The 144,179-nt window shown below is 46.8% G+C and overlaps 1 protein-coding gene and 1 long non-coding RNA gene across 7 annotated transcripts; one reads left to right on the top strand and one right to left on the bottom strand.

The window, feature by feature from the left end:
- Positions 1–39,688: 39,688 nt before the first annotated feature.
- On the bottom strand, positions 39,689–73,615 carry Ostm1 (osteoclastogenesis associated transmembrane protein 1). Of its 2 annotated transcripts, none has more exons than NM_001029925.2 (6): positions 73,132–73,615; positions 61,917–62,031; positions 50,892–50,989; positions 45,604–45,771; positions 43,916–44,081; positions 39,689–41,807 (listed from the first exon to the last, which is right to left on the bottom strand). In NM_001029925.2, the coding sequence occupies exons 1-6, from the start codon at positions 73,543–73,545 to the stop codon at positions 41,752–41,754; spliced, it is 1,017 nt and encodes a 338-aa protein (NP_001025096.1). In that variant the 5' UTR covers positions 73,546–73,615; the 3' UTR covers positions 39,689–41,751. The 2 variants fall into 2 exon arrangements, with proteins under 2 accessions (NP_001025096.1, XP_087454367.1); XM_087598241.1 differs by having other exon boundaries at positions 73,093–73,604.
- Positions 73,616–73,684: 69 nt separating this feature from the next.
- On the top strand, positions 73,685–98,532 carry LOC147998739 (uncharacterized). Of its 5 annotated transcripts, XR_015645938.1 has the most exons (5): positions 73,685–73,841; positions 79,161–79,356; positions 84,823–84,924; positions 90,203–90,359; positions 97,766–98,532. It is a non-coding gene; the product is annotated as an uncharacterized LOC147998739 (long non-coding RNA). The 5 variants fall into 5 exon arrangements; XR_015645939.1 differs by lacking the exon at positions 97,766–98,532 and having other exon boundaries at positions 79,197–79,356; positions 90,203–90,897; XR_015645937.1 differs by lacking the exon at positions 97,766–98,532 and having other exon boundaries at positions 90,203–90,897.
- Positions 98,533–144,179: the final 45,647 nt, after the last annotated feature.

Here is a 144,179-nt window from a genome sequence, read left to right as displayed (position 1 = left end):
CACCGGATACCTTGTGTGCATTAATAACCAGTAAGCAGAGGACTCCCCATCTGGCCTTGGTGCTATGGTTCCATCCCTCTCCACCCCCTGCTGTTTATGAAGCCTGCTCGTCTGCTCACCTGTTTGTCTGGACTTGCACCCATAGTTTCCTGCTCTCAGACTCCAGTTTGGCCTTTCATTGCATAGCTGAACTTTACAGCCTTCTCTCAAACCCTGAGTCCAGCAGCTCCTTCCTGGTCTTGCCTGTGTATCTATCTATCTATCTGTCTATCTATCTATCTATCTATCTATCTATCTATCTATCTATCTATCCATCCATCCATCCATCTATCTACTTGTCTATCTATCCATCTATCTATCTATCTACCTACCTACCTACCTATCCATCTATCTACTTATCTATCTATCTATCTATCTATCTATCTATCTATCTATCTATCTATCTATCCATCCATCCATCTATCTACTTGTCTATCTATCTATCTATCTATCTATCTATCTATCTATCTACCTACCTACCTACCTATCCATCTATCTACTTATCTATCTATCTATCTACCTACCTACCTACCTACCTACCGATGATAGATATATCATCTTATCAATACAGACTTGCTGCCCTAGATCTGCTTTTCCCCTCGGAGTATCCAGGTACCATTGCTCACTGGGCTGGACTGGTGGGAACAATGCTCAGTACTGGCAGGGCCAGGTGGGTTGTCAGGATCTTGGGCAGCATGAGTGCTGGAGAAACAGACTTCTCCAGAGACAGTTCTCAGTGAAAAGCTCTTTTTACTGGGGGGTGAATAAGGGTATATAAACCTTGGAGAGTAGGCAGGGGTTTCCGGGTGAGTTTGCATTATTGACTAGGGCCAAGGTCCTAGGAATGCCTCATTTGCATGAAGAGGAATTCCAGGTGCTAGCTGGTCATGTGCTGATGAGGAGAGAGGAAATTTAACCCGAAACCTGGCTACCAGGCTACATGACCATTTCAAGGGAGCCAGAGGTGGGGGGGGGGTCTGTCTGTTGTTTTTAACAAAATCTTAATTGTTGGATTTTCCTAACTTCCCTTATAGCCCATTAGCTGAAGGCAGGGGAGGAAAATGGCTAACAGGACAAGAGGGATGTGGACCTGTCGAGAAGTAGCTCCTTGAGGCGGTTCCAATCTTCGCTATCTGTAGTCCAGTTCACTAGCAAAACACCGAACACAAATCAGCAGATGTGGCTCCATCCAGAAGAAACTGAAAGGCCTTACCAATGGGCACAAGTCTGCCTAAGCGGCAAGAAACAGCCAGGGCACCACCAGAGGTCGCTACGGAGTCACGACAAGAAAAGATCACCAAAGACCAGCAAGGCGAACCAATACTAGAGCATCGGAGCATCCGGGCATCGTCCGCTGTCTGCAGGGTTTTTTTTTTTTTTTTGTCTTTTTTTTTTCTTTTTTCTTTTTTTTCCGGAGCTGGGGGCCGAACTCAGGGCCTTGCGCTTGCTAGGCAAGCACTCTACTGTCGCGCGCCCAATGTCCCGCCAGCAAGAACGACAGGATTCTTCTGCGAGCAAGCCTTTACTGTGTTGCAGCTCTTCTTAGTGTTACAGCTCTTCTTAGTGTTACAGATCTTCTTAGTGTTACAGCTCTTCTGAACAGGGACCCCGAGCAGCAAAATCGCTCGGCTTATATAGACAACAGTATGCTAATTATCTCTCAGGGATTGGTGGGGCTTGGATCACCCAACTACTTGTCCTCCAGTGATTGGCGGAAAATGAATCACCTCATTAGCATATTAACGGTCAACTAACACCTGGTGCATAAACCGCACATGTGCAGTACCGCTGTTCACCACTAGAGGGAGCCCTAGCAAGGGGACAAGCCTGCACATGCGCAGTAAGTCATTTATATCCAGACAAGGCTGGATGTCGGCGCCATCTTTGTTTCGCCGCGCCGCTCTCTACATCTCCCCCTTTTTTGTTTAATAAAATGACTGGTCTAGATCTGGGTGTCACGTCAATCTTGTCATTGCTCCTGTCTTAGGTCGTTCTCATCCAAACTCGGCCTTACCCGTCATAGAGTTACCCTATCGCCACCGGGCCCCATGTCTTAGGTTGGTCCGAGTTCGAGGAAAGTTGCCCGTCCCTGGATACAATGACTCCACATGACTGTGACAAAAATGATCTAGGGCGAACTCTTGATCTTTCAAAGAGGCCAGCCATATGTTGGGAGAAGTACCCTTTTTAATGGTGGTCATAGCCTGGTAAACAACCACTTTGTGTCTGGCATGTTCTCTTTTTAAACGGCCAATAAGCCAGAGACCTACTCCGCATCCCAGGAGGACAATAGCTCCCCGGGACAAACATGCCCGCCCACTCCTTAACAAGGGAGAAAGCATTGGTAATCCATGAGGTAAAGTCTTCAACTGTGATGGGGTCCAGCCTAGTGCTGTTGAGGACAGCAATCTGCATCAGCAATTGTCTTGATAGTTGCTCTGCTTTCATGGACCAGTTTCCTTTCAGATAATTTGAGATTTCTTTGTTCTGTTGAAAATTCTGAGAAAAGTTAGCTCGCAACGGAATAATGCATAAACCTCTAAGGGAGGAAACACAAGACAGCTGTGTCATATGATACAGTGCTTCAATTTGTTCTTGAACTAAATCTATCCTTTGATTGGCTAATAAAAGGCCAGATGCCAAATGGGTATTAAATTCTTCTTGTATCTCTAGCACCACTGCAGTTCTTTCTACAATCTGATTGACAGTCTCAGCCGTCTGTATTTGATTGGTCATAGCGATTGCAGCTATGGTAGCTACGGCAGCAGACAGCACAATGGCTGAAATTATGGCTGCCGTAATTCCAAAATCTCTTTTGGCTCTCAGCAAATTAAGAATAGGAAAGCTATCTGGGTTTGCCTCCACTGGGATTGGCACAAAGGAGGGAATCTTAACCATCACTGCGGTGTCATTGGTGCCATCCCAGCATTCAGCTAAATAGCAGACTACATCAGAGCTATTACAATTTAAAACACCATTGCTGACATTAGTGCTTATCAGAAAGAAAAAAGGTCATTTAACACATACTGAAGTACTAGTGGCAGTATTATTTACCAAGAGATTATTATATTGAATATTGATCAACCTGGTATCATTTTTTCTGGTAGCTGAAACATTATACAGCACGAAGTTCTCACCCATCAACCTAGCAAAGGGGGTCAGGGATGTATATGCCCCTTGCTCATTGGACAGCACCCATTGAAACCAAGGCCAGAGATTATGCTTGCCACTCTTATTCTCAAAACAGTAGAATTGCTATGAACTAGCATGGGTACTGGCCAGGATCTGGCAATAGCCCACAGGGTGAGCGAATTAACCTGTATTACCATTCCCAGTAGTAATAGTAGGGTTCGTAGTCTCATCTTCAGGAAGAGCAGAAGGCAATTTTCGAGTCAAACGCTCAGGTACCCAAATTGGATTTTCTTGATTCTGCAGAAAAACACAAATCGCTCCCCTAGATCTCGAAATCACGGGATCTGGGCCACGCCATTCATCAGTTAAGACATCCTTCCACTTTACTTCTACATTAGTTATAGGTGTAGTAGCAGCATTGCGATCTGCAGCAGAGCGGCCATGCACATCCAAAATTAAGAAATTTAGAGTAAATAGAGCTAAAGAAAGTTGTTCTTTTGGTGTTCGGCTGCTGGCAATTCCCTCTTTTTGTTTTTGTTTTTGTTTTTGTTTTTTTGGTTTTTTTTTTGTTGTTGTTCTTTTTTTCGGAGCTGGGGACCGAACCCAGGGCCTTGCGCTTCCTAGGCAAGCGCTCTACCACTGAGCTAAATCCCCAACCCCTGTTTTTGTTTTTTTTTATAAGCTCTTTTAAGGTACGATGTACCCTTTCCACAATTCCTTGACCTTGGGGATTGTATGGTAAGCCTGTAGTATGACCGACCTGCATTGTCTGGCAAAATGCCTGAAAGGACTTTGCAGTGTAGGCAGGCCTGTTGTCTGTCTTGAGACTATCAGGCTTTCCCCAGGCTGCCCATGCCTCTAAGCAATGGCTTATGGCATTACAAGCCTTTTCACCAGTCATCAGAGTAGCGTGTATAATACCGGAACAGGTATCAACAGAAACATGAGCATATTTTAAATTTTACCAGTTTTATGTCAACTTTCTGTTATCAATGTTACATTTTTTAAACCATATCCAATAACTTAAAAGCCAATAGTCCATAACCAAGGCATGTAGAGAATATTTATACATTTAAAACCAGTCAGAAAACAAAATTGAAGTGGCTACACATATCTTAGCTACAGGTGCAAGGCTCCAAGGGCTGATTGAAACTGCTTTTTTAAGAGAAGCACCTTGTCACTTGCTAAATCTCCTTGAGACTAGGAATCCAAGTAGGCACACTCAAGTTTATCTTTTTGTTTGATTCTCCTGAATAAATTTTCAGGCGGTCTACCTCTATCAAATCTGATCAGTATGACTCTGTGAGGTTTCCAGAGCCTAATCACATACCTAGCAATAGCCTCAACTTGAGCCACAACAAAAGTTGCACTGACCATTTTTTATCTCTGCCTTCTCTCTGTTCCTTTATCTCCTTTTCTTTTCTTTTTTTTCTTTCGAGACCTTTTCTCCCTCTGACATACTTTCTTGTTGCTCTGCAAGGACCCTCTGACCTGTCCTAACAGCTTCCTCACATCGTTTATCCTCTAAGCAGGCAGGGACCATTCGCCAAAGAGGTTTTGGTCCTGGCTTAAGCTTGCTGTCTGTGGCTTCTCTATCCCACACAAAGAAAAAAAGAAACAAAATTACCAGCCTTGCCCACAAAGGATCCATAACTTTAGGTTTCTTCACAGTGGCTGTCCACCTAGGCCCATATCTTTCTTCCTCATATATGGCTGCCTCTTCCTCTAATTCCTCCTCCTCCGACTCTGACAACTCTTGCTCAGAGTCACTGCCAGCCAGTTCTAAGGCTTCTAATTCTTTTAATGGATACAAAGTATCCTCTCCGGATGACTTGTACTTCGTCCTCCGGGGCATACCTATTTTTTCCTCCGGCGTTTCTTCCACCTTTTGTATCTCTTTCACTTTTGTTTTAGTAACCTTTTTCTTTTTGCGCGCTCCTAATTTCTCACTCTGCTCCATTTCTGACATGCTCTCTTAAATCCAAAAAGGGGCATGCCTCTCGGAAGCCTAATTTCTCACTCTGCTCCGTTTCTGACATGCTCTCTTCCAAAAAGGGGCATGCCTCTCGAAGCTTACCGTTTAATTTACCTTCTCGCAGTTCTGAATCCTCTTCAGCACATTGAAGGATCCCCTCGGCACCGGCGATGTTGGTTACTGGGTTTTGGCACCACTTATCGAGCGCCCAATGTCCCGCCAGCAAGAACGACGCGCGGCAACAGGATTCTTCTGCGAGCAAGCCTTTACTGTGTTACAGCTCTTCTTAGTGTTACAGCTCTTCTTAGTGTTACAGATCTTCTTAGTGTTACAGCTCTTCTGAACAGGTTTTGGTCCTGGCTTAAGCTTGCTGTCTGTGGCTTCTCTATCCCACACAAAGAAAAAAAGAAACAAAATTACCAGCCTTGCCCACAAAGGATCCATAACTTTAGGTTTCTTCACAGTGGCTGTCCACCTAGGCCCATATCTTTCTTCCTCATATATGGCTGCCCCAAGCAGCAAAATCGCTTGGCTTATATAGACAACAGTATGCTAATTATCTCTCAGGGATTGGTGGGGCTTGGATCACCCCACTACTTGTCCTCCAGTGATTGGCAGAGAATGAATCACCTCATTAGCATATTAACGGTCAGCTAACACCTGGTGCATAAACCGCACATGTGCAGTACCGCTGTTCACCACTAGAGGGAGCCCTAGCAAGGGGACAAGCCTGCACATGTGCAGTAAGTCGTTTATATCCAGACAAGGCTGGATGTTGGCGCCATCTTTGTTTCGCCGCACCGCTCTCTACACTCTACCACTGAGCTAAATCCCCAACCCCCTGCTGGGTTTTACTTACACTCTTCCCAAACACCTCTCAGGTGTCCACTCCGGAAAAACACCCTTTCACCACACAGTTTCCAGAAAACCACTACGTGCCTGTTCTCAGCAAAACACCCTCTCATAAGACAGCTTCCAGAAAGACATCACATGACACAGTTGAGTCTCCAATGAAACCAGAAATGCCCACCTCAATATCCATTCTATAAAACGCACATATGTGTATAGTTATAGAGATATATTTACTGCGCTGTGTGAAATGAGAGTTAATAATTAAAACCGAAATCAAGGAACCACATCTCAGCTGGATCACCAAGGTGGGTGAGATTATATGACAAACTGCTGTCATTAAATCTGCTAAACCGGGGTTGGGGATTTAGCTCAGTGGTAGAGCGCTGCCTAGGAAGCGCAAGGCCCTGGGTTCGGTCCCCAGCTCCGAAAAAAAAAAAAAAAAAAAAAAAAAGAACTAAATCTGCTAAACCCTGTAAATGTATCATTTTCAATAAATTCTGACATTGTGGACATACACAAGCGTGTCTGTCTGTTTCTGGCATAGAACACGTCTGACCCTGGGGCAGAAGGGTCTCCATGAGTTTTTAGGATGCCCTTGGTTTCATAGTGAGTTCTTGGACAGCCCAGGCTACAGAATGAAACTCTGAAACAAACATCCAAGAGGTAAAACCAACAAACCATCATTTCCCACTCCGATACCATCCCATAGCTAATTCAAACTCTCTTTCCTTCGTTTTGTTTTGGTCATTGTTGTTTGTTTGTTTGGCTGGTTTTGGCTTTTTGAAACGGGGGGGGGGGGGGGGGACTCACACAGCCCACAAAATTTTAAAGCCTGAAGTTTTTTCAGAGAACTGTAAACTAGAGGACCCCCGTGTTTTAGAATACTGTAATCCAAGATCGTATTTGTCACATGTCTTAGCTTTTGACATTTTACTCGTTTATGTGGCTGACTTGAGTGCCGCAGCATGAGTGTGGCCGTCAGGGCTCTCTGCTTAGAGAAGGACAGAGTCTGATCTTAGCATTTGGCTTCCCATGTGCCGGAATTAGCACTCACCATCACAAATGGCTCACAGGGCTTGTTGTACTCGGGGATGGCTTGGTCCTGCTCCTGTAACTTGCTCTTGGCCTCCATGTCTGACCCTTTTAGGATGCTTGTGACTCCTCTCCTGGATAGAACCTTACAAAAAGCTACCTTCAAGGTCTGGGTCTCTTCTGGTCGGTCTTGAGGTGTCTGTGACTCTTCTACTAAGGACCCTGGGGTCTTTTTCACTTTTATTTAAGTCTGGACTCCAATCCTTAAAGAAAATATAAGAAGCAGTTCAAGGAACGGTTTAGGGAAGAATTCTAGAACCAAGATTTCTCGGCAGTGGAAGTTGTTGGCTGGGGAGGGGTGTGGCCGGGGGCAGGATTAGGAAGTGTTAGGGGGGCGGGGAAGGGTGTGGCTGGGGCCAGGAATAGGAGGAGTGTTAGGGGGTGGGGAGGAGTGTGGCTAGGGGCAGGAATAGGAGGAGTGTTAAGGTAAGTTTCCTCAATTTAACTTGTCAGCCGCTTTGCCCTAAAGTGGGCTTTCTAAAATCTTATCGGCTGGCCTCTCAGCCTCTGATGTGAGCCTCCAGTGCCCCAAAAGGGGCTCTCTGGTCCTGGGAATGGAAGGAAAACAAACGCCAACATTTGTTTGTAACAAGTCTTGCATTTGGGACTGTTGCTAATTCCCCCTGACCTACACTGTCTAAAATTAAGCCCTTGAAGGTTTTATTGCTGAGCACGGAAGCTTTTTAACTCTGATGATTAGCGCAGCTATAAATAATCTTGGCAAGAAGAATATCAAGTATAATTTATCGTCTCCAGAATGAAAGTCCCAAACTTTAAAATAATGCTCCTGAAAAACTGGTTCTGAATATGCCTTGATGGTGACCTTGGCTAAGTCACTTCATAAGTACTTAGAGTGAGGTGTATGTAGGTGGGTTTTGGGTTTTTAGGGGTTTTTTTTGGTCTATTGAAGGGTATAATACTATACACCTTATATCCTTTAAAGGATGCCATGGAGGTCAAATCAAGACTGCATTAAAATAGTTACAATTTTAATTACTTGCATTTGCATAGTACTTTGTCTCCCGCAAAGCATTTCTGCATATATTATCCCATTTGCATGAAGAGCTTCGAGAAGTTATAAGGCGGAGCGAAAGGACAGTACCAAGGTTTAGGTTCTGACTCCTTCACTTGCTCTCTGCTTCAGTAGCATGGGCAGCGGCAGGACCTAGCTCTCGGCTGTGGAGAGAGCGCTGTACCATGTGCTGCATAGCAAACTCTTGGTCTGGGTCTACGCAGAGAAATACCCGACGAAATTCACTTAGTTCAGGCATCGATGTAAAGTCACCTCTACAGGCCTGCCCAGACCTTCCTCTCCCCCGTCCATCTACCAACACTTCATCTTCTGCCCTGATTTATTTTGCTGGGAATACTTAGCACCATCGTAATTAGACACCAGACATTAGCATTTACTTAATGTCTCATGACCAAGAATCAAATCTCTGTGAGGATAGGTTTTTGTGCCTTGGTTATCCGTCTCCCTGGCATCTCGGCCGTAGTAGAGGTTCAATAAGTATCTGCTGAGTGGATGAAGTCATCTGCTATAATGGCTGTCATCACCACCACCACCACATTGCCTTTGACCCTCTTCCCTCATCGAGGTGTTCAAAGTCTTGTTCTGAGCTGGGTTCAGGGCCACACGTCTGTAGAACCAGCCCCTTGGGTGCACCAATCTTCCAAGGGATCTCCGTTTTCTAATATGGAGACCCACCAGCAGATGGCAATCAAGGAATACAAAACTGGACCTTGCCCCATTTGACAAGCTCGTTCATAAGTGAAGCTTTCAAGACAAGGGACCACGAACTCCTGACCCTTTAATACGGATCCTTTAAAAGGTCATCATTCCATGTGCTCCAAACAAACATGGCTTCTTCCACCAGAGAGACTGGAGGGTGAGAGGAGAGGAGAGGACACCACAAGAGACAAATTCTTAAAGTCCTTAGATAGTCAGGCGGACGCTTTGCTTCGGCTGTATAAAAACAAACAAGTATTCTGGACCTGGTGACCCATGCCTATACTCAGCATTTGTGAGGCTGAAGCAGAAATACATCACAAGTCTAAAGTCAGCTACCTGGTAAGTGTAAGGCTATCCTAGGCTACACACTGAGAATCAAGGCTATCCTAGGCTACACAATAAGAACCAAGGCTATCCTAGGCTACATAGTGAGAACCAAGACTATCCTAGGCTACACAGTGAGAACCAAGGCTATCCTAGGCTACACAGTGAGAACCAAGGCTATCCTAGGTTACACAATGAGAACCAAGGCTATCCTAGGCTACATAGTGAGAACCAAGACTATCCTAGGCTACACAGTGAGAACCAAGACTATCCTAGGCTACACAGTGAGAACCAAGGCTATCCTAGGCTACACAGTGAGAACCAAGGCTATCCTAGGCTACACAGTGAGAACCAAGGCTATCCTAGGTTACACAGTGAGAACCAAGGCTATCCTAGGTTACACAGTGAGAACCAAGGCTATCCTAGGCTACACAGTGAGAACCAAGGCTATCCTAGGCTACATAGTGAGACTCTAAGATACGTGTGTGTGTGTGTGTGTGTGTGTGTGTGTGTGTGTGTAAGTAAATAAAACAGAATGTACAAATAATGTCTCCTGCTATAACCCTGAAGAGTCTTATTAAAAGACCTTGTGAAGGACCTAGGAGATTGGCTTTTGAAGTTCTAGCTTCAGGTAATTTTTGACAGAAAATACTTTGAGAAATACAGACCCAACTCAGTAGACTGTAATCTTTCATCAGGATCTTAGGAAGCTTAACAATTGGGGGGACAGAGTTAAAAATTTTAAACACCCACTTTAAAAACTTACATTTGTTATAGTGTGTGTGTGTGTGTGTGTGTGTGTGTGTGCGCGCGCGCGCACGCGCACGCGCGCCACAGGATATGTAGGAGTTGGTTTTCTCCTTCTGCCACATGGTCCTGGGTGTTAAACACGGGCCATCAGGCTCAGCAGCAAGAACTTTACCCACTGAGCCATCTCACCAGCCCAACGACCCCCAATCTTGTCTGCAGTTTTAGAGGCTCCCAGACCCTCTGAAGTCACGGGTTCTAGGTTTCTCTGTCCCAGTTAAAATAAACCCCTTCAGTCTCTCTATCAAAAGAGGTCACTCTTCAGTTTCCAGAGTCCTAGTTGTTCTTCCACCTGCAAAGGACGTGCTCCCTAGAAAAAGAACTGCAGGGGGAGAAACAGCGGCTCACCTTTGAAACAGCACAGACTGGCCCAGGGCCTCAGGAAACAACCATGATGTCTGTGGTCACCATGAAAGCAAATTCAGGGTTGAGTGGAGGGCGGCGGTGCGGTTCTGACTGGTTCTCTTCCTTCTCCCACCCAGACCCCTTCGGCTTTCCTGTCACTCGTCTCTGTCGATCCCCTCCCTGCCTTAGGATTCCTTCATCCCTCTCATGACCCCTTGCTAGTTTTGTGTCACACACACACACCACACCACACCACACCCACACATACCACACACATAACATGCCATGCCACACATGCACACACACACATACCACACACTGCCACACATATACACACATAGCACACATCACATACACATAATACACACACCACACGCATACACATATACACATAGCACACACAAACATACCACACACTACCACATATATACACAGATAGCACACACATACTACACATACACACATAGCACACACATATCACATACACATAACACACACATACACATACACACATAGCACACACACACCCCACACATACACATATATACATAGCACACACACACACACCACACAGTCACACATACACACACATAGCACACACATACTACATATACACACATAGCACACACATGTCACATACACATACCACACACACACCTCACACATACCACACCACACATACACATACACACACATAGCACACACACATCACACACACATACACACACACACCACTACACACTCGCATAAAGTTTTTCTGAGTCCAGCTTCTTTCATGTAGCTTCAAATGTAAAAGTAACCCTTTACAGACAGAGTCTTGTCTGTCAGACCCAGACAAGTAAACCCAGTGGGCAGAGCCACAGGAGGAGGGACGAGGTGAACAGGGACATCAGTGGCAGCCCCACCACGGCCCGGGCATGATGAGTTCTGGTTTGGGGTTAGAGTCTCGGCACTGTGCCCACGCTTCTTTAAAGACTTGCTTCAGTGGCAAGGGAGGATTACACAAATTCCTCTGGATGCTTAACATACTTGTAAATCGGAACTAAGTCACAATTCATCAGGTGGTTGGGAGGTGCCAGGGACACCTGTATGACACTCCTGGGTGTGTGGCACAGAGCTGCCGCTGCGTACGATTCCTTTCTTATTATTATTTTTATTTTGGCACTATGGCAGAACCCAGGGCCTCATGCAGACTAAAAACACGTCCTACCCTAGCCAAGGAAGGTCCGGTTTTATATTTCCCCATAGAGAGGAGGCTGAGAGAAACTATGGCCCCGCCTGGGACTGCACTTGGTCAGGCTGACCCAGAATCTAGGTTAGAGAACCAATTTTCTTCAGGACGCTCCATTTTCTGGGTCCACTTCCATGTCTGTTGCAAACTTTAAGCAAGGGGCTGAAGTCCAGAGCAGGCTAAGAACCAATCACAGGGAGTCACCGGTGAGGGAAAGGCATCTTCTTTGTCGTTAGAGTGACTGGACCCATGCCGGGCAGACAGTATGAAAATAAGTTAGCAGAAGGCACCAGGAACAGTATGCACAAGCAAGCATAAATATCTCACGTTCTTGATGGACAGGTTCCAACAGGAAGGACAAGTATTCATAAGAGATGATCATCGATCAGTAATTTTGAAGAGGAGAGGTATATAATTTAGGAGAAAGGGAAGTTGGAGAGACAGAAGACAAAGGAGAGTGGGGCGAGGCAGGCTGAGGAGGAAGATATGCAGGGCATCGGGGAAGCTACCCTAGTGGGCTGGCAGAAAGGACATCCTCCATTAGGTGTGGGGGTGAGGAAGTGGTTAATTGGCAGAGACTCTTGAAGCCATGATTAGGACTTTTAATTTAATTCAAGAGGCAATCGGAGTTCTTGGAGACGCCTAGAAGGGGAGCTACCCTTGTGATGAGAACGGTGCTTGAGGACAGCGGCTCCTGCAGCTCTGAGCTGCAGAGTTAGGATGAAGACCTTTGGGATACTGAGCCCAGTCTGTTCTAGAATCCTGTGGGAGAGAGGATGGACCTGGACGGGGTTCTGGGGGCGGGCTAGGAGGACTAGAGCTGGGAAACGTAACAGAAAGTAAACATTCTTTCTTTCTTTTTTTAGAATCAGGCACTGGGTCAGGCACCAGGATGTCATGTGTAACAGGCAGTTATACCACTTTAGACAGGTGCTATGACTGCTGAGTTAGACAAACTTGAGCATGGGGTGCTGAGACTTATCTGCTGGCCCCTGCTTCGCCACGTGTGCGGAACAGAATGGGACAGGGCCAGCAGGCATAGACCTCCATGAGTATTGAGTGTGGATGGCTATGGTGGGCATAAGACTTGTTTGAATAGTAATATACATATCTTCATGGTCCTCCAAGGATTGTCCTCCTCGTTAACGTTAATGACGCCATGATAATTAGAAACAGCACAAGTCCAGCAGGCAGGGGTGTGTCTATGTCATTACCAAAATCTTCACGACAACCCTTAAGACTGTGGAAAACAAAACAAAACTCTAAAAACAGGAGTCTGAAAGTGGATAATTTCTCATCTATGTAAAAATTTAAGGATGCAAGATGAATTGTATAAGGAGATTCACAGATCTAAAGGAACAGAGGCAGCTGCACTTTGAGCCGGCTTGTCAGATACAAAGACAGATTCCTAAGTTCAAGGTCAGCCTGGGACAGCAAATCTAGGTCCAGGTGTGGTCGGAATGGTAATTCCAGGGCAGGGTCCCATCCAGCTAACATATTTCTGATTTTAGTTGGAAAATCCATGAAGAGCAAACGCAGCTCTTTTACAATTTTCTTTTTCTAATGGGATTTCTGACCTTGGTCGGATATCCCAAGAGTTGCTCAGAGAACTAACACGGCTCTGTTAGACTGGTTTCTGGCTTTCTGGTTTTAATTGGAAAACCTAAGGATTTCTGATTTGGTTGGAAGATCCAAAAATCTTTTACAGCAGCTTTTCCGACATAGTTCAGAAAACTCATGAGCCATCCAGAGAGCTTTTAGAATTTTTACCACCAGAGAAAGCTGTCTTGAGCAAAAAGCTAGTTGTCTCAACCAGAGTTTTTTAGAATAGCCAGAAAAGGCTGTCTCAAGCAACACACACACACACACACACACACACACACACACACACACACACACACACACACAGAATGAGAGAACGCAATTTAAAAAGCTGTCTTCAGCAGACTGTAGAGCCAAGAGCCATCTACAGAGAGCTCTCTAGGGAGCCATTTTGAGCAGAACATAGGCCACCAGCTTGGACTCATAATTTGACTTCGGGTCATTTGTTTTCGATTCTAGACACCCTTTTTCTCAGGAACCTTCTCCGAGCTGAGGCTGGTCCTTAGCATCGGTGTGTCTGTCTGTCTGTCTGTCTGTCTGTCTGTCTGCCTGCCTGCCTGCCTGTCTTTGAGTCAAGGTCTCACTATGTTCCCTGGCTAGACTCAAGTTTACAGTAATTAGAGTGATCTTCCTACCTAGGCCTGCCTCATCAGCACTGAGACCACAGCCGTGGGAGGGATGCGGCTGAGTCGTTTTCCAGGCGGGGAAAGCAATGAAGGGACAGACGTTAAGAGCAAAGAATGAGGCCGGGGAGAGGGTTCCTCAGCTGCACTGGCTGCTCTGGCAGAGGACATAAGTCTAATTCTCAGCACCCACACAAGGGCTCACAACCACCTGTAACTCCAGTTCCAGGGGATCTGACACCCAGAAAGACACTCAGGTGGCCTCCATGACCATTAGGCTGCACATGGTTCGAAGACAAAACAAAAATACACGGGGGTTGGGGGTCTTTTTTTTTTTTTTTAAAGATAAAAGAGGGACGAGCTATTGAGAGAAATATTTCAGCAGGGAGCTTCAAAATGAAAGAACTAGAAGGTTCCAGGGCCCCTAATCTCCAATACGGGACTATGTAGAATGGGCTTTATATTAAAATGTTTAAGATTGAAAGGGAGGGCGCTTCAAACAGAGGTATCCAGAACAAGCAAGCTCAAGCCAGACTCAAGTCCCAGTGTGGTTGGGAAGGTGGGCAGGAAGCTCCGCCCCCTGGCTGAAGAGCTATTATTGTTAAGTGACTGCTGCTGGAGAAGGAGTTTGGAAAGGGTGTAGTAGGCCTACCGTAGGTAGGTAGGTTCCACGCTCCAGTAGGTGGTGTATGCGCAGCACAAACGGGACTCCGTGGACTTGGAAAGGAAATGAGAACAAGCTGGGTAGACACGCGGGTGGGGAGGTGGATCCAGGAAGGGGCGGGGATACACGATCAGTATACAGTGCATGAAATTCTCAAAGGATCAATTCTTTAACAAAATAAAAAGAACAAAATAAAAAGAAAAGAAGGGATGTTTCAGTTTAGAGTAATCCTGTACGTTGGAAAGAGATGGATTAGAGGTAGCGATAGTGTTTAGGTTGGGAATCTGGGTCACATTGCTACAGTCTGAGGGAGAAAGGACTGGGGAGTAAAGATAGAAAGAAGCCAAGCAAGATGGCACGGATTTGCAGCATGACTGTAAGTTCAAGACCAGCTTGCTCTGCTCAAAGAGCTCCTGGCCAGCCAGGGATGTGCTGTAAGAGACTATCTCAAAAAAAAAAAAAGGGGGGGGGGACAAAGAATTGAGGGAGAGGGATGAAAACGGAGAGAGCAGAGAGGCATAGGGAGAAATATATTCAGAGTGTATTATATACTTGTATAAACATCGCCTTAGGTAACAGAGTATAATATGATTTTTCAAAAAGAGAGGGAAACATGCAGATGGATCAAGACGTATTTGGGCTACAGTACTTATGCGATGAGAAGGAGATACAGAAGAGGAAGAGACAGGAAAGAGGAGGCAAGACAGGGGGTGTAAGGTTATCATCAGTCCGGGGGGAGAGGTGTTGTCAAACGCTTAGAAGCATCTTGGTATAGTCAAGTTTCTAGGAGTATGTATGTAGTAAGTATGTATGCATGCATGCATGCATGTATGTGTATGTAAGTATGTATGTATTATGCATGTACATATGTATGTGTGTAATATGTATATACATATGTATGTACGTATGTATTATGTGTGTATGTGTGCATTATGTATGTACGTATGTATTATGTGTGTATGTGTGCATTATGTGTGTACATATGTATGTATGTGTGTGTATGTATGTATGTATGTATGTATGTATGTGTATCTTGGCCTGCACAAATGTCTCAGTGGGTAAAGCACTTGCTATGCAAGTGTAAGGATCAGAGTTCAAAACCCCAGATCACTTATAAATCCAGGTGCCATGGTACATGTGTAATCCCACTGCTCCTGTGTAGACACTGGAGACAGAGACAGGAGTATCCCCCAAAACTAATGGGTCTGCCAGCCTGCAAATGCAGCAGCCAGCAACAAATAGTTACTGTCTCTAAGTGAAAAGCACAAACCAACATCCAAAGTTGTCTCCTGACTGCCACAGTGGCACTGTGGGTATGTGTACGTCTACACTCACACATGCCACAGACACATAAAATAATAATATAACACAGAACACATAACATAAAACATACAACATATATATTTATATATATATATTATTTGGACCATCCCATCCTTCTCATCTATGAGTTCTATGGCCCAAATATTATAATGTATATTATATACATTATTATTTTACTTATTAACATATAAATATATATGTTTTGGAACAAGGTATCTCTGTGCATACCTGGCTGTCCTGGAACTAGCTCTGTAGACCAGGCTGGCCTCCAACCCAGAGATCCACCTACCTCTGCCTCTCGAGTTCTGAGGTTAAAGGCATGCAACACCATGCTCAGCCAAAAAGATAATCTTTAAAAACTCCTGTACACGTATGGTGCAGACATAACCATCCTGGACATCCTATGTAGTTGCAGATGAAGAAGCACAGAGAGCGGCTCAAACCACACACACTGAGAGAGGCTGGGGGTCTGGGGAGCGGCAGGGAGATGCAGCAGGATGTGCAAAGGGCGACTCTGTTCTTACTGCTCCAGAAAGGCGCTCGGTGTGTTGCTCTTGGAGCGTTCCTGGAAACGCTTTTCCGGTTTTGGGTGTGTGAGGTTGCTTTGTGGTGGCAACTCCCCAGTGACCTTACTTACCTATGTATCGCTTGTTTGTGCACCCCCAGCTTATCAGTTGGACCAGCATGAAGATGCAAAACGGTTCAAGTCCCAGCTCCCACCCCCACACAATACGCAAAACACTGGGGGAAGGAAGGATAGACGGATAAACGAATGTGTAACTGTGGAGAGATTCTAGTCATGGGGCATTTATATCATATTCCGTTGGTATGGTCTCTGGGAAGGAACGTGAGATTGAAGGTAGCAGTCAAACACCACGTGACTTAGGGTTTCATTGCTGTGAAGTGACCCCGTGACCAAGGCAACTCTTATGAAACCAAACATTACATTGGGGCTGAGTTACAGTTTCAGAGGTTTTTAGTCCATTATTATCGTGGTGGGAAACATGGCAGCCTGTAGGCCAGGCAGGGTGCTGGAGGAGTTGTGAGTTCTTCGTTTGGATCTGAAGGAAGCCAGGACAAGGGTCCCTTTCCACACTGTGCAGCTTGAGCCTAAGTCCTTAAAGCCCACCTCCACAGTGGCACACGTCCTCTGACGAGGCCACACCCACTCCAACAAGGCCACTTTCCATGGGTCAAATATATTCAAACCACCACATCAGGTAACCCAAAATAGAGCTAGATTCCAGAAATATTAATGATCAGAGCAAGAGTAGTAACTGACTGACTGGGATTAGAGTTAGTAATAGAGAGGGTGGCACGATGGGTTTTTGGTTGCTTGCTTTTTTTTGTTTATTTGTTTCTCTAGTTTTGTTCTTTTGAGACAGTGAATCCCTCGCTGACCCTGAACTCATGAAGATCAGCCTGTCTCTGCCTCCAGAATGCTGGTATTTAAGGTGTCCACTGCTTACTGCTCCTGGCATGACAGCTTTTTAATTTTGCTTCCTCTCTAATCACTTCATATATTTTCAAAAACAGCACATTTTTATTAAATTTTAAATATGCATGCCTCTGTGCGTGGGTCTGTGCATGTGGATATAACTGTCCTTAAAGCCAGAGGCAGTGAAGATCTCAAGCTGGAGTTACTATGGTAACTGTTAAAGCTCCCAGTATAGATACTGGGACAAACCCAGGTCCTCTATGGGTGGTGTATGCTCTTACTCACTGAGCCATCTCTCCAAACCATTTTACATGTTTAAAACTAATTGCACCTTTAATGTAATTATATATTTTATGTGTACATGTGTGGACCTGAGTGGGTGTATATATGTTATTACATGCGAATAAATGCCTGCAGAGTCAAAAGAAGGATGTCAGGTATCCTGGAGCTCTAGTTACAGGCAGTTGTGAGCTGAGACTTCCAATATAGGTGCTGGGAACCAAACCCAGGTCCTTTGCAAAAGCAGTGAGTGTTCCTAATTGTTGAGCCATTTCCTTACTCAAACGGCTGCTGGAGTTGCTAGTGACTTGAAAAGTAAATTAAGGTTTGTTTGTTTGTTTGTTTGTTTATTCATTTATTTATTTTTGAGGCAGAATCCTTTGAACACCATGCTGGCTTTGAACTTGCTATGTAACCAGCGGCTGGCCTGGAACTCCTGATCTTCCTGCCTCCACTTACTTCCTAAGTCCTGGGATTATAGGTATGTGCCACTACACCAGAAGCAATCCTTCTTATACCTCATGAAATAAAATAAAAATTAAATATGAGGGAGAGAAAGAGAGAGTAATATCATCCATCCACCAACTTAATGCTTTGGTCCAGAGCAAATGGACCACACCAAGATTTTTTTTTTTGGTGGGGGGTAGGGGGGAGGTGTTATTCAGCTCACACTTCCACATTGCTGGCTGTTCATCACCAAAGGAAGTCAGGACAGGAACTCAAATAGGGCAGGAAACTGGAGGCAGGAGCTGATGCAGAGGCCAGGGAGGATGCAGCTCAGTGGCTTGCTCCCCATGGCTTGCTTAGCCTGACTTCTTATAAAACCCAGGACCACCCACAATGGGCTGGGCCCTTCTGAATTGATCACCAATTGAGAAAATGCCTTGCAGCTTCATCTCATAAAGGTATTTTCTCAACCGAGGCTCCCTCCTCTCTGGTGACTCTAACTTGTGTCAAGTTGACACAAAACCAGCCAGGGTGGAGTCCAAACATGGATTCCAACAGAGATGAACCAGTGGAGCTAACCGAATGGACGTTAATACAATAGTTGGGCCTGCCACACCAAGGTTTCAAGAAAACATAAGCAAAAATCACATCCTCACTCAGAAGGGGAACAGCTAAGCCCCAAGCTAAGCCACACTGACTCCTGGCCTTGGATCTGGGAGAGCAATATTCTGCCAGAGCAGTGTTGGTTAACAGGCACATTGATAGCCTTGATAAGCAGAGTTTCAACATAAGGGCGGACAGTCACGTCAGTCTCTAGAGCTTGCCTTCAATTTTAAGAAAACTGTCATGCCCAGCCATTCTTGGCTGTGTTATGTTATTAATACAAATTCTTTCCTGTCAATTAGTTAACAGAGGAGTAAAAAGAACCCGGCTTAAAAGATTGTTGCTAATGAATATAATGCTTTGTTCTCTGGCAAAACCTATGCCTAGGTTATATAATTAGAAGACGGCCCCCTTCTTCCCTCCTCACTGGCAGAACAGTGCAGGCAAACAAAAGAGCTTATTATACCTGGGGAGGGTCAAAGTCCGTGGGTCTGTGGCTTATGGTTTTGTGACAGATTACAAAACCAGTGCAGTATGTCAGTCCATCTATTTCCAGGCACCCAGCAAAGAGCTTGCTGGGCTGTAAGAACCGTGAAGTAGGATTCCCACCAGCGGGTCAACTGCTGTTGGCATCGCTGGGCAGCTCCCGCCAAGCAGATCTTTTCTGACTGACTTCTGTCTCTCTTCTTGGTAGTGAACTGTCCTCAGAGAGAGGCTCAGGCCTCAGGCCTCAACCAGGTCCCAAGAGGACCACAGAAATGTGGGGCCACTCATGCAATCCCAGCGTTTGAGAGGCAGAAACAGGTACATTGCCGCAGCCCCAGCTACACAGTAAGACCGTGTCCAAAATAAATAAAAAGTATAAATGAATCTGAAGTATTTGTGCTCCCATCATAGAAAAGAAATGAATACCACTGTCCCCTGTGACTTGCCTTCTCTTCCTGACTTTTTTTTTTTTTAATCTCTCTTGGGTCCTCATCTATCTCTTTCCTACTGGAGAACAGATTTCTTATGAAACACATTAGGACGACAGAAGAGGCCGGTCTCCACCAAAGCCTTCCCATTGGTATTAATGGGCATCATTTCAAACTGGAGAGGGGGGAAGCTACGCGGCTGCCAAAGAGATGATTTTAAGAAAAGTCAACTTCGGGGTTGGGGATTTGGCTCAGTGGTAGAGCGCTTGCCTAGCAAGCGCAAGGCCCTGGTCCCTAGCTCCAAAAAAAAGAATAGAAAAAAAAAAAAAGAAAAGAAAAGTCACTTCATTTTCTCAATGCTCCTTGAAGCCTTCCTCTCTCATGGTCTGCGTTCCCGGTGACACCCGCCACGGTAGACACTGTGTGGGAATGGAGTGGGTGATGTCCCACTGGCCTGGTACCTCTGACTTTTCTGCTTTGTTTCTTTAACCACCCCCCAAACAGTCATGAGTTTATGAAGAGGAAATCCACTGGAGAATGGGTCGAGTAAAATCATATTCCTAAGGGGCAATGAGCAAGAGTAAAACCACACCTTCCAGGTACTGTGGTAATATCTAGAGGGCAAGGTGAGAGACTCATGGTTGAAGCCTGCTCCCCCAGCACAGCTGCAGCCATTTTGTTCCATGCCTGCAGTCATTTCATGTTGTTACTGACACAGAAAAGTAGCTTGACTCGGAGCAGGGTCAAGCTGACCGCATACCCTGTTATGGTCAGAGGTTTGTTAATCCTAAGAAATTCCACCACTGTAAGCTCCACTTAGGACCAATCAGAATAAAGGTCAGTTAGAACTGCTCTGTCTGGCTAGCCAAAATAGCTTGAGTCAGAGCCGACCATTGGGCAGCACTTCCTGCACCTGCAAATGAGCTCATTGTGGGTTTTACCTTTATAAACTGGCCCTGGGAAACATTCGGAGTCACAGTCAGCTCCTGAGTCTGGTCGTGGCCCTGATCGATCAGTCCTGGGGCAAATGCTCAATAAACTATCCCTGCCTGACTGAGATCAATGTATATGTGGTTTGTGGGGTGACTCCTGAACCCCAACACCCATATCCATGAGGACTTGGAGAGACCAAGCTGCTTCCCTGTGGTGGAGGAAGAGGCTCTCCCCAGGAAGATGCCAAAGTCTTTACAAAGTCACTCTGCTTGAGAAGCACATCCATGTGCCAGCAGTGATTTTGCAAGTTCCCATCAGGAACCAAACACCTATGGTAAGGCAAGAAGTGAGCCTCGGTGTTTTGTTTTATCTTGCAACCTGAAATAGGGGTACAGAGATAGCTCAGGTTATGGTAAGGTCACTTGCCGCCAAGTGACTGAAAATCCAAGTTCCATACCCAGAATTGACAGGGTTAAAGGAGAGAGAACTGGCTTCCGAGAATTGTCTTGAGACTTCCACACAACTGCACATGTTCGTGATATTAAAAAAAAAAAAAAGTAGAACAATGACAGAAACACACGGTGAGTAGAGCTTTCCTTCTTTTTTAACGTTTTTTTTTTCTTTTCTTTTTTTCGGAGTTGGGGACCGAACCCAGGGCCTTGCACTTGCTAGGCAAGCGCTCTACCACTGAGCCAAATCCCCAACCCCCTTTTTTTTAACGTTTTAAACCCCCGATCCATGGGACTGAACTCAGAGTGCATACCTGCTAGGTGAGTCCTGTACAGCTGTGTACATCCCTAGCCCCCTTTCTCTTTCCTAATACTTCAGAGAGAGATGCTGGACAGGACAGCATTGCACATCCAAACCGTCTGAGGAGCCCAAAGACTGGGTCCCCACTGATAGGGACGAGTCATTTCACACCTCGGAGCCTCGGTTTCCCTTTCAGGAAGTGGTGGTTTGAGAACCTGAATTTCTCAGAGCCCTTCTCATTCTAAAAGTGAATCTAGAAAATGGGGAACTGTTTCTAAGAAAGGATGAAGGGGAGACCATGAAAGCCGAGGGCAGCAAGAAGACACAGAACCAGAGGCAAGGGAAGATCCCGGCAAGTTCTTAGCATTGCCTCCTGAGGCCAGCAAGCCCTCGGTTGAGCTCTCTCACAGCCGAGCTAGCTTTTCTGAGCACTTGATCGTTTCTGCGTGTAGCTACTGGCAGACACACTGCTGAATGCTAAGCTGGAGAGAAACAGAGAAGCAGAGAGATAAGGCAAGAAGCAAAATGTCGGGTCGTCCTGATGAGGCAGGATTAGCCCTCGCCTCATCCAAATTGGAAGGTGATTGCTCCTCCTCCCGACATATTGACCTTGAGAGGCGTGTGTGGCTGGAGAGATGGCCCGGCAGGGAAAAGTACTTGCTGGCAAACGTGACATCCTGAGTTCAAGCCTAGCTCTTACAGTGGGAGGTTAGAGCTGACTCCACATGTGGGTGGTGCCATGTACACAGACACGCGCACATACATACCTCACATACACACACACACACACACACACACACCTCACACACACATACACACATACAATACACATACATACACACACACATACACACCTCACACACACATATACATACACACATACAACACACATACATACACACACAGGCACATACACACCACACACATATACAAACTCACTACACACACACACATACTCACAAACATACAACACACACACTCACACACATACTCACACTCATACAACACATACACTCACACACACACACATACAACACACACTCACACACGCACACACACACAGGGAATTGTTTCTATGTGTGGACTGCTTTCAGTAATCTTTATTCAAAAGCATTCAATACAATTTATTCAGAAACTTCTCTGAAGCCCTTTTCATTAGAAATGCCAATAACTAAGCCAGTTGCAGTGACTCATGCCTTTAAACCCGACACTCAAGAGGCAGAAGCAGGCAGGTTTCTATGAGTTCTAGCCCAACCTGGTCTATATAGCAAGTTCGAGGACAGCCAGGGCTACGCCGTCGTCGTCGTCGTCGTCGTCGTCGTCATCATCATCATCATCATCATCATAGCATTTAAAAAAAGAAACAAATTTCAACAACAGATGGTTGTTCTGTAGACACTTTAAGAAATGAAACTTAGAAATGTTTCTTGGCTCTGATCAAAGTCTTACTGTCCAAACAGGTTAGGACTCATTTCAGGCCAAGCTCTCCTGAAACATTTATCTGGAGTTTGTCTCGATGCGTAGAGGCCAGACCCAGGGAAAGAGTTCACAACATCCTAACAGAGACCTAGAAAAACAATCTTTTAAAGAAATCAGACCCTAAGCTAGCAGGCATCAGCAGTAATGCCAGCACGTGGCAGTAGGGGGCAGTATAGGGACTGAGCAAGCCTGCAAATGAGCCATGGAGTAGCTCTGAAGGACGTGAGTGGTAGAAAGAGAAACAGATAAACTAGGAGATACACGCCACATCGGTAGACAGAGAAGTCTATACATTAGGGGTCAAACCTCTCAGGAGAGGGAGCGAGCCTGCAGAAGACACGCAGGGATGGCAGCGTTAGCAGTCTCATGGGTCATTGGTATCTGTTTAATGAGGTGAAAGCTGTGAATTTCGTTTGGCGCGTGCTGTTAAGTTCTTTCTCCTCCTGGGGTATATGGACTTAAGAGAAAACTGTGAAGACTCAACAAGGGTAAAACTAGATTCGTGGATGGTCAGGCCTTTGGCCATCCTTACAGAACTGGAGGCTTTCTTTCCATTGACTCTAGATGAGGTCAATTGGGGTTTAATTAAACATTTCTAAGAAGATTGGTACATACTTGGGAGAAAAATCCTTGCCGCTGCCACCGCCTCCTCTTTCCCTCCCGCCTCCTCTTCCTCCTTTAGTTTATCTCCTTTCTAGCCTTGTGGTGGTTGACCATGATTGCCGTTTTGGAGTTGAGGACCTGAGGTTTTGGTGCAGGGCTTCCCCTTAGCGGTTTCCTATTATACCCTGACCCTAAGAAACCTTCCTGTCCCTCCAACCTTCCTGCAGCACAACTCGGAACAGTGGGCGTGGCTAAAGTCTCCAATATGCTATTAGGTTCTCAGGTCAGTTAGAGGCAGTGAGAGAGCGGGGAGGAAGGAAACCAGGATTGAGCAGAATTCGATATTCACAAGGACAGAGGGAGAGAGAGACTGTCGACCCGATCCTCTTCTGAGCTCTGAGTCTTACTTCTGAGGAGTGACCCTCAAAGTCACGCAGAGGAGCAGTGTAAAAAGCCACCGGCCCTCAATTCAAGAAAGGCTGTGCCCAACCATTCATAATAAACTCTGGTTCCTCTCCAGGGGAACGCTTCCATTTACTTAGCCTCTGGAAAGTTTTGAGCGCCACCAGCCTAAGGCGTCTTCTCTTAGAGGCCACCTTTTTAAATAGCCATTGCACTACGCAACCAAGAGAACTAGGGCACGCTATCTGCAAGATTGGCTGAGCTAGAGGGAAACTTGTGCACTTTTGTAACCAACCCGGCATTTCATGGACAAGTAGAATCCTTTATTAAAACAGCCAAAGGAACAATAATCATCCCATTTAAAGGAATATGCAATTCGATTTAAAAAAAAGAAAAGAAATAAAATGTTATTGCCGACATGTGACCTAGCTCCATGTTGATCGGTCATAGTTGGTAATCCTTGATTTTCAACCTGGATTCTAGTCGGGTGCTTATCTGACCCCCAGGGTCATAATCACTAGATCAAAGGTCTGTGAGATCAGGTGACCCCGCTTCTGTCCGGGTCACCACTGCAGCCTCAAGACCTGGCATACTGCCTGCCTTGTCTTAGGGGACAGATATCTCTTCAGTAAGCAAATGAGAGGACTTTATCCAGCACCAGGGCTTTGACACACACTGAATTGGGCAGGATTATTTCTAGAGTGGCTGAAAGAGATGAATTCTAAGGGATAAATTCGAGTCAAAGAGCGGGAGGGAGTGACCACCACCGGGCTATCAAATGTGTTGTTTTAGTTTGCTCCCCTGGAGGGATTTCTGTAAAACCAAATCAGAGGAAAGGAGAGAGCTCAGGAGGGGGAGGTCATGACCTTTTCAGGAACTTGTGTGTGAAAGAGGCAAGGGAGAGGTCTCAAAAGCTAAGAGTAGCACCTGAGGGTTTTGGCACCATGTTAGCCACGTGATGTGGATTTGACCCCGGTTCTCCACCTCTCCGAAGTCAGATTTCCTTCTGAAGCCGTTGAAACTGTCAAAGCAACACAATAGGACGAGTCTTTAAAATGAGATCCACTGAGACCATAGTCCCTGAATTGTACTTTTAATTTTTTTCCATATGGATTTATATGGGAAATTAATAAGATTTTGGGAAAGAAAAAAAAAAGTTAGGCACCTTGTTCCCTTTCTCAAGGGTTTTACTTGTTTTCATGTGTGTTCTGCCTGTATACATACATGCATGCTGGTGCCCATGGAGGCCAGAGAGAACATCGGATCCCCTGGAGTTGGAAGTGGGTGCAGTTTGCTCTCAACCTCAAGTCATTTCTCACATCTGGAGGGTTTTGTTTGTTTGTTTGAAACAAAGTCTCACTCTGTAGCCTGGGCTGACTTGGAAGCTTCTGCCTCTAGAGTTCTGGAACTAACCGTGTTCACCACTCGGTTCTACCCGATAAAAGTCTTCACAGTTTACAAATTACATTTATTTGTTAGTGTGTGTGTGTGTGTGTGTGTGTGTGTGTGTGTGTGTGTGTTCATGCATGCATGGGTGTGTGTGTGTGTGTGTGTGTGTGTGTGTGTGTGTGTGTGTGTGTGTGTGTGTAAACAAAAGTCAGAGGACAGCTTTCAGGAATCCTACTATATGGGGTCCAGGAATGCGGAATCATCCCGCTAAGCCCTTTATTATTTGTGCAGCAAAACAAAAGCCAAAACAAACAAGACTCACAGTACATTTTTAAAAATAAGACAGTTTCTTTGTTTTCTTTTGTCTATTGAAGAGACAGAAGGTTTATATTCTTTTGGTCTGGTTGGTTGGTTAAGTTTTGTTCTTGTTGTTTTGTTTGTTTGTGACAAGATCTTATTATATAGTACAAACTGACTTTTTCATCCTCCTGCCTCAGCTTCCTAAGTGCTGAGATAACAATATATCCATCACACCCAGTATTTTTTAATTGCATAGATAGATGATAGATAGATAGATAGATAGATAGATAGATAGATGGCAGTTTGACATATTTATACACACACACATTACTTTACTGACCATTAGAAGAATATACCAAACTGCTTTCTAAAAAGAATATGAGGTTAGAAAAGTAGTCTTACCAAACTAGAACCTAAAAGAAAAAAAAGCATATTTAAATAAAACTTAACCACGTGGGCATCTTGGGGTTAAGAACACTTGTTGCTCTTGCAAAGGACCTGGGCTCAGTTCCTAGTGCCCACATCGGATGGTTCACAGCGGCCTATCCAGTTCTAGGGGATCCAGTTCCTTGTATGGCCTTCCCTGTATACATGTGGTGCGCCTATCTACACTGAGGTGCTCACAGAGACTGTATATCTGACTTAACCACAAAAAAGAGCTATAATATAACTTCACCACTATAGTTTTAAAGCTTTAGTTTTACTTTTATGTATGCATATGTTAAGTTCACCAAAAGAGGAGAAAGACCACAGACCATAAATTATGGCCAAATCAAAGCAAGTTTTACTCTGTGCACAGCGAAGCCAGTGGAGCCCTATCTCTCCCTAAAGTGGACATCAAGAGATCAGTCCTGAGCCAATTTCTCCAACCTCTTTCATAGGGCAAAACCATAGGGCAGGGATTTTTGCAAACAAGCATGGTTATAGAAGCAAGACCAGGACATTTTCCCTGGATCATTTGTACATTCTATGGGTACAGGGGTGGGGCGCAGCCCAATTCCTAGACATAGAAACTTAACTTTTATTGTAAACAGAAACCTCACTGAACTAGAGCATCAGAATGGCTCTTGACCACAAAATGGAGTCCGGCTGGTTTCTCCTTCCCCTCTTGTCTTATGCGTCCCTGTCAAATCCTTGACAGGCAATTCCCATGTGCAGTTGCTGAAGGCGCTGATGATGACAGGGAAGAGTGAGTCTCTTAGCATTTTCCATCTGATGGAAAGCGAAAGTTGCAATACAAGGGAAGATTCTTGTTCCATCGTGTGGACCATTGGGGTGGGGGGGGTATGAGGGACCTCAGAGGCCAAGCCAAAGGGAGTTAGCTGGAGGGCACAGTTGAACGGGGACCAGTACCAACTGCTTCCTCCTGTTGGTCTAAGTATTTAGTCTTGACAGGTACCTTTTTAATAGTGGGGGAGCCTGGAGGCCAGGATGTGTCCTGGTATGACGATAGAATTGTACATAGCCATTTTGTCCCCTTTGCCTGGGACCTAACGCTGCAGCCTTTGTGGAGGACAAGGGGCAATGTATTCTCTTCTGTTACTGCTTCTCAGCTGAAGTTAGGTTGACATTATGGGGACTTAGGAAAGCTGGAATGTTAATCAGAGGCCCAGAGGGCATTCATCAGAAGCATCCGGTTAGCTGACCCAGCTACTGGGAGCTGTGACATCAGCTGGACTGGTTCACATCAGCTTTCAGCAAGTCCAGGGCACGCTGGTTTTGTAGGACCACCTGGCACCAGCATGGTGCAGATCACGTTTGGAGCGGTTTGGAGTCTCCCGCTGATTCCTGGATGGTGTGTGTCAGTCAAGTGGAAACCTGCTGAGGCATGTATAGACTAGGGACAGGAGTTAATGCTTATGAACTCAAAGAGCCTGAAACTTACAAAAGAGATCAGTAATCGGATGGAGTAGATTCACTACTCTGAGTCATAGTATAAGCTTAGGGACCCATGATGAGGGAAGAAGCATTTTCATATTTGTGCACATGTGTGTGCGTGTGTGTGCGCATGCGTGCGTGTGTGTGTATATGTGTGGTATGTGCATGTGTGTATGTATGTTTGTGTGTGTGTGTGTGGTGTGTGCCTGTGTGTGTGTATGTCTGTCTGTGTATGTATGTGTTGTGTGTGTTTTGTGTGCGTGTGTGCATGTGTGTGTCTCTGTGTGTTTGTCTGTATATGGTGTGTGCTTGTGTGTGTATATCTGTCTGTCTGTGTGCGTGTATGTGTGTGTATGTATATTGTGTGTGTGTTGTGTATGTTGTGTATGTGTGTTGTGTGTGTTGTGTATGTGTGTGTGTTGTGTGTGTGTCAGAGATGTTTGCAGCATGATGAGAAGCATTTTCAAATCTCAGAACGCCGTTGATTAATATGTTAAAACTTTTTTTTTCTTGTCTTTTTTTCGGAGCTGGGAACCGAATGTTAAAACTTTTAATTTTTGGCATCATGTATTATTTTTAAGTTCTCTTCTTTATCTAATCGGTTATCCTGAGACACAAATGGTTGATTGCCAAGAGCGGCCATTGTGAAGCAAGTTCCTCTGAGCAAAGGAATAATAAAAAAGCTACATTGAAATCTGGTTTCGTGGGGTTGGGGATTTAGCTCAGTGGTAGAGAGCTTGCCTAGCAAGCGCAAGGCCCTGGGTTTGGTCCCCAGCTCTGAAAAAAAAAAAAAGAAATCTGGTTTCGTGGGTTTATCTTTCTCACCAGGGTACCTCATAGCTCTAGGAAGATCGAGGTCTGGTTTTCATATGTGAGATGTCGTGAGCACGCAGCTGCTGCTAAACTACAGTTAGCTTTAACATCACCAAAGATCCAGGAAGAATAAAACACAGCAGGAAATAGAAGCCAAAGGACCGACATTCTTGGGGATGGGGCGGCGAACCGAGGTTGCCGGTCTTCGGCTTCATACAGGACAGTGTTACAACTTCAGTTTCTGCTCAGGGTAGCTTTGGGCTATCCGACCCAGAAGGTCTGAGATATCTTCCTGTGGAGGGACCTGGGAAAACTGACCCACTTTGATGAGGCAGAGTAGAGCAGTCAACTCAACAATATCCACGGTTTGGGCAGGGCCCTGGTGGCCAGGGAGGGGAAGCCGTGAAGCTATTCTTCGCTCAGTGGTTAGCATCGTCATAATCCAGTGGAGTCAGCTGTGTCCCATTGCTTTCTTTGGAAGACCTCTTAGTGATGCTGGCATTTCTGTCTATCATAGGAAGCTTTCCCGTTAGATATTTCACACACCACATTCAGCAGATATCCCAAATGTTTGGGGACCATTATCCATTAAGTGTCCCTGATTTTAAATAAATTTTGTTAGAAGTTGGTTGCATTAGTTTTGACCTTGAAAACACGTGTTTTCTACAAAGTGTCTATACTACATGTATAGATTTGAGCATATTAAAGAATTTGATCATTTATAAGGTGACTGACTCTTTTTTTTTTTCTTTTTTTTCTTTTTTTCGGAGCTGGGGATTGAACCCAGGGCCTTGAGCTTGCTAGGCAAGCTCTCTACCACTGAGCTAAATCCCCAACCAAGATTAGGATTTGTATTTTTAATCTCTGTTAAGTTTAGCCTTTAAAAATTACATTTTTTTTTAGTTGAAGCTCTTTCAGTATCTAAATAAAACCTTAAGTCATAAACACAGTTCCTTTTGAAGACTGGCAACTTTGTTTTCCTGGACCTTTTACAGTGCAATGTCGCAGAGCATCAAGGGTTACTGTATGACTCTGTTTGTCGAAATAGCTAAAGTATAACAAAGTTAGCAAAGATAAAGGGGCTGGGTGAGCATTATTCAGTCAGTCTGGGTTAGCCTGAGTAGACCTTTGTAAGGAGAGATATTCCATAGACTCTGCGGGATTGCTCAGTGAATTGTCTTGCTATATCATAAGATAGGAATACCTCAGTCATATTCACATAGCTGTGGCCCTAACATGTCAGCTTCTCATCTTCTTCCCATGTTTAATTTTTCTTTTATCCCCTTCATTCTGATTCAACCTGTTTTGTGAGCCTTCATTACTCTTTCCCTACAATAATACAGGTCTCTGCCGTCTTAGTCTACTTAAAACCCCAGGCAGATCCATCTCGTGACATTAATCCCCTGCGTTTTGCTTGTTTGTGTTTGTTTTTGTTTTGTTCTGTTTTTTAAGAAAACCCAACTAGACGTGCTGGTCCCTGGTGGTGATTGCCAGTCAGCATCAAAACCTAAGTAGAAACAGGCAGCCCTAAGCCTGGAAGAGACCTAGGCTGATTTCTTTTCTTTCTTTTTTTTGTTGGGGTGAGGTTTTTGTGCACTGTGTAAAGGTTGTCTTTGTGTTATTCAAATATGGATTTCTGTACCGGCAGAAGGTGGAGTATTGGCCTGACTTTGGTATCACTATTTAACCATACCTCCTTCACCTTCTGATTGGCTTAATAAAAGACTGAGGCCAATAGCTGAGGCAAGAGAGGAAAGGCGGGACTTCCAGAGATGGGAACTGCAGGGAGAGTTAGGTGTGGGAAGATTCTGCCAGCATGACAGTTGTGGGGACTGAGTGAGATGTCAATGGGCCACATGGCAGACATGGACCAGAATAAGTGGATTAAGCTAAGAAGAGCTAGCTGCAAGGTAGCCTTGTTTATAGTTCTTAAGCTTTCATGAGTAATAACAAGTCTCTGTGTCATTATTCATGAGCTGAAGGGTCTGAGACAGTTTAACTACACTTGTGTGTGTGTGTGTATGTGTGTGTGTGGTATGTATGTATGTATGTATGTATGTATGTATGTATGTATGTATGTATTTTTACAGCTTCTGTTCTTACTAAGACAAAGCACCATGACCAAAGAGCAAGTTGGGGAGGGAAGGGTTTATTCCGCTTACACTTCCGCATTGTTACTCATCACTGAAATCAGGATAGAAACTCACACAAGGCAGGAACCCGGAGGCAGGAGCTGATACAGAGGCCATGGAGGAGTGCTGCTTCCTGGCTTGTTCTTTGTGACTGGCTCAGTCTGCTTTATGATAGAACCTAGTACTAACTACTGGCCTAAGGATAGCGCCACCCACAGTGGGCAGGGTCCTCCCTCGCTGATCACTAACTGAGGAAATACCTTACAGCTGGATCTCGTGGAGGTGTTTCCTCAGCTGCAGCTCCCTCTGCTTTGATGACTCCAGCTTGTGTCAGGTTGACACAAAACCAGCCAGTTCAGCTTCTTTCTCCTCACTTTCTTCCCTACTTGTTTCTTCATCTAGCAGCGTTTTTGGTCTTCGTCCTTTTAACTGGATTTCTCAGGCTTGGTCCTCTGGGTCTTATGCTGGTATATTCTATTATCTCAGGGATATATCTGGCTATAGTGCTCTATTTAAACTGAAAATGAGATTTGGTAAAATTATTAGGAAAAAAATATATATATATGGCCACTGATATTTGCAGACTCAATGAATGTTGAGAACATTCAAGGACAAACATTTGGTTTAATCCATGAGATTATTCTGAGATTAAGCTGACATTCAGAAACCTGTTACTTGGCAATTAGTTGTATTTATTTGTTTGTTTTTTAACACAAGATTTCTCTGCGTAGCCCTGGCTGTCTAGAACTCACTCTGTAAGCCAGAGATTCACTGCCTCTGCCTCCCGAGTGCTGGGAATAAAGGGTGTCATTGTTGTTCATTTGTTTTTAGTTTTGTGTTTGTTTATGTGCCATCAGTGCCCAGCTTAGCCATGTTTTCAAAGGAGAAAAGAGTTTGCCCTGATTGAGGAATAAAATTCATTATCTTTTTTGTTTGTTTGTTTGTTTGTTTTTCTTTTTTCTTTTTCTTTTTTCGGAGCTGGGGACCGAACCCAGGGCCTTGCGATTGCTAGGCAAGCGCTCTACCACTGAGCTAAATCTCCAACCCTCATTATCTTTTTAATCATCATAACCTTTTCAGTGTTGTCTTCCAAATTTTATTGTTGCTCAGGCTTTATATCAAATAACGTGACAGAGATAAACGGGAGGACACTTCCCGTTTGTGAGTTTTCCTTGCATGTAAATGTGTGTGAGTACAGCTTTAATACCTTAGTTTTCAAACTCTATTTGTTATTAACCTTGTTTTTATGGGTTTTGTCCTCATCTGTTCCTCTTATTTTTAGGACAAAAACCATTATATAAGAATCCATCCCTGGGGTTGGGGATTTAGCTCAGTGGTACAGCGCTTGCCTAGGAAGCGCAAGGCCCTGGGTTCGGTCCCCAGCTCCGAAAAAAAAAAAAAAACCAAAAAAAAAAAAAAAAAAAAAAAAGAATCCATCCCAACTCAAAATATCTTGGAGAACCTCCATTTTTCAAAAAAAAAAAAAAAAAAAACTTTCTTTCTTTTTTTTTTTCTTTGTTTGTTTAAGACAGGATCTCTCTGTGTAGCCCTGGCTGTTCTAGAACTCGCTCTGTTGATCAGGCTGGCCTTGAACTCATAGGGACAGCAAAAAAAAAAAAAAAAAAAAAAAAAGCAAGCAAGCAAGCAAAATACACAGAACACAGATAGTTCGTGCAGTCAGAAGAAACCAGTCAGAAACAAAACAAAATACGTGGTGGCCATTTTCATTCATACATTTAACTAGGGCTGACTGAGGTCCAGAGGCATCCCTGCAGCTTCTTCTTCTGGGGGTTCTGTAAAATGGGGGATTTCAAACACAGAGCAAGACATGGGGCCAAGAACTAGGTGGGCAGGGCAGTGTCTCACTAGTGCCATGGACAGGAGCTCATATGTCTCGTTAGATACTTCACTGGCCCCAGATGCCATCCCAACAGAACCAGGCAGCTTAGAAATAACACAGTGACTGACTGGTGGGGCCCTCCTCAGACAGGTGCCTGCTGGTTTTCTTTTAATGCAGCCCGTGTGCTCCAGCAGTCGTCCACCAAACCAAAAGCACACCCCAGGGCCATAGAGTGTTTCAAAGTGTGCAAGGCCTGGGAAGTGGTACTCCAGTGCCGGAAGCCTGAAGGGAAGGATCCAGCTTCAGAATTAGATTGGAGTCTTTATCTCACTGGGGCTCCAACTGTTAATTCCACCAACCAAAGAGTGATACCACCAACCATGAATTATTGCCAAATTAAAGCAAACTTTATTCTGTACACAGCCAGTCTGATGGCTGTCTTTCCCTGAGGTTGGATTCAAGAGATCAGCCCCAAGCCGATTTCTAAGCCTCTTTTATAGGGCAAAACCATAGGGTGATTTTTAAACTGGAGACCTAAATGAACTAGAATATCAAAATGGCCCCTAGTTACAAAATGGAGTCAGCTGGTCTCTCGGTGAAGCTATCTATCTATAGAGTATGCGTGCACCACACACATGCAGTGCCTGTTGAGGCCAGAAGAGGGCATGAGATCTTCTGGAACTGGAGTTGCAGGGGATTGTGGGTGCTGGGAACTAAGCAAGGACCTCCGACGGAAGCAGCAAACGGTCTTAACTTCTGCCGTCTCTGCAGCCCTGACCACACTTTTTAAAAGAATGACTAGCTATTTTCATATTTCCCAAAGGTGCCACTTAATTGGCTTGACAGTTTGAGTTGCTTTGCAACAGGCCCCATATACGACAATGTCTTCTTAGAAAAAAGCCTTTATTTGGACGTCTTCTCATTATAAAAAGTAATGTGTTCCAGGTCACAAGTACTATTTACACCTCCCAGCGCAGAATTCCTTCCTATGAGCAGAAGTTACCTTTTCCTTCCAATAACATTTTTTTCATAATGATCATATTCTCTAGGAAAAAGCTATAAAGTTTTGGGGTTTTTCTTAAGTCAAAAGACAGTAGGTCAGGAGTTTTCAACCTTGTGGGTTGCCACTCATTTGGGGGAGGGGCAATGACCTTTCACAGGGGACACATCAGATATCCTACATATCATATATTTACATTATAATTTCTTTTTTTCTTTTTTAATTTTTTATTTTTTTAATATTTATTCATTTATTATATATAAGTACACTGTAGCTGTCTTCATGCACACCAGAAGAGGGCATCGTATCTCTTTACAGATGGTTGTGAGCCACCATGTGGTTGCTGGGAATTGAACTCAGGACCTCTGGAAGAGCAGTCGGGTGCTCTTAACTGCTGAGCCATCTCTCCAGCCCTATATTATAATTTCTAACAGTAACAAAATTAGAGTTATGAAGTGGCAACAAAATGATTTTATGATTGGGGGGTCACCACAACACGAGGAACACAGAGGCGTTAGGAAAGTGGAGAGCCACTGCAGTGGGGAGTCACTGTGTTAGCCTTCGTTTCATCCCGAATACTTGTCCTATGAATTCCCCGGATTTCTTTTCTCTCCTTTAAATACGATCAGTAAATTCCATAAACTACATGTGGCTGGGTTAGAAACTGCAAAAGCTAATAAATTCCCAGATTTCCTACTGAAGCTCCTTCGTGCTCACTCTAGTCTGAGTGGGGTTTCTGCCACTTGTAACCAAAACAAGTCTGAATGAAAAGAAGAATAAAAGACAGATGAAAAAGAAGGAACACGAACAGGAAGTCAGATAACGCTCTTCCTATCTGAAAAGGCTAACAAGTAAGCAGCTACAAGTTCAGTCAGTTCAATGGAATCATTGCTGAAGCAGCCTGGAATCAAAGAAATATATATATTTATTAGTAGATGCATATTTATTAGTAAACAAATCGAGTGTATGCAGCGAGAAGGCCTGAATGTGTTGCACATCTTTTTTTTTTTTTCTTTTTTCGGAGCTGGGGACCGAACCCAGGACCTTGCGCTTGCTAGGCAAGCGCTCTACCACTGAGCCAAATCCCCAACCCCGTGTTGCACATTTTTAATCCCAGTACTCTGGAGGCAGAGGCAGGCAGAGTCCTATGAATTCAAGCCCAGACTCGTTTATATTCGGAGTTACAGGCCCACCAAGGCAGCATAGTGAGACCCAATCTCCAAGAAAACAAACAAACAAACAAACAAAAACAAAAGCCCCAAACCCAAATGTTTGGGTGAGTGTTAAAAAAAACAAGTTGCACTTTTTAATTTTGTTCTCTGCTCCTTCTTCATTGGTGATAAATTTTGTCTTTGAAATTGTAAGAGGAAGAAAACTGAGTGAGGTGGGTCCACGGGAGGAAGAATAGGTGACCTGAGAGTGTAGTCGGCAGAGAGCAGTAAGGGGAAAGGGTAAGTCATACCACCATGAGTGACAGAGGCCTGGCTTGGGAGACTCGGTGTGGCTTTGCCACCAATGTCCTCACTGCCACAATTCCTACACCAGAGAAGTCAGGTAAACTGGGGAAATGTGTGTGCAATGTCTCTCTTTATGACACGAAATGGACGTTATTCTGGTACATTCTCTAAGTCTAGCAGAGAGGTAAAGGCAGTGAAAGCATGAGATCACTGTTGCACTCACAACTGTACAGAAGAGGTTTGGCTCAGAGCGAAGTCCAGCCAGCCTGGAGCCACCCTGCAGGAGGCAGGCACACTGGGAATCAGGCCTAAGTCCTCTACAATAAGTGCTAGTGGATTTCCAAGACGTCTCTCCGCCCAAAATTTTACTACTTTATTTCCCGTCATGAGTGCCTGAATGTATGTATGCATGTATGTATGTATGTTCATCATGTGTGCTCAGGAGCCCACAAAGGCCAGAAACGGGTATCAGATTCCGTGGGACTGGAGTACAGACCGTTATAAGCCACTATGTGGGTGCTGGGACGTGAACCCTGCTCTTCTGCAAGAACAGACAGTGCTTTGAACCTCTGGGCCATCCCCCAGCCCAACCTTGCTTCATTTCTGTCAAAATGTCAGTTCTGAGTTTCCACAATCCAGGACCCCCCTCCCCCGAACGCGCACGTGGGCGCGCGCGCACACACACACACACACACACACACAGTAGGACACACACAGTAGGGCACACACACAGTAGGACACACACACAGTAGGACACACACACACACAGTAGGAATTTACATTGAAAGAATAAGTCAACACGTGCATGAACACTTCCATTGGTATGTGGTCCAGGATGCCATGGGCCACAGGAATGGAGCATGTTCCTTACAAGAGACCACATCCCAGGGATTGGAGCACAGTCCTCTCAGCTACAGCTTTTCCTGCTGCAGAGGCTCCCAGGAAGAAGCAGAGTGGGTCACACAGAGGCATTTCCTCAGACAAAGCACACAGGACTGTGCCTTACTCGATCGTGATTTCTGAGAGCTTGGAATCTGAAGAGAAGCTCGTGTAGAATATTAAGAATCATAAAAATCCCTAAGTAACCAATCTTAAGTTAATAGAGGGAGAAGTCTGATTATAATTAGAGTTCGAAGAAAGGAGTGGAGTGGGGTTGAAAACGTCCAGAAAGCTGCACTGAGGAAGCAGAATTTGACCTTGGCAAAGAACACGTGTGTGTGATTGTGTGTGCACATCTGTGTGTGTGAGTGTGTGCACATGTGTGTGTACATATGTGAATGTGTGCCTGTGTATGTGCCTATGTGTCAGTGTAGGTCTCTGTGTGTGAGTGCCTCTGTGTATTTGAGTGTGTCTGTGTGTGAGTATGTATGTGTGTGAGTGAGTGTGTTATGCATGTGTGTGTGTGCGTGCCTGTGTGTATGTGTGGATCTGTGTGAGTGTGTGTGTGTCTGTGTATATGTATGGATCTGTATGAGTGTGTGTGTCTATCTGTATGTGTTGATCTGTGTGAGTATGTATGTGTGTGAGTGTGTTATGCATGTGTGTGTGCCTGTATGAGTGTGTGTGTGTGAGTATGGGTCTGTGTGAGTGTGTGTGTATCTGTGTGTATATAAGTGTGGGTCTGTGTGAGTATGTGTGTGTGTGTCTGTGTGTATGCAAGTGGGGGTCTATGTGTGTGTGTGTGTGTGTGTGCGTGCGTGCGTGTATGCGAGTGTGGCTCTGTGTGTGAGTGTGTAAGACTTGTATTAGCTTTCCAGGGCCTGCTTCATCATAGCGCTGGTGCCCAGATGCACGCCCAAGTCCTCTTTCCAGTCCCTCCCGGGACTCAGCCAAATAGCTGACAATTTTCCATCAGCATCAAAGGAGAGAAGGGCCCACAAAGAGCAGCAGCATTTGAGCATTGATGGGTCCGTAGGCTCTGTTCTGAGATGGTTAGCGCTGCCAGGCTGCATCCATGACTGGATTTGCTGCTTCAGGGATTCCTTCAGAAGAGTCAGCTGGGGACCTTCCAACAGGACACATTAGTGTGCTCTACCTGTAACACTGAGGTTTTAGCTGAGTGGCATGCTCGCCACAACACGTAAGTAGGGAATGTATGGCATTACTGAAGAGGAACGAGGAATTAAACCAGTTCTGGGCATCGCGCTGATGGTTTTCTACCCGGCTGCTTTCACCTGGCACTTTTCAACAGTTGAACTAATCAATGCTCATTTAGCAGAGACTCGGGCAAGGGGCCTCAGAAAGTCTGACATAGGATGCTAGTTTAAGTGCAGCACCACGTGATACCTGGCGCTCCCTGAAGCCTGGGGTTCTGGGTGCTGAAGGGGAAGGTCGCTTGGTGCAAGGAGGCGCATCCCTCTTCTCCTTGTGTAATTGTGCTTCTCCTGGCAGCTGAAGGACTCACTCAAGAACCTATACACGCTTTTCCAGAGACATCTCCCAGCACAGTGCAATGCACTTGAGCAAAGATACTTTGTCATCTTCCCTCAAATAAATGTTACTCTGACTCCAAACCCACTGATCAAATAAATGGCGCAAAAGACGAAGAGGAAGCCTCTCAGCTGGAAGATGTTACTCTGTAGCCAGGAGATAACACAATAACTCTGGGAAGCAATGAAATGAGGCAGACCTCAGGAGCCAAACCACAGCACTCAGGAGGCAGGAGGCAGAGGTAGGCAGATCTGTTAGTTCAAGACCAGCCCTGTCTCTATAGAAACCACATAATGAGACCCTGCCTCAAGCACGCACGTGCGCACACACACACACACACACACACACACACACACACACACACACAGACAGAGAGAGACAGAGAGACAGAGAGGGAGAGAGAGAGAGAGAGAGAGAGAGAGAGAGAGAGAGATATGGAGAGATCAAATTGTGTGGTACAATCTGCACTGTGTACCCCAAGGGAAACCATGGACAAATGCTTATTGTGCATTACTGATCACTATTAAGTACTTACATGGTACTTGAACATTTATAATATTATTTAATTTGCACAATGATCTTTGTCATTAGCTCTCTTTTTTGAGGTAGATTTTCACGATGTAGTTTTGGCTGTGCAGGAGTTCACTAGATAGAACAGGCTGGCCTGGAACTCACGGAGATCCTCCTGCCTCTGCCTCCAAAGAGCTGGGATTAAAGGCGTGTGTCACAGTGCGTGGCATTGTTGCTTATACAGAGATGTGGAAACTGAAGACAAGAATGAAGCTGTTTGTCTAAGGGGAAAGTAGGAGTTCAAGCTTAGGTGTGATTTCAAAGTCCTTGGGTTTTGTCTCAGTCGGGGTTTCTACTTCTGCACAAACCAAGAAGCAAGCTGGGGAGGAAAGGGTTTATTCAGCTTACACTTCCACATTGCTGTCCATCACCAAAGGGAGTCAGGACCGGAACTCACACAGGTCAGGAAGCAGGAGCTGATGCAGAGGCCATGGAGGGATGTTACTTACTGGCTTGCTTCCCCTGGCTTGCTCAGCTTGCTCTCTTGTAGAACCCAAGACCACCAGCCCAGGGACGGCACCGCCCACAATGGGCTGGGTCCTCCCTCTTGATCTCTAATTGAGAAAATGCCTTACAGCTGGGTCTCATGGAGGCATTTCCTCAGCTGAGGCTCCTTTCTCTGTGATAACTCCAGCTTGTTTTGAGTTGACACAAAACCAGCCAGGACAGGTTTGTTGTTATTGTTCTTGCTGTTGTTGTTGTTTCTTTTTTCTCTATGTGGCAATTTGCACCCTTAAGAAACATAAAGGAAGGAATAGGGTTGAAGAGATGGCTCAGTAGTTAAGAGCACCGACTGCTTATACAGAGGACCTGAATTTGGTCCTGGCACCCACACTGTGCAGCTCAATTGCAGGGATAAAATGACTTTGACCTCATTAGGGACCTGTGCTCATGTGTACACACACACACACACACACACACACACTAATCCACTTAAAATTTTTAAAGAATTTACTTGTATTATTTTTAATACAAGTGTGTGTGTGTGTGTGTGTGTGTGTGTGTGTGTGTGTGTGTGTCTGCATGTCTGCAAGTCTTTATGTCTACCTTATGTATGGTTCATGCCAGCTGAGGTCAGATGAGGGCATCAGACCCCTTAAAACTAGAGTTACAGGTGGTTGTGGGCCACCATGTGGGTGCTGGGAATTGAACCCCAGCCATCAGCAAGATCAATGATTGCTCTTAACCACTGAGCCATGTCTCCAGCCTTAAATTCTTTTTTTATTTTTATGTTTTAAGAAATACAAAGGAGGAGGTTGGGGATTTGGCTCAGTGGTAGAGCGCTTGCCTAGGAAGCACAAGGCCCTGGGTTCAGTCCCCAGCTCCAAAAAAAAAAAAAAAAAAAAAAGAAATACAAAGGAAGAGGCTAGTCAGATGTTAAGAGCACTGACTGCTCTTCCAGAGGTCCTGAGTTCAATTCCCAGCAACCACGTGGTGGCTCACAACCATCTGTAATGGGATCTGATGCCCTCTTCTGGTGTGTCTGAAAACAGCTACAGTGTGTACTCATATACATTAAATAAGTAAATCGTTAAAAAAAAAAAAAGAAAGAAAGAAAGGAAGAAAGGAAGAAAGAAAGAAAGGGGTTGGGGATTTGGCTCAGTGGTAGAGCACTTGCCTAGCAACCGAAAGGCCCTGGGTTCGGTCCCCAGCTCCGAAAAAAAAGAAAAAAAAAAAAAAAAGAAAGAAAAACAAAGGAGACTGGGCAGTGGTGGGACACACCTTTAGTCCCTAAACGTGGGAGGTAAAAGCAGGCAGATCTCTGTGAGTTCAAGGCCAGCCTGGTCTACAAAATGAGTTTCAGAACAGTCAGGGCTACAGAGAGAAAGCCTGCTGCTACTGCAACAGTAACCTTTGTTATTATTGTTAAAGGCAGAGTAGAGCTGGGTGACACAGACCTTAGCACACACAAGGCCCCAGGCTCAGCCTCCATCAATACTGTACTTTTAGAGTGTGTTAGGATTTGAAAATATTTTTTTACCTGTGAAATCCAACACCAAAAAACCCAAGGTATACTTTATTCACAGAAAAATTATTCATTAGATAAGTATTATGATGTTAAGTTTTTGATCTCAAGTTGTTCAAATGAATTAAAAACTCAGTTCAGTTACAGTAAGGTGTAGTGGTGCAGGCCTTTAGTCCCAGCACTCAGGAGGCAGAGGCAGGTGGATCTCTGAGTTCAAGGCTACATAGTGAGACTGTATCTCAATAATAATAATAATAATAATAATAATAATAATAATAATAATAATAAAATTAAGAGAATAAAGATTAAATTACAGCACTACGATTTTTCTTGTTACTTCCTTTATTGTAAAATCTAAGGGAAAACCAGGTTTTCTTGTGCACACACATGAGTCTCAGGACTCAGAAACTATATACATTTTTCGTCGGACCCTAAGATGAAATTCTTCGGCACATTTTCAAGTCTGTTTCTGATCCGACTTCTAGAGAGCAGGCCCTGATGAGGACCAGAGATGGCTGGCCTGTTAAAGTACTCTCTGGCTTCTTTTCCAAAAGCAATGGTTTGTACACACAGTACTGAATGGTGCCTGAGGAGTCGCTGCTCTCAGTTTAAATGTGTCACTTTTCTAACCTTGCACATGTAAGCAGGCTGTGCGTATTGGTGGAGATGGCTTTCAAAGGCTCTCAACCATGTGCTTCAAATCAAGGCAGTGCCCTTGGTCACAGCCACAGGAACAGTGACGACACAATGAACCATGGCGCATCTGGTAGATCGCAGCAGAACGCTGGGACGGTATCATCCGGTTGTCACACACCCTGTGTCACACAGTGCCGGAAGAGCTCTCGCAGCCTGTATTTGTGGTAAACATACAAAAGTCCCCGAACACTCCTGTCTCCCTCTGTGAAGGGAGTCACACTTTCTTAACCGCTGAACCCGAGGACACTTCCCATTCACAACCTTTAAAGCGAGGCCTGTTTCCACCGGGAACCCGGCAAACGAATTAACCAACAAAACCATCAACTTCTCTATCTTGAGAGAGAAAACTGAAAGACATTGAGATAAACATCATTTTAAAGGCTGCTAGAAATATTCCAAAGGAGAAGTTTCCTGACAGTAAATGCATTGCCTTAACTGGGGGTGGGGGTGGGACTTCCGGGGGTGGGGCTTCCTGTTTGAGCCTGTTATCCCAGTCATCTCCACTATAGACTACCTGGCTGTCTTCCGTGAGCATCCATTGTCTATTTTCTAGAACTTAAACTCTTGTATTCGTCTTCCGTTTCTCCCTAACTCTCCAAATATTCCAACATGAGATTTTCATTAAAAACCACAGATTTAAACACGGCGTGACACACTCGTGCCACATATGACTTGAACTACTGATAGTTTACAGGTTGCCAAATAACTTAATGAAATTCACGATGCAAATCCCTGGCTTAAGATGAATGAATCCATCTTGTCCTCAGAGAAAATTAAGCAGTCCAGTGATTTTTTTTTAATTACTTATGAAATAAAGGCAAAAGTAAGACGTAAAACGGTATTTCTAAAAGACATGTTAGAAACCCAGTTACTGTAAATCTGTAACAAAGATAAATGGATGGCGTGGCATCACTTCCTGAAAACTGTTAAGGAGGTTTATAGTCAGTTAGTGGTTTCAAAAGAGACTTCAGGGGACTAGAGAACATTCTTTTACTGTGTGATATATTAAATATATACTATATATACATATATATGTATGTGTGTATGGGGTGTGTGTGTGTGTGTGTGTGTGTGTGTGTGTGTATGTATGTACATACAATAATACTGAAATGGGAATTCATTTAAGCTAATCATTGAGCCTGCTACCATTTGGCAAGTGTATTTCCTTTTCTTTTCTTTTTTTTTTTCTTTTCTTTTTCTTTTTTTCGGAGCTGGGGACTGAACCCAGGGCCTTGCGTTTGCTAGGCAAGCACTCTACCACTGAGCTAAGTCCCCAACCCCGTGTATTTCCTTTTCAAAGCTGGCTTGGCTCCCAGTGACTGACTAGTGTGTAACTGGCACAACTCAGCTGTTTCTGTTCTGTGGATTTCTGTTAGCAAGGATATATCAAAAGTGTCAAGTAGTCATTCATATTCTTGTAAAAACAAACAAAAGCCCTCGCTTGTTACTGTAACAGATATACCTTAAAATGTGTCACATTGCTATGTCTGAAAATTAAAAATACAGAAATCTTCAAAGATGGGGTGCTCAGGAAAAGGGAATTTGAGAACCCTTATTCAGAATAAATTATAGGTCCACAGCCCAGCGATTCTTAAGAATTTGATTTGTCAGATCACGGCTCATCTTCTCCACTCTGCTGTGGTCCAACCACTGATTGGCGTGGTGTGCGGTCCAGTCCCGTTTTGCAGGCTTCAGGTGGAATTTTCTTGAATGTTGGCAAAACTGGTGCTCGACTTGAGACGTTTGGCTGCGGAGACACAAGTGCCAGGTTTCACTCCTGCTCTCGAGGGCTTATCCAGTGTTTACATGCAAACCGCACTATTGTCTATTTACTGGCTGAATCTCGCTTGATCCAATTTTCTTAGATGTAAAACCTAAGTTGTTCTTTCTTTTTTATGAACAGCATAAAATTAAATTAAGTAAAGACCACTACCCATGACCTCCTTTAAAAAGTACCTAATAAAGCAGGCATCCACACCTTCTTGGGCACTGCAATCTTCATGTGCAGATAAAGAATAACGATAAAAGTCCAAGCTAGAAATCAAACTCTAAATGCCTCTTAAAATACAAGAATGTTTACAAAGCTTCTACTGCAGTCATCTTTAATTGTGAAGGCTGAAGAATTCCTCCTCCTTATGAGACAACCCCATATCTAATATAATCAAGGAAAGGAAAAATAGACATCCTGAAAGAAAGAACATTACCTCTATTTTCAGATTAAAAAAATTCTTTTTCAAGCAGGGCCTCCTGGCCCTTGGGAGACAAAGGACAGAGGGTTGAGAGTTTGAAGCCAGCCTGGCCTACGTAGCAAGTTCCACACCAGCCTGTGCTACACAGCAAGACCCTATCTCAAACATACATCCTCATGCATTGTTGGGGGGACTAGGGTGCTGGTTCAGTGGTAAAGGGTATTTCTACCACTTATAAAATTCTAGCTTCAATACCCAGCACCAAGCGAGAACAACAAAACACACACATTTTGTGTGTGTGTGTGTGTGTGTGTGTGTGTGTAAATGTCACAATGAAATGCATCATTAATCCCAGCAGAGGCAGGGGGATCTCTATGAGTTTGAAGCCAGCCTGGTCTACTGAGCAAGTTCCAGGATAGCCAGAGCTATAGAGAGAAACCTTGAGTCCAAAATCAATCACAATCAATCAATCAATCAGCAAAAAGGCTCTAGTTTAAAAAGAAATATTTTAAAAATTGAGTTGAAGATCACACACAGCACTGTTAGCAAACTATGTAATATTCAGCTACAGTTATGAGGCTCCTGGCACTGAGGTTTAAATAGAATTGTGGCCGCCTACTGAGGCAGTGTTTTGAACGGTTGAGGGCAAACGTTTCTCAAGCTCAAAGACTGAAAGCCCATAGTGCCACCCATGGTGGGAGCGGCATACGCTGAGATCTGAGAATTGCTGGCCTCACAGGTTTGCAGGCCCAGAGGAGGAGCTGCAGCAGGGCCCAGCCGCCTCTATTCCCTTGCCTTGTCTTACGCTCTGCACAATTCCCGAAGGCATAACCAAAGCAGGGAGCAGTCGTGTATCATCAGTGTACGCAGGGGGGAAGGGCGGAGGCCAGCCGGGGAGGGAGAGCAATCATCTGTGTGCATCGGCGCCCGAACTCTTACCTCACACCAGTGTTTGGGGGTTCTCATGGGTGATTTTCTCTCCTTCTCTGTCTGTCTGTCTTTCTTTCTCTATGATTTTATTGCTTATTTGCTTTGGCTTTTTGCTGTGTTAATTTCTTTGTTTTTGAGCCTGGGTTGAACTGTGAGGCCATTGCTGGCTTAGAACTCATCATACAGACCAGGCTGGCTTTAGCTCAAGGATCTATCTTCTGCTTCCTGAGAACAATACTGCCTGACATTACTTGATTCGGTATTTTTTTCCACAAAGAATTTCACAGGGGATGGCATTTTGATGCTAACATTAAATGGACTCTAGTATTCTTTTGTTTGACAAATGTCTGGGAGCACTCACTATGGCCAGACACTTCCTAGGTACTGGTGACATGTCGGTATACAAGAAAAAAAAAATTCTGGTTCTGATGAACTTTATGATCCAATCAAGGGAGAGGAATCTATCGGGTAGAAGAAAGAAGTGAAGGTTAAGTCTCCGCAGCTTTTCAGCACCAGCACCAGCTTATGACGGAGCACCATTAAAGACAGACAGACCACATCCTTCTAAAACCGATCCCTGTCTGTCCCCCTGCGTTACGGTGCTGAAGGCTGACTCCACAGCCTTGTGCACACATGTAAGAGCTTTGACACAGCTCTCCCGGCTCCTTGTCCCCAAAGTCTTTTACATATAGGTGCTCAGCTAAACGGATGGTCACCTATGGAAAAAGGAACTTACGTAGAATGAGCTTGCGCTTCTTTTGCTCGGAGTGAAGGAAGCTACTCAGGTAGAAGACGACAGGCAGAAAGAGAATGAACACGGAAACGGCAACCACAGACACTGTGTCGCTGCAGGTGACGGAACAGTTGAAGGTTCGGCTCCATAGCTTCCGGGTAATGTTCATCTAGAAAGACATGTATTACAATCTGATTAGACCTAAGTTCCTGTCAGTTTCTCAGTATATTTTTGCAATCCAAACATCATTTAAAACAGCTTTTAAAACCCACTGATAGTTGACAACTGTTTCTTCTGCCAGGGCTAAAAAGCTGGTTTACCATTAGTAACTGTATACTTTGTTTCCTTTTGTTTTTGAGACTCTCCAAGCGACCCTGGCTAGTTTGGAATTCACTCTGTAGATCGGGCTGGCCTCGAACTCAGAGATCCACCTGCGTCTGCCTCCTGAGCGCATGTGCCACCAGCACCGGGTTGTCGCTCTATAGACTTATAACCACACAAAGAAGTTACATTCTAAACACATAATTACCAAGGTATGCCAGAAGGTCAGCCATTTTATCTCCCAGAGAATGTGTAGTTATAAAGACAGAGTAAAGACTCTGTTTCCTCAATTAAAGGCCATGTATCGCAGAGAGCCTGCTATTAAGCAAGTACGATCATTAGACTGAGATGTAAAAACCCAAAGGCCTTCGGGGCTGCCATGTTCAGAGCTTTTTACCGTATGGAGACCTACTGCTCCAGAACAGTTACCATTAAGCTGGTTTGGAAATGCAGATGTGACTATTCTTAACCAGCAAGCTCTGCCATTTTGATCTGGAGTTCTCTACTTTCCAGACACTGATTTGTCTTTCCGGATACCTAGTTCTCAAGCATCATATTGCCTAGGAGGGCACGACTGCCACCTACTGGCGCTCTGTGGGAAGACAGGCTGTGCAATGGCGAAAAGGCTTCCAGATTCCCCTACGTTTACTCTTTTTACCCATACAAAGACAGTGTAACCGACATCCTGGGTGTGGTGGAGCATGCCTGCAATCCCAGTACTAGGAGAGGAAGCAGGAGGATCACTGCGAGTTCAGGGCTGGCCTGCGCTTAGTAATGGGACCTCGTTGTTGCTCAATGGCATGCGTGCACACACACACAGACACAGATACATACACACACACACACACACACGTACACACAGACACATACATGCACATAACACACACATACACACACTCATACAAACACACACACACACACACACACACACACACACACACACACACACTACTGTGAATTGCCTTACCCACTAAATGATGAGTTAGAAAACACTAGGTCTATGTGCCCTCGCGTGGCTCACATTTTGGCGAGGAGATAGACCATGAGTAAACTTTTCAGATTATCATATAGATAAAGAAATTTATGCAATAAGTGCATACGATCTTTTGGAAACACGGTAGTTAGCTGCAAAACCTCTTCAATCAGCACCAACTGGACAGAGAACTGAAATTTAAGCACACGGAAAACACCACGCCCCTGAAAGCCACGGCCACTCTCTTATCTACCCCCCAAGCCCTTTTGTTTTTTGAGCCTGGGTTTCACTGTGTAGTCCTGGCTGCACTTTCTGGTAGCCCAGTGCACCCAAGAGAGGCTAATACCGAAAGTGCATTCAACGGCTGCCAGGTGTGAACCTCGCCGGAAATACTCACTGCATCCTCCACGTCGATGCACAAGTGCGTTCCCGGCTCCGCCTTGCTCTCCAGCCCGTTCATTTTCTGCATTTCGCTGTACAGGAGGCTCAGAGTTCTGTACGCCTCTTTACAGTTCTTGCACACTTCTGAGTAATTCTTTGGTGGGGGGAGGCTGTACGTGCGCCCCTGAAATGACAAAGGTAAGACACACGGTACGTAGTGGACACAGCTTCCCTGCACGTCAACCGTTCGCCGCCCTGCCCCGCCCCCGAGCCCAGACGGAAGACAATATGGAGTATTAAAGGCCTGCAGTGAGGGGTTGGGGATTTAGCTCAGCGGTAGAGCACTTGCCTAGCAAGCGCAAGGCCCTGGGTTCGGTCCCCAGCTCCGAAAAAAAGAAAAAAAAAAAGGCCTGCAGTGAACCCAGAAATAAACCCACACAGCACCGCCACCAGATGGACGCCAACGGCACTTGGAGAGAAGACAAGCCCAAGCCTCCTTAACAAATGGCGCCGGGAAGTTGGGTATCCACGCGTCTAGACTGAGACTCGATCCCTTGCCCCTACTCTGACAAAAATCAACTGGAAAAATAAATCAAAGACCTTGATTTAGGACCTCAAACTTTGAAATCCCTAGAGGAAAAACATACAGGAAACACCAAGACAGAAGAACAGGCGAAGAATCCGGTTGATAGCTGCCTGTCTTTAAGCAATGACCCACGTACAGTTGTTGGAACCCGCAGGCAAGCTGTCCTCTGATAGCCACATGCAAACCCTAAATAAATATATGAAAATAATTCTTTTTTTTTAAAGATTTATTTATCATATATAAGTACACTGTCGCTGTCTTCAGACACACCAGAAGAAGGCATCGGATCCCATTACAGATGGTTGTGAGCCACCATGTGGTTGCTGGGAATTGAACTCAGGACCTCTGGAAGAGCAGTCGGTGCTCTTAACCACTGAGCCATCTCTCCAGCCCATGAAAATAATTATTTAAAAAAAAAAAGAAAAAGGAAGAAAAGGCAGTGGCTTTCTGAACAAGGCTTGGACAGAAGAAGATCATGGGATCTATGAATAGGATCAAAGCACAATTTACATACATGTAGGATAAGAATGTCACATACAATTACCATACATTAATAACAAGGAGAACGGCACAAAAGCCACTGGAGACCCCGAGGAGAAAACGGTGATGGGCTGTGAGGAGGGGCGGTTCCTAGAGCACTTAGATGATGAGTCCTGAGGATCTGGGGGCACAAGGCAAGGGTCTCTAGAACTTTCTAGGAGACCTGGAATGTGGGAGGAAGGCAATGGGGTACCCAGCACTTTCTAGGTGTCTCTTCATTTTGAAACTGCTACATGGGCCTCTGATCAACCCTGCGGAGGACATCGGAGACATCAGTAGTCCACTGCCTAAGGGCTGACGGCTAATATGAACCTTCCTGAGTTATCTCACTGTTGACATTTGTACTTAACGATGCTGTTCTTTCCAAATAAATTCATTCATGCTAAGCTTCACAGCCTAAACAGCATCCTCTATTGGAATGAAATTAGACTTTTCTTAGGGGAGGGATATGAACCCCATTCAACCCTCTCTCTTTTTTTAATTGGATATTTTATGCACCTATATTTCAAATGTTATCCCCTTTTCTGGGTATCCCATACCACCTCCCCCTGCTTCAATGAGGGTGCTCCCCACCACCACCCACTCACCCATTTCCACCTCACCACCCTGGCATTCCCCTACATTGGGGAGTCAAGCCTTCACAGAACCAAGGGCTTCTCCTCCCATTGATGCCTGACAATGCCATCCTCTGCTACATATGTAGCTGGAGCCATGGGTCCCTCCATGCGTACTCTTTGGATGGTGGTTTAGTCCCTGGGAGTTCTGGGGGGTCTGGTTGGTTGATACTGTTCTTGCTATGGGGTTGTGAGTAGCAATGGGGGATGGGGAACTCTGGGTAGCCACCACCAAGTCCCAGATGCCAGAAAAGTGAGAGGCTCCCAGGACCCAACAAGGATGACATTAGCTAAAATGCCCAACAAAGGGGAGGGAGAACCTGTAGAGATCACATCCAGAGGTTAGGCAAGGCCACCCATTCATCTCCAAATTTTTAACCCAGAATTGTTCTTGTCCAAAGGAAATACAGGGACAAAGAACTAAGCAGAGACAGAAGGAAAGGCCGCCTAGAGACCGCCCCACCTGGGGATCCATCCCATATGTAGCCACCAAACACAGACACTATTGCTGATGTCAAGAAGTTCTTGCTGCCAGGAGCCTGATATGGATGTCTCCTGAGAGGCTCTGCCGGAGCCTGACAAATACGGAGGCAGACACAGCTGAGTACGGGGACCCCAATGGAGGAGTTAGAGAAAGGACTGAAGGAGCCCACTCAACTCTCTCATCTCAGCTCCTAACTCAGACCTTTCTAGTGAATGGAAGCGGAGAGACAGCCTGCAATGTGGGGAGGGGGTAGGGGTAGCATGCCAGCAAACCCCAGGCTCTGGCTTCTAGGCAGACACCTGTATTTTGAAGCGCTCACTTATGTCTTTGCTCCCCATTCTCTCTAGTCTTTACCATGAGCAAAGGGCGCCTACCGAACATAGAGACAAGAAAGAAACCACGTCTCCCCTTAAACTCCCACACGAAAGAGACACCTTCCACGGGTCGATTGTGAATGTAGCCAAAACTGCAAACCTAGACAGAATCCTGGTGGTGGGGGGGAACACAGCTCTGTTTACAAAAATTAAAAATGCATATACTTTTGGCATGGCGTTCCCCTCCCAGGGGTCCACTGAACACACTCTCAAAGGAACTTGTGACGTTCAGAAGGCTGCGAGTGGCAGTGGCTTTTAACGGCCACACAGTAAAAAACAAAGGGGGGGGGGTGGTTAATCGATGGAGAGCATAACTGCAAAATGAATGCTACACAGCTCCTCACTGGGTGAGGAAGTGGATCCGGGAGGGTGGGAGATGATGGCGGCTGTGAACTCGGAGGACGCCTTCCCTAAGGCTTAGTGAACCTGGTCAAACACTGCACAGGGGCCCACGTCACCTCGGGAAGGCTGTACAAGACCCACAGGGGGCAGGTGGGTGCTAAGCCCTTCTTCCTCACAGCTACCCACAGACTAGGGACACGAGAGGCTGTCACAGTAACTGCACCCGTGTCTGTCGGACACCCTTTCACCTTGCCCTGTCATCAGGACAGGCTGGGGTTTGAGAGAAGCCACTTGCTAACATTTCCCGCCCGAAGTGGATCGAGTACAGCGTGTGAGCCTCCTCCTGCCCGTCCTCCCGCAGGGAAAGCCGTTGTCTCAGCCTGTTCCCCATCCCGAAGCCCCTGGGTGCAGCTGTCAGAGGCTCTTCACCATCTCTGTCTACTTTCTCTCCTCATCTAGTTGCATGGCTTTAAGCGACAACTGTGTCTGGTGACCCCTAAACTTGCAGCCCGTCCCCCATCTCACTGAATCATCTGAGCTTGGATGTTGCCAGGAGAATCAGTGTCATGCTAACCAGGTTCAAAATAGAATTCTTCTAAAAATTATATTGCATGTATTTCGTGTGTGTGTGTGTGTGTGTGTGTGTGTGTGTGTGTGTGCGTGCGTGTGTGTGTGTGTATGCATGCATGGGTGCAAACTTACTGTGGTGCGTAAGTGGTGCTCAGAGGACAACCGGATGGAGGGGTTCCCTTCTTCCACCTTGAGGGCCCTAGGATTTAACTTGGGCCCTGGGACTTGGCAGCATAGACCTTTAGCCCTGGAGCAAGCTCTCTTGCCCCAAACAGAATTCTCCTTTAAAGCCATCCTGGTGTGTCTCCCTGTAGTCTGACCTCAAGCAAGTCCCTTCACCTCTATACCCCAGTGACCCCTTTCTGTAGGGGCTTCTGAAAACAGGGGGATGTGATATGAAATTATATGGGACCTTCTGGGGAGCCTTTGTTCTAATGAACCTGAACCTAACACTTGCTAGTTATGACTGTTTACCCAAGACATTTCTAATTAAACTATCCCAGTTTTAGAAAGCACTGTGTATGTACATGGGTGTTTTCTGCATGTATGTATATGCACCGCAGGTGTGCCTGTTGTCTACAGAGGCCGTAAGTTATTTCTATCCCATGGAGCTGGAGTTACAGATGGCCGTGGGCTGCCGTGTGGGTGCTGGGAACTGAACCCAGGTCCTCTGCAAGAGCAGCCAGTGCTCTTATTCATTGAGCCATCTCTCCGGCTCCCGAAACAGGATTCCTAATCTTCATTGTCCTGTGTTATCTTCCTCCTAATCTCCCCGTGGCATCACCATCCTCCCGGCTACTCAGGGTCCAAGCCCATCTGGGTTCTTTTTCTTTTCCTATCAGCCAAACACGCTCTCTGTAAGGGAACCCATCAGTTGGACGGACTTCCGATAGTTATGTTGAATTATCTGCTTTCCTCTAACCCTACAGGGAATACCGTGATCCAGCCACCGACGTCACAGAGCTGTGGCTGCCACCTCTGACACACCACGTGTGTGCCTGGTATCTACAATGGCCAGAGGAGACCCAGTTCCCGTGGAGTTGGAGTTATAGATGGTTGTGAGCCACCATGTGGGTCCTGGGTAGTGAGTTTGCCTCCTCTGGACGAGCAGCCAGTGCTCTTAGCCTCTAAGCCATCTTTCCAGCCCCTGATTTGCATTAGGACTTGTGATTATTTTTAAATGAGAAGGGCACTGGATTCCCTAGAGCTGGGGTGAGTTGTCTGGGAGCTGCCCGACACCTACTCTATTCTTGTTTGTCGTTGGTTTTGGTTTTGGTTTTATTTTGAGACAGGGTCTCTCTATGGCTGGCCTGGAACTTGTGGTGGAGAGAAGACTGACCTTAAAATCACAGAGATCTGCCTGCCTCTGCCTCTTAAGTGCTGGGATTAAAGGCATGTGCTACCTACCACACACTCAGCCATCCCTCCAAGACTCAACCCCTTCCTTCCTTCCCTCCTTCCCTCCTTCCTTCCTTCTCCCTCTCCCCCGACTCCTTCCCTTCCCCCACCCCCACAGTCTCACTGTGTAGCCCTGGCTGGCCAGGAATTGGCTTTGTGGATCAGCAGCCTTGAGCTCTCAGAGATTCGTGGCCTCTGCCCAGTACAGGGCACCTGCTGCCACACTTGGTTCTGAGCTGAAGTTCTGATATTTTCAAGTGGAAAAAAAAATCTAAGATTCTAAGAGTAGAAATAAAGGTTTACTAATTCCTTTATGAGGAGGGAAAAAAAAACCCAAAAACCTGTAAAAAGTCAGAATTACACATTATTCATTCTTGGTAAATCTATATAACTGACCTGCAGGTTATGCTCAAAGCAGGCCAAAGTCTTGTTAAACAGACTGAGGAAGTCCTGGGTGTTATTTGACAGATCCTCACTGTTTTTTGTTAGGCAATCTGTAAAAACAAGGAAACAAACATTATGTAGTCCAGCCTTGCTTACAGATTTATAGAGCTCCACCTGCCTCTGCCTCCCAAGCGCAGGGATTAAAGGCCTGTGTCACCCACCGCACCTAGCAAACAGTTAAAAACTTTAAATAAAATTCAGAAATAAGGAACAGGATAGAGAAATGAAGGAGCCTGCCCAAGATCACACAAGTCCAAAGTCACACAACTGATACATAAAAGGCTGGAATTATTTATAATCAGTATGGCTGTTGGGCCAGCACTCTCAGACACTGCAAGGTGAGTAACACACACATACATACAGATACATACACACATACAAACACACACAACATATGTACACACACACAAACACACACAACATATGTACACACATACAAACACACATACATATACACACATGCATACAGACAATATACATATAGACACATAAACACACATAAGCATACAAACACACACATACACATACATACAAACACACACAAACACACAACACATACATATGCACATACAAACACATACAAACATATACATACACATATGTATAGATACGTACATACAAACACATACATATGCACATACAAACACATATACAGATACAAACACATACACATGCATACAGACACACACATACACACAACACATATATATGCACATACAAACACATGCACACATATACATACATAGACACATAAACACACACACATATATATTACACATATAGACACAAACATACATGCACAGATATACATACATACAGACACATAAACACACACACATACACACACATATATATATGCATATATATATATATATTACACATACAGACACACACATACAAACATACAGGTACAAACACACTCCTAGACTCTGTTAAACAATTAACAATTTCAATACTCAAGAGTGGACGACTGCATGCTGCGGCTCCTCTCTGGGACGAATCTAACACCACCAGTGATTCAGGAAGTCACTGCCACCTGATCAGAAAGATGAAACCTAATCCTGGGTAACAGGGCAGGGCAACGAGCACTTTAACTTCTGTGTGTAAACTTGGGCACTGGATGAATTATAAAACCACACTCCAAAAGCCAGCTAGACTTTGGTGGACTCATAGGCAGACAGACAGATGGACAGACAGTCACATACACACATATACACACATGCACACAGACAATATACACATAAACACACATAAACATACAAACACATACACACAACACATACATATAGACACATACACACATACACATAGACAGACACATAAACACACACATACAAATACAAACACACATACAGACACATAGATAGACAGACACATACACACATATGCATACATGCATACAGACAATATACACAAACACACATAAATATACAAACACATACACATACAATACAAACACACACACATACACACAACACATACATATGCACATATAAACACATACACACATTCACATACATACAGACACATAGATAGACAGATAACACACACACACACACACACACACATACACACACACACACAGCTTGGGCAGGACCCCCTCTGCACCAGTGAACATGGATGGAGACCTTCTTGGCGAAGCTTCTCCAAGATGCTTGGCCTCTGTGACCCCAGGAATCCATAGTTTCTGCAGCCTTATGAACAAATTAAGTGAGAGAAAGAAGGGGACACTGAGACTCACATACAAGTCAGTAAGGCCCCGAAATGGCAAATGTGTTCTCCGAGCGCCTGTATTTCCTTAAGCACGCAATTCTTTTTTACTAATTAAACACAAATTATTCCATATGTCAGTATCCACAAAGTCCACATATTAAAACCCTTTGTTGTTTGTTTGTTGGTCGAGACGGGGTTTTTCTGTGTTGCCCTGGCTGTCCTGGAACTCACTCTGTGGACCAGGCTGGCCTTGAATTTAGAGATCTGGGCTTGCTTTTCTTCCCCAGCGCTGGGATTAAAGGCGTGTGCTGACGCCGCCTGGTTTACTAAGATCTTTTAAGTAATAATATAAGCTCACTTTTCGTGCTATTTTATTAACGCCTTGGCTCCTGGGTCAGGTAGAGCAGACATAAATGAAAACAAGCACAATTATAGACAGGGAACGTTCAGTTAAGATACAGGTCTTTAGGTTGGGCGTTGCTGTCTTACAGAGGAGTGCTAGAAGCAGTTTCCCCGAGGCAGGTGGACACCAGTGTCACAGTGAGTCCTGTCATGCAGACACAGCCAAAGATGGCAGGCGCCGCCCCCCTGGGTACCAGGGAGCAGCAGCACAGAGCATGCTGTTCTGGAGAGCTCTGGCAATTTCTTCTACGCGATACACAAATAAACAACTTCTTTATAAAAATGATTTATGAAGAAGGCTGATCTGAGGAACAAAAGGACATAATGTCTTCTATTTTACTGCTGTTCTCCGTTCCTCTTAAAATAATTGGGGAATTAAGTGAAAAGCCACTGCAGACTGACGGTCTGATTAAGTGCTGTGCTGGCACAGTATGGTTTTTTTTCCAGTAACTGTTAGGCGGTGACATCACAAAGCACAAAGGGGCTCACTTACACGGTGGGGTTAAACGCATCTTCATTATTAGAAGAACCCTGACTTTCTGATACTACACAAAGGAACTCTAGTAAACCCCCTCTAGCCATTGCCGGGAACCGGGAGCAGAAGGTTATGCACAGTGAGAAGCTGTACGCTGTAGAAATTAGTGAGCCAGGGAAGGTGGGGACGACGAAGCTCTCCATACGCACTAAGTGAAGTGGTCATTGTGCTTCTGCCTCATCTCAGACAATCAATGGAGCCTCATCAAGGGCAGATTAGCACAGCTTCTGTCTCCGTGAGGACTCCGGCATCAGCTCAAGAGGCGTTCTCAGGGCTCTAAGGATTCCAGCCAAGCCCTCACACAGAAACCGACTAAATTACGACAGAATTGTGTGCCTTCTTGTCTTCCTTCCCGACCTCCCAGGACTGAGGACTGAACCCTGGTCCCCTATATAAAAGCACCCTGTCACTGAGTACTCTAGGGACAGGGTCTGCACCCCAAACTTCTCGTCTTGCCTCTCCTTCCTGAATGCTGGGATTACAGCGTGTACCACCGAGTCCAGCTGAACATCCTTAGAGATGTGGCATCTATTAGGACTCTGTTCATGATCTCTAGTGGTTTAAAACAAATTTTTAAAAGATTTATTTACATATTACTTACTTATGTTACATGCCTGGTCCCCGAGGGGGTTAGAAGAGGGTGTGAGATTTCGTGGAATTGTTGTCACAGATATCTGTGAGCTGCTGTGAGTGCTGGGAACCAAACCCTGGTCCTGAGAACTGAACCCAGGAACTTAACTGCCAAGCTGTCTTTGCAGCCCCTCTGCTCTTTTTTTTTTAAAGACTCATTTTTATTTTTATGCGTATGAGGGCACTGCATGTAGCCCTGGCACCCTCTGAGGCCAGAAGATGGCGCCAGATGCCCTGGGACTGGAATAAGAGCTGTTCAAAGCTGCTGTGTGGACACTGGGAACTGGACCTGGATCCTCTGCAAGAGCAGCAAATGCTCTTAACCTCTGAGCTGCCTCTTCAGCCCATCCCTGCTGGGGGGCTTGGTTATCTGTTTTAGTATAGAATAGAATTTATTTACGGCATGAAGAGGGAAGTTGAGAGGGTAATAGAAAGAGAGAGATAGAGAGACAGAGACAGAGACACAAAGACACAGAGAGACAGAGACAGAGAGAGACAGAGGCAGAGAGAGAAACAGAGAGAGGGAGACAGAGAGAGACAGAGAGAGACAGAGACAGAGACAGAGTAGAGACTGAGTGGAGAAGGGGGAGAAGGGAGTGGGGAGGGAGGGGTGAGAGGACAGAGCGGGAACAAGAAGGGAAGAGCAAGAGAGCCATCCCTGCTGCTTTAAAAATGAGTTTTATATTGTCACATCCGGTTGTGTCTGGTGTCGCTATGGATTCAAATGCTGCCTCCCCCCCAGGATCTGGTTGTCTCCAACAAACTGACCCTCGTCTTTACCAAGTGCAAACCTTGCTCCCCAATTTAAAACTGTTAGTGAAATAAAAATGGCTACAGCCAATTACTGGGGAGAAGAGAGAGGTAGAGTTTAAGTTACTGGGGTTATAGACTGGGGGAGGGGCAGGCACAAAGAGAAAGGGAGGGAGGAGATAGGGAACAGGAGGTCTCTGTTAGACAAGATAAACCAGGAGGAGCACATGCCCACGTGAAATGGGCCCTGAGAACAGGCTGGCGGAGTAGAAATGACCTGGGAAGACGCCAACACAAGTGTCTGGGGAGCAGAGTTGGGAAGGAACAGTCTAGAGAATAGAAATATAGATTAGGGGGAATCCCCCAGTAGTTGCGCAAAGCCAAATACATAAATCGCAGTCTAAGTCTCGTTCATTTAGAAGCTACACGGGGACAGGAATAACTCACTTGTTTTACAGCACCCCTGTGAGCCCATCTAAGGTAGGGGGATACAAGTTATGCCTGGGAGGCTGAGACAGGAGGTTTGTGAGCCCAACCCAGGGCCAGCCTGAGACACACACTACAGTTACGGGTTGTCTAGAGAGAAAGCGTACACTCCTGAGGCTGGTAGCATGGCTGAGAGGGGAAGGGTGCCAGCCTCTAAGCCTGCAGACCTGAGGTGGATTCCCAGGGGCCCACATAACAAGAGAACTAACCTCACGGAGTACAAAGATCACCACTTTCCGAAAAGCTGAGCAAGCTTCAGAAAATAAGAATTAACAGTGAGACTGTGGTAATTGAGTTTAGAAATACAAAAACTATGTTTAAAATCAGACAAATGAGTCCCTCGACACATAGCTAACACAAGAGAGAGACAGAGAGGAAGAAGGAGGAGGAGAAGGAAGAAGAAGAGGAGGAGGAAGAGGAAGAGGAAGAAGAAGAGGAAGAAGAAGAAAAAGAAGAAGAAAAAGAAGAAGAAAAGAATTCTATTATTGAATAAACCAAAACAGAAGAGTGAAATTTAATGAATTCAGTCTCTTAAAACTCTTTTAATTCCATTTAAAAATTCAACACAGAAATCATGATTAAAACAATGAATCCTATTTAAAATAAGATTAAAACAGTGAACGGGAAAGCATGATTTTTAGTGCATAATCTTGGGAAAGAAAGCATTTGGTCCCTCTGACTTCATCTACATAAAAATGCCATAATTGGAACATTCTGGGCGCTTCTAAGTTTTGTAGAGAGTTTTGAGTGGGAATTAAATGCAGAAAATCCAAAGCAGGTGAATTTACCTCCTCTGAATAAAGGTCAGAACCAAAGAAACCAAAGGCATCCTTTTCTGCCCTGACAGCCGACCTACCCCCTCCCAAAAACACATCCGAACTTTTAGCTCTTTTGTCTGGCTTGTTAATTGATTCTAATTAGGAGATGGTAATCTCTTGAACAACTCGTCTAACAGTTTAGTGGTCCGTTCCTCAGAAGGGCAGTCAAAGCGATGCTTTCAAGATACAATGGCTCAGACAACAAAAGTGGACACAACTACAATTCCAGGCCCAGGGAGGTGGGACAGGAAGACCAGAAGTTCAAGGCCAGCTGGGAATACATGGAGAGTTTGACTCCAGCCAGTGGACTACGTGAAACACTGTCTCAAAAAATTCAAATTGTTTTACATCCCATTTAGAAACTGGAGATTCAGCTGGTAAGAACACTGGCTTCGAGCTAAAGAGATGATTCAGCAGTTAAAAGCACCGACTGCTCTTCTAGAGGTCCTGAGTTCAATTCCCAGCAACCACAGGGTGGCTCACAACCATCTGTAATGGGATCCAATGTCCTTTTCTGGTGTGTCTGAAGACAGCTACAGTGTGCCCACATACATAAAATAAATGAATAAACCTTAGAAGGAAGAAGGAGGAGGAGGAGGAGGAAGAAGAGGAGGAGGAGGAGGAAGAGGAGGAGGAAGAGGAGGAGGAAGAGGAGGAGGAAGAGGAGGAGGAAGAGGAGGAAGAGGAAGAGGAGGAGGAAGAGGAGGAGGAAGAGGAGGAAGAAGAGGAGGAGGAAGAGGAGGAGGAAGAGGAGGAGGAAGAGGAGGAGGAAGAGGAGGAGGAAGAGGAGGAGGAAGAGGAAGGGGGAGGAGGAGAGGAGGAAGAGGAAGAGGAGGAGGAGGAGGAAGAGGAGGAGGAAGAGGAGGAGGAAGAGGAAGGGGAGGAGGAGAGGAGGAAGAGGAAGAGGAGGAGGAGGAGGAGGAAGAGGAGGAGGAAGAGGAGGAGGAAGAGGAGGAGGAAGAGGAGGAGGAAGAGGAAGGGGAGGAGGAGAGGAGGAAGAGGAAGAGGAGGAGGAGGAGGAAGAGGAGGAGGAAGAGGAGGAGGAAGAGGAAGGGGGAGGAGGAGAGGAGGAAGAGGAAGAGGAGGAGGAGGAGGAGGAAGAGGAGGAGGAAGAGGAGGAGGAAGAGGAAGGAGGAGGAGGAGGAGGAGGAGGAGGAGGAGTACAAGGAGAGGAGGAGGAAGAGGAGGAGGAGGACAACAGCAACACTGGTGGCTCTTCCTTCCAGAGGATCTGCCATCAAGTCCTGGCAGTCACCTAGTGGCTTACAGCCATCTGTAACTCTAGTCCCAGGAGAGCTATGCCTTCTTCTGGCCTCCTAAGGCATCAGGCACAGTGCAAGATGTGGTGTATGTGTGTACATGCAGGCAAAAACTCATATACATAAAATAAAAATAATTTTTAAGAGGAGTCCCATATAAAAACCGTCCTAGTGTTTTGTGTACACGTGTGCATGTGTACACGTGTGCATGTGTGCACGTGTGTTCAGGTGTGCACATGTGGTGTCTTCTACCACTCTCTACCTTCTTTGTTGAGATGGTCTCTCCCACGAGCCCCAGAGCTGGCTGGCCTGGCTGGTTCTTGCGCCCTAGGATCCTGCTATCCCTGCCTCCCAGTGCACAGAGCCAGAGAGCCTGGTGGCAGGAGCTCTGCTCCTCATCTTTGCACAGCAAGCACCCACTGAGCCATCCTCCAGCCTCCTACGTTGTTCTGTTCATTTGCTTGTTTGTTTGCTCACTGTTTTGAGACCTCTCATGTAGCCCAGGCTGGCCTCGATTAAACTCTCCTGTAGCCCAGGCTGGCCTTGATTAAACTCTCTGTGTAGCCCAGGCTGGCCTTAATTAAACTCTCCTGTAGCCCAGGCTGGCCTTGACTAAACTCTCCTTGTAGCCCAGGCTGGCCTTGACTAAACTCTCCTTGTAGCCCAGGATGACCTTGATCTTCTGATCTTCCTATCTCTACTCCCATGTGCTGGGACTGTACACGTGTGTCGCCATGCTCAGTTTACATGGGGCTAGAGACAGAGTCCGGGTCTTCAAGAATGTTAGGCAAGCACTCTGTACGTTGATGTCATTATGCAGGTGAAGGCAGACAATATAAAAAGGAGGCCTGTCATTGGACGAGAAGGAAGGGAGGCGGGAACAGAGGTTTTACAAGGGAGAGAGAGGCAGAGAGGAGGAGAACGAGGAGGAAGGAGCTGAGAGAACATGTCGGGAAATGTTAAGATTCCTCTCTGCGCATAGTAACAGGTTGTTATGACCTTATCAATTGGATCAGAGGATACTGTGTGATGTGTTCTTTCGTGTGGCGACTTAATCGAGTTCAAGAGAGTGTATGGTGGCGGGACGCACTGGCCCACCACAGAATTGGGATGTGTACGTCTGGCATGGTAACAACCTGCCCTGGGAACTAGATGGGTAGAGAGATTGCCACGGGCTCAGAGAGTCCTTGGGGGCAGCGTGCAGCCGCTGAGATAAATTAGCACTACTTCCAATGGCCTGTGGAGCTGCAACAGCTCTCTGCCAATGGAGCCGCATCCCCAACCCCTACCTGACTTTTTAAAGGGCTCTTCATTCTATGTATGATGGGAATTTTCAATTTTGGCCGTGGCGGTGACAAATGCCTATAATCCGATCAATCAGGAGGCTGGGAGCCCCAGGCCACCAGCCACACGCAGCCATTGCTAATGACAGCCTGGTGCTGCATCGCCTGTGGGATGAGTGGGGATCAGGTCGTCCCTAGACACATACGAAGCTCAAGGCCAGCCTGGCCTACATATAAAATGTCACACACAAAACAGCAGCAACAACAAAAAGACCCCACACAACAAAGAAAAGAATGGTTCTGTCAGCTAAGCCATCTTCCCAATTTCCAGAAGGAACGAGAAGATACAAGATACGGAACGAGGAGACAACTGCCATTGCAGCATGGTGGACTGGCAGCAGAGAAGACCTGGAGTTAAGTAAGTTCCATGCTGAGTGGGGTTTTGTGTGTGTGCTTTGTTTCTTGTTTTGTTTTCTAGTTGGGTACAGTGACGCATGCTGTTACGTTAATTCTAGTCCCCTGATGGCTGAAACAGGAGGACACTGAATTTGAGGACAGCCTGGGCTACACATCAAATTCAAGACCAGTCTAGGGTATGTAGCAAGATCCTGTCTCAAAAAAGCCAAAGAAAACAACAAAAATTTTTGGCAAGCATGGTGTAATTCAGAACTTGGAAGGCAGAGGCCAGTCTGGTCTACAATGAATTCCAAGCCAGCCAAGGTTACATAGTGAGAATCTGTCTCAAAAAGAATAAATCAAAAAAAAAAAAAAAATGAACCAGCTGTTACAGGTTCAAATCTAAAGTATTCCTCTTATACGAGCTCATGCAAACACTTGTTCCCTGGATATTTTCTTTTCTTTTTTTTTTTTTTCAGAGCTGGGGACCGAACCCAGGGCCTTGCGGTTGCTAGGCAAGCGCTCTACCACTGAGCTAAATCCCCAAACCCCCCTGGATATTTTCTAATGCTGAAAAATATTTTTTGTGTTCCCAAAACTCACTTCAATCATATTTACAAAAGGAATTTTCACTCAAAAAAAAGTAAAGTTTGGGGGTCATGGCACCTTTAAGAGGTGGGGCCTGGCTTACAGAAATAGGAGCCCGCCTTTGAAGGTTACAGCTGAACCTGGTTCCCTGGGTCCAGTATAGTCCTCTGCAATCACGGGATGACATGTCTGCATAATGACACGTCTGCACAAGCATGACATGTCTGCAGTCACATGATGACATGTCTGCAGTCACATGATAACATGTCTACACTGATATGACATGTCTGCAGTTACATGATATGTCTGTAATCATGTGATGATGTCTGTCATCACATAACATGTCTGTACTAACATGACATGTCTGCAGTCACATGATAACATGTCTACACTGACATGACATGTCTGCAGTTACATATGTCTGTAATCATGTGATGTCTGTCATCACATAACATGTCTGTACTAACATGACATGTCTGTAGTCATGTGATGACATGTTTGCAGTACTAGGACATGTGTGCAGTCATGTGATGACATCTGCACTAGCATGACACGTCTGCAGTCACATGATGACATGTCTACACTGACATGACATGTCTGCAGTCACATGATAACATGTCTGCAGTCATGTGATGACATGTTTGCAGTAATAGGACATGTCTGCAGTCATGTGATGACGACCACTTCACATTCTGGCTCCACAGACAAAGCCACTCACACTACTTCGTCCCCCTCCATGATGGACCCTCTTCATGGACACAACCTCTCTGCAACTAATAGCTAAGGTAAACCTTTCTGGTTGCCACTTGTTTCTGTCACGCTTTGTCACAGCAATGAGAAATGGCTAATACCTTCGCTGCTCCTTGCTGCCTTTAACTTTGCACATGTATTTTTAAAGCCCAAGGAATCATAAAACCCTCTCTTAATATCATGCTGACATCCCAAGAAGTATGGCGATGTTGGCTCGTATCCATCAAAGTTCTACCTTCCTCATCTGACTTCATCTCCCTGAGGGTTTCCAGGACCCTAAAATCCCCACTTTCCCCTCACACTCTGTACCTCTGCCCCTCTGTCTCTCTTTCTGCCCTGTCTTTCACCTCAGCTCCACCCAATGGAACCATGCCAGCCTTGAAGCCTCAGTTCAAAGGACACTGCTGGCTGATTTCTCCTTCGGAGACTCTATAACGTTGTTATTTACTTCTCTGAGGTATATTTGTAGCGATATCTTTCTCCCTGAGCTGTAGACAGTGGAAGGTAGGGTCGGTCATAAGGACACAGTTGATGCTGAGGGAGAGTTTAAGGTGAAATAATGGTGTAAGTCTTTCCAAAGGATACTTCAAATATGTGTCACTATTACACAAGACTATCTGATCTACAAAGCTGTCAGAGCGGATGGTAGCTCCCCTCCTCTCCCCCTACCCCATCCCTTCTTTCCCTTCCCCTTTCCCCTTCCCCCCTCCTCCTTCCCCTTCCCCCTCTCCCACCCCCTCTTCCCCTTCCCTCCTTCCTCCCTTTCCTCCTTCCCCTTCCCCTTCTCCCCTCCCCCTCTTTCTCCTCTTTCCCCCTTCCCCCTTCCTCCCCTCCCCCTCCCCCTCTCCCACCCCCTCTCCCCCTTCCTCCCTCTCCTCCTTCCCTTTCCCCCTCTCCCCTCCCCCTCTCTCTCCTCTTTCCCCCTTCTCCCTTCCTCCTCTTCCCCCTCCTCTCCCTTCTCCCTCTCTCCCCCACCTCTCCCCCCCTCTCTCCCTCCGCCCCCCTCTTCCCCCTCTCTCTCTTACCCCTCCCCGTCTCCCCAATTAGAAATATCATAATTATCATGTTAAACAGTTATTACACGTTCTGCTATTTTCCCCAAGATAGAGATGAGGAAACTAAAGTTCCATTCGACAAAGTTAACTGCCCCACAGCTGACATCCAGCAAATGTCCGCCTGACCTCGGAGCTCTGTGATCTGCTACACATTTCTGGCTGGCAGGACCCACCCAGGTGACAATGACTAACACGCAGCTCAAACTCAGTGACCAATGTGGTTTCGGCTATTTTAAAGTTCACCGAAATCCAATCTGAGGACGTCTGTTACTGAACCACATCAGCCGAGCAGGCACAAGCACGGAGACTCACTTGCACAGTTCGCCTCCTTCCACGTGCTGTTGAAGAACTCAGAGACCATCACAACTATCTGCATTCTGTCCGCCATCAGGAGACTTCCTGCACAGCGCTGGCTCTCGGAGGCGTTCTGCAACAGCAACAACAAAGGAAGATACAATCTGAGGATTCAGACTTTCCAGGAAAATTGTAGCCCATGAAAGCCATAAAACAGTTAAGATATTTATTAGAAACCATTAGAGATTTTGTCTGATATGATCTGGTAGTAACAGCAATAATAATAAAAACGTCAGGAAGACAAGTATCTATCTAACATGTATCCCTGCAGGGCTCTGGGTGAAGGAAGAGCTTAACAGCCGAGCCGTCTCTCCAGCCCCATCTTTGCTTCTTGACTGTTTCTGTGGTCAACTTCAACTTCTTAATTCCGACTTGTGAGTGTGTCGCAATCTCTCATTTTGTATGCACGGGAAAACTTCCAGAATGCGGGTGACAAAATGTAGCAATGGTTATTTCTAGATGATGGAGCATGACAAATTTTTATCTTCACTTTTGCTTCTCTTTCGCTGTCGAAACTTTTGTACAGTAAATATATTATTTATATAATACTTTTAATCTGTTCCCAAACCTTTGGCTTCATCTTTGGGTAATTTTTGGTCCAGAATCTTTTCTGCGAGAAAATTCAGTAATTCTTCCACATAAACCCAAGAGTTTGTATTCAAATAGAAAAACATGTCTTCCAAAGACCATTTAATCGTGAAAGAGACTCACGCTATGCAAACTAAAAACCTGAGATCCTGACATCTTGAACCTCATCTACCTCCTATCCCTGCTGCCATAAGTGGGGCCCTGAGTCCTGGGCCCTTCCTTCTTTCAAAGCCACTTAACTCCTGTTTGCAGGCATTACAAGAATGCTGGTGTTTCAAGGACTGGGAAGTGTCAGAGAAGCCATTTATACTGTGCTTCAAGGACCTGCCTGCAAACACAGAGGCGGGGAATGGCACCATGGGCTGAGAGAGACCATGGGAGCAGCGGAGAGAGAACTGACCAGCCATGCGGAGTGACAAGAATCACACGGATTCATCTGAGGACTCATCGCCTGTGCACTAACGAGATGCATCTAAGAGAGCGCTTGCTTTTGTCTCTTGTTTTCTTAAATACTGTGTGTGTGTGTGTGTGTGTATGTGTATGTGTGTGTGCGTGCATGTGTGTATGTGTGTGTGTCTATGTGTGTGCGTGCATGTGTGTGTATGTGTGTGTGTCTGTGTGTGTGCGTGCATGTGTGTATGTGTGTGTGTCTGTGTGTGTGTCTGTGTGTGTGTGTGCATGTGTGTGTGTGTGTGTGTGTGTGCATGAGGGTCAGTTCGCTCCCTGCTGGGTAGGTTCCTGGCATCGCCCTAACCTAGACAAAGTGGCCCAGTTAGGAGAACAGAATCCACAAACAGGCAACAGAGTCAGGGGCAGCACCCACCCCACCCTACTCCAATAAAACATTTCTGAGCTCCTTTCCTGGAACTGTTTCAGAGGAATAAGAATAAATACAAGTTCTCTGTTGTTGCATATGTGTATGTATAGATATGAATTTCGTGTGTGTGTGTGTGTGTGTGTGTGTGTGTGTGTGTGTGAGAGAGAGAGAGAGAGAGACAGAGACAGAGACAGAGACAGAGACAGAGACAGAGACAGAGAGTGATGTGCAGTTACCTGAGCATAAGCAGCTGTCTGCAGAGGCCAGAGGGCATCAGGTCCATTGCTCTATGGCTCTGGCCTTATTCTCTGAGTTAGGGTCTCTCACTAAGGCTGGAACTAGTCTTCGGCAGGTGGATGGCAGCCAGCAGCCCCAGCCAGTTTCCCGCCTCTACTCCCTATGCCTGGGTTCCGGGTGCATGCGGTCACGCCCACCGTTTTGCACGGGTGCTGAGAAGTCGAACTTTATGCCTGTACAGCAGGTCCTCTTCCCCACTGAGCCATTTGTCCCACTCCTTTATTCTTTGGTCCTGTTACTTATGTGGTCCTGGGGACCGCATGTGTGCTCGGCCAGCATGCAAACCTCAGGCTGCTTCTTCAACCTTGTGGTTTTTCCTTTGAGACAATCTCAGGCTAACCTCAAACTTGGGATCCTCTTGGCGCAACCTCCTGGGTCCTGGGGTTATAAGAATGCATTCCCATATCCGTCTCCTTTATTGAGTCCTTACTGGAGCTTGCCCAGGGATGAGCCTAGGTCATGACGTGATAGTCTTGGGAGCTGACCTAACTCCTAAACTGGGGCTCAATTCCATAACCGTGGGCCCTACACTTCCTACAGTAAACGAAAGAACACACGCTTTCCCGGGATCACAGTGCCCAGCACAGTCACTGAGAAGTGGTATTCCATCCAGCCGCCTTGCTGTCAACCCCAAGTGCGCTGGGAGAGTCTGTTTGAGTGGATGTGGGCACGTAGCTGCTTGGCCACTTAAAAATCACTACGGGGTGGATGAGATGGCCCTGTGGAAAAGGCAGTGCCCTCAAACCTAACAGGCAGGATCCAAGCCCTAGGCCTCATGGTGAAAACACCGAACTGTGTCCCACAAGCTGTCCTCTTTCCTCCATGCGTGTCCCATGACATGGGTACCCACATAGGCACACCCTATCTACACAGATAAATACGCCTCTCTCTAACTCAACAGGCAGGTGCAATTTGTAAAAATCCCTGTACTGTCGCCAGCTGTGGCACAGTTCGGTTGAGGACACAAACGAAGCAAGTGGGAGACAGTTGGAGAGAGTTCATGGAGAATCCAGAATTTGAACTAAGCTCTGTTCTGGGAAAGGAAAGAGAACTCTAAGACAGCATAAAGCGACCACAGGGTGAAAGTGGTGTTGACGTGTGGCGTGTGGGCGCTGTCTGGAAGCAGCAGGTACAATCAGAACCCAGCGTCACTGTGGATATGTTGGGAGGAGGTAGGGAAAGTCCTTAAGGGTCAAGCAAAAGAAAAGTATGTTCCCAGGGCTGGAGAGAGGCTTAGCATCTGCTGTGCCTCCAAGGACTTGGGCTTGGTTCCCAGCACCCACATGGTGATATACAACAGACTGTCACTCCAGTTCTAGGGGATTCAGTGTCTTCTGCTCTCCATGGGAACCAGGACTTGTAAGCAGTACAGAGTCATACATACAGGCAAAACACCCACTGCCTCAGTCAGGGTTTCACTGCTGTGAGCAGACACCATGACCAAGGCAACTCTTATAAGGACAACATTTAATTGGGGCTGGCCTACAGATTCAGAGGTTCAGTCCACTATCATCAAGGCAGGGAACATGGCAGCATCCAGGCAGACATGGCACAGGAGGAGCTGAGAGTTCTACATCTTCATCTGAAGGCTGCTAGTGGAAGACTGGCTTCCAGGGAGCTAGGATGAGGGTCTTAAAGCCACACCCACAGTGACACACCTACTCCAACAAGGCCACACCTACTCCAACAAGGCCACACCTACTCCAACAAGGCCACACCTACCCCAACAAAGCCACACCTACTCCAACAAGGCCACACCTACTCCAACAAGGCCACACCTACCCCAACAAGCCCACACCTACCCCAACAAGGCCACACCTCCCAATAGTGCTACTCCCTGGGCTGAGCATAAAGAAACCATTACACTCACCCTATAAAAGTGTTTTGTGTGAAACGTGCTGTAGTGTTTTGAATTTGCTTGGCCCGGGAGTGGTCTCAGAGTATCACACCACTCTTCCTCCCAGCTCTATGAAATAGGTAGTGTTGCCCTCTGAACGGACAGCCTGCTTCTCCTATTGAGTGACCTCGAGTAGGGTCCTCAACCTCTGTTAGGCTCAGTCTCTTAAAGCGTGGTATCTCCCTGTGTGAATCTAGGGTTTACGTCTGGAAATCAATTCCTGTAGGAAAGAAACTTCACATGGTCTTTATAGTCTCAACACATAGCACAATGGCCCAAACTTACTGGTCCTTATTTATATTTTAAGATATTACTGTGCTGATCTGTCACGGTCATAACCATCTGGGCAGAAGACTAGACATCAGGAAGGTAACCACGCACTGTCATCATGGCTGCACCTACGAAGATGGATGAGGCCATCAACAAAACACACACACACACACACACACCACACACTCACACACACATACACACACACTCACACACACATACACACACCACACACACACACCATACACTCACACATACACACACACACCACACACACCACACACACCACACACACATACACACACACACTCACACACTCACACACATACACACATACACACACACATACACACACACACCACACACTCACACACACATACACACACATACACACTACACACACACACCACATACACACACACTCACACATACACACACACCACACACTCACACACATACACACATACACACACACACCACACACACACACACATACACACACATACACACTACACACACACACCACATACACACACACTCACACATACACACACACACCACACACTCACACACACATACACACACACTCACACACACATACACACACCACACACACCATACACTCACACATACACACACACACCACACACACCACACACACCACACACACACATACACATACATACACACACACACTCACACACTCACACACATACACACATACACACACACACACACCACACACACACCATACACTCACACACACACACCACACACACACACACACACACACACACACACACACAGATGAGGGAGAGGCAGACTTTTTTTTTTACAATTAATCTATAACCCCCAACTCCATACCTTACTTTATAGCCATTCCGTATCCCTGCATTCCCTGCTACGCAGATGACAGGACCCATCCTAACTCGAGAGAAGGCCCTGCCTCCTATGTGGCAAAGAAGATCACTCCGACTTGCCTGCCTCTCCGCCACAGAAGAGAAAGAGCCCCCACTTTGTGGGTGCTCTAGGTCTTATCGACTCCCCCTCTCCTAATCCCTGGCCTACTGTGTTCACCTCTGCAAGGTGTTCCTTTACCCTCCCTGCAGGAGACTCTCCATTAGTGCTTAGCAGAGTGATAGGCACAGCCGGATGCTTGTGGTCCAAGCTCCTAAGGATGCCGGATGCTGACACAGGAGAATCACTTGGGCCAAGCAGCTCAAGATCAACACGGATGACAGGAAATACACACACACACACACACACACACACACACACACACATGCATACACACATGCACACATGCACACATATACACATACACATACATAATACACATACACACATATACACATAAACACACATAATACACATACACACACATATATACACATACATACACACATACACATATATACATACACACATACACATAAACACATACACACACATATATAACACATGCATACACATATATACACATATACACATGCATACACATACATACACATATACACACAGATATACATACACATACACACATATACACCCACACATACACATACGTATACACACATACACATGCACACATACACACACGGGGGAGGGCAGGGAATACATATATATTACATACAAACAAAATATTTTAGTGCGTTTCCTGTCTCCCTCCATAGGACCTCAGAAGAAGGAAGGACAGGGTTGAGGGGAGGGGTAAAGACACAGAAAGGAAATCCTAAGCCCTGCATTAGCATCACAACCGGTTACTGACTATTTCTCCTTCAGGGCCGCTCTTCCCACCCGTTTTCTTCCTTTGCTGTTGAACCCACTCTAACCCTGGTGTCTGCCATCAGAACCCCTTGTGTCTTACCCTAGTGCGAATGTTGACAGTCACACTTCCAACTCCCTCAGCAGCTTCTGACCCACGTAACCTGTCTGCCCTTGTCCTCAGTCTCCCCTCTTTCCTGCTCTTCCTGTGCAGTCTGCTCTGACAGGGTTCACGGCTCAGCATCCCCACCCGTTCTTTCTGTGACACAGTATCCATGACTTTGTAGGCAGGAGGGTACACAGTTGGTACGCAGAGGGCAGCTTTAAGGGAGCAGGTTCTTCCCTTCCACCTTGTGGGTTGTAGGCCTGAACTGGGGTTACTGGGCCTGGCTATTGGTTGATGCCCATGGTTCTAATTACTAGAGCTTGGGGTTCACTTTCATTTTTTCAGATTTGTTTATTTTGTTTGATGTATATAAGTGTTTTGCCTGCAAGCATTCATGCTCACTATGTATATACAGTGCCTGCAGAGATCAGGAGAGGGCGTCAGATGCCCTGGACGGTTGTGAGCCACCACGTGGGTGCTGGGAATGGAAGCAGCGCCCTCTGCAGGAGCAGCCATTGCTCTTAACCCCTGAGCCATCTCTAGCCCACTGGGATCTTTTTTATTTTTTAAAGCCTCATAATTCCACAGCATCTACATACATAAGGAAAACATCCACAGCCTCAAACACTCAAGGTTAGCATTGTGCATGGGCATTTCGCCCATGAGAAGCCTTGTTATTTAAGTTTTTTTTTTTTTAAAGAAAAGGCAGCTGGAAATTATGAAATTTGCAGAAAAATTGATGGAACTGAAAAATCAGGTATTAAAGTGAAATGACACATGTTCTCTCCCATGCATACCTAGCCTTTCATGTTTACATCTGTGTGTTAGCGTGGAGGGAGTGTTGACCAGAGGCCAGGAAATCAGGAATCAGGAAGGAGCCCATAATATGGGGTACAAAAAGAAGCTAAAGGGAAGGGGTAGGGTAACTGACCACATATGATGTGAGAGTACAAGGGTAACACTGGGGGTGGGGGTCACAGAGGGTGGGAGGGGACAACAGAGAGGGAGGGGGTCATAGTGGTGGGAGGGGACAACAGAGAGGGAGGGGGTCATAGTGGTGGGAGGGGACCACAGAGGGGGGAGAGGTCATAGTGGTTAGAGGGGACAAAAGGGGGGGAAGGGTCATAGATGGTGGGAGAGGACAACAGAGAGGGGGTCACAAATGGTGGGAAGGGATAACAGAGAGGGAGGGGGTCATAGATGGGGAGAAGGGACAACAGAGGGGGATCATAGATGGTGGGAGGGAAAAACAGAGAGGGGGTCATAGATGGTGGGAGGGGACAACAGAGAGGGGAAAGGTCATAGATGGTGGGAGGGGACAAGAAGAGGGGAAGGTCATAGATGATGGGAGGGGACAACAGAGGGGGAGGTGGTGATAGTGGTGAGAGGGTACAACAGAGAGGGAAGGGGAGTCATAGGTAGTGGGAAGGGATAACAGAGAGGGAGGGAGTCATAGATGGTGGGAGGGGACAATTGAGGGGAGGGGGTCATAGTAGTGGGAGGGGAAAACAGAGGGGGGTGAAGGGTCATAGATGGTGGGAGGGGATAGTAGAGAGGGAGGGGGTCATAGATCATGGGAGGGTACAACAGAGGGGGGTCACAGATGGTGGGAGGGGACAACAGAGGGGGAGGGGGTCAAAGTGGTAAGAGGGTACAACAGAGAGGGGGATAGTGAAAGGGGTGGGAGGGGATAATAGAGAGGGAGGGGTCATAGATGGTAGGAGGTGCAACAGAGAGGGAGGGGATCATATGGTGGAAAGGGAAAACAGAGGCGGGGTGAAGGGTCATAGATGATGGGGGGGGACCAGAGAAGGGGGAAAGGTCATAGATGGTGGAAGGGGACAACAGGGGGCAAGGGTGAAGGATGGTGGGAGAGTACAACAGAGAAGGGGTCATAGATGGTGGGAGGGGACAACAGAGGGGTGGTCATAGTGGTGGGAGGGGACAACAGAGAGGGAGGGGGTCATAGTGGTGGGAGGGGACAACAGAGAGGGAAGGGGTCATAGATGGTGGGAGGGGACAACAGAGGGGGTGAAGGGTCATAGATGGTGGGAGGGGACAACAGAGGGGGGTCATAGATTGTGGGAATGGACAACAGAGGTGGGGTCATAGATGGTGGGAGGGGACAACAGAGGGGGGTCATAGATGGTGGGAGGGGACAACAGAGGGGGTGAAGGGTCATAGATGATGGGACAACAGAGGGAGGAAAGGTCATAGTGGTGGGAAGGGACAAGAGGGGAGGAAGGGTCATAGATGGTGGGAGAGGACAACAGAGAGGGAGGGGGTCATAGATAGAGGGGACAAGAGAGGGGGATCATAGATGATGGGAGGGTACAACAGAGAGGGAGGGGGTCAGAGTGGTAGGAGGGACAACACAGGGGAGTGAAGGGTCATAGATGATGGGAGGGGACAACAGAGGGGGGAAGGTCATAGATGATGGGAGGGGACAACAGAGGGGGAGTGGGTCATAGTGGTAGGAGGGGACAACAGAGGGGGGTTATAGATGGTGGGAGGGGACTACAGGGGGGGTCATAGATGGTGAGATGGGACAACAGGGGGTGAGGGTCATAGATTGTGGGAGGGGACAACAGAGGAGTGGTCATAGATGGTGGGAGGGGACAGCAGAGGGGTGAGGGTCATAGATGTTGGGAGGGGACAAAAAGAGGGGAGGGTCATAGATGGTGGGAGGGGACAACAGAGGGGGAGGGGGTCATAGTGGTAAGAGGGTACAACAGAGAGGGAGGGGGGTGTCATAGGTGGTGGAGGGGATAACAGAAAGGGAGGGGGTCACAGATGGTGGGTGGGGACAAAAGAGGGGGGTCATAGATGTTGGGTGAGGATAACAGGGGACAGGGGGTCATAGATGATGGGAGGGGACAACAGAGGGAGGAAAGGTCATAGTGGTGGGAGGGGACAAAAGGGGGGGAAGGGTCATAGATTGTGGGATAATACAACAGAGAGGGGGCCATAGATGGTGGGAGGTGTCAACAGAGAGGGAGGGGTCATAGATGGTGAGAGGGGACAACAGAGGGTGATCCTAGATTGTGGGAGGGTACAACAGAGAGGGAGGGGGTCATAGATGTGGGAGTGGACAACAGAGGGAGAGAGGGGTCATAGTGGTGGGAGGGGACAACAGAGAGGGGATGTTAGATGGTAGGAGGGGATAAGAGAGGGAGGCGGTCATAGTGAGAGGGTACAATAGAGGGGGATCATAGATGGTGGGAGGGTACAGCAGAGGGGTGGTCATAGATGGTGGGAGGGGACAACAGATAGGGAGGGGTCATAGATGGTGGGAGGGAACAACAGAGGGGGGTGAAGGGTCATAGATGATGGGAGGGGACAACAGAGGGGGGAAAGGTCATAGATGGTAGGAGGCGACAGGAAGGGGGGAGGGTCATACATGGTGAGAGGGTACAACAGAGAGGGAAGGGGAGTCATAGGTGGTAGGAGGGGATAACAGAGAGGGAGGGAGTCATAGATGATGGGAGGGGACAACAGGGGGGGAAGGGTCATAGATGGTGGGAGGGGACAACAGAGGGTGTTCATAGATGGTGGGAGGGGACAACAGAGGGGGGGTGAAGGGTCATAGATGATGGGAGGGGACAACAGAGGGGGGTGAAGGGTCATAGATGATGGGAGGGGACAACAGATGGGGGAAAGGTCATAGTGGTGGGAAGGGACAAGAGGGGGGAAGGGTCATAGATGGTGGGAGAGTACAACATAGGTGGGGTCATAGATGGTGGAAGGAGACAACAGGGGGGTCATGAGATGGTGGGAGGGGATAACAGGGCACAGGGGGGTCATAGATCGTGGGAGAGGACAACAGAGGGGGTTCATAGATGATGGGAGGGCACAACAGAGAGGGTGGGCATCATAGTGGTGGGAGGGGACAACAGAGGGGGCATCATAGATGGTAGGAGGGGACAAGAGAGGGGGGTCATAGATGTGGGAGGGAATAACAGGGGGCAGGGGGTCATAGATGGTGGGAGGGGACAACAGAGGAGGGAGTGTCATAGATAGTTGGAGGTGGCAATAGAGGTGCGGAGAGGAACTTGGAGGAAAGGACAAACCACAACTATTTGAGCAGATGCCAGCCTGTTACTTGGTTACTTTCTTAATAATTTAAAAATAAAAACAGGGTTGGGACTCTATTAGTAGAAAGCTGGCCTATCATGGACAAGCCTTGGGTTTCTTTCCCAGCAGACTTGGTGCCACAGGTCTGTAATCTAGGCACCTTCGAGGGGAAAGCAAGAGGATCATGTGATCCTCTGCTACATGGTGAGTTCAAGGCCAGTCAGGGAGACAAGAAACTTCCTCACAAATAAAATACAATAATTAAATTAAAATAGAATGAAAAGGCTCCCTAAAAACAGCTTATTTAGTGTATATGCTCAAAATCAAATATAAGGCTCCACAGGGCAGGAACTTAAATGTCATAGAGAAAGGAGCAAATCAGGAAAATACTGCGTGCACGCCTATTTAAACTGTCTGGAAATTCAGCTCTTTGCACAGAGTGACTCTGGTTTTCCTTAATGAAAATGAACCACCCCATTTACAAAAAAAAAAAAAGTTTAGTGACACTAGGCTAGATTAAAGAACATCTATAGCTACATTTCTATTTAGTCCAGTCCATTACAACTTATAAAGCTGTAACCACTTATAAACTACAGTTTTCATGGGACTACTTGGCCCCTCAGTTTAAAGGACCGGTTCCATCCCCAATCCCAGTGTCCTTGTTTTTCCTTTACCAGGCAATCCTGTGACTCTCACAGTGGCCAACACTCTAATCCTTTCCTAGTTTACACAGTGCTTAGAGACAAAGACGCAAAGACGGTGTCTTCCTCTTTTTGTTCGCCGTCATTAAGTCTTTCGCATTACCTTCCAAGCGACCAAGAAAGCTCTTGAGTTACCGAGAAGGCAGACCGTCCTAAAATTTCAACTCCCACCGACCACGAGCTATTCCTGTGTGTCAGTTTTGTGCGATCTCTCTTTATCCCCGCTTTACGGATGAGAAAACAAGCAGAGAGTGTCACTAACTTGCCCAGAGTACAAGCTGATAAACAGAATGAAACCGGACTCCTGGCCAGCAGGCTTCAGATTGCCTTACTGTGGCAAATCCCCATAACGCAACATGAAACAACTGGAATATTTTCATTTTATAGAGGAGGAAACCCATAGTGTGAAAAAAAAAAAAAACAAAAAACAAAAAAGCAAGGTCACACTGCTAGAAACTGGTGGCTCTGGGTATGTTCGCAGCAATGTTCCAGCAAACCTGTCCCAAGAAGATGCCGGCTTACAGCATCCAGGGAGGCAGCGTTCGAAGCCTTAAGCCCCGATGCCGCTCGCATGTTTCTGATACCCCAACTCCACAGACCGCCCAGTCCCTTTTTCTTACTTTCCCAGCTCCCACGCCACAGTCTGCTCCTCTACCCACCCCGACGTTTCGGCTGATGTTGTCCATCTTGATTGCGACCTGTTGGAAGAGCGGGTAGCAGGTCTGGCAGAGGCGCACGGGCCGAGCGCTGCGCACCATACAGGCGGTCAGCTCGGCGCTGCTATTGGCGAAGTCCATCAGCAGCTCCCGGCATTCAGGCTCCAGATCCGGCAGGTCGGGAGGTAGCAGTGACAGCGGCCCCAGACCTCCGCCCTGCAGCAGAGACAGGGTCAAGTCCTGCACCTCCAGCAGCTGCTGCTCCGACAGCAGGTCCGCAAAGCCTGGGTGCCGACTGCTGGTGAAGGGGAGCGCGCCCAGGGCGCACCTCCACCGCAGCAGTTGCAGCAGCAGCAACGCCGGCAGCCACCGCCACGGCCACCCACCGCGCCGCGCCAGCTCCGCGTCCCCAGCCATCCCCGGGGCCGGCCCGCAGCCAGATCGCTCGCCCGGTGCTTCCGACAGCAGCCGCTTCCGGCTTCGGCCGGCGCAGGCCCCGAGTTGGGTCACGAGGTGCGTGCGTCACGGCCCCGCCCACCTGCCTCCGGAGGCGCGCGACTGTGAGCGCGCCCGACCTGGACGTCCGCCGAGCTGCAGCGACTCCGGGGCATCCCCGGCCTCGGTCCTGCACGCCCTGCACCCTGTGGTTCCCCGCCTTCCAGGAACCTGTGGAGTTTGTTCTGGTGCTGTGCCTGTCAGGGAGATGATGTCCGGTAAGCTCCCAGAAAAACCCAGTAGTTGATGGTTTGGGCAGGTGTTCACTGGCTCTGGGTTAGTAAGTCTTTCTCCATCTTCTCTGGAGAGTGGATAACATCTGTTGGCAGTTGTGGTTTTGGAACTTGTGGCTTCCAGGCTTGATTGATTGATTGATTTTAATTCTCAACTGTCTACCGGAACAGAACTTCCTGTGGCGATGAATATAGTCTGTGTCTTAGTTAATAGGGAGCCACTAGCCACAGGTAGCAGCCGAACCCTTGATACGATGATAGAACTGATTTTCCAATGTCCCTTGATTTAAGTGTAAAAACTGATTAGTGGCAACTGTGTACTGCTCGGATCTAGGCATAGTTTTATCACTGTAAAAGCCCTACCTAATACATACACTTGAACATGCCCTACTAAATTATGATTATATTTTCTATATATAATACATTATATAGGTATATAATTATACCATATATTACTTAATATAACATATTGTAATGTATATTTTGTTAATATATTATATGTGATATGTAATATATAATGTGTAGCATTTTATATATTATAATACATAATATTATGATATGTTGTAATATGTTATACAATATTGTATATTATATGATAAATATATGATGTGTAATATATTATAATATATTTATATATTGTATATATTTGTATGTAGGTATTTTTCTTTTGTGAGACAAGCCTCATGTAGCTCAGGCTAGTCTCCAACACACTTGGAAGCACACTTGTGTTGTACCAGAGAAGGACCTTAAAATTCTGATCCTCTTGCCTCCCTGCTGAAAATACCAGCGTGTACCACCACACCCCGTGTTTGTGGTGCTGGAGATCAAACCCAGGGCCTGGTGCATGCTAAGCAAGCAAGCACTCTGTCAGTCTAGAGACACCCCAGAGAGAGACAGACAGACAGACAGGCAGACAGAGAGATTCTCCTGGTTCTCATCACTGGTAGATGTACTATAATAACAAGTCACGAGAAAGGCTATTAATAAGTTATTTCAATAGACACTGGAATAAAGCAGGAGGCCAAAATCTATTGTGCTCAAGAATAGGACATAACAATAACATTGTAGGGCCGCCCAACAAGATGGCTCAACAGGTGTTGCTGTGGTAGATGCCACGACCAAGGCAACTGGTGGAAGAGGTCATTTGTGATTATGGTTCCAGGGGGCTGGACTCCATGGTAGCCAGGGAAGGCATCACACAGGCTGGACCTGGACGCTAAGAGTGAGCACAGGCTGAGAGTGAACCGGGAACTGTGGGAGTCTTTACCTTCTCAGAGCCCACCTCCAGTGATATTGCACCAAGGCACTCTGAAACCTCTCCAAACAGTGCCCCAACAGGGGACCAAGTGTTCAAAGGCCTGAGACTATGGAGGTTGTCCTCAGGGAGTGGTCTGAGTGAGGATGCTGCCATAGGCTCATAGATTTCTGTGTCTAGTCCCGAGTTAGTGCACTGCTTATAGAAGGGTTAGGACGCTTGGCCTTGTTGGAGGGGGTGTCGCTGCGGGGTTGGCTTTGAGGTTTTGAAAGCCCATGCCAGGCCCAGTGTCTCTGTCTGTCTGTCTGTCTGCCTGTCACCATCTCTCCATCTCTCTGCCTGTGGATTAGGGTGTAAAGCTCTCAGCTCTAACACCACTCCTGTCTGCCTCCTGCCATGATGCGTGACCTAACACTCTGAAACTGTAAGCAAGCCCCCAGTTAAACACTCTCTTTTACATGTTGCCCTGGTCACGGTGTCTCCTCACAGCTGTAGAACAGTGACTAAGACACCCCCGTGGCAGGCAAAGAGTCTTACCGTCAAGCCTGACTTGAGTTCAACCCCTAGGACCCACAGAGTAGAAGAAAGAGACTTCCCAGGTTACCTTTGCCCTCCACATGTATGCCTCGATACACACACAAAAGTAAAGCAGGTGATTTGAAAAGAACAAAACGACATGTGTAGCAGGGCTAAATCAAGCTTACAGGAGCTGCTGCAGTGGTATTGAGGGGGCATTGAAATGAAACTGTCTGAAGGGCTTAGAGGTGAGTCAGAAACCTCTCCCAGGAGGAGGCGGATCTTACAGGTCTTACAGGAGGAGCAGGAATTCCTTGGCAGTTGACAGCATCCAAGGAGTGAGTAGCAGCGGCAACTAGAAGGGAGGATTCTGGTCTTGTGTTATGGCTGCATCTGTGCACTCTCGTTGCTTGAAACTTGTGTTACTGTGGACCACAGGGATGGAGCTAAAGCCGGATCCCCTGCCTAGGACTTTCTCTCTAAATGCTTTCATTTCAGCCCATGAGCGACAAGAACAATTAACAGAGTTAAGGGGATAATGATACAAGCAAGTGAGCATTTTAGGTAGAGAGCTCTAGCAACAATACAGAACAGGCCCTGCACCCTAGAACTGAGTGTCTGCCATTACAGTAGAAGACAGAAATGGTGTAAAAGACACTGAGCTATGTCTGGGGGGAAAGAGAAAGGTTTGATTAAAGAAACATGATCCAGGAAAAATGAGACTCGGTGGGTATTTTGGCCTGTAGCATGAGTCACTGATCAGATTTAGGTAACCAGGCAGATGACAGTGCCATGGTTAGGGACAGGGACACCGGGAAGGGAGAGCATTGGGAAGGACACGGAAGCTGTGAGTCTAGTTGAAACTGGCCACTCAGGATGGTTGTGGAGGCGCCCAGAGAGTGTTTAAATCGCAGATGTAGTGCCCAGCAAGGATTCAGTCAGGAGTTGTGCAGGTTGGTTCTTGCCAATTTGACCCAAGCTGGAGTCACCTAAGAAGAGTGAACTTCAATTGGGAAAGTGCCTTGGTAAGATCAGCACTCAGGTAAGCCTGTGAGGCATCTTCTTGGTTGGTGATTGATGTAGGAGGGCCAGCCCTCTGAGGGACTCTGGAGAAGGGAAAACACTTGGTGTGTGACCTAGTTTGGCTTCTGTTGCTGTGGTAAAACACCATTACCTGAAGCAGCGTTGAGGAGAGAAGGGTCGGTTTGGCTTACACTTCCACATGGCAGATCATGGAGGATGGAAAGTTTCGGCAGGAACTGAAGTAGTACCCATGGCAGGAAGCTGCTTACTGGCACCTTCCCATGGTTTGCTCAGAGGACCACCAGCCCTGCCCACAGTGTACTGGACCCTCCCACAGACAGGCCCACAGCCCAATCAATGAAGGCATTTCCTCAACTGAAGTTTCTTTCTCCCTGGATGACTTCAGTTTGCATCAAGTTGACAAAAACTAGCCAACACTGTAAAAATGTGAGGACCAGAGTTCAGACTCTCAGAAGTCGTGTGGGCCAGCAGCCTACCTGAAAGGGACAGAAAATACCCAGAGAAAACCAGACCAGCCAAAGCTGAGAGCTCTAGGCTTCATATATGAAGAGGAAAACCATCAGAAAACACCTCACGTCATCTCAGGCCTTATGTACACATGCACCCACACATAACATATACCCACACGTACACATGCACCCACACATACACATGTACCCACACATACACATGTACCCACACATATCTTACACATGCACCCACACAAATGCAAACATGTACTCACACATACACATGTACCCACACAAATGCAAACATGTACCCACACATACACATGCACACACACATACATATGCACACACACACAAACATGTACCAACAATACACTCACACATACACATGCACCCACAATACACCCACACATACATATGCACCCACACATATACATGCACACACACACATACACATATACCCAAACGTACACATGCAGGCACATGTACACATGCACCCACACATACATATGTACCCACACATATCATACACATGCACCCACACAAATACAAACATGCACCACACATAACATTTGCCCATACATATACATGCACCCACAAGTACTCCCACATATACACATGCACCCACAAGTAACATGCACCCACACAAATGCAAACATGCACACACACACACACGTGTGCACACAACACATACATCAAGAGACTAAGATTAATTGGTGCTTATTTTATTCCTAATGAGCTTATACCATAAGAGGATGGATAAGTAAGATCACGAGAGAGGTTCTGAATGGAAACCTAGTAATAGAAAGTAAAGCCACTGCCTAAATTCAGGTTTTTTCTAGCCTCTTTCCTGCACTGTTGTACCGTCAAAGGCTGGCAAAGGGAAAAGGCAAGAAACCCACCATGGTCACCGGGCTTCTGTGCAGTACAACAAATGCCCACGATAAGTCAACTTATACGGAGAGAAGTTTCATTCGGACTCATGACTTTGGAGGGGTTGGTTTGTGGTTAACTGGCCCACTTGTTGGGCTGTGTGAGGCAGCACATCGTGCTGGGGAGCCTGGAATAGACAGAGCAAAGCCAGTTACCTCAGAGGAAAGCAAGGGGACCAGGGTCCCACAATCCCCCTCCCGGGACACACCCTCAAGACTCTCACACACTGAGAGGCTCCCCCACCTCCCAATAGTGTGGTGCTGAACGTTAGGCCTTTAACATGGGAGCCTTTAGAGGAGAATCTGTTGTTCAGACAGTGTGTGAAAGAACAAGCCTGACAAACAGACAGCTAACACAAGGACACAAGGATTAGTCTTCCAGAGGACCCGAGTTCAGTTCCCAGCACAACAACCTGGACTGTAGCTCCAGGGAATCCAACACCTTAGACCTCTGTGAGACACACACACACACACACACACACACACACACACTCACACACACACACTCACGCACACACTCATACTCTCACACTCACACATACACACACACTCATACACACTCTCACACACACATGCTCCACACTCACACATACACACACATTTACACACTCAACTCACACACACTCATACTCTCACACTCACACACACTCACATACACACACTCATACTTACACATACACATACATACTTAAAAAAATAAATTTCGGGGCTGGGGATTTAGCTCAGTGGTAGAGCGCTTACCTAGGAAGCGCAAGGCCCTGGGTTCGGTCCCCAGCTCCGAAAAAAAAAAAAAAATAAAATAAATTTCAAAACCAAAAATTTCAAATCTAAAATCTTCTCTATAAAAATAAATAAAAATAGAATTTACATATTCCCAAGATATTCCTTTCCGGAATGGAGAACAGGGAAATAGCAAGGAGGAGATGGGACAGACACAGAACTGAAACCAGAGGGAAAACGCGCAGTCCTAAATCTAGCTCCAGGTCCAGCATCTAGGCCATGTGGTGGCAGGAGTCAGGCTCCAGTGGGTTGGGTGGTCTCAAGGCTGTAGCCCACATGGCATTCTCTTGGGCTGGCTCTCCTCACTGCCTGTTTCTTTCCTCGGTAGACATTCCACATTCCCGGCATCTCTAACCTCCTCCAGGTGCCCTTCAGACTGCAGTGGAAGCCTCAGTGACTGGACGTCTGCAGCCGGATGTTGGGAACAGCCCTGGCGGACCACACAGAGATCCGGCAGTAGGCAGGCTGCCTCGCAACAGGACCTGGGGGCCTTGCCAACTGCACATAGCCAAAGGCAGTCCTGGGTAAGCAGGGCTTTCTGTGGCTCTGGGTCAAAAGACTCATCCCCAGAGAGTCTGAACCAAGTTTGTGTTTCTACATCTCTGGGCCTGCCCTGAGCAGGTCTGGCCAATCTCTGGGATAGCCTCAGGTCTTTTCCTTTTGTCCCAGTGAAACAGACTTAGCTTTTTAACAATGTGAATCTCTTCAGCGACTACACTTTTGGTGGCCTCTCTAAACCCACCCTGTTGCAGGGCCTAACTGCAAATTTTCTTCTACATTTTTCCACCCCGTTCCTCTGTCATCCTGGCTCTCAGTATACATTTGGCTGGGAGAAGCCGGTAATACTCTGCTGCCTAAGTGCTACACTGTCCTGAATTCCCCAGATAAACTAACGCATCACCTTTAAGCTCAGCCTTTCACAAAGTATCAGGGCAATAGATAAAATATGCCTGAATTCTTTGCCGTGATGCTAATTATATTAGAAATCAACTGCGAGAGGGGGGAAGGAGCCGATACAAAATGACCCTCTAGAATTGAGCTTCAATAGGAGAGTGTCTCCTGACCCCAGAAAGGGAACATGGTGGGGCCTTGAGGTGGGAGAGCCTTAGGAGAGAGACACATGCATCATATCGGAGACAGCGGCAGGGCCTTCAAGGGAAGAGGAGCTCCCCTTTGAGACACAGGGAGAAGCTCCTTCACAAAAGGAAGCTTAAAGTAAAAGAAGAGAGATGGCCACCATGTTGGATGTGGGGGGACCTGAGCGAAAAGGAGCCTTCAGAAGACATGCCGAACAAATGAGGGCGCTTCAGCTTTTCTAAATTTAGGGGTGCTGGTGGGAAGTCCCACACCATGTGACTTAGTCAGGTTTAGTCTAAGTGGTCACTTCTCTGTACCAGTATTCTACATCTGTAATGAATATGCAAGACACACCAGCTCGTGAAGAAGGCTTGTTCTGGCTCATCCCCAGGCACTTTCAGACACTGAGAGACCCCTGAGAGACCACTGAGAGACCTCTGAGAGACCAGTGAGAGACCACTGAGAGACCCCTGAGAGACCCTTGAGAGACCTCTGAGAGACCACTGAGAGACCTCTGAGAGACCACTGAGAGACCTCTGAGAGACCCTTGAGAGACCTCTGAGAGACCAGTGAGAGACCACTGAGAGACCCCTGAGATACCACTAAGAGACCCCTGAGAGACCTCTGAGAGACCAGTGAGAGACCACTGAGAGACCTCTGAGAGACCCTTGAGAGACCTCTGAGAGACCAGTGAGAGACCACTGAGAGACCCCTGAGATACCACTAAGAGACCCCTGAGAGACCACTGAGAGATCAGTGAGAGACCCCTGAGAGACCCCTGAGAGACCATTGAGAGAACATTGAGAGACCACTGAGAGATCAGTGAGAGACCACTGAGAGATCAGTGAGAGACCACTGAGAGACCTCTGAGAGAACATTGAGAGAACATTGAGAGACCCCTGAGAGATCAGTGAGAGACCACTGAGAGACCTCTGAGAGAACATTGAGAGAACATTGAGAGACCCCTGAGAGATCAGTGAGAGACCACTGAGAGACCCCTGAGAGACCATTGAGAGAACATTGAGAGACCACTGAGAGATCAGTGAGAGACCACTGAGAGACCTCTGAGAGAACATTGAGAGACCCCTGAGAGACCACTGAGAGACCTCTGAGAGACCCCATTGCTCTTGGGGTTGTGGCAGCTAAATGTCTTTTTCTCAGCACCCATACTGAATTTGAAAGTTATAAATGTATTAATGCTATATAGTAGGCCTTTTTCCTCTGGGCATAGCACGACTACCATCTTGGATTAGGCATTGGCCCTGTAGCCATGGCAACTAGTCGAGCTAAACAGTGTAGTGATAACTAGGCCTGTGGAGATGGTAATGGAGCTGGTGGCCCTCCCTAATAGAAGGAGAGAGGGGAAGGATCACAGGACCCCACACTGTGAGTCCAACATTACTACTCCTTGCTCCTCCCCTACCCCGCGGCTGCAAGTGTTACTTGGCTCTGATGTTGGGGCCCTATCTGGAGTGAGTAGACATTTGTTTAGTTTCCCTACGAAAAGTTAACAGTTAAACATTTGGCACATTTGTACTTGCGTATGAGAGCCCTGTTTTTAACTGTTTGAAAATTATTTCGGCTTCTTTCTCCATGATCCATCTGAATCTGCCTCTAGTGACTTGTTATAACATCATGGTCATGAGATTCCTGGGCACCGTGATGAAGGAAAACCATGAAACTTACGGGACTCTTTATCTGACCCAGTTCTCAGCCCCTTTCCACTTCCCAGGCCACGCGTCTTAGTCAGCGTTTCATACCTGCAGCAAAATGCCCCTCATACAATCAACTCGAAAGGTGGAAACATTTCTTTGGCTTTCGGTTTCCACTGTTGTTTGAGTAAGAATGTTCCCCATAGGCTCCTACATTTGAAGGCTTAGGCACCAGGTTATGGAACTAGTTGAAAGGGTTAGGAGATGTGGCCTTGTTAGAGTGTGTGTGGCCTTTGGGGTGGGGGTGGCCTTGTTAGAGTAGGTGTGGCCTTGTTAGAGTAGGTGTGGCCTTGTTGGAGTGGGTGTGGCCTTGTTGGGGTGGGTGTGGCCTTGTTGGAGTGGGTGTGGCCTTGTTGGAAGAAGTCTGTCACTGGGAGTTGGCTTTGAGGTTTCAAAAGCCTGTGCGAGGCCCAGTGTCTCTCAGCTTGCTGGTCAGAATTTGGCTCTCAACTTGTACCTGTGGATCAGATGTAAGCACTCGGCTACTGCAGCACCGTGCCTGCCTGCCTGCTGCCACGCTCCCCACATGATGGTGCACTAGGAGTGTAATGGAGCCAACTAAGTGCAGTGCTTGAGATAAAAAGTGTAAAGAAAGGGGCTGGGGATTTAGCTCAGTGGTAGAGCGCTTACCTAGGAAGCGCAAGGCCCTGGGTTTGGTCCCCAGCTCCAAAAAAAAAAAAAAAAAGTGTAAAGAAAAGTCTTCTGTCAAATAGAATAAAGGAAGTGCTGACTTCAGGGTGAGACCTCACTCAGCTAAGCGTCCAGTTTATGAAAAGGAATACAGAACAGCTTAAGAGTGAAGGAAGCCATCAACAACAGAAAGCTGGCATAAATATCGTTGAACAAGGTGGGCCAAGTTCCAGCCCCATCAAACAATAGAACTTGGCAGCTTCAGCCACGTGGTTCTGGCTTTAGAGTTAAGAATTCTAGAAAAGGGTTGTGCAATCTTCTTCTGCAGCTAAGGAAAGCCACTGAGGCCAGGTGTGTGTCAGGAGTGTCCCTGCATGGAGGCTTAGAGGGGCATTACATGAAGCTGTGAAGGTGGGGGCTGGGTTGTGGTGGAGACCCCCAAGATGTCGCTCATAGAATACCCAACAAGGAGAGCTGGCGACCAGCATAGGACCAGAGAGAGAGAGAGAGAGAGAGAGAGGTGTTTCAGTCAACACAGAGGAAAAGAATTGGAGCTGTAAGGAGCACTTTGACCTTGGACCTGGAGACGCAAATTTCGGAGTTCATTCTGCTGGTTCGGACTTGCTTTTGTCCAGTTTTTCCTCGCTGTGCTCCTTTTCCTCCCTTTTGGAATGTGTGGTGAACATAGTAGAAAAATGGCTTTCAGTTATGTAAAAATAGCTTAGTCAGGAGCCCCACTGCATCCAAGCCTACATCTGATAATCAGAACCCAGTGGCATCGCTTACCCAAGATGACCAGACACAGACCTAGAACTCCATGATGCCCACTGTACAGAGACCAAGAGCTCTGTGCACCACCTTGATCTGCCCTGCAGCTAGAGAGTCTCCCCCCAGGATCCTGACCCCTGAATCACAGACTACTGTTAGAGACAGAACTCTACCTTCCGCTAAGATACACTGCACAGGTGAGCAGCCTTGGGGAGAGAGGCTTAGGACTGCAGTTAGAAACTCAAGAGTGTAAACTTTGTGTGTTATACTAACTATGCACACTTATTGTGTTGCTCACAACAAAATGGTAATATATATTATGTACCATTGCGTGAGTGGTCTGCTTTTTAATTTTGACTTTTACAGGGATCTATGGTTAAAATTGCCGTGAACCTCAGTAGAGACTTTGGATTTTTAAATGGTATTGAGACTGTGACAGACTGTGGGGTCTCGTGATGTTGTAGTGAGTGCATTTTTGCAATATGATATGGCTATAGACCTGTGGAGTCAGAGAGTAGAATGTAGGCTTCGATTTTTTCAAAACCTACTGTCTTAGTCGGGATTTCTATTCCTGCACAGACATCAGGACCAAGAAGCAAGTTGGGGAGGAAAGGGTTAATTCAGTTTACACATTTCACGTTGCTGTTCATCACCAAAGTCAGGTCAGGAACTCACGCAGGTCAGGAAGCAGGAGCTGATGCAGAGTCCATGGAGGGATGTCGCTTACTGGCTTGCTTCCCCTGGCTTGCTCAGCTTGCTCTCTTATAGAACCCAAGACCATCAGCCCAGGGACGGCACCACCCACAATGGGCTGGGTCCTCCCACCTTGACCACTAATTGAGAAAATGCCTTACAGCTGGGTCTCATGGAGGCATTTCCTCAACTGAAGCTCCTTTCTCTGTGATAACTTCAGCTTGTGTCAAGCAGAAGCACAAAAGCAGCCAGTACATCTACTTTAATAAGGATTCTTAAATGCTTTAACCTCCCTTCTAGCCCACCACTCATCAGAGGTAGTGATTAGGACTCGTGGAAGTAGACCTGGTTAGAAATAGTTCTTTGGGGGCGATTCCAGTCTTTGTTGTCAGGATATCAGCAGTTCAGTCCACTAGCAAACCACCAACCATGAATCAGCAGCTGCAGGCTGCAGTTCAGTCCAATCAGCAGACACACACACACACACACACACACACACACACACACACACACACACACGCACACGCACACGCACACGCACGCACACACACACACACACACGAAGCAGCAGCAGCAGCTGGATCCAGAATAAACCTCGAGGCTCTGACAGCTCATGAGAGTCCGTGGAAGCAGCGAGAAGCCACTGGACTATCACAGTTCTCTGGTGAGTTACTCTCTATGAAGATACAGCATGCGAAGATCAGCAGTGAGTGGAACTCTTTGAAAGGATTAGGAGGTGTGGGCTTGTTGGAGTAGGTGTGGCTTTGTAGCTGTAGGCAGTGTGCACTGGAGTGGGCTTCAAGGTTTCAAAAGCCCATGCTAGGCCCATTCCCTTCCCCCCATTCTCTCTCTCAGCTTACAGACATCCGTAATCTCGGTTTTATAGAATTGGGTACTCTCTTCTGGTCTCCACGGGTACAAAGCAGGCCTGTGCTACATATGTATGCAGGCAAAATACCCATACACATAAAATAGTTTGAAAGGAAAAAAACCCGTCACAGTTTTAGTGGGCTACTGTCTGTTGTGGGTCTTCAGCCCTTCCATTTCTGGGGTTCTTCTGCCCGTGTGATCACGTATATGAGGTAAAGTAACTTAGCCTTTTGCTTACAGGTATCTGCCATGAAGTCTATCCACTTATCTGCCAGAAAATTCTCAGCTATCACCTTTATGTTGTGACCTTAAGGAACACTGGGGCTGTGTATCCTAAAGAAGGTTTGTCTGTAAAAATAGTTAAAACCTGGTTGCCTACATATAAGTTTGCTTGCTGATTTTCTCCCTTTTATTTGGTCTGGTTCTCTCTTTTGGATATCTTTTTTGTTTGGATACAAAGGTTATAGTAAAGATTACTTAGACATCCAATATCTTTGCCCTTTCAATAGTTTTTGTTGAATGTGTGTCTGTAGCCATAATGTTACTGGGCACTGTGTGAAGATTATCCTATTATTCTAGTGCTGATTCCTGTGCCCCACATCTGGTGCCATCCATCCATGGCATTGTAACGCTTGTTCTAAAAGTCTCCTGTCTCGATGTTGTATAAATGTTGCTCCCCAATTATTCCCTGGTTGGTCAATAAAAAGCTGATCAGACAGTGACTGAGTAAGAGAGAGAATAAGAGCCGGACTTCCGGTCCCTTCAAGGGGAGGAGGAGAGGGAAGAAGAGAGTTGGTGCTGTGAGGAGAGGGTCAAGGAGGCACCATGAGAACCTCTGGAGCAGAGAGAGCCAGATCAATACTAAAATGCAAGTACCTCGGGGATTTGGGCTGGGAGGTAGCCAGATTAGTTTAGAGGATTAGAATTGATTAATAACTGCTCAGTTATTGTGCCACAAAATTGATTAAATAAATCTAATAGTCTGTCTCCTTATTTGGGAGCCAGCCAGGATAAAGAAAAGAACTCACTTTGTAAATTGCTCTAATGCATCCACACGGGAAAGACAACATGTAGCAGCTTCCCTTGCAGCTAGCTATGAATGAAAATTATGTTTTTAAGTCATGTTTTCCATTAAAATGTATTTCTTTCTTCTGTGTGTATGTGTGCACACATGTGTGCATGCACATGACGAGGGGGTGCATACATGCTCGAAGGACAACTCTGTGAAATTGGTTCCATCTCTGTCTTTTCAATCTGTTTTCTACAGATTTCATTAATTTTGCTCTCCAGTTTCTTATTTCTGCTGCCATATTTTAATTGCCTGCTTTGTAGATACTGCATCTTTTTAGAGTTGTAATCTTCCTTAGTCTGTTTCCTCCAAGTTATATCTTTCCTGGTCTGTGTCTCTGTGTGTGTGTGTGTGTGTGTGTGTGTGTGTGTGCATTTATGCATCGTTTATATAGGTGTACATGTATTTGAACACTCACGTGGAGTCTATAGGTCAACCTTACATGTCATTCCCCAAGAGCCAGCCACTCTGGGCTTTTTAAAAGATTTATTTAGTTTATGTATCTGAGGGTTCTATCTACATAGATACTTGTATGACAGAAGAGGACATCAGATCCCATTATAGATGGTTGTGAGCCACCATGTGGGCGCTGTGACCTCTAGAAGAGCAGCCGGTGCTCTTAAGCAGTGAGCCATCTTCCCAGCCTTCGTTTGTTTGTTTGTTTGACGCCTCTCCTTAAGTGTCTGGCGGATAGTGTCTGTGTGCTTGTATTTAAGAGAGGAGTACCATGAAGCTCAGTGGAAATGCTCTGCCCATGGACAGATATGAATGGCTTAAAACAATGGTTCAAATCATCAATATTATAGTGTACTACGTTGTCTGGATTAAACCTAGGGCACCAATCACACTAGAAATGCTCTTTTACCCCTGAGCTACATCCCCAGTTCTGAAAACATAAATATTTTAAATGTTTTCTCTTGGACAGGATAGAGAATCATCTGCCAATACACAATCCAGTTGGCGTTAATCTCAGATCCTGGCTGTGGGGAAAGGCTGGCAGCTCAGCACTGAGAGAGCAAACTTTTCTCTAAGCCTCCTGCTTTAGTAACATGCCCGGCCCTCAGATGTGCTTGATGTGCTGATCCAGGCTGTCTCTGCCTCCCTGTCTGAGTGTCACGAGTTTTCTGGCAGTCAGGTGGGATGGGGAGGTGTTAAGAGGAAGGTATTGGAATCACACTTTAAGTTCTTCTTTTTTGTTTCTTTGTTTGAAATAGGGCTGAGGTTTTGTTGTTCTTATTGTTGTTGTTGTATGTCTGTGTGTGTGTGCTGTGTGTGTGTGATGTGTGTCTGTGTCTATGTGTGTATGGTATGTGTGTTATGTATATGTGTGTATGTGTGGTGTGTCTGTGTGTGTGTGCTGTATGTGTGGTGTGTCTGTATGTGTGTGTGCTGTATGTGTGTATGTATGTATGTGTGTGTCTCTCTGTGTGTGTATGATGTGTATATATGTATGTGTGTGTGTAATGTGTGTCTGTGTCTGTGTGTATGGTATGTGTGTTATGTATATGTGTGTATGTGTGTATGTCTGTGTATGTGTGTGTGGTGTGTCTGTATGTGTGTGTATGTGTGTATGTCTGTGTATGTGTGTGTGGTATGTGTCTGTGTGTGTGTATGTGTGTGTGATGTGTGTGTCTGTGTGTGTGTATGTGTGTGTGCTGTGTGTGCGTGTGTCTGTCTGTCTGTCTGTCTGTCTCTGTGTATGTGTGTATCTCATCTTTCACCACTCTCTCTCATCTATGCCTCTAACTATTATCTGTTTCCTATTAGTTTTATTTCTCTGGAGAATCCTGGCTTACAATGATACTATAATTAGAAATTTGATTTTTACCAATAAAAATCTTGTCAGTTATTCAATGATTATCAATGACTACATTTGGATTTTTTATGAATCACCTGACAGCTTCAAATTGTGTTTTATTAATTATAACTCGACTTCTTGGGGCATGGAGATTACTAAGCAAATGAACAGGGTTCTATGTCCATGCATTTTTACCTTTATAAAGAACTCACAGCACCTTTGCTCCCAGTCCTCAGACGTGAGTTCGAGGCCAGCCTGGTCGACAAAGTGAGTTCCTGGACAGGCAGGGCTCTTACACAGGAAAACCCTGTCTTGAAAAACAACACAAAGCTCACATTAAAAAAAAAAAAAAAGTAGTAGCTGGGTGGTGGCGGCCCACGCCTTTAATCCCAGCACCCAGAGGCATTCTGGGAGACTCTGACAGATCTCTGTGAGTTCTAACCAGTCTTATCTATAGTGAGTTCTGTGACAGCCAGGGCTACACGGTGAGACCTCATCTCAAAGAACAACATAGTGAACATCTTTAGTCCCAGCACTCGGAAGTCAGAGGCAGGTGGATCTCTGCAGAGATCAGACCAGGCCAGCCTGGCCTATGTAGTAAGACCTGTCCCACAGACAAACAGAAGGTCCACATCCCAGATATGGTAAAGGCTATCACAAAACGACAGAAACAGCAGCAGGCAGATGCTACAGATGTCCCCGCCTCAGATCTGTGGCAGCGTGTGGAACGGGAGCCACTCACTGCCCCTCCACTTGCAGAGCAACAGAAAGGTAAGCAACAGAGCCAACAGTAAAGTGTTTGCTTCTTGTTCTGCCATTTTTTCCAATTTAAATCCCACTCCACTGCTCTATTAAAGTCAAGTCACTTCATCGCTCCCATCCTAATGGGTATCTTAATTATATCTTCTTTCCAGCTCCATCCATCCCAGCCTGATAAAAGAATGGAGAATTAGGCTTCTTTTTTTTTTTCTTGTTTCCGAAATAAAAAAAAAAAGAAAGAAAGAAAGAAAACTGGCCCACCCTCAGAATTAACTTTCTGTTGTTCAGACTACCACAGGGAGATGGCTCCCTTGCACAAGTCTGATCATACTTTAAAGACTGTGACACTTATTTCAACTAATGACTTGCTTTTACATTGAAGTTTGCCTTTGGCCACGTGTGCATTAAATCTTAAATGAGTCCCATGTCAAAGAAGGGTCTGTTGACTGCCTTGAGGCACCTTCTGTGTCCTCGGTCTTCAGAGACTCTGTCCTCTGTACATCTGAGGGTACAAGACTGATCTGGTGTTAACAGGTATTGGATATCGGGGTTCGGTGGGTAACCCCCAGAGAGGTCCCAGGTTCTCCTGACCTAGAACAAGAAATTTCTTTTGGTTTGTTTTTGAGGTAAGAGCTCGCTCTGTAATTATGGTTGGCCTGCAGTTCGATATGAAGACCTCAGATGTACTGAGATCCACCTGCCTGTGACTCCTGAATGCTGGGATTCTAGTTGGACACCAGCACGCCCAGCTGGGAAGAGGAAGTAGACTAAGTCGTGACTAGTGGCGGAAGCAGAGGTGGATAGTTAAGAGTTAGTGCTCAGCTGGGTACAGCAGGGCAAGCAGGTATCCCAGTGATAGAGTGTCTGACTAGCGGGCATGAGGCCCTAGGCTCTGTGTCTCGTACTGGACACACACAGAATGGGAGGTTCTAGGTTGCGGAAGCAGCATGCTGAAGCAAAGAAAGTTTAGCATCTCAAATGCTGCACAAAAGGACTGGGCTTCTGAGCCACAAAACACAAGCCCTGTGGGTTATTTGCATATCGCAGGGGCTGGTCACACATGTGCTACCTGTAATTTCATGCAGCCCACATGTCCTCAGCATCTTAAACCTCTACCAAGAGGTGTGTGTTTTAATCTTAAAATGAGCCACGGGTCATCCTCAGACACTCTGGACTGCCGTGCCAGTGCTAGTCAGCCTCAGCCTGGAAGTCTGCAGCTCGAGGGGAACAGAGGTCCTCTTCTGGTTTCCACAGGTACCTGCTCTTACGTGCACACACCTACACACAGATACACAATTCAAAGTAAGTCATGTTTTTAAGCCAGTTGTGGTGGCACTGGTCTTTAATCCTAGCACTTGGGAGGCAGAAGCAGGCAGATCTCTGAGCTCAAGGCCAGCCAGGACTATGTAGAGAGACCCTGTCTTGAGAGAGAGAGGCAGAGAGAGAGAGGCAGGGAGAGAGAGGGAGGGAGGGAGGGTGGGAGGGAGGGAGGGAGGCAGACAGACACAGAGTGTTAATTCAGCTGGGTCTGTCAACTACATGACCAGGAGTCTGCCTCAAAGGACATTTGATTCACCTGAAAAGCTAAGAGGAGGGAGAAGTATTATCCCTTTCTGAGATAATGTACTTATTCTCCTGCAGAAACTGTACCCCTATGCAGCTGCTTTTAGAGCCTCTGCCGAATGGCCCGCCTGCTTTTCTGAGTTTCCCCTCCAACCCCCAAATCTCTTTCTCTTTTATACTGGCCAAAGCTGCTTGGGTGTGCCTTCTCTGATGCTGTAGGCTCTCTCTCTCTCTCTCTCTCTCTCTCTCTCTCTCTCTCTCTCTCTCTCTCTGACACCTCACCCCTCCCCACTCCTCCATACTTTATGTATACTTCAGACTTTTTCCACAGTCTGCATTGTAGAAATCGCGCTGCATAAACTTTATTTTTAAAAAAAGATCTAGTATTATAAATTTCTTCCCAAAGACCAAATCCCTTTCTTCCCTGCTAGGCACAAACTCTATCCAATATGAAGGTCAGAATCTACGTCGATTAGGAGGGAGAAGTTTGCAGAGAAAGGAAAGTGGATCCTCTACAGACCTTTCTCCTCCTGATGGGAGATTTCTGTTGAGCAGTGACTTTCTGGCAATCATGCAGGGTTAAGAAAGGTGAGTGCTATTAAGGCCTATTTAGTAGAGGGAGAATTTTTGAAGCAATTGGACCTTTCTGGATCCCTTCAATTCATACAATATGTATGTATTTTTTAAAAATATATAAGTACTTATTATTAGGGCCATTCATACACAAAGGGACTTGATTGTGGCAAACTTATTCTTGGTTTTTTTGTCCAATTTCAAATGCAAATGTCTGTTGGCTCAGCAGATCAACTTTGCAGAGACTCAGCTCAGTTACTGGCATGCCCAAAATGTCAGAATGGTCAAGCAGTGACTCAGTTTCCCTCTGTAAAGTAGGGAATTCATAAGGCAGGAATTGAATACACCTAAGATATTGCTTGTATCCATAAACTCCTAAGAAGATACAAAGTTGGTGCAAAGTTGTCCTGGGCTACCTGAAACGTTGGTTGTGTTTCGGCACATTAGAATAGAGTTCTACCAGTCTAGACAGTGAGTCCTTCTCACAGCCAATCTTACTCTCTGGTTAAATATATGCTTATACCTTTGGCTAAATAAATTCTTGGTAAATAAATGCTATGTGTCTTGGTTCATTTTCTTTCCTATATCTATCTATCTATCTATCTATCTATCTATCTATCTATCTATCTATCCAAGGTCTCATATAGTTAAGGCTGACCTTGAACACCTGATTCTCTTGACTCCACCTCTTGAGTACAGGGATTGCATGCTCGGCTAAGGATAATGGTGTTTGTTTGTTATGAAGTCTGTACAGCTAAACTGTCCTGGAATTTGCTATGTAGATCAAACTGGCCTCCTAGTGTTGTGTAACAGCTTCCTCTGAAACATTCAATCCTGCTGGGAAACTCTTTTTTTTTTTTTTTGGTTCTTTTTTTCGGAGCTGGGGACCGAACCCAGGGCCTTGTGCTTCCTAGGCAAGCGCTCTACCACTGAGCTAAATCCCCAACCCCTGGGAAACTCTTTAAACAGGAAGGTAAACAACTCTAGCTTCAGGAAATCCCTGAAACTGACTGGATTCACTAGGTCCCTCCCTGTCATAAAAAGCAATAAAAACTGAGAGTCCTTAGACAGGCCAAGATGCAAAGAGAAGACTCTAGCCAACTGGATGGGGTTTAGAACAACTGAGTCACTTGGAAAGGACTCTCTCCAACCTGTTGAGCTCAAGCTGTGCACTGTGCCCCAGGTTCCCAGCTTTTGTGAGCTGTCATCCATGCTCGCCATGCTTTTGGTGATGCAGCTGTCTTTGAGTCATTTCTGATCTGGTACGTAACCTTTCCCCCATACTCTTGTAAGTAACTGTCTTAGTTAGGGTTTTACTGCTGTGAACAGATACCATGACCGATGCAAGTCTTCTAACACTTCCTCCTGAGGCTGACCACCAAGGTCTAGCTATCGGAGTATTAAAGTTCTACAATCAAAAGCCCCCTTTTGGCTGCCTTAATTAACATGCCTAATTAAAACCAACTTATCCTAACATGTGGTCTCCTCTCTTCCCTTTATGAACTGTTGTTTGCCTATGGGCCGCCTCTGTCTCCTCTCTATCCAGAGTCAGTCCTTTGTCCCTCTAGGGCAAATAAATCTCCTTTGTGCTGAGAACTTGGTCTTGGTTTGTCTTGTGCTGATTCTAGTCCTTTTAGGATCCCTATCTGGAGTGAGCAGATAAATCTGTTGCATCTCCTCAGAAAATAAATCTTGTCAGACAGCACCTACCGCCTGTTTCCCAAGTGCTGAGATTAGAGGTATATACTTTTTTAATCCCTGAAACAAAATGCTTGATAGTAGGTTATAAAAAGAGATTTTTTAAAATAAACTATTTTTATAACTTTTAGTTTTACACTATTTCTATTTGGCTATTAGTTCTGAAATAATCCAGATGAGTTGCCAACCATAGGAAATAGTTCAATGAACTCAGCCACATTCCTCTTGGTTTTAGCTATGCATACACTCCTTCTAATGATGTGATTGACAGCCTAGGACCCTCACTCATAGGTACTATGCACACACACACACACACACACACACACACACACACACACACTCACCCCTCTCCAAACAACATACTTAGCAGCCTAGACCCCCCACTGAGCTATACTACTCTGAACAAAAGAGAGATTTGGAAGATAGTTCAATGAGAATGAGGCCTGAGTCTGAGATCTCCAGTCTCCACATTAAAATCTGAGCATGGTTCCAGGGACCTGTAATCCAGCACTAAGAGAGTAGATACAGGGTAATCCTGGGGGCTGTCCTTGAAAGCCAGGGATTCAGTGAGAGATCCTGTCTCAAAAAATAAGGTGGAGAGCAGTAGAGGACTATGCCTGACACCAACTTCTGGCCTTTGCACATGTGTATCTCCTTTTTTTTTTTTCTTTTTCTTTTTTTCGGAGCTGGGGACCGAACCCAGGGCCTTGCGCTTGCTAGGCAAGCACTCTACCACTGAGCTAAATCCCCAGCCCCCTTTGCACATGTGTAAATGGGCACATACATTTTCACAATGTGTGCATACTCAAACATGCACACACATATACTTCCAACACACGCAAGCACACAGTCACATAGTCTTACTCAATTTTTTAAATATTTGTTTTATTATTTTATGGGTATGAATGTTTTGCTTCATGTAGGTATGCATGTTCACAATGTGCCTGGTCCTCCCTGAGGCCAGGAGAAAGTGTTGAGTTCAGCTAGTCAGTGGCAGCACCCGCCTTTAATCCTAGCACTGGGAAGGCAGAGACAGGCAGGCAGATCTCTATGAGTTTGAGGCGGGCCTGCTCTACACAGTAAATTCCAGGACAGCCAGGGCTACACAAAGAAACAATGTCTCAAAAACAAACAAACAAAAAGTCCTTCACAGGTGGTGTCTTAGCTAGGGTTTCCATTGCTGTGAAGAGATCCCATGACCAAGACAACTCTTTTATAGGAAAACATTTGGAGGAGCCAAAAGTCCTCCATCTTGTTCTGAAGACAAACAAGAGAAGACCTGCTCCAGGCAGGTAGAAGGGTCTCAAAGCTCACCCACAGTGACACACTTCCTCCAACAAGGCCACACCTCCTCATATTGCCACTCCCTGGGCCAAGCATTTTCAAACCACCACAGGTCTACCCAGCCTCTTAGATTTTAGTTAATTCCAGATCTGGTCAAGGCGACAACTTGTTTTTTTGTTTTTTTGTTTTTGTTTTTTTTTTTTTTTTGGTTCTTTTTTTTCGGAGCTGGGGACCGAACCCAGGGCCTTGTGCTTCCTAGGCAAGCGCTCTACCACTGAGCTAAATCCCCAACCCCCAAGGCGACAACTTCTAATTGCCATTACAATAATGTATTAAATCATTACTGTAACTTGTCAATATATTACATGTTATATTCCTTTATAACTTGTTACGCTTAATTTTCCATATAAGTATAAAATAATCAGCTGTTAAGATATCCACTTTGGTGGCTGGAGAGATGGCTCAGTGGGTAAAAGCACTGCCTGCTCTTGCAGAGGTCCTAGTTCAGTTCACAAGCAACCACATGGTGGCTCGCAACCACCTGTAATGGGATCCGATGCCCTCTTTTCTGGTGTGTCTGAAGTGTACTCATATACATAAAATAAATAAATAAATCTTTTTAAAAAAGAGTGAAGGGGTTGGGGATTTAGCTCAGTGGTAGAGCGCTTGCCTAGGAAGCGCAAGGCCCTGGGTTTGGTCCCCAGCTCCGAAAAAAAGAACCAAAAAAAAAAAAAAAAAAAAGATATGCACTTTGACAGCCCCCTTCCAAGATGGCCTGTAGCATCCTGCCTACTAGTCTTCATACCCTCGTCTCATCTCCTCACCTTGAGTATGGCCTTAAGTTATGGCTTGCTTTTAATGAATGGAACTGATGGGGTGTCACTACCAAGATTGGGTATAAATAACTATGACTTTGCTGGACATCTAGCTCTGATACAGTTAAATAAACATGGAGACCCTCGTGTAGTAAAGAGGCAGACCTATCTGAAATGCCATGAGCTAGCTACTGAAGCCCTCATACGACAGCTCACGGGACCTGAGTCCTGCAAGTAATTGTGAGTATCCTTGGAAGCTCGGCACCTGACCCAAGCTCCAGTCCACACCTTGGAAGACCATGAGTTGGAGAGCCAGCCACATCGTGCAGACTCCTGATCCTGGAGAGCAAAGCCGCTGACCTTGGAGTGATTTGCTATGCAATAGTGGATACTTATGAGTTGAAAAGTAACCAGCTGGATTAGAGGAGGAACAGGAAGAAAGGGGATCAGAGGAAAGTAGAGAAGTTTGAAAATAACTTCTATACCTGCATAAAATTAGGGCCACCAACCTCTCATGGAGAGGGGAGGGGTTCATGAGGCCCCACTCCTCTCAGAAGACTTCCCCTGCACTCCACATACACACACACACACACACACACACACACACACACACACACACACACGCACGCACGCACACACCTGAAGTGATTTGTCTGTCGCATATGGATTGATTTTGAACAAATAGGTAATTTTACACTTCAACAATGCTTTGAAAAACTAACCCTTACCAGAGTATGGGTCTCCGTTATTGCTTCTAACCCCATTAACTCTTCGACCAATTTAGATATATTATTTCCGAGACCTAGGCAGAGAGTACATTTACAGATGATTTGCAATTATGGGTCATCTCATTTGAATTGGGGTAATTACTTTTCTGAAAGGCAGATTGGACTGGCAATTTGGTGTACAGTTATCAGCCTCAGGCCGTGGGGAAAGAGGCCGGGGTTGCTGAGAGACCTTCCGCCTTTATGGGGCTGTGGAAAAAGAACTGGTCCTGCCCCATGTGGATTTCTGCTGAATCTGTAACTTCCCGGAGCTTGGAAGGTTTCTGAGCCTGGACTTTTAAATAGCGAGCTTGTATCTTTGAAAGCTTCATCCATTGTGCCCTGCACATCCGGGTCCAGAAGGTGTGGCCCGGGGTGGATAGAGAGTAGAGAGGTCGCCCTTGTGTGGATACCAGGAATGGCTGGAGCACCCACAAATGTTGGCGCTTCCGGAATAACCAGTACTTTTCTTGTTACTGTGATCCTGTACCAGAGGAGAGCGACCTAAGGGAGGTTATTTTGGTTCACAGTGCAGTGTAGAGATACAGTTTACCACGGGAAGGAAGACACCCAGCCAGCAGGGATGTACGACAGCCTCTATCTACAACAGCGGACAGAAGGTGGAGAGCCCTGGGCCAGTGCTCAGTTCCCTTTCTACTCCTCATTCACGCCAGGCTGCCAGGCCATGCGATGGTAGCACCTGTACTCATTCAGGTTGGGTCTTCCCCATGCAGTTAAACCTTTCCAAGAAACACCCTCCGAGCTCACAGGTATGGCTTCACAGAGACTCGAAAGCCCGTGAAATCGACCATCAACAGTAACTTTCTTTTTAAAAAAAAGATGTGTATGACGGCTGGAGAGTTGACTCAGTGCTTAAGAGTGTGTGTTGCTCTTTCGGTGGCCCCAGGTTCAATTCCTATCACTCCCACATGGTGCCTCGCAGTTGTTTGTAACTCCAGTACTAAGAAATTCTATTCCTTTTTCTTTTTAAGACAGATTTGTGTGTGTGTGTGTGTGTGTGTGTGTGTGTGTGTGCGCGCGCGCGCGTAGCTCTGGCTGTCCTCTCTCTGTGAAGACCAGGCTGGCCTGGAACTCAGAAATCCGACTTCCTCTGCTTCCTGAGGTTAAAGGTGTTTGCCACCACAGCCAGGCAAAGTTTTAATTTTTTTTTTTAATTAAGTGCGTGTATTTGGTGTGCACATTTGGGTGCAGTTGCCTATGAGAGCCAGAAGAGGGTGCCAGATTCCCTGGAGCTGGAGTTTCAAACTGTTGCAAGCTACCGGACTTGGGTGCTGGGAACCAAACTCAAATACTCTCGAAGAGCACCACTGAGCCGTATCTCCAGCCCCCTCGTTTTGTCTTTTGACTGAGGGTTCACTCGGAAGCCCAAGCTGGAAGGAGGCAGTCCTCCTGCCCAGGCCTTCTGAGTGCTGGAATAACACGAGAGCCGCAGTGTCTGGCTTCAGACAATGTTAATGTAGTCACACATCAGCCTTGATGTTCTGACTTGTCCTTTCTTATGTCTAAGGAAAACTTATAACCTAAAATCCTGGAGATGTTCCCTGTAATGTCTTCAATTTTTAACTTTTTCGTTTTATAATTGTCTGAAATCGCTTTTTCCTATTGTACAAAGGGATCCTAATTGTATTTGTCTGTGTGGGAAGTGATCCATTCTATCAGCCCTGGTGTACAGTACTCTCTGTCACTGACTAAGGCACACAAATGTCTGTGTCTACATCTAGGCTCCATGTTCCTTTCAGCTCATCTTTTTGACCAGTCCTAACCGGTACCCATGTAATCCCTAAAGCTTTTCCATGGCTTGCTACTGGTATTAGCAAGTGTCACTTCTGCATTCACCTAACACACACACACACACACACACACACACACACACATACACAAACACACACACAGACACACACACAGACATACACACACAGACACACACACACAGAGACACACATAGACACACACACAGATACACACACAGACATACACACACAGACACACACACAAACACACACATTCACCTAACACACACACACACACAGACACACATACATTCACCTAACACACACACAGACATACACACACAGACACACACACACACAGACACACATAGACACACACACAGAGACACAGACATACACACAGACACACATACAGACACACACAGACACACACAGACATATACACATAGACACACAGACACACAGACACACATGCACAGACACACACACACAGACACACATACATACGCAAACACACAGACACACAGACACAAATACAACACACACAGACACACATGCACAGACATATACACACAGACACACACACTTTTTTTAAATGTAAAACAAATTCTAGGTCCATTTTAAAACAGCTGGAGAGATGGCTCAGTGGTTAAGAGCACCGACTGCTCTACCAAAGGTCCTGAGTTCAAATCCCAGCAACCACATGGTGGCTCACAACCATCTGTAATGAGATCTGATGCCCTCTTCTGGTGTGTCTGAAGACAGCTACAGTGTACTTATATATGATAAATAAATAAATATTTAAAAAAAAAAAAAACTGCCTGGTGGCATTCACAAACACTTCAGAGCTTAAAGTAGCACCTTTTTGCAAATCCTCAAGTAAGCTTTTCTGTGAGTTCTGCCAAAATAATAATAATAGTGATTGACAACAAATAAACACCGAGCTGGTGCTAACAGAGTTTTATTTTATTTCACTAACATTTTGGGAGGAGTGCAACGATTGGGATATAAAAATTAATTAATTAAAAATATAAAATTTTTGTTATTTTTGTTTGTTTACTTCTTTTTCTTTTTTCTTTCTTTCTTTCTTTCTTTTTTTTTTTTTTTAGACAGGTTCTAAATGTTTGTAGTCCACAGAAGCCTTGGACTCAGAGGCTCTGCGACAGAGCGGTGACGTGCCTCCGCCTCCTCAGGGCTAAGATTACAAGCGTTCTCCACCACGCCAGGCCAATGCCTGGGTGGAATCTCAGTATTATTCTACTCAGTAACATTGTTTCTTCTTGAATGAGAGTGCGTGAGTCCAGCAGCTAGGAAGGAAGCAGGAAAGTAGAGGGGACACAGGAGAAAACTGCAATGTTCCTTAGTGACAGAGGGTGACACAATTTACAACTGTGTCTTGTGTTTTCGATAAGAACTGAAAGAACAGTTCATAGACTTTGTCCTTGTCAGGTTTCTCTGTGTTGTTTTCCATTGTGGTTTGCCCTGGAGTTATCTGTATTCTGATGCTAATTCCACTGCCCCAAGGACTGCTGCCTAGTCAGGTACTCAGGACTCAGGTGACGTCACCAGAACTTTCTCCCCATAGAATTTGTAAAATACAGGTGAGGGACAGGTACAGGATAGAAGGAGGCCTGTCTTTGGAGGAGAAGGAAGGTTGGGCAGGAGAGAAGTTTGAAGGAAGAGGAGGAGACTGGAACGGAGAGGAAGAGAGACAGGAGGAGGGAGAGGGAGAGAAGCCGTGGCAGGACAATATGGCGGGTGATGTTAAGATTCCACGCTGCACCTTTACAGGTTGTTACAAATGTTTTTAAGGGATGGATGTGTACTGGGCTTTGTATGTTTAGGTGGGCAATTATATCTTATCAATTGGATCAAAGGCTATTGTGTTGTGTGTTCGTTCATGTGTAGATTTAAGTGTAATGGTGGTCTGGGCCACCAAGGAATTGGAATGTGTGCTTCTGGCAAGATATCCAGCAGATATCTTGGGGCACGGCAGTGCTGAATCTAGTGGGGATAAAAGATGACCTTACTTTTTTTATTTTTTTATATTTTTACAACAACAGTTTTTGGCTTTTGTTTTGTTTTTCTGTCAACATTTTGGGAGGGGTGCAGCAATTGAGATATATAAAATTAATTAATTTAAAAATAATAACATTTTGTTGGGTTTTCTGTTTGTTTGTTTGCTTGGTTGGTTGGTTTTGTACACAGGAGGGGACGATTGCTGTGATGTTTATTGACTCTAGGGTGTGGTCCATCTTGTACTCAAGTATGGTGGGAAATTTTAAAATATGAACAAGCAAGGGTCAGGGGACACGGTTCAGCCACTAAGGGCACTGGCTGCTCTCAAAGAGGACTCAGGTTCAATTCCCAGGACCCACATGGTGTCATACCACCAACTGTCACTCCAGCTCCGGGGTCTGCTAATGCTCAGCACTATGGTAGGCAAAACACTCATACAATGTAGGCAATGTATGTTTAAATGTAAAAATAACGACGTGCTATACAATGTGGCACATTATTAAGGCTTATTTTTTCTGATGAACACAGTTTGTAGGTATTTTTATTTGAGACAGAGCTATGATAAATGTGGTCGACGAAGGCGTTTTATAGCCAGCGCTCACCCAGAGCACTGGCTTCTCCTGTCTCAGACTCCTGAGGGATAAGATTAAAGGTGCCAACCCTGGCCCCGCCCTGCCCTGGCCCCGCCCAGCCCTGGCTAATTTGTTTTCTTTTTATCTAAAGCATATTTTCTAGTTTGTCTCTAAAGAGACTACTGAGATCTTGGGAATCATTTAATAAACTAAGCTTTTCTTCACATGCCAAGAAGCCCAGGAAACTTGTAGTGAACAGGTTTGTAGCTACAAAGCACAGAGGGGTTGGAGGGAACAGAGAGTTGGGGAGGCACGATTCACGTGTACGTTATGAAGAGAATTAAGCTAGTACATTTTGTTTATATACTTTGTATCAATGTGTATGGTGGAGGAGGAGTGGGATGGATTGAATGTGCTTGGCTCACCGGAAGAGACACTATTAGGAGATGTGGCCTTACTGGAGTAGGTGTGGCCTTGCTGGAGGAAGTTCGTCGCTGTGGGCGTGGGCTTTGGGATCCTATGCTTAAGCTCCACCCAGCACGGAAGAGCCACTGTTCTGTTTGCCTCTTGGCTCCTCCAGCACCATGCCAGCTTGCACACTGCCATGCTTCCCTCCATGATGATAATAGACTGAACAAGTGGAGGTCAGAGAATGACTTCCCTTACCAGGAACTGAACTCAAGCCGTAAAGCCAAGGTGGCCAACGCCTTTGCCCACTGAGTCCTCTCAGTGGCCCATGACTTTGTGCAGCTTTTAAAATGTTTCGGTGGTGTACTTTGTTTCGTACTATTTAGACTCAGTTCAAACTGGAAAAGAAACAAATCACTTTTGAAACTAGCCAGAGAAGAGCTGGACGCAATCGTGCACACCTGTAATCCCAGCACCTAGGAGGTAGGAGGATCAGGAGTTTAAGGTCATCCTAGATACATAGCTACTTTAAGGCAGCATGAGAGCCATGGGCACTCTCCTGGAATTCATGTGGGAAAGACAGGCCACGTGGCTGTGGAAATAGCGGCGGGTGATCACTGAGGCTCACTAGCTAGTTGGCCTAACCTACTGTGAGGTCCGAATCGAACCTCTTCCGGGACCTCTTGAATGAGACTCAGGAAGGCAGTGACCGGTGCAAAAGCAAGAGGAATTTTATTGTTCCAACATGTTGGGGTCGCCCTGCTTGGGGAGGGAGAAGACCCTGAGCAGATTCTAACAGGGGATTATATACTTTTCAAACAATTAGGGCAGAATTTGAACAATGGTAACTAGGCAGAATACTATGTACTATTGGTGGATCGAGGCAACCTTCAAACCGATTCAGTGTACTGTTTGGGGCTTTCCAATGGGGGGGGGGGGGTGGGTTGAGACTCACAGGTGGCTTTGTTTAACAGTTTGGCTTGTAGCTGTTCCAGGACTAAACTAGCTTTTTTACTTCCTGAAAGGGAGGGCTCCTTGTGCTTGGAAGTTTGTCGAGGGAATTTTCCCACTGGCCTTAGATTGACCCCAACTCTGGCTATTTCACTACTTAACCAGTGAACTGACGGCTGTGGTGGTTTACATGAAAGTGTTTCCCATAGGCTCATATGTTTGAATAGACTGTCGCCAGTTGGTGGAACTGATTGGGAAGGTTTAGGAGGTATAATCTTGTTGGAGGAAGTGTGCCACTGGGCAGGCTTTGAGTTTCCAAAGTGCACACCATTTCCAGTTGGCTCTCTCTGCTTCATGTTTGTGGACTGAGAGGTAACTCAGTTGCTGTTCTAGTGCCATGCCTGCCTGTGATCATGTTCCGTGCCACATTGATCACAGACTCTTAACTAATCGTCTGAAACTGTAAGCCCCAAATAAACTCCTTCTTCTATAATTTGCCTCAGTCATGGTGTCTTAACACAGCAATGAGGGGAGGGGAGGAATGGCTCAGAGGTTAAGAGCATTGACTGCTCTTCCAGAGGTCCTGAGTTCAATTCCCAGGAACCACATGGTGGCTCACAACCATCTGTAAAGGGATCTGATGCCCTCTTCTAGTATGTCTGAGGACAACAACAGTGTACTCATATGCCTAAAATAAATAGTTCTTTTTTTTTTCTTTTTTCTTTTTTTTCGGAGCTGGGGACCGAACCCAGGGCCTTGTGCTTGCTAGGCAAGTGCTCTACCACTGAGCTAAATCCCCAACCCCAATAATTCTTTTTTTAAAAAAACACAGCAATGGAAAGGTAACTGGCTCTTAGGACCTGTCTTATGGTTTTACTGCTGTAAAGAGATATCATGACCAAGGCAAATACACACACACACACACACACACACACACACACACACACACACACAGTAGCTGTCTTCAGACACACTAGAAGAGGACATCAGATCTCATTACAGATGGTTGTGAACCACCATGTGGTTTCTGGGATTTGAACTCAGGACCTCTGGAAAAGCAGTCTGTGCTCCTAACCGCTGAGCCATCTCTCCAGCCCAGGTAAGTCTTATAAGAACAACATTTAATTGGGGCTGGCTTACAGGTTCAGAGGTTCAGTCCATTATCATCAAGGCAGGAAGCATGGCAGCATCCAGACAGACATGGTGCAGGAGGAGCTGAGAGTTCTACGTCTTCATCTCAAGGCTGCTAGGAGAAGACTGGCTTCCAGACAGCTAGGATGAGGGTCTTCAAGCCCACACCCACAGTGACACACTTATTCCAACAGGGCCACACCTCCTAACAGTGCCACTCCCTATACCAAGCTTATACAAACCATCACAGGACCCTAGTTTGTTCTCTGGACTACAGATAGATGATGGATGGACGAATAGATGGACACACACAGGGGTGGGGGTTGTCACGGAAGAGCTAGCTGTCATAGCTCATGTCAGTGATCCCAGCACTGTACCAGGCCAGCCTGGGCTACACAGCCTAGGCCAGCTAGGATTGTGTAGTGAGACTGTACTGGCTGGTTTTGTGTCTCAACTTGACACAAGCTGGAGTTATCTCAGAGAAAGAAGCCTCAGCTGAGGAAATGCCTTCATGAGACCCAGCTGTAAGGCATTTTCTCAATTAGTGATCAAGGGGGAGGGCCCAGCCCATTGTGGGTGGTGCCGTCCCTGTGCTGGTGGTCTTGGCTTCTAGAAGAAAGCCAGGGAAGGCAAGTCAGTAAGAAACACCCCTCCATGGCATCTGCATCAGCTCCTGCTTCCTGACCTGCTTGAGTTCCAGTCCTGACTCCCTTTGGTGATGAACAGCAATGTGAAAGTGTAAGCTGAATAAACCCTTTCCTCCCCAACTTGCTTCTTGGTCATGAAGTTTGTGCAGGAATAGAAACCCTGACTAGGACAGAGACTTATTTTATCTCAAAAAATAAAATAAGGCCTAGCATAACTGTGCACGCCTTTAGTCCCAGCACTCCGGAGGAAGAGACAGGATGACCTCTATGGGTTCAAGGGCAGCCTGGTTTACGTAGCATGTTCCAGGCCAACCAGGACTACAAAGTTAGATCTCAAAACAAAAATAAATAAAATAAAATAAAGCAAGGAAAAGGGAGAAGCTTGTTTAGAAGAAAGCCAAGGAAGAGTCTGGCCTTTGGATGCTCTCTGGAGAAGTCAACAAAAACCTTCATCTGTTTTCTGTAACTACAGCTGCTGACAGAGAGGAGGGAATCAGATACGCCTGACGCCATATTAGCCAGACCACAGGGCTGAGGGAGGACCTCAGGGCCTAACAGGACTGCGCTTGGTCAGCATTTGCCCCGTGCTCTCCCCCTGAAGGACATCTCCTGGGTGACGCTTCCAGTTCACCGCCTCATAGGCGAAGAAATTCTTCAATCCCTAAATTCTTGAACTTCCATTTTCTTCCACCAGGGGTCGCGTTCTTTCTTTTTCAGAGGCGAATACAGATCCCACTCTGGAAGCGATCTCGGCGCACGACATCCCTTTCTGGAGGTGTCAGAGATGGTGTGACCGTCCGAGTTTGGTGTGGAGGGTCAACAAAAGGAAGGTTGGACCCCGTCTGTGTCACCGACAACGCCAGTGCCCTACCCATATGAGACGTTTGGATTGGATCAAGTCAACCTGGTTGGGCAATCAGGAAGCCCTGGGACCGACCACAAAGTGAATACCTTTGTGGGGTTCGGGGACGGAGAGGGGGACGGGGCAGGATTCTTATGGGAAGCCTGAGAGTCCAGCCCATCTCCGTCCAGGCTAGGGTAGAGGAGGAACTCGCCTCTCCCGGGTCAAACCAAGCCATTAAGTGCGACTGTGGTGGTGTCTGGCGGAACCGAAGCTCTCATCCTTGAACGTTGAGACCATTCCACATGGCCTCGGGCCATCGCACGGACGGATGTCTTCGCTGGGTTCGTGCAGCCACATCCTGCTTCACTGAGGACCCAGGACCAGTCGTTCCTCTTCAGAAGCCTTTCTTCTTCCTGGGCGTTTCTTCGCATTTGAATCCCTCTGGCTTCAGACCAAGAGAGGTGCCCAAATGTAGAAGTCAAGAAGAATTAAAAGCGTATTGTGGTTTGTGCGCTCCCAACGTCCCCCCCCAACCCCCTTTAAATTGTGTTTCAAAACAACAGGGTGACTTTTGGACAAGATTTTTCTGTTTCACCCACACCACAATGGAAATGCGATGAATGCTACTGGTGAAATATTTGGTTGTGTCAGATTCAGTCCCGAAGGCTGGCTTGGGCCAGCACTGGTGCTCCGTTCTGTGTTATGTTCACGGAGAAGATATTAATTAAAAGAAATACATGATTAAAAAGTAATGAGTTGAATAAAAATTATCTCAGCTCATTTTCTGATTATGTTAATTGTTAAAAACCCTTCAATCACGCCGTCGCAGTCAATGGTCTTTAATGTGAAATTAGTGGGCTCTTGATAACTTACAGTCCAGAATAATCCTGGCGGTTTAGTCATCATTCCTAATAACAAGGATGTTGCTAAGAACAGAAATTTTACATGATTTTTGAAACATTCAGCCCTTCCCCCCACGTGTCATTTAAAAATAAAAAAATAATAATAAAAGGCCTAACTCGCTAGCGATTTCCAACTCTTCCCTTGGCGCCTCGACCATGGCCTTGGCGAGGATTGGAGTTTGCATGGCTCTCCGCTCCGGGCGCTCAGCCTTCACCACGCGTCGGCAGGTTGCTGGCTGCGGGTTCCTGCGCAACTTCCCCGCCCCGCGGGGCCGGAGCACCAGCCTGCTCCCGCGGCCGTGCTGGGGGTAGCGTGGGGGGAGACCCTGCAGGAATCTGCAAACCGGAGGCGGAGTGGGTGGGAAGCTGAGGACCATCGTGGGCCGATCAGGGCTGGCGGAGGAGCGTAGACAGCAGGGTGCGCCCCGCTGGGCTACTGCTCGCCCAGCAGGCCAGTCCGGTAGACTGTGGGGCTGTGCGCACGCCTCCCCTGCTCGAGCTTCTGGGCTCTGGGTGTCAGGGATCTCCAGACCCCATCGGAAGTCCAGACAGGGCAAAGGGTACAGCCAGAGTGGGAAAAAACGTCACAGATGTCTGGACAGTGGCCTACGCTCCCTAATGCCTGATGCCTCTAAACCAAAGCTAGTTTGAACGCTCAGGACTGATAAGTTGAGACCGCCTGTGTTCTCAGCAGCCCCTGACCCTCAGGAAACGCCCCGAAAGCTCTCAATCTACATGAAACCAAATTCCGAGTGTGTGTTTGCGCGCTGGGGGAACGGGAGTGATGATGATACACGAGCGACATTCCCTATCCTCTTGGGCCACATCACAGGGCATACACAGTTCTTTCAGTGAGCGAGGAAAATTGCTTTACCCAAAACCAGGTTGCTGGGAAAACGGGCCAAGCCGCTCAAATTGGGCCTGATGGGGTCCCAAATCTTGAGACTTGCGAGCCGTGAACTGCCTGAGGCCAACGCTAGTAGGTTGAGCTCTGAGTCTCTGTGCCCCTGATACCAGACAACGAGAAACCCCAAAACACCATCCAGGCACTTGCAGGTCCTAGCCAACAGCCCACTCACCAACACGAGGAGAAAGTACCTTCTGCAAACTTAAAGAGATCCTGCCGGCTCTCCTCCCATAAGTGGGTAGGGTAGGTAAGTTGGTCCGCCTGCCTGAAATTATACATACACACGTTCCCCAACACTGTCTACAGAGTTAGGGTTTCTACCAGCATACCGACTCCTCCCAGGATGAAACTGTGCCTTTCCCCAAAGCTTTCATTTCTAATCCCATGTGGATGGGGCAGGGCGGGGGTGGGGGGAAGGGGTTGGTGCTTTTTAATTTGTTTTTCTGTTTCTCTGGATACTTCAAAGGGGCCATTTTCTTTATAAAGCTTTAATAAAATACCTTTTTTTATCCTCTCAAGCCCAAACAGCATGGAATCTTCCCTGAGGCTGCCGGGGAGGTGGGTAGGGTGACAAGGACCGGCAGGGACGGTCCCTGAGGCTCTTCCTCCTTGCCCCACACCGTCTTTGCATCCCCTCTTAGCCCGAGGATCATTTTAATAAGTAACAATGAACGGGAATGGCATCCAGAGGGCTTGTCGGCAACATTTAAAAGCCAATAGAGTTTATAATTCTACTCTATCATTTCTTATTGATTAGAGTAATCAAGATAAAAAGCTAGCCGGGCTGGGAGAACTTCAGTGGCATATCATTAAAGATAAGAGTCAGTTAATTCTCGAGCTGGGGTAATGTGGCTGAAATGAAGAGTTCATTTGCATGAGATGCTGAGCCCAGGAACAAGGGGACAAAAATCACTAATTAGGATTGCAGAGTGTCACCCTCTCCGCAAGCACCCTTTCCAGACCAGGGGCCAAGTGTAGGTTCCGTTTATGTAAGTCTGAGTAGGTTTGAATGTCCTTTGTAGATATCACCCAGGCTCACTCCACCTTCCTCCCTACTCTGCATGCACCAGGATGGGAATCCTTGGGGGTTTTCTACTCTGCATCTCAGACTTTCATTCCTGCATCCACTGCAGGGCATCCTGCCCACCCTCTTAAGGGATCATTTGGTCAGTATCTGGTACCTAGGTGAGCCGGCCTCACCATATAGGTCATGGTGCAGTCTCTAATCAGGTCTGTGGAGCTCCTGAACAGGTCCATCTCTACCAGTCTACGGGTGAACAGACTGGGCACAGATGGCCCTCTGGGAAGTTCCAGGCACTTGCCCCAGTGGGGAACCCCAGATGAGGTCTAGATCCCTCAGCCAAGACCCAAAGATCCCACACTGGTGGTTCCCTCCAGAAGTCTGTTTGACTGCCATTCCGGACCCTGGGGACCGTCATACACAACTAGTGTTGCAGTAGTGTGCAGGCTGAGTGTGTGTGAGTGTGTGTATGTGTGTGTGAGTGTGTATGTGTGTTATGTGTGTGCATATGTGTGTGAGTGTGTATGTGTATGTGTGTGAGTGTGTGTGTCCGTGTATGTGTGTATGAGTGTGTATGTGTGTATATGTGTGCATGTGTGTGTATGTGTGTGTGAGTGTGTGTATGTGTGAGTATGTGTGAGTGTATGTATGTGTGTGAGTGTGTGAGCATATGTGTGTATGAGTGTGTGTGTATGAGTGTGTGAGTGTGTGTATGTGTGTGTGAGTGTGTGTGTATGTGTGTGTGTATGTATGTGTGAGTGAGTATGTGTGAGTGTGTGTATGAGTGTGTATGTGTGTATATGTATGTATATGTATGTGTGTGTTATGTGTGTATGTGTGTGTATGTGTATGTATGTGTATGTAGGTGTGTGCGTGAGTGTGTATGTATATTGTGTGAGTGTGTGTGTGTGTGTGTGTGTGTGTGTGTGTGTGTGTGCAGATGAGGCCGGCTCTTGTGTAGCATGTTTGGAAGTTTGTTACTGCATGAACAGGTTTGTTCTGAATATGTGATATGAATAGGCCGCTCTTGGGAGTAGTTTATATAACTTAAACACATGTGGTGGTTCCCACCGCTGTGGGAAGTGACTGGTCTGAGAGGTTGCCCAGATGAATAAGTCTTCACTCATCAAGTGGGTTCGGGTGACCAGGGTGACCTGGGCACTGCCTCCAAAGCCGATCAGCAACTCCAGCTGGAGCCGCACCTCTCATACTCCTCTAGATCCAGCTAAGAGAAGAGGAAATGTCCTCTGTCACAAATCACCCGGAGCTTCTCGAAAGGCAGAGTCACCTCTAGGCGGTAGGAGGTTCCCTGCACCCACCCGGAAACTGAAAGTTACAGTGTAGGCGCTCCAAAGAACCGAAAGGCCTTTCTCTGTGCCCACAAGGGCTGTGCGAGCCGCTTTGGGCTCTCCTGGGCTGGGACCTGCTTGACTTCGGCGCTCTCTCTCTCTCTCCCTCCCTCCCTCCCTCCCTCCCTCCCTCCCTCCCTCCCTCCCTCTCTCTCTCTCTCTCTCTCTCTCTCTCTCTCTCTCTCTCTCTCTCCCCCCTGCCTAGCCGCAGCACTGGGCGTCCAGGCCAGTGTTAAGTACTGAAGGTGTGGGCGTGGGAAAAGGCCCTGTCAGCTCACTCCCGGCATGGGCTGCCCTGGCATGGGCTGCCCTGACACTGGCCGGGACGGGCGACCCGAAGCGCGTGCACAGAGTACACGCGCCCCTGAGGGGACAGTCGCCAAAGCCGCGGGCCCGCGGGCCCTAGCGGGAGGGGCGGGAGAGTTGTGTATCCTTGTCTTCCACAGCCCCCCCCCCATCCCGCTCTGCAAGGGATTTTTTTTTTTTTGTATCTGCGCACAGTTGGGGGCTCCCTCACCAGCCACCCCTGGGCCTCCCCATACAGAATAAAGTCAGTCTGTATTTAATGGTTATGGCGGATGTGAGGGGGATTTGGCAGAAGCCGAGGAGAGGCCTTTCGCTCCCAAACGTCTCTCCTGACGTCGTGTGAGTCTACCAACCCACCACGACCCCATATTCTTCTGCGGGTGTCTGACTCGAATGACAAGCGAGCTGATTTTCTCAGTACATAGCTGGGAAATGTACTGTGTGGTAATAGAGATTTCTCTTCCATTTTTTACGCTTGACTTGGTTATTGTTGCTTTTCTTTTCCCGTGATTCCTTCTGCGGATTAGCTCTGACTTCCCCACTATTGGCGGTCAAAGTGGCCCCGACTCGGGATGACAATTGACGGGGATCAAGGGATTGCCCATTCTGTGCCTGTAAGAACGGATTCGCCAGAGAAACTCATCAAGTGGAGGCGGAGAATAAAGACCGTTCGGGGGTAAATGTATTCATTGAGAAGGGCTCTCCCAAATTGCTTCTAAGTTTTTTTAATGAAAAGTAACGATTGCAGCAATCAGCGGCTTTTTGGCGGATTACAAATCTGGAGGGAGCTGCGGCGCTGCATTGAAAAGTACCCCCGCCTTCGCACGGGGCAGGCGGTTCACAGGAGCGGCCCGAGGGGCGGGGGTCCGGTGGCAAAACAAAGGCGAAGAGTTGGGGGTGGCGCGGAGGACGGGGACTCGGGGCCCTAGGGAGCTCCCCGAGAAGTGGGCGCCCGATGTGTCCCGCCAGAGCAGGCCAGGGACGGAGCCCCCCACCGACTTAAACCAGGAGCAGGGAGCAGGAGAGGGTGGCCAGGGAAACCCAACGCCGCACCACCACCCTTGGGTGATTTCAGGCCTGTGGAACCCAGAAGGTATTTTGAGGGGCCAGGTCATCTCGGGGGGATAAGGGCGCGGGCAGTGGGTGGGGCACAGCTGAAGTGCCACCTAGCCACCCTAACCCTCACCCCTGGCCGGCGCACGCTAGTTTGTTCTAAGCATGCCTGATTTTTGCACCGTGGGAACACGATCTTCCGCACGCAGGGGTCTTCTCTGGGTTTGCCAGGGAGAAGGAGGGGAAGCCGCGTCTCCTTCCCCCCCACCCCACCCCCGACAACAGCAAAATATCTTCGGGCGGCAGCAGACCGAGCCAAATGCTTCTAAATGGCTCGCACAAACGCCCTCTGCGCTTGCGGGAGCCCACGCACAAAGCATCTCCCACGGAGCATTAGCGAGCACCTTCCCCTCGCCCTCGCTGAGCCCCACGACGTAGGATGACGCCCCAGAAGATGAGAAAGGAGCACAAACAAGGGGGTGAGAACACCCTGCTGTTCCCATAGCCTCGTGGAGTCTGCTTGAATGAAAATTCAAGTTTTTTTTTTTTAAATAACATATCTCAGTCGAGGGGTGGAAGGTATGTTTCGTCATCATCCCGGCTTAAAAAAAAACAAAAACAAAAACAAAACAAACAAACAACAACAACAACAAAAAACCTCTCTGGAGGAGAGAAGTAGCAAGCCTAGGGGCCAGGAGGAAGAGGGCCCCTTTCCTGGTCCCTCCTCAAGTGCAAGAATAAACCCAGCAAGGCAGGTCCGCGCTGAAGGTTTAACTTTTTTCTTTGCAGCTTGTCAATGCGACCATTGCTTTGATGGGACGCTTCTCAAGGTACACATTTCTGAACTTCACCCTCTTTTCAAACTAACTCCCTACCTCCTTGTTAGTGGCCAGCTCTGAACTTCTGCAGAGTGTTTTTTGTGTGAGTCGGGGCTCATTCACGGGCCGCCTTTGTAGGCCCCTTCTCTTTCAGGGCTCGGCGTGTTACACCAATTAAAGGGCGACGTGCTGTAAATGTAATGGGCCGCGCTGCGATTGTTCCTGACAGGCAACAAAACACGTAGATCCACCCCTTAGATTAGGCCGTTGAAGGGGAGGTTGAGGCCGGTCAGTTTACTGAATAGTTTGTGAACTGTCATTCTGAGGGCTCGTGTGAAAAAAAAAAATGCTTCTACCCACCTCCCTGGACTCGCTTCTCCCCAGAAGCTCGAAGAAAGAAAGGAGCGAGAAGAAAAAGTGACATCCATGGGGCAGAATGGGGTCACTAGAGGGAAAAAAAAAAACCGTGTGAGGGGCTTGTTCTGACACTCGGGCAATCCAAAGAGAGCCGTCAGCTCTTCCCCTCCCCCACTCTCTGAAAGCATCTCCCTTGGCCTTCCCCAGTGCTGGCCACTCCAGCCTTCTCCCCTGCAGTGGGTACTTGAAGTCAGGCTAGAAGTGAGGTCAGATGGTCCTGTAATATCGCAGAAGAGTTTGACCTGGCCTTGGCCGGCAGCAGGCACTCATCACAGGCCTCCCCTGACTGAACCCTTAGCCTTTGGCTTCTAGTCACCCCCACACACCCACCCAGATTCTGAAGAGCCCCGGTCTTGTGTCTGCCCACCCTAGCAGCTGCCTGGGCTATCTCCCAGGAGTTCCTCCTCTCTGGGTGTGCGGCTCTCTAATCACCTGAACTTTAAGGGATGTACTTCACAAATCCTGGAGCCCAGAGAAGCACCTTGAGTCAGGTTCCTGGGGAAAGTCTCTCCAGAAGACCATGTCCTTCCAACTTGCTTCTTGGACTGTCTGTCTGTCTGTCGGTCTGTCTTTTTTCTCTTTTAATTAAGAAGAATGTTTTTGTTACACATGTTTATCAATTTGTGTGTGTGTGAGTGTGTGTGTGTGTGTGTGTGTGTATGTGTGCACGCGCGCATGTGCACTTGTGACAGTGTATGAGAGGAGGTCAGAGGGCAACTTGCAGGAGTCAGCTCTCTCCTTCCACCACTCAAGCCCCAGGGATCAAACTGCAGTGGTCAGGCCTGGCAGCATTTACCCTCTGAGCTGCCCTGCAGGCTTCTTTTCCTTGCTGTCCTAGGCAGGCTCAGCTCTTGGGGTTAGCATAGATGCTCCTTACACTCAGAAGTCACTTCCCTCCTCTCACCACGAAGGTCCTAGCTATTGGAATCCCCCTTGCCAGGCTTCCCTACCCACCGAGCAATCTGATCTGACCAACTCGGTTTCCCATTTCTGTGAAACTTTCCCAGCTTCCTCAAAGCACAGCGCCAACTCCTTTCAGTCGGTTCCCACCCCCTCCCCGCTGCTTCTGCTCAGAACTCTGGCCATTTGTCACCGTCTTGCCCAGGAGACACTTCCCCCAAGCCATCCCAGGGTGCAGAGAGACCCCAAGAAGAGGCAGAAGTGAACACATAGAGGAACCAGGCAAAGCCTGGTGTGGGTAGAGCAGGGCCAGGCTGTGAGAGGTCGAAGGTCAGATTCCGGACAGGCCAGTGAGCTAGGATAGAATTTGCCACAAAACAAGAGCTGTTTGTCCTTGCTGTTCCGGAGAGCGGTGGCACAGGTGGCACACTCCTTGCCTCTTTGTGTCCCTCATGCCTGTTCCCAGTATCTGACATAAGAGCCAAGGAACACGGGCTGAAGTAATGGTCCAACACCACCTCCCGTCCAGCCTTCCCTGCCCTGTACTGTGTCTAGGGACAAGTGGCAGAAGACAGGTGCCTGTCACTGTGCTTGGATTCTCAGTGACACCCTATTGACACTACTGTGCTAGGGACAAGTAACAGTCGCTGACAGGTGTGCAGTGAGGGAATTTAACTTCAGGAAGCAGGGCCACGCTGTTCTGTTTCAGTGGAAACCAAGATTTGGTAACGCCATTTGGCCGAAGCAACTGGTTGTGGAGAATGATTTGATTGTGGCTAAACCCAGACCGCCAGGTCAAGGGTAGGCTGGAGGCACACTTTTAAGTGACACAGACCCAGCTGGGCACAGTGGCACATGTCTTTAATCCCAGCACTTGGGAGGTAGTCAGGGGCAAGCAAAACTCAAACTCTCCTCTTCTCGGCAGGGCCTTCTTTTCTGCCACTGGCCCACAGTCAGCTGCCCCCACATCCGTCCCCTGCCCCAGGGCAGGCCAAGCTGCTGCCGTCTTTCACACTTGACTGCCTGTGTCCTGCGCTAAGAAGCCCTTCTTCCAAGCAGTCCATTCTCATGTTGCACGTAGACGCTGTGCTTGCAGGCTTGCAGTGCTTGCAGGCGGGCAGCTCGGTTCTGAGAAGACATGGTGGGATTCACAGACTCCATGACTGTGGCTGAGAACCAGGCTGAGCAGTCACTCATGGCAAGGGTATCCTGGCCCCTCGCTGAGCTCTATAGCCTGTGACCGTAGGGCTCCTGAGAGGAAGGCTGCCCGGGCATGAAATGTACAGAGGCAGCCAGTTGGGAAGCTAGGTGCGTGCGTGTGTGCGCGTGTGCATGTGAATGCGTGTTGCACACCAAAATGGCCTCTGACAGACAAGATATATTCCTTAAGGGAAAGAAAGTCTCTCTCCACAAGGTCTGACCACTTATTTGTTACACTTTGTTCGGCTGGCTGGTTCTTCTGTATAGCCCTGGCTGTCCTGGAACTCAATTTGTAGATCTGGCTGGCCACAGAGATCTACCTGCTTCTGCCTCCAGGGTGCTGGGATTAAAGCATGTGCCACCACATCCAGTGGACATCATCTTCTTTAGAGAAACTAAAAATCGTTCAAATTCTGCTAGCTCTTTTGACCCTTAATCTCCAATGGAAAGCACTGTCTATCAGTCCAGGAATCACACACATTCTGTCCGTCTGTCTGTCTGTCTCTCTCTGTCCCTCTGTCTCTCTCTCTCTGTCTCTGTCTCTCTGTCTCTCCTCTCTCTCTCTCTCTCTCTCTCTCTCTGCCCCTCTGTCTCTCTCTCTCTCTCCCTCTCATAACCAAGTTGAGAACACTAAGCTTGGCCTACTCAAACAGTCCTGTGCTTTCTCCCTCCTGTTCTCCTTGGTGTATAGCAAGAATACCCCTTACTCAGTAGCAGAAACACTGCTATGGCTCCAGACACCGTGCTTCATGGGAAAGCCGCGCCTGTGACTCCCACCACTGATTCGGATGCACAACTCTTCCACCCTCCCCTGGACCATCGGCAGCTTCTTCCGTGGCCATATGCTCATAGCCTTCTCCTGAAAAGTACAAAGTCTGTGTCCATCGTCCTCTGCAATGAATTTCTGGCTGCTGGTGGCTGGGAAGGAATACTCAGCTTCATCCTGACACAGCCAAGCACCTAGGAGGTGCCATGGGAAAAAAGAGGGAAAAGAAGTCTTTTTAAGATTCTTCATTCGGTGCTGGTAAGATGGCTCAGTGGGTAAAGGTGCTTGCCACCAAGCCTGAAGACCAGAGTTCAATCCCTGGAACCTGTGGTAAAAAGAGAGCGGCTACTCCTGCATGTTGTCAGCGCATGTGCACTATGGCCCATGTGAGGTGCTTCCTGACACACACACGCACACACTTGCACACAGACACACACACAACATGCACACAGACACACACTCACATACACACACGCTCACACATGTGCACACATAGACACACACACATGCATACACTCACACAGATGGACACACCAACATACAGATACACACCCACAAACACACTGACACACATGCACACACTCTCATGCACACACAGACACACACATGCACATACACGGACACACATGCATGCACACACACTCAGATATTCTGCATTCAAGTCAAATTCCTCTTGCAAGCTATCTCTCCACTTTCAGTCAGAGAGAAAAGGGAGTCCAGCACTTGTGTAGCCCATGAGACCCTGGATTCCATCCGCAGTACTAAAGAGGAAAATCGCAATGAAAAGCAGATTGGGAAGTGTAGTGTATAAGCATTTGCTGTGCAAGCACGGGGGGGCTTGAATTCCCTATACTCAGGTAAAAGCCAAGCATGGCCCTCTGCTCCTATAAACCCAGTATTGATGTGGTTTGGACACAGGAGACCATTAGGGTAGGGCTTTTTGGCTGCCAGCATAACTCCAAATCCAATAAGAGACCTTGTCTCCAGGGAATAAGGACAAGGGGCAGTGACAGAGCAGGTTGCCGGGATGCCTGATGCCTGTCTCTGTCTCTCTGTCTCTGTCTGCCTGTTAGTCTCTCTCTGTCTCTCCCTCTCTCTCTCTATCAGTCTGTCTGTTGTCTGGCTGTCTGTCTCTCTGTCTATCAATCTGTCTGTTAGTCTCTCTCTCTGTCTCTCTCTCTCTGTCTCTGTCTATCAGTCTGTGTTGTCTGTCTGTCTGTCTCTCTGTCTATCAGTCTGTCTGTTAGTCTCTCTCTCTCTGTCTGTCTCTGTCTATCAGTCTTTGTTGTCTGTCTGTCTCTCTCTCTCTCTCTTTCTCTCTCTCTCTCACACACACACACATGGTGAGGAGTTGTGGACATGGTGCTATGTTCATGTCATTCTAGAGAGTTTAGGGTGAGCCTTATCTACGTGACTGGCTCTAGGCCAGCATTGGAGACACTTTCTCAAAATAAAAGCTAAACGGTCAGAGCTAGAGAGATGGCACAGTGGTTAAACCTACTGGCTGCTCTTCCAGAGGGCCCAGGTTCAATTCCCAGAACCCAGATGGTGGCCCACAGCTGCTTCCAGATGTCATTTCCTGGCCTTCACAGGTATGGCAAGCATGTAAACCAACATCCAAGCGAACCAGCGCTCCTACACTGAATAAATAAGCAAATCGCATGTAAACCAACATTCAAGCAAACCAACTCTCCTACACTGAGTAAATAAGCAAACCCTTAAAACAAAAACTAGCAAGGCAGACAAAACTAGAGAGACCCAGGCTGCTTGAACATCTCTGCAGGCTGAGGAGGGAATAGGAGTCCTGAAACCAGCAGGGCGCCAGCCTGCGGGGGTAGGATAGAGCACTCTGATCAAGCTAGTGGTGGAAACTGCATGGCAATGCTGTCCTTGCCAAGGAGAGGACTTTCTTATAATGAGGCTCAATGGAGGATGCCAGACAGAAGCCTGTGGTGGAGCACAAGACTGTCTCATAAGGCGGGCCCTGCATCTTTAGAGACCTTTCTCTCCAACGAGTGTGCGCCTCAGCCTCCTGAGTCTCAAACACTGAAAGCATCATGTTTCCCTTCCCACAGGCCCTGCAAGTGTTCCACTCAGTGCGTGCCCCTCAGAGTGATCCATCCTATCTGAGCACCTCAGTGCTCTACCCTGTGTGAGTCCCTCAGAGTGCTCCACCCTGTGTGGGTGCTCCACCCTGTGTGAGCCCCTCAGAGTGCTCCACCCTGTGTGAGCCCCTCAGAGTGCTCCACCCTGTGTGAGCCCCTCAGTGTGCTTCACCCTGTGTGAGCTCCTCAGAGTGCTCCACCCTGTGTGATCACCTCAGAGTGCTCCACCCTGTGTGGGTGCTCCACCCTGTGTGGTCACCTCAGAGTGCTCCACCCTGTGTGGGTCCCTCAGTGTGCTCCACCCTGTATGGTCACCTCAGAGTGCTCCACCCTGTGTGGGTGCTCCACCCTGTGTGAGCCCCTCAGAGTGCTCCAGCCTGTGTGAGCCCCTCAGAGTGCTCCACCCTGTGTGAGCCCCTCAGAGTGCTCCACCCTGTGTGAGTCCTTCAGAGTGCTCCACCCTGTGTGGGCCCCTCAGTGTGCTCCAACCTGTGTGAGCCCCTCAGAGTGCTCCACCCTGTGTAAGCCCCTCAGTGTGCTTCACCCTGTGTGATCACCTCAGAGTGCTCCACCCTATGTGGGTCCCTCAGAGTGCTTTACCCTGTGTGGACCCTCAGAGTGCTCCTCCCTGTGTGGGCCCCTCAGTGCTCCACCCTGTGTGGGCCCCTCAGAGTGCTCCACCCTGTGTGAGCCCCTCAGAGTGCTCCACCCTGTGTGGGCCCCTCAGAGTGCTCCACCCTGTGTGGGCACCTCAGAGTGCTCCACCCTGTGTGAGCCCCTCAGTGTGCTCCACCCTGTGTGGGCACCTCAGAGTGCTCCACCCTGTGTGGGCACCTCAGAGTGCTCCACCCTGTGTGGGCACCTCAGAGTGCTCCACCCTGTGTGGGCACCTCAGAGTGCTCCACCCTGTGTGGGCACCTCAGAGTGCTCCACCCTGTGTGGGCACCTCAGAGTGCTCCACCCTGTGTGAGTCCCTCAGAGTGCTCCACCCTGTGTGAGTCCCTCAGAGTGCTCCACCCTGTGTGAGCACCTCAGAGTGCTCCACCCTGTGTGAGTCCCTCAGAGTGCTCCACCCTGTGTGAGTCCCTCAGAGTGCTCCACCCTGTGTGAGTCCCTCAGAGTGCTCCACCCTGTGTGAGTCCCTCAGAGTGCTCCACCCTGTGTGAGTCCCTCAGAGTGCTCCACCCTGTGTGGGCACCTCAGAGTGCTCCACCCTGTGTGGGCACCTCAGAGTGCTCCACCCTGTGTGAGCACCTCAGAGTGCTCCACCCTGTGTGAGTCCCTCAGAGTGCTCCACCCTGTGTGGGTCCCTCAGAGTGCTCCACCCTGTGTGAGCACCTCAGAGTGCTCTACCCTATGTGAGTCCCTCAGAGTGCTCCACCCTGTGTGGGATGCTTCAGATAATTCAGATGTCATTTTCCATCATACTCCCAGGAAGGTTCATGTAGGCTTAGGTTTTTCAAAACCTACTTTAATAAGGGTTCTTAAACTCTTTAACCTCCCTCCTAGCCCACACCCACCAGAGGTAGTGGAAAGGAAAGGTCACTAATAGGCCAAAGGGGTGTGGGGACATGTGTAGAAATAGTTCTCTGGGACGATTCCAACCCTTTTTGTCAGGATATTAGGGGTTTAGTTTGCATGAGTTGGCAGTGGGAAGTTTGATCCCTCACAGACTCCACTCATGAACCAGCAATGGTAGTTTGATCCAGAAGAAACCACAAGGCTCTGCCAACTGCGTGGGTCTGCAGAAGGGGCAAGACGCCACCGGGATGTTACAAAAAGTGCTTAGGTGCATTTCTCTCTACAAAGTCACAACGAACCTTGATCAGTGAAGAAGGCAAGGCAAACATGCAATGGCGTCCACCCCTTCTGTTAGGCTATACTTATACCCTCTCCAAACATCACGTGCTCTCTCCAAGCATCTCTCCAGCAAAACATCACATGCCCTTCTTCCCAGGCAGCTTCCAGAAAAACACCACCTGTCTGCTTCCGCAAAACATCCTCTCATAAGAGTTTCCAGAAAAACATCACATGATACAACCAAGTCTCCAGAGAATCCAGAGGGAGCAGAGGGTCAGTGGGGTTTCTTCAGGGCTGGGGAGATCCCTGAGGAAGAGGAGTCAGGCACAGTCTCCAGGCTCTGTCCCCTGGGAGTCACATGTTACCACAGATGAAAGACAGTAACCTACAGACTGAACTCGGTGCTGTCTGAACAGAATAGGCTGAATCAGCATTCATTCCTTGGGCCCATTCCAGGAGATATTTGTGAAAAGTTAGTCGAAAAGAAAAAAGATACCACAGGCAAACCCTAATTTTGCTCTATGTCCAATCCCCGACTTCTTCGCAGTTTCTGATTGGAAAATGTTTTTCTCTGATTTGGTCTTTGCAACTGGTATGTGACTTCTTAATTAATTTTGAGGTTTACTTTTTCGGTTTGATGGTCATGAAAACGTTCTCCTATGGCACAGCAAAGTCTAGGGAAGGTGGGGCATTCATAATTAGATGTTAGCCAATTAAGCCACTTAGTAGCTTCCGAGAGCCGTTAGTGGTTCGAAGCCACAAGCTATGCTTACACCAGAGGACGATCATCTGGCTTCAGGGCTCTTCCTGTGTGTCCCTGTGATGCAGAAAGGATGGTCCTCTCGGATGCCTCAAACAAGGTTCAGGTAGCATCCAGAAGCCCAGTGTGCCAGCATACCCTCCCGTCATCCTCCGCCAGGTGTCCACGGGAGCCTCTGAGGTTGGTACCCACTCAATGACGTCTCTGCCCAGTCTACCTAAAGCGTTCACTGGGAGTAAAGACCTAAGACCTCATGCTTATCTATTCATTTATTTTATTTATTATTATTTTTTAGATTATATTAAAGGCAGGTTTATCGGGAGGCTGCTCTCGGCTAAGCGAGTTCACTGGCTCCAAGGACCAAAGCCAGGGAAGGCTCCATGGGGAAAGGTGGGTCAGAGAAGGAGAGAAAGAGAAAGGGGTGCAGAGAGAAAAGAGTAGAGGAAGAGAGGGAGGGAGGATGAAAGAAAGGGAGGGGGAGAGGGGGGAAAGAATATTTTTATTATTTTGAGACAGGGTCTCTCTATGTAACTGTGGGTGACCTGGAACTAGCTATGTAGACCATGCAACCTCGAACTCACAGATCTGCCAGCCCCTACCTCCCAACTGCTGTGACTAAAGGCATGTGCCATCCTGCCTGGCTACCTCTCATGTTTTTTGAGACCTGGTCTCCAGTCTCCTGGGTCAGTGTTGAACTTGCTAAGTAGAAGATAAGAGCCTTGGGGCTGGGGATTTAGCTCAGTGGTAGAGCGCTTACCTAGGAAGCGCAAGGCCCTGGGTTCGGTCCCCAGCTCCGAAAAAAAGAACCAAAAAAAAAAAAAAAAAAAAAAAAAAAAAGAAGAAGAAGAAGATAAGAGCCTTGAACTTCTGATCTTTGGCCTCTACTTCCCGAGTGCTGGGATGACATGCCCACCTGTGTTGCGTGCTTTTGAGATTGGAGCCCAGGGCTTTGTACATGCTGAGCTCAGCCCCTACAGTAATTTTCTTTCTATGTATTTATGTTTAAGACAGTGTCTTTCTATGTAGCCCAGATTCCTGATCTTCCTGCCTCTGCCACCCAAGTGCTGAGATTACCTACATGTGCTACCAACTTAAACCATGTGTGTGTGTGTGTGGTGTGTGTGTGTATGGTGCGTGTGTATGGTATGTGTGCATGATGTATGTGTGTATGTGTGGTGTGTGTGTATGTGTGTGGTGTGTATGTGGTGTGTGTATGTGCTGTGTGTGTGTATGTGTGTGGTATGTGTGTATGTGGTATGTGTGTGGTGTGGTGTGTGTGTGTATGTGTGTCTGTGTGTGTTATTTTTATCCATCTCTTGCCTGCCTTTAGCTAACAGAGAAAATGTTTCTCGGTTTCTTTGATTCTTCCTCCCAAAGAATGAGGAAATTCTATCTGTGGCAAATGCCATCTATTTGGGGAGAGAAGCCATATTAGAACACATACAGCAGGTCACGTGCTAGGTTGTGGCAAATGACACTCAGAGCTACTGTGTACAGCTGTATGGGTTTCTCACTGTACAACTTCCACACTGGCTACACACAGAATCATATCATCAGCTTGTGTGGGTAAGAGGTGAGGACTTGTGTCCTCCCAGTTTCACAATCCAATCCGATCTTTATTTATCAATACGAGAAAACTGAAACTGGGCCAGCGAGATGGCTCAGTGGGTAAACACACTTGCCTCAAAGCTTTATCTATACCTGGAACCCTACTTGGTGGGAGAGAAACAACTCCCTAAGGCTATCCTCTGACCTCTTTATACAGGCATGGTACATGTGTGTCCTGTCCCAAAAGATACACACATAGGTAGATAGGTAGATAAGTAGGTAGGTAGATAGATACATAGATACATACATAGATACATACATAGATACATAGATACATAAATACATAGGTAGGTAGGTAGGTAGGTAGGTAGGTAGATAGACAGACAGATACATACAAACATATATGTACATACGTACATAGGTACATAGATAGATAATACATTAATGTAGTAAAAACATCAAAAGAAAGAAAACTGAATACATCTGTATACAACTGAAATAGCATCTCTTTCTCTTCTGGGTGAAAGTAACAACTTTAAAGGTCTGACCCCAGAATCGTGAATCTTACTCAGTTCAATATGGCCAAGGACTTCTACAGACAATCCTAATTTCCTACATGTTAGGTCTCAGACACAGGACAAACAATCAAGTTGCCTAGTTAACATCAAAATACACCTGTCTGCCAACTTCTCCCAGCATCCCTCAGTTCCCACCTGTTTCAGGGTATGGCTGGCATAACACACCCTCCATGAACTCTGCAGGGACTGGGCTGGCCTCCCCACAGATTCCCTTCCCTATATAATCCAGACATCCCGGTACCTGGTTTTACCTACCCTTTGTTATACTGGCTCTCCCTCTCCCCTCCCTCTTCTCCTGATCCAGCCTGGCTCAGGCTCAGGCTCACCCTGGACTCTCCCAGCTGCCCCTGCCCCTGGTGTTCCCTTTTATCTGCAGTAAATCTCCTGAACCTAGGAGCAGTCCTGTCCTTCCCTTTCATTTCTGTTTTCATTCACCGTTGTTTGTGTAGCACCAAAATTCCTATAAAGCCCCAGACCCCTGTAATCCTAACCCTGCAGCCTATGGTGTTCATTGCCAGCCAGAAAAAATGGTGTGTCATAGGCAACCTGGTCTGTGTAGTGATTCCCTGAAGAGAAAAGATGAATGTCCGGTGAGGCCGGTGAGGCCTATGCTGTATGAGAAGAGACAATAAGCTTTCCTCTTTGTCTCTCTCTCATCTTCTCTTTTTCTGCTCATGAAGACTTAGAAGGAAGCTACTCACCATCTAGGAGGAGAGCCTTCTCCAGAAGGGGACAAACGGATGCACTGATTCTGTGCATCTTGGCCTCCCGACCTGGACTGACTCTGGTGCTCAAACTGCCTGCCCATGGTGTAGCAGCGGCAGTCTGCAGACTCCATATAAAGGGACACTAGTCTGCTCCACTCAAATCCCCCTCCTGAAATCATCTCCCTGGTGCCAGGCCCGGATGTTTTGAAGTCACATGCTCCTGTGCCCTCAGCTGGATGGGGAGTGCTGAGTCTGGACCAAGAAACTCCTTTTTGCCTGAAACACTTTTCTCACAAAATACACCAATTCAAGGTGCCTGCGTGTGAGTGAGGTGTTTTTGAACTGGATCCCCACAGGGAAATGCCACACTAGGCTTAGCGGAGCACTGCGATGCCCATCTGCAAAGCTAGTTGCAATAGTGGTTTTGATGTCTTGGGTGTTCTGAGCTTGGGGCAGAGGCCAATATGGAGTGTAAACCACTGTGGAGGGGAGGGGTTTGCGTAGCACCTCCCCGACAACACACACACAAGGGTCCTTCTTGGAGACAGGGTCTCTGTTGTAACTGTTCCCCAACCCTCCTAATGCTGCACCTCCTTAACGCAGTTCCTCATGGCATGGTGACTGCCAGCCATTAAGTTATATTTGTGACTGCTCCATAACTATAATTTTGCTACTGTTATGAATTATAATGTAAACATCTGATAGGCAGATGTTCTTAGGTGACCCCTGTCATTCAACACCCCCGAGGGTCGCAACCCACAGGTTGAGAAACACTGCCCTATACAGTCCTGAACTCACTATGTAGACAGGACTGGCATTGAACTCAGAGATCCTCTGCCTCCTGAGTGCTGGGGTTAGAGGTGCGTGCCACCGTATCCTGCTGCCTCTGGGATTTCTTTCTCTTTCTTTTCTTTCTTTCTTTGTATATTATTTTGTTTTTCTTTGTTTTTTAGATTTATTTATTTATTATATATATGTATACTGTCACTGTCTTCAAACACACCAGAAGAAGACATCAGATCCTATTACAGATGGCTATGAGCCACCATGTGGTTGCTGGGAATTGAACTCAGTCCGTGCTCTTAACCGCCGAGCCATCTTTCCAGCCCTGTTTTGTTCTTCAAGACAGGTCTTGTCTGTGTAGCTCTGGCTGTCCTGGAGCTCACTCTGTAGACAGGGCTGGCCTTGAACTCAGAGATTCACCTGCCTCTGCCTGCCAAGTGCTAGGATTTAAGGCGTGCACCACCACTGCCTGCCTACAGCTATACTTCTTACAAAGCCCCAGCTCCCAGTGCTCTCGGCCTGTCCTGACCTCTTGTCCAGGTCTTGTGCTCTGTCTTTCTCCTCACCCACTATGCACTGCCTCATTTGGACAGCAACGTACGCTTTGCACAACAGCTCTCAGTGAGGAACAACTTAGCAGGGGTTGGCTATCCCACACCTGCTGAGGGAGTCCATGGTGACGATTACCGTTTCTGTTGTTAGAAATGGTCGCCATGCCTTATTTTTTCCTATTCATTTCTTTATTATTGTGGAGACATGTGTTCCTGACACACAGGAGTTTCAGAACAACTTTTGGGAGGTCCATTCTATCCTTCCACTATGTGGGTCCTGGGGGCTGAGTATAGGTCGTGTCAGGCTTGTTGGCAAGCACCCTGTGAGTTTTCTTGCTGGCCTTTGGTTGCCATTTTAAGTTTTAGGTGAATCTATTCAAATTTGGATTAACGGGCACATAGGAAAGGGAATGTTTCTGACAAAAACTTCATGTTAACCAGATAAAGCTTTTATTTTCAACCTTTGAAGGTTTTTGGGTTTTGTTTTTTTACTTATTTAATGCATACGTGTTACAGACAGCCATGAGCCACAGAGTGGGTGCTGGGAACTGAACTCAGGTCCTCTGCAAGAACAGCAAGTGTTCTTATTTTCTGTAGCATCTCTCCAGACTTCAGAAAAAAACACCTTTAATCAAATTTGCACTGAAAAGCGTTTCCGATAGTGTTTTCTCTTTGTGCAAGCATGGTAGCTTTGCTGGTCACTTAGGAGTCATGAATTTAAACATCACTCTGGGGCTGGAGAGATGGCTTAGTAGGGCATGAGCTTGGTTCTTGCACCCACACGGCAGTTCATAGCCTCTAAAACTCCAGTTCTAGGGGCTCTGGCCTCTGAGGGCATCAAGCATGAATGTGCTGTGAACATATATGCAGCAATGCAGCAAAACACCCATATACTTAATAATAATAACAATTATTATTACAATTTTATTATAAAATTATTATTGTTATTATTGTTATTATTATTATTATTATCAGTAGCTACTGGCTGGCTATGGTACGAGAAGACTCGGTGGTTGAGTGCTTGCTTGCCTAGCATCTAGGAGGCTCTGGGTTCAATCTCTTATACTGCGAAAGTTCAGACTAAACCATTCTTCACCATGAACTTGATCCCTGGGAGAACTGGACAGTGCTGGAGTTTAGGGTCACATACCTCTCACTCATCTATCCAATCTAAGGAACTTTAAGAGGTCCCTAAAAATCACCGAGTCCCACTCCTACCAGGATAAGGAGAAATGGCCAATCATAATGGTCTTCTTTAGCCCAGCAGGGATGGAAATTGTGAAAACTGATAAGTCCACAGAGCCTCCATTTTTACTTCAGTCTCTGGGACTTGCCCTGTTATGTTTGCTGGATGACTTTTATGGTGCTAGCTGGGGATCACCAGGTACAAGGTACAGAGGGAAAAAAGAAATGAAAGGGAAGGACAGGACTGCTCCTAGGTGATGGGGCAGGAGAAGGTTTACTGTACATAACAGGAAGCACCAGGGGCAGGGGCATCTGGGAGAGCCCAGTGTGAGCATGACCCTGGGGCAGGCTGGGTTAGGAGAAGGGGGAGGGGAGAGGGAGAGCCTTTTATAATAAAGGCTAAATGAAACCAGGTAACCAGGATGTCTGGATTATATAGAGAAGGGCATCTGAGGGAAGGCCAGCCCAGCCCCTGGGATGGAGTGTTCAGGGTAGAGGGTGTGGTTTGCCAGCCATACCTTGTAACGGGGAGGGACTGAGGGATGCTGGGAGAACCTGGAGGCCAGGTCTGCTCTGATATGTGATATAGGCACTCAGCCTTTGTCCCTGGTTTGAGACCTAACATTAGTATGTAATATCTTTCTTTGTCGTCCCAAATGATGTCCTCTTCCATCATGGTCCCAAAAATCTGACTCCAAGGTTCCAAATCTTAATCTAAATATCATCTGATTGGATATGAGATCAGTGATCAAGCTAAGGCCCCAGTCCTCTTCAGGTGTGAGCTCCTCCGTGTGTGAGCCCCTGCAGGTGTGACCCCCCCCAGGTGTGAGCCCCTGCAGGTGTGACCCCCCAGGTGTGAGCCCCTGCAGGTGTGAACCCCCAGGTGTGAGCCCCTGCAGGTGTGACCTCCCCCAGGTGTGAGCCCCTCCAGGTGTGACCCTCCAAAACCATGTGCAGTGGTGGGGCAGGCCTACAGCAGATACTCCTGGCTCACAGAGAGAAACTGGACGAAGGAGAGGGTGCCTGGTGTATTACAGTGTGAGTTCAGTCAGCCATTAAGGCTAGAGAACAACCCTGCCTCTCAGAGGAGCAGCCTAGGCTCTGGGAAGCTCAGCTGTACGTAGGGCAGGCTCAGACTCACTTGGCAGTTTTGCTATAACCCCTCGATATTCCTGATTCTGTGGAGATCACTGGTCAGACCCACAGTTTCCATTAACCACATTGACATCCTCATTGATGGGCCTCCTGGCCATACCTTACTGGTCCTTTCAGAGAGCATCCTTCTTCAATTTTTCCAGTAAGGAGAGGCCAAGGATTTTCCATGTCTTCTAATTCTGCTACTTTTTTGTGGAATAATTAATCCCTCCTTAGGTTTATCCCTCTCCCATCACACTTTGTTATCAGCAATGAAGAGGCCCCAGTTACTTTAGATATATTCCTCAGAAATCTCTGTGGGGAATTAAGATCGGTTGCTAGAGTGCCTGCCCAGTGTGCACATAGCGCCACCCCTCCTGTAACCCTGGGACTGAGGAGGCAGAAGGCCAGAGCTCAAAGTCATTCTCAGCTGAGAAATTCAAAGGCAGCCTGAGATTCTGGAGGGGGGGAGGGGAGGGGAGGAACGGGGGAGGAAGGGAGGGAGGGAAGGGGGGAGGGAAGGGGAGGGAAAGAAGGAAGGGAGGGAAGGGGGAGGGAAGGGGAGGGAAGGAAGGAAGGGAAGGAAGGAAGGGAAGGAAGGGAGGAGGAGAAGAGGGAGAGGGAGAGAATGTGAGAGAGAGAGAGAGAGAGGGAGAGAGAAGGAAGGAGAGAAGGAATGTGAGTGTGTGGGAAAGGGGGAGGGAGGAAGGGAAGAAGGGAGGGAGAGAGAGAGAGAGAGAGAGAGAGGCTCTTTTCTGCTGACTATCCTATTTTACTGCTTGCAAAGACCTGCCTTCCACAATACAGTACAACTGCAGGGAGTGGACAAGCCCCGAGTGAACTAAGTCCTGAGTGAATGTGTACTGTTGACATGGGCGTGGTCATGTCAAGGTCCCCCAATGCTTCAGCCCCGTGGACATGGCAAAGCCTCCCCACCCCCACCCGGTGACACTCAGAAGGACAGCAAAGTCATCGGTCCTCTGATCCATGCATGGATGCTCACAGCATGTACAGAAATGATCCACTATAGCGTTTCCCCAGGACATCTGCAGCCTGCAAACTCCTCCCACGCGTCTCCTACCCAGATTGGCTAACCCTACTTCCCTGTTCCTCTATGCACGAGAACCAGATAACCACGATGCCTTGCTTATCTGTATGTAAGAACGCTTTGCCCTCGTCCATCTGTACGCCATTACCCGGCCTCCCTGTTCAAGGGAATACAGTAAGCGTTCGGAACTTCCGGGATGCTGCAGTTTCTCCATCAGAGCCCGGCCCACCTGACCCCAGCTTTTCTGGAGCTGTGGCTGGACGCCCCGGTCAGAGGAAGTCCCTGAAGCCAGGCAAAGCTTGTAGAAAGGCTGACCTTACAATAACCTGTTCCTCACCATAATGGCCTCTACTGCCCTGTGTCTACCTGAGATGAAGGCTTTCTCTCTACTTCTCTTCATCTTCAGTCAGAGATACCTGTAAACCCCCCATATTCCGTCACTTCTAGGACGCAATCTAGACTTGAGCGCTTCTTTATTTTCATTTTGTTTTGGGTTTTATGGGGGGGACGTACATTCTGAATTATCCTATACTGTGCTCTTAATGTTTTTTTTTTTAATTTTATTCTCTCTGTGTGTGTTTTGCCTACCTGACTATGTGTGCCATGTGTGAAATGTGCCCGCAGAACGGAAGAGGGCATTGGTTACTGTGGAACTAGAGTTACAGGAGGTTGGGAGCCACCATGTGGGTGCTGAGACCTGAGCCCAGGTCCTCTGCACAAGCACCAAGTGCTCTTGACCACTGAGTCATCATTCCAGCGCCTCAAACCAAAGTGTTTATTTTTTTAAAGATTTATTTAGGGGTTGGGGATTTAGCTCAGTGGTAGAGCGCTTGCCTAGGAAGCGCAAGGCCCTAGGTTCGGTCCCCAGCTCCGAAAAAAAGAACCAAAAAAACAAAAAAAGATTTATTTATTTATTTCATGTATGTGAGTACACTGTCGCTGTCTTCAGACACACCAGAAGAGGGCATCAGATCCCATTACAGATGGTTGTGAGCCACCATGTGGTTGCTGGGAATCGAACTCAGGACCTCTGAAAGAGCGGTCAGCGCTCTTAACCACTGAGCCATCTCTCCAGCCCCATTTTTTTTTTAACTTTGCCATTCACAATCCTTTCCACCCAAGACACTGTGTCGTGACTCTTGCCATAAAAAATAGGTGTGTAAATAAGTCATGTACTGAGAGTAAATCATAAAGCAATTTATTTTTTAAATGTTTTGTGTTTATTTACTTGTGTTTTTAGCCGCAGTGGGAGAACGTATGCATGCCACCTCGAATGTGTGGAGCCCAAGGGACAGTGGGAGGGAGTCAGTTCTCGCCCACCATGTAAGTTCCGGGGACCAAGGCCTTTACCGCTGAGCCAGCCCCCAGGAAACCTACTTAAAACAATTCTTCAGTGTACATACAATCCTACCATTTGTTAAAGGTTAAAGTAAACTTACATCCTGATGAGGTTGGTGTGCTTTTTTTTTTTTTTTTTTTTTTTTGGTTCTTTTTTTCGGAGCTGGGGACCGAACCCAGGGCCTTGTGCTTCCTAGGCAAGCGCTCTACCGCTGAGCTAAATCCCCAACCCCGTGCTTGTTGATTTTTATGTGAAGAATTAAGCCTTGGCGGGGGAAGACAGCTCAGTAGTTAAGCATGATTGCGGCTTCTCTAGAGGATCGTTCAGTTCCCAGCACCCCTGTTCTGTAGCTGCAGCTCCAGGGGTGTCTGGCGCCCCCTTCTGGCTTCCATGAGTACACATGTGGCACACACTTACTCAGACATGCACACATACGCATAAATAAAAGTTAAAAATTTAAAAATAATGAAACCTTGCCAAACGTGTGATAGAACCGAGGGCATCTCCAACATTTTTGGGAGTTGACCAATATTTCTGTTTTACCACCGTCAGGGCTCAGACGTCTGCTCACACGAGTTAGGAGCCATTTAACAGGTTTTTAGAAATTCTGTCCTAATATCAAGTCCAATGTTCATTAACAATTTGCATGTGTGTGTGGGAGTCTGCAAGTCAAAGGGGAATTTTAAATAATCAAATAATCTAGCAGAACAATACTAAACCACATCAATCTGATACTTACATGCTAAGCAATACAGTTGAAAAATACAGAATGCCTTTGTTTTGGGTAATTAAGCCATTATATTTCCACGGGAGTGGAGAGCTTTATATGCATGTTAAAAACGCTGTGACTCATAGCACAGGGCCCCAGTGCTGGCTGAGCTAAAACAGATAAGATCTCCCAAGGAGCACCGTGGATTCCTACTTCTAAAGTCTTTTTACTGTTATCATGTTTGCCAGAACCCATGCATTCAGTTGCACAACCCCATGTGGGGATCACAGCCCGCAGTTTAAGAAGTCAGGTTCTGGGAGCACTTCAGAACCCTTAGCCTCTACTCGGTGACCAGTCCCAAAGACACCTGCACACAACAGGTAACTGTTCCAATAACCCCTTACTAGGCACTAGCAAAAATCTGTATCCGCCAAGGAAGCTGCTCCAGAGAAAGACAAACAGAAAGGTGGATGGATGGATGGACGGACGGATGGATGGATGGACAGAGGTGAGGTTGGCCAGTAGCATTACTCAGACAGACAGGTGTCAATGCTAACATGGGGACAGGCAAGGTTTTAGCTTGAGTTCCAAGTGGGGATGGGGAAACACCACTGCCCCATCTCAAAGGCCGTCAGCCATTTTTAGGAGGGACAGCTAGTCTCGTCCTTCTCTTCCACTGACCCGGTGGCATCCACCCACAGGAGGCTCGATCCACGGAAACGCTGACCTCATAGTTTGGGTAGCCACTGCTATGATAAACATCCTGACCTTGGAAAAGAAAGCGTTAGTTCACCTCCCAGGTTGCGGTCCATCGTTGGGGGCAGAGACCATGGAGGAGCACTGATCACCACTTGCTCCTCCTAACAATGTCCTGGGCCCTCCTACATCAGCCTTAGAAAATGGCAAGTCCGATGGAGGTGTTTTTCTCAGTTGTACCTCTTCCCACTTGACTGTAGCTTGTGTTAACTTGACAAACAGCCATCACTAACCAGGACCAGACCAACTTCTCAAGCTCACACAGAGTAATATCTGAACAAAGTATCCAGGCATCCCAGGGCCAGTCAGGGTGGTGCGCAAAAGTAACCACCTCCTTCTGGTCACCGCTTACTTTTCCCCAGGGAGTTTTTTAAAATGTATCTCACGGCAGTCCCACCCTCCAAGTCTCGCATTCTCCACCTGAGACAAGCTCTTCTCAGGAGGATTTCTGGATGGCCAAGAGGCCAGATCTCAGCCAGCAAAGATTAGGGCAAAGAAGCCACGCAGGCACTGTGTGTGGCTCAGCTCGGAGCTTGCACCAGCTGCAAAGGTCTTCTACCGGGCTGGGAGTACATAGTTCAGTGGGCATCGCTCAATCCCTGGAAGTAAAATAAACAAATAAATAGTCCGGCATGTTGGTATGCTCTAGCAGTATCAGAACCTGGGAGGTAGAGCACAAGTTCTAGATCAGCCTGGACCACATAATGTGCTTAAAGCCAGAGCAACACAATGAAACTCTGTCTAGAAAAACTATGATGGAATGATGACGGGGATGAAGGTGGTGGTGGTGGTGGTGGTGATGACCACGACGAGGATGACGATGACGATGATGAACCAAATCAAACCAAACCCAAATTCTCCAGAAAGCTCACAAGTTACTATTTGGGAATATAAAAAGGTTGAACCACAAATGCAAATGAGCTTTTAAGTGGTTTAAAAGGTTTTATTTTTTTAATCTACATTTTTAAAAGAAAGGCATTCCATTTATGTCCCTTCTACCCAGACTGAAACCGCGCAGGCTTGGCTGTCCAAATCAGAAATTCTAGATTAACATGGTGAGAAAGGGGTGGGGGAAAAATCGGATGAAAGGAGGTGTCTGCTTAGCTTCCAACAGGTTCCCTGCCTGGAGTGGCTGGCTGCTTCTCAGTCCTGGGCTGCAGGAGATGGAAGAGGAGTCCTAGAGCCGAGTAGCCCGTGAGGATGCGAAGGCCAGGGCCCCCCACCGCGTCCCGGGTCCCCCCTGCAGCCGCCCAGCTCCGGGGAGCAGGCTGTGGGCCCTGACGGCCGCTGCGCCACCCTCCTCCCGCTCGCTTGCTCGCTCGCTCGGCCCGCTGGGCTCTCGGGTTCAATGAGGATTACATCATGCTGCAAGTATGCGGGGCAGCCTGAGAATCAAAGCCGGCGCTGGGCGGCTGGTTAACTGCCCCGCGCCTGAAACCCATCCTTCCCGCCCCCTCCCGCGCCCTCGCCCCACCCCGGCCCGCTGCTTTTCGTACCATTAAGGGTAGCATTCTGGGGGAGAGGAAAATCTGATCAAAACTGTGCGCCGCCACCGACAGATTTTCTATGGATTCTATAGAGGCCACCTGAATGATTTCCCTAATTAATGGATGACATCTTTGGCTGAAGGAGAGGCGATGGATTCGACTCTGTCTTCGTCTTTGTTAACCTTCTAATTAACTTTCGTAGGTCACCCAGGTCTCCCAAACCTAAAAAGTGAAGAGGCCCATTGTACTGGGAGCAGTAAACTTACTTTTGCTGGTGGGGTACTTAAAAGGGAGACCGATTATAGGCTGAGAAAAATAACTCCATTTAAAAGCTTTGTGGCTGCAGAGAATACATAGGCCCCTCCCTCGGAAAATAATTGAAACACCTTTTATACCAATATTTCTATGCATAATAAAAACAAATTAGCAAAAATGCATCTAAATTCAGCCGTACTTTCAAATTACCTTTTTTGGAATGTAAGCCTCTGCAAGCCAACAAAAGAGACCTGCGTTTAGAGAGAAAATTGCAACTGCGGCAGCTACCGGCCTTCTTTATGTGGAGGGACTGCAAGACGGGGCCAGGCAGGGGCTTGGGTACCTCCAAGTCACCTCCCTAGGAAATGCTCCAAGCGTACCACCCTTGCTGAGGCTTCCCTCCGACTCGCCTGAGGGGCACAAAGGCTGTTTGAGCAGGACAGCCCGCTTTTTCTGGATAAGTTGGTCTTCAGGAGTTGAGCTCTGAGGGGGTTTTTTTGTTTTGTTCTTTTTGAGACGCGGTCTCCATAGGCTGGCCTGGGCTCAAGGCATCCTCTCCGTAGCTGGGTGATGGGCTCGGCCAATTCTGCATGCTAAACATGCACGCGACCACTGAGCCACACTCTCCGCTCCCAGAAATAGTTTTAATAGTGTGAGTGCAGAGCAAACCATACTGCTTTGTCAGAGGAGAAGACGAAATTGCGCTGTCAGAAAAAAACGGGAACCAGAGAGTGGGATGTGGAAGTGGGGTTATAGCTCAGGCAGAGAGCGCCAGCCGCACATGTGTAAGACCCCCAGTTTGATCTCCAGAGCGACTGAGAGACAGAGAAAGGGAAGAATCGTTTTTTACTGCACATGGCCCCAAAGTTTCTGTCAAAAGCAAAAGCAAGCAAACAACCACAGAAAAACCTCAATACCATATTGTGACCATTTTTCTGTGTTGTAAAAATGGGAGACCAGGGACTAGAGAGATGTCTCAGTTACTGAGAACACTTGCTCTTGTTTGGAGGACCTAGGCTTGTTTCCTAGCACCCATGAGACAACTCATAACCCTACTCCAGTTCGGAGGGATCTGACACTCTAAGGGAGAGGGAGGGGGATAGGAGGGGGAGGGGGAGAGAGGTGGGGGAGAGAACACAGCAGAGACTGGTGAGACTGCTCTCAGTGAAGGCACCAAACCTGACAAGGGAAGTTTGATCTTTAGAAGCTCCGTGGTGGAAGGAGAGAACTGAGCCTGGAGCACTTTCATCTGACCACAGTACACTCACTGTGCAACGTGTACACAGACAGTTAAGACACAACCTGGACGGTGATGCAGGCCTTGAGTCCCAGCACTCCGGAGGCAGAGGCTGACAGATCTCTGTGAGTTCAAAGCCTGCCTGGCCTAAGAGTGAATTCCAGGACAGCTAGGACTATATAGAGAAACCCTGCCTCAGAAAGAAAGAGAGAGAGAGAGAGAGAGAGAGAGAGAGAGAGAGAGAGAGAGAGAGAGAGGAAGGAAGAAAGAAAGAAAGAAAGAAAGAAAGAAAGAAAGAAAGAAAGATTTAAAAATCTTTTATAGGGCTGGAGAGATGGCTCAGCGGTTAAGAGCACTGACTGCGACTGCTCTTCCAGAGGTCCTGAGTTCAATTCCCAGCAGCCACATGGTGACTCACAACCATCTATAATGGGATCTGATGCCCTCTTCTGGTGTCTGAAGACAGCAACAGTGTACTTATATATAGTAAATAAATAAATCTTTTAAAAAACATCTTTTATAAATAGAAACGTGCTCCTTTTGAAGTCCTGCCCCTAAGCCTATATATAAGGTGAGAAGCATCAAAGACATCTCTCTTCTAGAAAATAGTACCCAGTGGGAGTTTAAATGTCCTCACCCCTCTGGACAGTAAGGATCCATTATCTGCCTAAATTCTGAAAGCATCCATTCAGGGTTGGGGTACAGGCTAAGGCAGAATGAAACCTTGGGTTCTGTCCACGACTGGAGGGAAAGTGCAGCCTTTGATATAGTACTTGTATTTTCACAGTTTCAAGGTAGCACATGAATGAATTATTGGAATCCACCACTCTCCCAACACTCTCCGTAAGCACGAAAAGCCACGGAACAAATACCTCCCAACTTCAGTAGGAGTTTGGTTCAGGAAACACAACGTCTGGATAGATTGAAATGGTACACATTCGTCAGTGAACCGAGGGCTGAAAGTGCAGTTCAGTGACAGTGCTTGCCTAGCGTATGTAAGATGCTGGGTTCAATCCCAGCACTGCTATAAATAGACAGACGAGTACAGTGCTTCTCAACCTGTGGGTCGAAACCCCTCTGGGGTTGAAGCACCCTATCACGGGGGTCGCCTAAGACCATCAGAAAGCACAGACATTTGCATTATGAGTCACAACAGTAGCAAAATTACAGTTATGAAGTAGCAACAAAAATAATTTTATGGTTGGGGGTCCACAACATGAGGAACTGTTTGAAAGGAATTGGGAAGCATTGGGAAGCAGCATTGGGAAGGTTGAGAGTGGCTGATTAGTAGGAAAATTAAGTAGGTAGGAAGGGGGAGATTTTTGAAGATCTCAAGTTCAAGGATAGCTTGGGCTACATAGCAAAATATTGCATCTGAATAAATAAATAGTTGTGTAAATAAATAAAGGAGGGACGATGAGGAGATGGAGCCATGGGCAAAGTCTTGCTGGAGTCCCCAGAACTGGCATAAAGCAGGTCACAGTACTGCACTTCTGAAAACCTTGGGCAAGCAAGAGGCAGACACAGGAGACTCTCAGGAAGCTTCTGGAGCAGTCAGCCTGACCTACACAGCAGGGAACAAGAGGGCTTCCTGCAGGCGAGATGGAGAGCAAGGACTGACACCTGGTGATGTCCTCTGACTTGCACACGCACAGAAACGGCACCAGTGTACCACACACATCACAGCATACACACACACACACACACACACACACGCACAGAGAGAGAGAGACAGAGATAGACAGACACAGAAACACACAGAGAGATACACATGGACACATACACACATACCCACACAGAAAGACACACACATATACACAGAAAAACACATAACACAGAAGTAGTCACACACATACACACACACACACAAAGAGAAACACATACACATATATAGAGCCAGACACACAGATACATAGAGACATACACACACACACACACACACACACACACACACACACACACACACACACACTAAAATAAACCCTTTTTTTTCTTTTTTCTTTTTTTCGGAGTTGGGGACCGAACCCAGGGCCTTGCGCTTGCTAGGCAAGTTCTCTACCACTGAGCTAAATCCCCAACCCCTAAAATAAACCTTTTTAAAAGAGAGAAGGACTACCAGATTCCAATTCGCCTGTGTACAGCTCAGCACAATTAATTAACAGGTGGCCCAATCTTAGGTATCTGTCCATACCATATTTATAAGTAATTTTTTAGAGACTTCTCAGGCTGTGCCTAGAATCAAAGACTCCTCAAAATGGAGGAGTCACCCCTCAAAAGGCACACAGCCACTCTCTCTGTCTAATCTTTAACAATTTTAAATGAAAACAAAATAGCATATCCTCTGTTTTAATTGTTCAAGAATAAATCTCGACTGCTGAATCTATATAAGTACAACAGCAACCACCTTCGCCAGCATGTGCGTGAGGACATTTAGCCCCTTGTCCCCAGGGACTTTAGCCTTTGCCAGGGACTGGCACTGCCTAGCATTTGAGACATTCTAAGAAAGAGATAAAGAATAGGCATCAGCTAAGACCTTGCATTATGCAAATTCTTCTCACCCTCGGGGGCCTGCTTGACTTGTATCAATCATTCTGAGTGATTCACACTTCATGAGCTGTCTTAAGTGATTGAACTAAACCTGGGACAAATACTATTTTCTCCCTGTCCCTTGATTCAATCTGTCTGTTAAAATGGCTCTGGGAATTATTGGGTTGGGCCATACAGAATTAGTGTTGTGTCAATGGTTCGAGGGAAGTAATTTTGAGACCCAACCTAATCTCTCCCTTCTATGATGCTGTAGCCTGTACTGAAGACACTATTAGTTGCCTGGACCAACGTCCATTTCCCCCTCCTCTGTTAGTAAAACCGTCATTTGCCTCCTGTTGAAGGAGGGGGTATGAAGTGGAAGTTTCTGATTGGGTCATGTGACCCAGACTCACTTGGTGAGGCCCATGGGAGAGGAGTCAATGGACGGTGATGGGGTCGGTGCTAACACAGCTAGCTTTGGAACGCTTCGTAGGTCTCACGTCTTCATCTCTGCTGAGCCTCACGTCAGTGTGAGAGGCGCGGCAGAGAACTCCTGGCATCCCAGCTGATTCTGGTCACAACTGACTTTACTCAGATTTGGAGGAGGCCTGGCTGTTTCTGCTGGATCGTGCCACCACTGCTGATCCATGTTTGGTATCCAGACACTACTGAGAGGTTGGAATCGCCCCCAAAGAACTACTTGGAAACAGGTCCACCTCCCTCTGTCATACTCACTATCTTTCCTCCTCTACCTTTGGATGGTGGGTACAAGGGGGCTGGGTCAAAGCATGTGAGCACCTTTATTAAAAGAAAAGTAGGTTAAAGAAAGCCAAGTCTACAGTAGTGCGTCTTACTTCAGAGTTAGGAATCCCCATTTCTTTTGCTAGTGATTAGATTAGACTTGGGCACGTGTGTGGTTCTAGACCATTGGGATGGAAGAAAAGACCTGCAGAGGCTCCAAGTGGGGTTTCTCTCTCACTAGACATTGTCTGGTCCATCTGGGCTGCCCAGAATTCCAGCAGCCATGTGGCCACTGCAGAGCAGAAAATGCACAACCAAAACTATGCACATTTAGGTACTGGAGCAAAGGGAGGAACTCGGATCTTGGTGATGCCGTGGTGCCTCAGCATTGATGAGTTCTGAACCTGAGCATCTTACTAAGTAAAACAGTAGGCTTCTGTTCCAGGATATTTGATCACAGTGTGACCCCCAAGACAGTGGAAAAAAAAGTGTTTCTAGTTGTGGTGTGGCTTAGCCTTAGCACACGCCTTTAATCCCTCTGACTGGAACACACACACACACACACACACACACACACACACACACACACCCTTTGGTCACACACTTAATCCCAAACAATGACATAAAGTTAGTTTGTAGAAGGAGGCACCCATGTTTAAAAGTGATGTCTAATTGAGTGTCAGACAAAGTGGCGAAATCAGAGAAAATTTTGACGGGATAGGATATGCCCAACTCTCACGAGAGAGGAAAGAGAAGCTACTTGAGGGCTTCTACAGTGCAGAAGAAAGAGGACGGAGTTTTACTGGGACAGTTGTACAGAGATAGGCTGCAGAAAGAGAGAGCAAGCTGGACACAGGTGAAGACAGAATGAGCCAGAGGACGAGAAGGAGCCAGAGATTACAGCAGCTTGCCTAAGTTAGGGTGAAGCTTAGCAGAGCAATTCAGGAGGAGCCGAGAGAAGCCAGATTAAACCAGTCAGCACGGAGAAGAGTTTGAGCCAGAGGGTGAGCTGATTCAGTAGTAAGTCTCAAAGGCTGAAAACATTCTAGGCCAAGATTAGACTGTGTGGAGGCTAAAAGCTTCCAGGACCAGGCCTAGGTTAGCAGACTGAAGCAGTAAACCTGGAGATGACAATTACGTGAAAGTAAAAGTTACTTTAACGGGTTTCCTTACCGCTTGGGCCATTTTGAGTTGTCCTTCTATTGCATTTGAAGCCTCGGTGAGATGGATCACCTTGCTGAGCGTGACACCCAGGGAGTACACACAAAACCCTCTCAAGGGATTCTGTAAGGCTCCTCTGCTCAAAATTATTTTAAGTCACAGAAAGAAATGCCTTGGGGCTGGAGAGATGACTTGGTGCAGTTGCCCACACCCATCTGTAACTCCAGTTCAGAGGAATCCAGTGACCTCTCCCGATCTCCTCAGGCGCCTGGAACTCGCAGGGTGCACAGACGTGTGCAGGCAACATACACACACATAGCATAAAACAAATAAATCCAAGTAAATAAATAAAAGCAGAGGCCCCCTCCAGGTCACCAGCCTCAGGGGAAATGCAAATGACAACCCCAGGAAACCTGCCCTCCTTCACATCATCTCATCGGAGCCAAAGGAAGAAACCCCATGAAACCCGACCTCTTTCACGTAGGGGAAGATGAGCAATGACAGGTCTTGGTGACCAACCGGTGACCACTTGACTTGCTTAACCACTTAACCTGTCTTGTTGTTTGAAAATAGTTTGGCAGATCCCCCAAAAGTCAAATACAGGGCTTTCCTGGAACCCAGCAGCAAGTCCAAGAGAATCTTTAAAAGAGCACAACCCTGCCACCACCACCACCCCCGTCGCCATGGAAACCTGCCAAGAGTGTTCAGAGAAGCATTGCTCTATGAGGTGAAAACAAGATGGGCAAAGAAGAGTTGAAGAGGGAGCTCACCCGTGAAGCACTGTGATCCCAGGCAGGCGGAGAGTCAGGGCTTCTGTTTTTCATTAGTTTATTTATTTATTTATTTACCTTATATTCTGATCGCAGTCTCCCTCCCCCACACGGCCCCTCCCCCACACGGCCCCTCCTCTCGTCCCCCCATTCCCTTCTACCAGCCCACCCTGGCATCTCAAGTCATTGCAAGCCTACGCACATCGCACATCGCCTCCCACTGAGGCCAGACAAGGCAGCCCCGTTAGCCGGAACAGGATCCACAGGCAGGCAACAGAGTCAGGGTCGGCCCCCATTCCAGTGGTTGGGGGGCCCACATGAAGACCAAGCTGTACATCTGTTACATATGTACGGGTGGTCTAGGCCGGGCCTATGCATTCTCTTTGGTTGGGGTTTAGACTGAGAGCCCCCAAAGGTCCAAGCTGGTCTTTTACTGGAGTCCCAATCCCAAGGGGGGATTAATACACTGAGGCCAGACAGAACAACACAGTGAGATACCCATCTCCGAAAGAAAAGGAGTGTAGCTTATCAGGGAGCGTATTTACCTATGTGCAACAGTGGTCTGCAGAATCATTTTCCCAATGCCTTTCTCTTATGTGTGTGCCCGTCCCTGGATTTGAACACCAACACCGCCCACGCATGCGCGTGCGCGCGCGCGCACGCACACACACACACACACACACCACACGCACGCGCACGCACACACGAACGTTTTCCTCTAATTTGATTTTCATGTGTGACACCTGTCATCAGTCTACGCATTTCAGGAGAACAGTGTTTACCCTGTCCAGGCATCCCATGCATTTTGTACGGTAAGTGAACAGTGGAAGCATGCTGTATCTGAGAGAGCATTCTGGGTTTAGTCTCCTGCGTTCTTTCATCTGTGAGGTGCATTAGAGCAGTGGTTTCTTCCTGTGAGATACATTAGAGCAGTAGCTTCTTCCTGGGAGGGTGTGTGGGTCTAGAGTCTAACAACTAAGCTCTCTGCTCTGCGCTGTTCCCAGCACAAAGCCAGAATAGGTAAGAGACCATGCATCGTGGCCCACACCTTGATTCCCAGCATTCAGGCAGAGGCAGGTGGATCTCTGTGAGTTGGGCGCCATTTTAGCCTGCATATCAAGTTCCAGGCCAGACAAACCCTGTCTGTCTATCTGTGTACTTGTTTAACTATACTATTTTTTTTCTTTTCTTTTTTTTTTCGGAGCTGGGGACCGAACCCAGGGCCTTGCGCTTGCTAGGCAAGTGCTCTACCGCTGAGCTAAATCCCCAACCCCTTAACTATACTATTTTTTATTTACATTTATTTATTATGTATACATCATACAGCTTTCTGCCTGCATGTATGCAACTACAGGCCAGAAGAGGGCACCAGACCTGATTACAGGTGGTTGTGAGCCACCATGTGGTTGCTGGGAATTGAACTCAGGACCTCTGGAAGAGCAGACAGTGCTCTTAACCTCTGAGCCATCTCTCCAGCCCAACTATACTATTTTTTATATGAATGTTTGCCAGCATGTATGTCTGTGCACTACTTGTGTGCAGTACCCATGTTAGCCAGAAGAGGACACTGGATTATCAAAACTGGAGACACGTGACTTTGAGCTGCCTGCTGTGTTCTAGAAGCTCAACCTGTCCCTTAACCACCGAGTCACCTCTCTAGCCCCAATTATTATACAATTTTTAAAAGGTAATAGAGACTTTCAGATTTTGATACAAAAAAAATTAGAAGTTCAAATTCACCAACCTGAAGATTTCAAAACAGTTTACAAGTTTGTGAGACTATCAGATTTTAATTTTTATACATAATTAGTTTGCAGTATCATTTTCCCAATGCCTTTCTCTTTTTATTTACTCTACTAAGCTTAAAATACTAAAATCTGGGCGAATGAGATGGCTCAGTGTGTGAAGGGACTTAATGGCACGTTTGATGACTGAGTTTGGTTTCCAGGGTGTATACAGTAGAAAGAAGAGAAGGCTAGAAAGGCACGCTGTGGCATGCATATGGGAAATAACACCCCACACAAAAAATTAATTAACTAATTAATTAATTTTTAAAGTATCGGGACTGGAGAGATGGCTCAGCGGTTAAGAGCACTGACTGCTCTTCCTGAGGTCCTGAGTTCAATTCCCAGCAACCACATGGTGGCTCACAACCATCTGTAATGGGATCCAATGCCCTCTTCTGGTGTGTCTGAAGACAGCTTATAATAAATAAATAGAAAAAAGAAATTTAAATCAATGGTAAGATAAGCAACTAGTTAAAAACTACTGAAAATCTGGTTTAACGAAAATATTTGCTTGTAAAGAAGCAAAGTAGAATTCTGAATTTGAATAGCAAAAAAATTTAAAAAAATTTAAAAATGCTGGAAGTCGCAGACACTGCTAACAATCCTTTTACCCCTGTCCTGCTCCTGTTCTGTCCCCACCTAGGGGCTTACAAGTGTACTTGGTTTGAGTATAAAACTTTCTACCTGTGAAATTCATCACTTACAGCTCTGGACTAAGGTGACAGTTCTGTCAGGATAGGAAGAGCACGGCCAGCCCAAAGCTCCCCACCCCACCCCACCCCCGGTCTCACTCAGAGAAGAGGAGCATCACATAACCTAACGGGCCTCCGAAAGCCCAGGCAGTATACAAGGCATGAATCTGTGCATAGCTCCCCACAGTACGGACAGGCAGCGCAGAAGCAGCCACAGTGCGTGACTACCCCAACCATGCCGGGAGCCAGGCAGGCATAAGGTAGAGAACGAAAGCACTCTTCCAGGTTGGGGACATTTGTGTCTCTGTAGATTTCTGGATCGATGCACTTGAACTTGTTTCCCTACTCGTAGGGGAAATAGAATGCCCAGGAAAAGGAAGGGATGAGCAGAAAGACCAGGGTGCGCCTGTTCGAATCCAGTCTAAGTATCCACACCACAACCATCCCTTACCTCACCAGATGTGAAAGAGATCAGAAAACGGAAGTAAAAGGCTAAACTTATAATTTGGGGCATTTGCGGGGTTAGATGTCACCAAACAAGCGGTGCCTGCGGAAGCTAAAGGAGGAGTTACAAACACCAGGACTGGAGTTACGAGAGGTTGTGAGCCATCACGCAGGCAATAGAAATTTTACCTGGGTCCTATGGAAGAGCGACCAGGGCACAGCGCTCATGCGCCTCTCCCTCTCCCTCTTCCCCTCCCCCCTCCATGATTTATCATTTCTTGTGTATTGGTGTTTTGTCTGCATTTTGTCTGTGCGTGGGTGTTGGATCTCTTGCAACTTGAATTATAGACGACTGTGAGCTGCCTTAGGGGTGCTGGGAGTTGAACCTGGATCCTCTGGAAGAGCAGCCAGCGCTCTTAACCACCGAGCCATCTCTCCAGCCCTCTCAATCATTTTTTTAACCTTATTTTTTGAGGCAGAGTTTTAAACTGAGCCTTGAGTTGAACGACTCGGCTAGCTGACTAGCTAGTTCACCCATCTCCCTGGCTGTCCTGGAACCCACTATGTGGACCAGGCTGGCCTGGAATTTACAGAGATCTGTCTGTGACCGGCACATGTCTGTATCTGAACTGGACTCCTTTTTAATGTATTAAACAGTGTAGAAACTCCTGCAAAACTGGTTGCTTACCAATGCACCAGCTCTTTAAGTGGGTGCTGAGGTCCAAATTCAAGTCCCTGTGCTTCTGAGGCAGGCAGTTCACAGAAATGAACATCTTCTGTCTGAGTGCCTCTAACTGACAAGCAAACTAAGCTTAAATTAGGAAGGTAAGTATTTTTAGCAAAATGTGGTATTTTGATACATGTATACATTACATAACAAAATTTACCAAAGTATCTAAACTTGTTACTACTTGGTAAGTTTCGTTAACCTGAAAAACAGGTTTGTTGGTTTTGTTTGTGAATTTTCTGTCCTGGGCTGGGAATTGAACTCAAGGCATTGTGGGTACCTGGCAAGGATTCTACCTCTGAGCTGCAGGCCTGGCTGAATACAGGTTTGTTTATTGAAATGGAAATAATTTATCTGGATGCAATTTATAAAATATAAAGCCTAATTTTTTATAAAACATGCACGAGAAAACTGCATTTGTGTTTAAAATGAATATTTCTTAACATTTCATTTTTTTCTTTGTGAATTTAAAGAGAACCTACGATTATAAAAAGCAGATTATGAGTGATAGCCCACAGTTGTGAGTCCTTACTGCTCTTGCGGAGGACCAGATTCTACTCTGAGTACCCACACAGCAGCTCACAGCCATCCTCCAGTTCCAGGGCACCCAGTGCACTGACCAACTTAGGTTCTAGTCACATCAGTGGTGTACACGCATACATAGAGTGAAAAACAGTCATACACATAAAATAAAATAAACCTTAAAAAGTAAAGATATGGGGCTGGAGAGATGGCTCAGCAGTTAACAGCACTGACTACTCTTCCAGAGGACCTGATTCAATTCCCAGCAACCACATGGTGGCTCACAACCATCTGTAATGGGATCTGATGCCCTCTTCTGGTGTATCTGAAGACAACTCCAGTGTACTCATATACATAAAATAAATAAATCTTTTTTTAAAAAAGTAAAGATATTTTATGGTTATTATAGGAAAGTTGAAAAGCACAGAAAAATAATAAAGAAGAAAATAATCCTACACCAGCCAATCACTGCTTATGGTTTCTCCCAGTCTCTTGACTATATATATTGTGAAAAAAAATACTTTTTTGGACATTCAGTTTTAAAGTAATGGCTCGGGTTTTTGGATTGTGTGTTTTCTCTCATTTTGCTTTTCGAGACAGAATTTATTTGTGTAAGAGCCCTGGCTGTCCCACAACTAGCTTTGTAGTGCAGGCTGGCCTCAAACTCACAGAGATCTGCCTGCCTCTGCTTCCTGAGTGCTGGGATTAAAGGCTTGGGCCCCCAAGCTTCGCTTTGTTTATTTTGAGACATCATCTGTTTTCTCAAGCATAGACTCTAGCAAAACACATGCCCTTTTCCCAGGCTGCCTCCAGAAAAACACCACTTGTCTGTTCTTAGCAAAACACCCTCCCCCGAGTCTGCCTCAGCAAAATCATCCTCTTATGAGAGAGTTCCCAGAGAAACATCACATGGCACAACCGAGTCTCCAAAGGAACCAGAAATTCCCACTTCAAAGTGCTACCTGCTTAATAAAACAAAATAGGAACTTATAAATGTTGGTGAGTAGAGCGGGCAAGAGGGCTCATTAGGTAGATCTGTTGTGCAAGCCTGAAGACCTGGGTTCAATTCTCAGAACCCATGAAAAGGCAGGAGAGACTTGAGACCATAAAGCTGTCCTTTGATTTCCACCAATATACCACAGTATACATGCTCTTCCCCCACTATAATAATAATAATAATAATAATAATAATAATAATAATAAGAAGAAGAAGAAGAAGAAGAAGAAGAAGAAGACTTTTCCTCCTCCTCCTCCTCCTCCTCCTCCTCCTCCTCCTCCTCCTCCCCCTAACTCAAGTTCCAAGGAACTCAAAGCCCTCTTCTGGCCTCTGAGGGCACCCGCACACACATGGTTCACATGCGTGCATGCATGCAGGCACACATACAAAGACTATAAAACGTTAGCAAGAAACAGTTTATAAAGAGCATTCATCAGCTCTGGAGAGGATTTAAACCACACTTCAGGATGTGAAAATGTCAGTGCTTCCTCTTTGAATCGGGAAGTCAAAAGTACAGAGCTCCGAAAGCAAAGGAACCTGAACTCAGCACCAGTGCCCTGTGTGTGCAGAGTATAGTAGTATATAAGTAATATAATAAATGAAAATTAATTAGAAAAAGAGAGCCAGGTATGGTGGCCTATTCCTTTCTTCCCAGCACTCAGGAAGCAAAGACAGGCAGATCTCTGTGAGTTCAAGGCCAGCCTGGTCTAGAGTTCTACGAGCTAGCTACAAAGGTAGCTGTCTCAACTTTAACAATTAATTAATTAAAGAGAAAAATCAAAGTGGTTGTATGAAAGAATTTAATGATATGAGAACAATATTTTTAAAAGAAATATGGTATAGCTAAACAATTAAGCCATAGAATTACTAGAAATGATTTTTTTACCTCATTCACTAAAAAGATACACAAATCCTACACCCATATGTACCCTAAATCTTTTACTCCTTAATGTCAAAGAAAACAGAGTTAATGCCTCCCTGCTCTACTCAACACTGTATCAGAGTCCTAGCGGGAGATGGCAAACAGAAAACAAGTCAAAAGTTAGAAGAATTGAGAAAGATACAAAGAAGCCACGTGCAAATGCTGGTGTTGACTACGCAGAAAGCCCCAAGGAGGGGGCTGAAGAGATGGCTCAGCGGTTAAGAGCACTGGCTACTCTTCCAAAGGTCCTGAGCTCATTTTCCAGGAACCACACGGTGGCTCACAGCCATCTATAGTGAGATCTGGTGCCCTCTTCTTGCTTGTAGGCGTACATGCAGGCAGAACACTGTATACATAATAAATAAATAAAATTAAAAAAAAAACCCACATCATTTAAGAAAAAGAAAGAAAGAAAACCCCAAGGAAACTAAGAAAAATTATTATGATCTATAAAAGAATTGGTCAATCAGCATATACTTAAATACAGTAAAATATTGATAAGAAAGTGTAATTTTTAGAAAAATGTCATTAACGTTGGGTGGTGGTAGCACAGGCCTTTGATCCCAGCACTTGGGAGCCAGAGGCTGGTGAATCTCTGTAAGTTGAGGCCAGCCTGGTCTGCAGAGTGAGTTCCCAGGCAGCCAGGGCTACACCATGAAACCCTGTCTCAAAAAAAAAAAACCAAAAACAAAAACAGAAACAGAATAAGAGGAGGAAAAGTAGGAGGAGGAAGAAGAATCATTATAATAGCAAAATGTATCATTTAAGTCCAACAAAAGTTGTACACTGCTGGCTTAGAGAAACAAATAAACCTTACTACAAAACCCCGAAGATACCCTTTAAAAGACCTAGTTGGGTCAGCTGAGATGACTCAGTAAGGGAAGGAGCTTGCCACCCATCCTGACTACCTGAGTTCGATTCCTGAAGCCCACCGATCCTAACTACCTGATTCCTGAGGCCCCAGGGTAGAGCTGAGAACCAACTCTTCTGACCTCCACACCCATGCCATGGCATGTACATGACACCCTATAAATAAATGCAATAATCAGGGGGAAAAATATCCAATCACTATTACTGAGAAGATGCGTTAGGCCTATACAAATGCAGGTCAACTGCCCACTTCACAGAATTTGCAAAACCAAGTCTAATTAGGGAGAGGACTTAGAGGGGGAAGGGGAAAGTATAAAACTGAGTAACAGAGGAGGGAGAACAGAAACAAGAACAAGCCAAGAAGAGTGGTGCCTGCTTTCAGTTCCAGCACTGGGGAGGCAGAGATGGGCAGATCTGTGTGACAGAAACAGGAGGAGAAGCAAAGGGACAAGAAGATGCTGGAGGAGGGGCAACAAGAAGAGAAGCAGAGGGAAGGAGCTGGAGGAAGAGGTGACCCAGGAAGATGAAGAGGAGCTGGAAAGGTGGAACCCAGGTGGTCACTAACACCTTTCCCCTCTCTTTCCCTCCCCTTCTCTCCCCTCCTTCCTCCCTCTCCCTCTCTCTCCCACTCTCTCCTCTTCCCTCCCCTTTGTTGGTCTTCACACCATAGACTAGGCTGTCCTCACAATCACCCTGTAGCTGAAGAAAACTTTGGGCTGAAGCTGGGATCACAGTCCGACCCCACAACTACCTCTCCATTCTGCGATTTGATTGAATCTACAGGACCTTGGGGTGCAGGGCTTTCTTTTTGGCTCCTGACTATGGATTCCTGATCTGGGGCTCTGCCCCCACCACCACATCTGTCTGCACTTTTCCGGCCACCTGAGCCTGAACTGCCCTCCTCCTTTCTTTTCAGCTGGATTCACACTTTGAGGACCTCTAACCTCTGTGCTCTGATTTTCTTTCCTTCCTAAAAGACAAAGTACTTCAAACTTGGTTTGCAAGTTAACCAAGAAGTGCTGGAGAGGTGGCTCAACTGGTGTGCACCAGGTGATGGTGGTGACAGCAGCACACACCTTGAATCCCAGCACTCAGGAGGCAGAAGCAGGCAGTTCTTGGCCAGCCTGGTCTACACCCTGACTTCCAGAACAAGCCAGGGCTACACAGAGAA

The sequence above is a fragment of the Rattus norvegicus genome, chromosome 20 (genome assembly GCF_021556685.1).
Source record: "Rattus norvegicus strain SHRSP/BbbUtx chromosome 20, alternate assembly SHRSP_T2T, whole genome shotgun sequence".
Classification (NCBI taxonomy): domain Eukaryota; kingdom Metazoa; phylum Chordata; class Mammalia; order Rodentia; family Muridae; genus Rattus; species Rattus norvegicus.
This window is presented reverse-complemented; position numbering and strand designations above follow the sequence as displayed.

Bases quoted from the DNA above. Each gene is read 5' to 3' on its own strand.
- Ostm1 (XM_087598241.1), bottom strand. From the start codon at position 73,545: ATGGCTGGGGACGCGGAGCTGGCGCGGCGCGGTGGGTGGCCGTGGCGG. The intron at 50,990-61,916 runs GTGAGTCTCCGT...TTGTTTTTACAG, and splicing joins GAAGGAGGCGAACTGTGCAA to ATTGCCTAACAAAAAACAGT. The intron at 44,082-45,603 runs GTGAGTATTTCC...ATGTCTTTCTAG, and splicing joins GCATCGACGTGGAGGATGCA to ATGAACATTACCCGGAAGCT.